Below are 144,179 nucleotides of genomic sequence, written 5' to 3' on the forward strand. Positions count from 1 at the left end.
CTGGGTATTATATGTCTCGATATAAAATGTTGATGTTTAGTATATCACTTTAGCAAAAAGCAACTACATTCTTTGGGTGACTATAATTACACAGAATTTTTTGGTAACTCTACCACAGCTATCTGCGACTGTGCGTCTCTAATGCTTTGTAATCTACGTGGAATATAAACAAAGAAGTTACGTATCTCATGTGGGACAACAGTATTTGTGGAGGACAATAGTAATTAATGGTGCTTTTTTCTTAAGACCTCTGATTTAACAACTTGTACACAGAGTAAGCTCGATCCCTATTAAAGAAATTACTCCTTACAGTGTAGATGATGTGGAATAGATTTGACGCCAAAAAACGAAAAAAAGCTCAGGTTGGCGAAATCAATTGCCACAAAGGAAAACTACACTCTTACTCGAAAAAGGGTAGTCTGTGGTCGGTGTGTAAGCAGACCTCTTTTATGCAAAGTATATGGAAAAGAATTTAGATACGAATGGTGAATGGAAGGATTCCCATGCACTGTTAATGCTAGTTGAGTGTAATAACGTGATAGCGGATTTTTAGATGTTGATGGCCTTCAATACTAAATTAGAAGGTATAAAAAACCTGTTTATAAACCACTATTTCCATTTGGATCTGATTAAAAAAAGGCATAGTTACATTGTATCAACTTGTTGTGGATTGGGTGATGCGGATCTTGTTGTTCCATTGGTCTTAATAAACAAAAAGGACCATAAACTTCTACTTTTCCCTACAAGTACTGTTATTCCACAAGAGATAATACTTTCTTCAAAAACGTGATTAGTATTAAAGAATCGTGATTTTGGTTTGAAAACGAAAAATTCGCATGCAGTAGCGCCATTTTGTCGATGTTGGCAGTCTACTATAGGGTAAAGTCATCAGTTTTTCCCAACAGAACATTGTTGTTAAGGCTTGCGGTGTCTTCCAGTATCTAGTGGTTTGCGTTGTGGGAATATCATTCCAGAGGCCGAATGTACACTCCACTAAGCTATTAGCGACTGGCTACTGTATCTGGGTATACCACATGGAAAAATATCTGATTCCTTCTCCAGAGAAACCAAAAAAACAAATTAATTACAGTTCGTTGCCTATAGTCACATGTATCGTATTCATTTAGCAATGTTTCACCGATTTTGTAGATATGCTTAGAAAAGAATTTTACAGTGGAAGTAATTTGAATTTATAGGGGTTTTTAATTTTAACAATGGATATAGGAGATGGATATGTCATATACAGGGTGTAAATTTCAAGTTGACAAACCAGAATAACTCGAAAAATAAGCTTCACACGAAAAACTGTGTAGAATTCAATGTTGATTATTTTCGAGGGAGACATCTGTTGGTGCTAAAATTAGCCCACCACCCTGCCCCCTGGAGGTGGGGCGGGAGGCAACTTTAAAATTTCAAATGAGAACCCCCATTTTCTATTGCAGGATCAGATTCTACATAAAAAAACTACTTACATTTTGTCTTAAACATTTATTTTGGTTCTTGGTGGTAGGTGCTGTAATTCAAGAAAATCCATGTTCTCAATTTTGCGTGGGAAATGGTTACGGATAAATAAAAAATACTTATTTACTTCGTAAATTTTAATTCGGTAAAACTAAAACTCTCTCTCCCCCCCATAGAGTGGAGTTTGAGACAGAGGAATTAGAGTTTTACAAATGTTGACCCAAATATTCATTTTTTCCGCAGAGTTGGATAAGTTTTGTTTGTTTTGTGGTCATGAGGCCACACAACTTTTAATTATCATACAAATCATCTGACTAGCTAACCAAATAACCAAACATCCTACTTACTGACGAGTGAACTCATTTTTATTTATCCGTAACCATTTTCCACGCAAAAATGAGAACAAGGATTTTCTTGAATTACAGCGCCAAGTACCAAGAATCAAAACAAATGTTTAAGACAAAATGTACGTAGTTTTTTTTATGTAGAATCTGATTCTGCAATAAAAAATGGGTGTTGCCATTTGAAATTTTAAAGTTGCCTCCCTCCCCACCCCCAAGGGGCAGGGTTGGAGGGCTAATTTTAGCACCTCGAAAATAATCAGCTTTGGATTCTACACATTTTTTCGTGTGAAGCTTATTTTTCGAGTTTTCTGGTTTGTCAACTTAAAATTTACACCCTGTCTATGTAATTTCGCGGTGGGGAGACTAGACGTGGTGTCATGAGGAAACTGACATTTCTCCTACACAGGAGAAAAACAGCAGCGTCAAGAAAAAAGTGGGAGCATTAGGAATCATTTGAAAGAAATATAAGAAATCCATAAAAGGAGATTTGGCCTACATTGAAATGGACCAACTGTCTGAAAAATTATAACTGTTCCACGTAGAGACTATTAGTCCTCGGCCTGAAATCCCACTGATTAGAGTAAAATTGCCGTCAGTGATGAGTCCGAACTAAGCCCTGATGACTAGTGAAGACGTGTCTGAAGACGCCCCGGACAGCGGTGGAACACCACTCTGTCGCCCGCTGTACAGCCCGAGAGCCGAGGGTGATGGTCTGGGGTTCCATTTCTTTTCATAGCAGGACCCCTTTGGTTGTCATCCCCAGCGCCCTTATAGCACAGTGGTACGTCGACGATTTCTACGCCCCTTTTTGTCACCCTTCATGGGAAGCTATTCTGGGATTACATTTCAAAAAGATAATGGCTGTTTGCTGAGGGAGAGAGTTTCTAATGGTTGTAATCGTGCTTGCTGAAACCTACCTTGGCCATCAAGGTTGCCGAATCTGTCCGCAATCGTGAACGTTTGGAGCACTGTGGGCAGAGCCGTCCAACCAGCTCGGGTTTTTACTATTTTTACTGTCTAAATCCCCAGTTGGACAGAATTTGACACCCAAAAACTCTGTCAATCAATTCCAAGCCGAGTAACTGCTTACGTCAGGACCTTCAATCCTTTGTTTGTCTCTTCACGTAGATCACATCTACCGATTTATGCCCCATTAGTATAATTGCTTCGTTGTGACCTTTTGCTGTTTTATACTCTATACTATATGCACTTCGTTTCCTTAAACGACGTTTTCCGTGTAACAGGAATACGCACGTTCAGAGAAAGTCGCGAGTTGCTGATTTTACTTGATAAACCAGTTATACACGTTGAAAACTCTGAAGTACTGTCACACTTCCATGGGGAACAACTCAGCACTTTTGGGTGTTGTTTGCAAATTCGTCGTCTGGGCTCTGTTAGTAAACACATATTTTTACAGATCTACAGCTGTACAGTGTCGGGACTGTTTATGTCGTTCCATGTTTGTGTGCCACCTTAAGATAAAAATGTATATTTAAGACCACCCTCAGCATTCTTTCTGCTGAAACATCTTGAAAGTAGCTCTATTGTTGTTCTTAATTTTTAAATCCCGTTATTACTTTAACAAGTTCTGAGTATACTTCATTTGTAGTGAAATGTAACTCGAAACAAATAAATGGCTACATCCAGCAAAGAAAAATACAATGTAGTCCACAGATCTGTCTCAAGACAAGGGTGTAAGCCCTCGAAATGAACGTCGGAGGAAATATAAGTCATGACGCAGTTAAATGGTTTAATTCGTCATTTAGTTTCAGTTATCGGGGACGTTGAATTCAACATCACACATTTGGGAGTATGTTATTTGACCAAACACTGTCCCCGCAGTGAGATATTCATGCATTTACAGTCACTGACTTTTCTGTTTCCCAACAGAATGACCCACTAAATAGTTTTAGAATTAATACTGGTCTTGTAAATAAAACTGCATTTTCTTGCAGCTAGTTACTTTATTTATCCCATACGCGTTTCGCCTTTTCCTTTTCTAAGGCACCATCGGTGGGATTTACAACGATACAGTTTTGTTAGTTTTAGATTATTAAACAGTTCACGTCGCAATTTTACTTACGATTTGCTGATCTGCGTTTTCTCACATCTGGTCTGGAGGTCGCACTATCACTTTTACTACTGCCATTTAATCACAGTTTCGTGTTCTGGCCTTGCTCACACAGTCAGAATCAACAATAAAAAACACCTCCTAACCATGCAAGAAAATTACCACATACAGAAAACCAAAGAATAAGGGAAAATCCTGTTGAATGACCAAGTACACATGCCAAGCAACTCATTATATACACTAATACATAAAATAATAGAACAACGCTCCCAAAAAGGATTAATATGATAATACTGTCCAATATAATAATAACAGCACCCAACATACACTCCTGGAAATTGAAATAAGAACACCATGAATTCATTGTACACCTCTCTTTCTTACTGCTACATCTAGAGGTAGCAAGCCCAGTATCACCAGCAGCGCCTCAGTCGGTGTTGTTCTATACGCGCCCGTCAGGTGCTGGTGTACACTTTTCTGTGCTCGTCGTACAGCCTGTGCTGCCCTTAGTTTTTTGGCTCCACGAGCCCAAACACTCGACCCGTGGTCCATAAGGGCAAGTAAGATTGCATTGTGATGTATTCTTATTACATTTAGAGAGAGCTGAAAACGTACTTGGCGATTTTTGCTATTTTATTTCCGATTGTAATACCTCTCTGACAGACAACTTCTACATATGCATGAAAGTTTTTCTTTTCGTCGATGTTAATTGCACGGCACCTACATACTGTCTTTCGTTTCACAGTTTGGTGGTTTATTCTGATTGTGAAATTTCGCGTTCTCGATAATGTTCCTTTTAGTAATACACTCCTGGAAATTGAAATAAGAACACCGTGAATTCATTGTCCCAGGAAGGGGAAACTTTATTGACACATTCCTGAGGTCAGATACATCACATGATCACACTGACAGAACCACAGGCACATGGACAGAGGCAACAGAGCATGGACAATGTCGGCACTAGTACAGTGTATATCCACCTTTCGCAGCAATGCAGGCTGCTATTCTCCCATGGAGACGATCGTAGAGATGCTGGATGTAGTCCTGTGGAACGGCTTGCCATGCCATTTCCACCTGGCGCCTCAGTTGGACCAGCGTTCGTGCTGGACGTGCAGACCGCGTGAGACGACGCTTCATCCAGTCCCAAACATGCTCAATGGGGGCCAGGGTAATTGATTTACACCTTCTAGAGCACGTTGGGTGGCACGGGATACATGCGGACGTGCATTGTCCTGTTGGAACAGCAAGTTCCCTTGCCGGTCTAGGAATGGTAGAACGATGGGTTCGATGACGGTTTGGATGTACCGTGCACTATTCAGTGTCCCCTCGACGATCACCAGTGGTGTACGGCCAGTGTAGGAGATCGCTCCCCACACCATGATGCCGGGTGTTGGCCCTGTGTGCCTCGGTCGTATGCAGTCCTGATTGTGGCGCTCACCTGCACGGCGCCAAACACGCATACGACCATCATTGGCACCAAGGCAGAAGCGACTCTCATCGCTGAAGACGACACGTCTCCATTCGTCCCTCCATTCACGCCTGTCGCGACACCACTGGAGGCGGGCTGCACGATGTTGGGGCGTGAGCGGAAGACGGCCTAACGGTGTGCGGGACCGTAGCCCAGCTTCATGGAGACGGTTGCGAATGGTCCTCGCCGATACCCCAGGAGCAACAGTGTCCCTAATTTGCTGGGAGGTGGCGGTGCGGTCCCCTACGGCACTGCGTAGGATCCTACGGTCTTGGCGTGCATCCGTGCGTCGCTGCGGTCCGGTCCCAGGTCGACGGGCACGTGCACCTTCCGCCGACCACTGGAAACAACATCGATGTACTGTGGAGACCTCACGCCGCACGTGTTGAGCAATTCGGCGGTACGTCCACCCGGCCTCCCGCATGCCCACTATACGCCCTCGCTCAAAGTCCGTCAACTGCACATACGGTTCACGTCCACGCTGTCGCGGCATGCTACCAGTGTTAAAGACTGCGATGGAGCTCCGTATGCCACGCAAACTGGCTGACACTGACGGCGGCGGTGCACAAATGCTGCGCAGCTAGCGCCATTCGACGGCCAACACCGCGGTTCCTGGTGTGTCCGCTGTGCCGTGCGTGTGATCATTGCTTGTACAGCCCTCACGCAGTGTCCTGAGCAAGTATGGTGGGTCTGACACACCGGTGTCAATGTGTTCTTTTTTCCATTTCCAGGAGTGTATTTATACACACTCATCCATGAACTCCTCCAAAGAATATTGAAACAAAAAGTCAAATCAGCTGTCACCAAAGTTAAAAAAAATAAAATAAAAATACTCGTTGGCTCTATCCCTCTCTGTCTCTCTCGCTCACACACACACACGGTATAAACATCACGAATAGAAGTTAGTCTCCAGCATATACTTCGTTAGGTTGGCACAAATAGGTAAACATACCAAAGAGGAGGAAACACGTAATGGAGTCGCAATATCTATGTTGTGAAAAGCAGTGTCCGGCTAAATTGTTGTATCGAGTGGCAAAAGAACAATACTACCCCACAAAAAGGAGCGAGAGACATGGTGAACAGTGCGAAGAAGGCAGGAACACAAAATTGTGATTATTTGGCAGTAATAAAAGTGATAGTGCGACCTCCAGACCAGATGTGAGGAAACACAGATCAGCAAATCGTAAGTAATTACTTTTTTACAAAAAATCGCGACGTGAACTGTTTAATAATCTAAAACTAACAAAACTGTATCGTTGTAGAACCCACAGATGATACCTTAGAAAAGGAAAAGAGGAAACGCGAATGGGATAAATAAAGTAACTAGCAGCAGGAAAATACAAGTATTGAATGCTTGTTGCGGAGGATGGCCACATAACTTGTTAGTTTTAGAATTCTTCATCGAATAGACGTCACAAGCCAGACTTTTACGTAGACTCGTATATGACGAAAAAACGCAAAAAATTGGCCAGGTGCAATGAGGAATCGCGCTCTAAGAGTTCCGCACAAACAAAGGGAATCGAGAATGACGATTTTTGTCTGTCATCAATGTTGATAATGGCAAGATATTGGTCCCAGGGATTCCAAGACTTTCAAGAACGTTTTAATTTTAGGTTAGAAGTCACATAACAAGTGACAAAAGAAATTTTTTGTGCAATATAACGACAGATTCCTTTATTTCGACTGTAAAATGTTGCTTCTTCCCAAATTTCATGGTTCTACGTCAACAGGAAGTACGCTACATGTTCCAATGAGAGTTTGCGAGTGTCGCAGTATGTGACATAAATGTCCGTATCTTTTTATTGCATTGATTTAGAAGCTTCAAGTATTTGCACCGTCAAGGGATCCTAGACCTTAGTGTGTGACATACACTTCAACTTGATACGCCTATCAGTGTCTGAGAAGAAGGGTTTCTTACAGTCGGACAGACAGACAAACAGACAAAGAAGTTATCCCATAAGGGTTCCGTTTTTATAGGTTAAGATACGGAACCCTAAAAATTAAGAAATGTCTTTTCTACATCCAAACGACGACGCCAGCACTAGGCGTACGTAGCATAAGGAGCAATTGAGGCGATAGCTAAGGAAAGTATAGGTTGGAACAAAGCGAAGACGGCTACAACAAACAAACAAGGAGCAAAATAAATGGCGAAGGCAAGGCAATGGACTCAACATTCGGGAGAACAGAGGTTGTAATCCCCGCCCACCAATTCAGATTCGACTTTCCATTGATTGCCCTAAATCGTTGAAGATTAATGCCACAGTGCATACTTCCCCAATACGAGCTTTTGTTTGTCTCTCATGATCTCGTTGTCATTGTTTATCTAAACGCCAAGCATCCTTTCTTCAATTTATTGCAACAAAATGGCAAGCAAACAAACATAACTGCTGTTATGTATGACAAACAAATTGATTACGTTATTTTTAATAAGTTACGTCGCCTTGTATCATATATATTGTGTCGTGGCTTATATGTCCGAAAAACGGAGGCCGCACTTATACCGTATAAGTAAGACGGTGACTTCCAATGATCTCCTCAGTGTGGGTACACGCCAACGTCGAACTCTTACAGGAATCGGCGAAATGCTGCGCGCTATTAGGGTAATGGCCAAGGGGTACTATGTTAATAGTGCGTGGATAAGTTGAGAATTTGGGTCTGATGGGAGGTGTTCTAGGGCAGGCTGTGCAGTTCTGATGACCGCTGCGGCCGGATGGGGCAGTGGCCAACGTATCTGCCTAGAAGCAGGAGATCCGGGTTCGACTCGCGGTCTGACACAAATTTTCAGCTTTCTCCATTGATTTAAATCAATGGCCGCTTACAGCCAACGTATGTAATTACTTTGTGTCTTAATTCATAGTGACTGCTGGATCAAATCGGTGTCTGGTCTTTCAAAGATAACCGATGGAGCAGACACCACGCATATACAATATACAGGGTGATTCAAAAAGAATACCACAACTTTAAAAATGTGTATTTAATGAAAGAAACATAATATAACCTTCTGTTATACATCATTACAAAGAGTACTTAAAAAGGTTTTTTTTCACTCAAAAACAAGTTCAGAGATGTTCAATATGGCCCCCTCCAGACACACGAGCTATATCAACCCGATGCTCCAACTCGTTCCACACTCTCTGTAGCATATCAGGCGTAACAGTTTGGATAGCTGCTGTTATTTCTCGTTTCAAATCATCAATGGTGGCTGGGAGAGGTGGCCGAAACACCATATCCTTAACATACCCCCATAAGAAAAAATCGCAGGGGGTAAGATCAGGGCTTCTTGGAGGCCAGTGATGAAGTGCTCTGTCACGGGCTGCCTGCCGGCCGATCCATCGCCTCGGGTAGTTGACGTTCAGGTAGTTACGGACAGATAAGTGCCAATGTGGTGGCGCTCCATCCTGCTGAAATATGAATTGTTGTGCTTCTTGTTCGAGCTGAGGGAACAGCCAATTCTCTAACATCTCCAGATACTGTAGTCCAGTTACAGTAGCACCTTCGAAGAAAAAGGGACCAAAAACTTTATTGGCTGAAATGGCACAGAAAACGTTCACCTTAGGCGAGTCGCGTTCATACTGAGTTGTTTCCCGCGGATTCTCAGTGCCCCATATACAGACATTGTGACGGTTGACTTTCCCGTTAGTGTGGAAAGTTGCTTCATCACTAAACACAATCATTGAAACGAAAGATTCATCTGTTTCCATTTGAGCAAGGATAAAATCACAGAAATCGATTCTTTTAATCTTATCAGCTGCAGACAGTGCTTGAACCAATTTCAGACGATAAGGTTTCATAACTGACCTTTTTCGTAGGACTCTCCATACAGTTGATTGAGGAATTTGCAGCTCTCTGCTAGCTCTGCGAGTCGATTTTCCTGGGCTGCGAACAAATGCTTGTGGATGCGTGCTACATTTTCATCACTCGTTCTCGGCCGTCCAGAACTTTTCCCTTTGCACAAACACCCATTCTCTGTAAACTGTTTATACCAATGTTTAATACACCACCTATCAGGAGGTTTAACACCATACTTCGTTCGAAATGCACGATGAACAACTGTCGTTGATTCACTTCTGCCGTACTCAACAACACAAAAAGCTTTCTGTTGAGCGGTCGCCATCTTAGCATCAACTGACGCTGACGCCTAGTCAACAGCGCCTCAAGTGAACAAATGTACAACTAAATGAAACTTTATAGCTCCCTTAATTCGCCGACCGATAGTGCTTAGCTCTGCCTTTTGTCGTTGCAGAGTTTTAAATTCCTAAAGTTGTGGTATTCTTTTTGAATCACGCTGTATTTTCATCGTGTGAATTTCCTGGTGTGTCCAACAGGTTCACGGTGCTGAGTCCAGATTCCACATAAAAATAGGAGACTCTCTGTCACGAAGAAATTTTCGACGACACGGCTGTGTGAGGCTTGCTGTGGGCAAAGGGGAGGCAGTGCGAATTTATAGTGAAGCAGAGTTGGCGACAATGGCATACATGTACGGGGTCCCCTGCTTGCATAAAGAAGCGTGCAGGTGACAATAGTAAATATTTATTTAACTGAAAGTAGGTCAAGTGACAACCAAAGGTGACAAGCGCTCTCCGTATACTGCCGTGGTGCAATCGACATGACGTGCAGCTGGATTGGTCGCTTCATCCTGTTTCAGAGAAAGCTGGAGCAGAGAGATCCGAGCATACAAAACATTTTTTAATGGATTGCTCTCTTCGGCGTCAGGTTAGTTGCGCCGATTCTGTGACAGTCGACTCCCAACCATCGTCACTTAGGACTACGCACTTTACATCGCGTCTCTCCTCAGTTAGCACTGACAGTCCTATACTTCTACACAACAAGTTCTTGCAACCTTCTGCACTGCCTACACATGTTCTGTATAGCTTTCTGTAATAGACAATATCCAATCTCTTGGCTTCGGTGTTGGTTTATTAACATTTCCTATCCAAAATTTCCTCGAGTAACCGGCTCCGCTACAAGGGTCTCTGCGGTATGGAACACTACTAACCAAGATTTCAATGTATACCCAGGGCAGAAAAATGTCAACTTGAAAAGCTGGTTGTCAGAATTTCCAATTCGATGGCAGCGACTGAGGTATATGAATGGTAAGTACATGTTAGTTAGTATTGTGTCTGTATTGCTTTGCACGACTGACTTTTTAAAATATGTCTTTGTAAACAATATCCTTCACCATTTTTAAGAGGGGCATCAAAATAAGCTGTCTCAGTTTAGCTCCTGCAGTTATGAAAGTTTGTCCCTGCCGTACAACATACTTTCATGAGAAAAGTATTGTCTCTTTAAATGAAAAGGGAGGCCACTAGTGCAATGAAATACCTGGCACAACTATTGCGTCTTCCTGAGGAAATTGCGTTAAAATGGCGGCCTGAACTAAATCTCAGTGTAAAAGCTTCAGTTTGCATCCCTTCGGGTTTAAAATACTCAGGAGCACCGGGGTGTTGTCATGTGAATTATGAGTCAATTGCGTGGGACAGAAATCTTGAAACTGTGTAGAGCCTGTGTGTACTGAACGATTTACCATTTTTCCCCTTCAAATTATTTCAGGAGAATATCACTAGTGGCGTCATTTAATCTTTATTTTAAGCATAAATGTCTTTATTGCACAATAATTGTATAGACACTCTATTGATAAAATTTTATAAACAGTTTTTGATCCGTAGTCACTAAAGTGCACTCCTATGAAGGCGCCGGCCGAAGTGGCCGTGCGGTTAAAGGCGCTTCAGTCTGGAACCGCAAGACCGCTACGGTCGCAGGTTCGAATCCTGCCTCGGGCATGGATGTTTGTGATGTCCTTAGGTTAGTTAGGTTTAACTAGTTCTAAGTTCTAGGGGACTAATGACCTCAGCAGTTGAGTCCCATAGTGCTCAGAACCATTTGAACCAATTTTTCCTATGAAGGCGTACTGAAAAGAAATCACTATGAATTTTGTATGTAAGACTCTTAAAGCTTTTTAAATAAAACATACGTAATTATTTTCATTCTTCATATCTACATATTTGCCCCCCCCCCCCTCCCCCCCCCCCCCCCCGCAATGAACCTTGAACCTTGCCGATGATGGGGAGGCTTGGAGGAGGCTTGCGTGCCTCAGCGATACACATAGCCGCACCGTAGGTGCAACCACAACGGAGAGGTATCTGTTGAGAGGCCAGACAAACGTGTGGTTCCTGAAGAGGGGCAGCAGCCTTTTCAGTAGTTGCAGGGGCAGCAATCTGATTGTTGACTGATCTGGCCTTGTAACATTAACCAAAACGGCTTCGCTGTGCTGGTACTGCGAACGGCTGAAATTAAGGGGAAACTACAGCCGTAGTTTTTCCCGAGGGCATGCAGCTTTATTGTATCGTTACAGGATGATGGCATCCTCTTGGGTAAAATATTGCGGAGGTAAAATACTCCCCCATTCGGATCTCCAGGTGGGGACTACTCAGGAGGACGTGGTTATCTGGAGAAAGAAAACTGCGTTCTACGGATCAGAGCGTAGAATGTCAGATCCCTTAATCGGACAGGTAGGTTGTAAAATTTAAAAAGGGAAATGGTTCAAATGGCTCTGAGCACTATGGGACTTAACTTCTGAGGTCATCAGTCCCCTAGAACTTAGAACTAATTAAATCTAACTAACCTAAGGACATCACACACTTCCATGCCCAAGGCAGGATTCGAACCTGCGAACGTAGCGGTCGCGCTGTTCCAGACTGCAGCACCTAGAACCGCTCGGCCATTCTGGCCGGCAAAAGGGCAATGGATGGGTTAAAGTTAGATATGGTGGGAATTAGTGAAGTTCGGTGGCAGGAGGAAGAAGACTTCTGGTCAGGTGACTACAGGGTTATAAATACAACATCAAATAGAGGTAATGCAGAAGAAGGTTTAATAATGAATAAAAAAATAGGAGTGCGGGTAATCTACTACTAACAGCATAGTAAACGCATTATTGTAGCCAAGATGGGCATGAAGCCCACGCCTACCACCGTAGAACAAATTCATATGCCAACTAGCTCAGCAGATGACGAAAAGATTGATGAAATGTGTGATGAGATAAAAGAAATGTGGACTCTGACCACAATCTATTGGTTATGAACTGTAGATTAAAACCAAAGAAACTGCAAAAAGGTGGAAATTTAAGGAGATGGGACCTGGATAAACTGACAGAACCAGAGGTTGTGCAGAGTTTCGGGGCGAGCATTAGGGAACGATTGACAAGAATGGGGGCATGGACTCGACTAATGTCTGAAGTAGTGCCAGAGGGAACTGACACCACCCTTCAGGGGTGTCCATAAACTCGAAAGAGTATGAGGGGTGGAGATCTCTTCTGCACAGCATGTGGTAAGGCATCCCAGATATGCTCAATAATATTCGTGTCTGGGGAGCTTGGTGGCCAGCGGAAGTGTTTAAACTCAGAACAGTGTTCCTGGAGCCACTCTGTAGCAATTGTGGACCTGTGGGGTGTCGCATTGTCCTGTTGGAATTGCCCAAGTCAGTTGGAATGCACAATGGACAAGAATGGATGCAGATAATCAGACCGTATGCTTATGTACGTGTCACCTCTGAGAGTCTTATCTAGACATATCAGGGGACCCATATCACTCCAACTGCACATGCCCCACCCAATTGCAGAGCCTCCACCAAACTGAACAGTCCCCTGCTAACATGCAGGGTCTATGGATTCATGAAGTTCTCTCCATACACGTACACGTCCATCCGCTTAATAAAATTAGACACCTGTTGTCTTATGTAGGCGTTGCCGACCGCAGCGCCTTATTCTGCCAGTTTACATATCTCTGTATTTGAATACGCATACCTATACCACTTTCTTTCGCATTTCAGTTTATGTAGGTCTGTAAGAAAATAATATGTTGTAATCAAGCATCGAATTTTAAGTGGTCATCTACACATGGAGCACTGTCTTCTTCAGCATGATAATGCCAGACCACACACAATGCTACGACATCTGCAGCTGTCTGACACTTTGTGTTCACTGTCATAAATCATCATCCATACAGTCCAGACTTGGCTGCATAAAATTTTCAGCTATTCCCAGAACTTAAAGAAACCTTCGAGGACTATACTTCGACTATGATGAAGCACTCGAAGCAAAAAGAAGGTTGTGGCTCTGTCAACACAGTCAAACATCCTACAGTGACAGCATCGTGAAACCGGTCTTTCATTGATGGGAAAGTGTTCATCGACAGTGTGGCTGTGTTGAGAAATAAATATGTAGACATGAAGAACAGAGATGGAGAACGTTAAAAGAGTTATTTTATTAAAAAGCTTAAAGAGTTTTCACACAAAAATTTCGGAGGCATTTCTTTTCATTACGTGCTTATAGACCGTGCTAGATATTGCGTCATCTGTTTCTGGATAGCCATCGTTTCTCAGTCACAGTATTTAGGAGGTCTGTATCACAAATGTCAGTTCGTTTCATTTTTATCGCTCAGTGGATAGTTTTGATATACAGCGCAGTTATTTGTGGAGAATGTCCATCCACTTGTATGACCCATGAAGATTAAAACACATCCACATATGGAATATTACCATTTTGTTCAAATTTTCAATGATACTTGCATTCATCTGGGACAATCCTGAGCGCTGGTGAATACCAAACTGATACATTAACGTCATGACATATCAATTATGAATCTGACCACCATGATCGGTTTGAAGTTTAACTGGACAGAGCAACCCTATCTGCAGCAATTGATTTGTGCAACTTCCTTCCGAGTCAGTTTTTAAAGGTGTGATCAGAACGAAAACAGAAAAACTTATCCATAATGGAACACATAACGTTGCATGTATCTATTTCTTGTCTATAAATGTTAGTGCATTGATAAATCTAGGTTTCGTTTCATAATTCAAGCGTTTCCTTTGCTTCAGCGACCTTTACCAGTTAGCCTCAGAATGGTGATAGTATGGCTTCCTTCTTCAACTTTTATATTCTAGATACTTTTCCTGGTAACTTTTCATATATTGTAGCAGTTTCTTCATCTGTGATAGCACTCGCAGATAACATATTGTCTGTCTGCCACATGTTCTCGAAATTTGTAGAAATCTGCTGATGATTCCCTTGGATTTTAGCGGTAATCAGTTGGTGATTCTTCTCAATTTCCCTAGTTTGACGCTTAAAACATTCGTTTATTGTTTAACTTTTTGCATCAACTTATGGAGAGATGTTCTATCTATGCAACCGTTTTCTCTCAGACTGAATGCTTCACATGTGTGCAAACTTTTTCATAGATAATGTATAATGATGTAACTACCTCTTCGTTTACTTCATATATCTGCCATCCACATTAATTTCTCGTCAAGTACATAAATCTGTTATCTTTTAAAAAGGAACTCTTGGAAGCTTCATATGTATTGTCCATTATTCAATTTTCTGGTTTTATCAATAACGAAAAAGCTGTACTGCGTGTGATTCCAGCGATATCTGCAAATAACTGTAAATTCCGTGAATATCAAGTCGACTCCTATTTGTGCTTGATAGCTATGTTTTAAATCCACATTTCCTTGTTATAAAATGACAATACGGTTGTATTATCCCTTACCAAGCGCTTTGGAATCCGAGAGTATGTCTGGCTCAAATAAAAATATTGGCCTCCGTATGAAAACTGAAACAGCAACATTTTCGCTTTTGATCCTGATAGTTCACAGTAAAATCACTAAACATAAACACAGTACCCATCTTGATTCTTTCTGGCGGTGATATATCACTGCTTTCACAGAATATCTTGTATATCATACCGTCAGTGTCATCCAATAACTCTTCTACTCCCTGGCATTTGCGCTGAACTAAAGTTTCTGAAAATTCATACACATGTTCGAAGTGAACTCCCTCCACATGCGTTAACAATGACACTGTAACATTTTTATTGCTGTAACCCAAAAGACCCATAATTTTTGTCATATATTCTAGAGCAGAAGTGCTCCATTCTTCTTCTGTTTTTCAATAATGTTGAGGTCCAGTCACCTACTATAATGTCCTTGTGAAGAGAATGTTGCTCCCACCCAACCATCATAATGAATATTTGTTTGCTGTACCATGTAAGAAACTTCGTAAACAGAGAAGAAACATACATACGTCTGGCACTTTTTTCATTTAGTATACTCCTACATATAACAGGATACATGAACATGTTCAAATAAGAACTAGCTTTTGTGTGCACTTATGGCATGATGCACTCATATACATATTGCTATACGTGGATGCACAGCATGAAGTGAAACACTGTATGATGATTTTGTCTGTCAGATGTAGATACTGATACGGTTTATTATCCCGCAGCTTGTGGTCGTGCGGTAGCGTTCTCGCTTCCCACGCCCGGGTTCCCGGGTTCGATTCCCGTCGGGGTCAGGGATTTTCTCTGCCTCGTGATGGCTGGGTGTTGTGTGATGTCCGTAGGTTAGTTAGGTTCAAGTAGTTCTAAGTTCTAGGGGACTGATGACCATAGATGTTAAGTCCCATAGTGCTCAGAGCCATTAGAACGGTTTATTAAACAGGTGCATAGTTTTCACGAAAAATTGTACTCATGTGGTTGCTGGCTCTCGCTTCCATCGATAGCATGTTAGGAGACACATGCATACATTTAATTCTCAAAATTAGAAACCTTTACGGGTCATGGGAGGACCCTATCACATACTTTATGGTTACGTGATACCACTGATGGAGTCTAGCTATTCGTTAGACAGTCGACTGTTTAGGGGAGTGAGATATAATGTGATCAGCGACGGGTGAACATAGCTATATTGCCACAGCCAACTTAAGTTCCCGTAATTGTTCAAACATTAAATAAAGCAGCCCCAATTGTTTAAATAAATATAACACATGTTCTGGTCCCGTTAACTTTACATGAATACGTCTGACACGGAGAGCAGGTAGCTGACATGTGTCTGAACTCTCTCCACTGGTTGCTAACTGTCTCGGGGAGCTTGACATTTGAGAAACCGTTTAACGAAAATGTTCACGCTTCAACAATAAATAAAAAATTGTGTCTCCTACATGTTTAAAACACTACACACATGCCTGACGACTATGGTTTGTAATAATAAAACATAAAAGACCAATTGCCTCACATACACAAGTGCCACCTTGGATTTTTTAAAAAAGTTTCCCCGCCATCTTAGGTCTAACGTACTGTCTTCAGTAGTATTTACATCCATTTTAACTCAATACAGGTGACCCATATAGGATTTTAATGTCAGTAAGGTGGGGAGAAGAGAGGAGAGGGGGGAAATACACTCCTGGAAATTGAAATAAGAACACCGTGAATTCATTGTCCCAGGAAGGGGAAACTTTATTGACACATTCCTGGGGTCAGATACATCACATGATCACACTGACAGAACCACAGGCACATAGACACAGGCAACAGAGCATGCACAATGTCGGCACTAGTACAGTGTATATCCACCTTTCGCAGCAATGCAGGCTGCTATTCTCCCATGGAGACGATCGTAGAGATGCTGGATGTAGTCCTGTGGAACGGCTTGCCATGCCATTTCCACCTGGCGCCTCAGTTGGACCAGCGTTCGTGCTGGACGTGCAGACCGCGTGAGACGACGCTTCATCCAGTCCCAAACATGCTCAATGGAGGACAGATCCGGAGATCTTGCTGGCCAGGGTAGTTGACTTACACCTTCTAGAGCACGTTGGGTGGCACGGGATACATGCGGACGTGCATTGTCCTGTTGGAACAGCAAGTTCCCTTGCCGGTCTAGAAATGGTAGAACGATGGGTTCGATGACGGTTTGGATGTACCGTGCACTATTCAGTGTCCCCTCGACGATCACCAGTGGTGTACGGCCAGTGTAGGAGATCGCTCCCCACACCATGATGCCGGGTGTTGGCCCTGTGTGCCTCGGTCGTATGCAGTCCTAATTGTGGCGCTCACCTGCACGGCGCCAAACACGCATACGACCATCATTGGCACCAAGGCAGAAGCGACTTTCATCGCTGAAGACGACACGTCTCCATTCGTCCCTCCATTCACGCCTGTCGCGACACCACTGGAGGCGGGCTGCACGATGTTGGGGCGTGAGCGGAAGACGGCCTAACGGTGTGCGGGACCGTAGCCCAGCTTCATGGAGACGGTTGCGAATGGTCCTCGCCGATACCCCAGGAGCAACAGTGTCCCTCATTTGCTGGGAAGTGGCGGTGCGGTCCCCTACGGCACTGCGTAGGATCCTACGGTCTTGGCTTGCATCCGTGCGTCGCTGCGGTCCGGTCCCAGGTCGACGGGCACGTGCACCTTCCGCCGACCGCTGGCGACAACATCGATGTACTGTGGAGACCTCACGCCCCACGTGTTGAACAATTCGGCGGTACGTCCACCCGGCCTCCCGCATGCCCACTATACGCCCTCGCTCAAAGTCCGTCAACTGCACATACGGTTCACGTCCACGCTGTCGCGGCATGCTACCAGTGTTAAAGACTGCGATGGAGCTCCGTATGCCACGGCAAACTGGCTGACACTGACGGCGGCGGTGCACAAATGCTGCGCAGCTAGCGCCATTCGACGGCCAACACCGCGGTTCCTGGTGTGTCCGCTGTGCCGTGCGTGTGATCATTGCTTGTACAGCCCTCTCGCAGTGTCCGGAGCAAGTATGGTGGGTCTGACACACCGGTGTCAATGTGTTCTTTTTTCCATTTCCAGGAGTGTATTTTGCCTGTGCTATAGCTATCAAGAGGAGGGGCTATGTCGTTGACCTTGATATTAATAAGTGGTTGAGAGGGAAGGGACGTGATCTTTGCATGTGTGTTATGTCTTACAGACAGAAAAAACTGACTGCTGATGCGCGAGATACAATTATCATTCATTCACCAGCATATGAACGGTGTCATGACCGAAAAGTAACATGAATGCAGTTGATAAGTTTTTCCTCACGCTGATTAAAAATCGGACATGAGCACACCAGATTTGGAGTTATTCTTGAAGTTGAAAATCCTATGCAGAGACATCGTCTTTTTTTTATTTGAGTCAGAATTTCCACTGCTGAACTGCTGAACGTAAACATTGTATGGAACAGTTAAGTATCCCAGGCACTGAAACTCTAAAATGAAAGTTAGTTGGAATCATTGAGAATATGGAATGCTGAAGAGATTCCTTGAAAAAATTTAACCCGTAGATAAACAATACGTTTTATGTACGCCTGCGGGCTTTGCTAGTCATTGTCACTGAAGGTAAAATCATCTGTTAGGCCATGTCATGTTCCTCTTCAGTTTCTTGCACAAACAATGTTTCAATCTCTCTGCTGAGGATTTTCTAGTGTTCCCAATTAGCTGACGTGCAACACTACAAGATCCTGATGAAGATCCCAAAGGACGGGTTGAAATTTTTGTGTGAGAAGAAATCGAAAAGGAACATGACACGACCAAACAAGCCACAAGATTTTACTTGCAGACAAAAGATCGTCTGCCTTAAATGAACGCCGTATTTTTTCCACTCAGGCAGTTATTCATTTAAAGTTTTCTTACATTTCACAGTCGATTTTGACTTTTTAAGCTTTTAACCAGCGATTAGTAGCATAGAAAAGCACGCTGTACTACCACTATTAAATGGCAACACAGTGGCATGAAAGTAAATTAACAAAAGGGTAGTTACCTAGGAAAGGTGCCACATATATACAAATGGCTGGACATTCACAGTTTCAATTTAAATTCGTTTTCTTTGTAAATTTAATTGTTAATGATGATTAGCCAGATAGCTGGTGCACATGAGCAGGGAAATGTGCAGAGACAGAATGCTGACCAAAGCAAAAAAGCGAGGGCAGACTAATAATTTCAGAGTCCTCGCTACATAGATTTCAGTGTGTATGAAAAGAAAAAGGAAGCTGATAAAAATGAAATAAAAGTAAAGTTTAAAAATATAGAAGTTAAAACATTTAAAATTACACTTAGTTTATAGACAATATGAACAATTCTATATGTTAGTGTATAAACTATCAATGGTTAATACTATTTGTTAGTGTGGAAACTACAAATGTAATTGTTACTTTAGATTCAATTAGCTGTGAGAAAAATAGGAATAGTGTGGTTCTGTTTGTCCGATGATTAGTATTTGTACGTGAATAAAAATTTGTTTCTCCAAGAATATTTATTTTCTTCCGTTTCATTGCATTATGAATTTGATGTTTATGGTAAATGTTTTGGAAAGTGTGTTTTTTGTGTATGAGATGTATCGTTAGAGTACTTGGACAATTTTCTTCACATTTTGTTTGCTCTTTAAATCGAATTCAGAAACTTCTTCCGGTCGGCCCAATTATACCATTTCACGATTGTCAGACTCAGTTTTATATATTTCTAACTTATTTAATGTTCCATTCTAGGAAACGTGTGTCTTATAATCCTTTTAACACGGTTGTCGGTGTGAATTCCAATTTTATTTTTGGTATGTTTAAAAATTTTTGCTACTTTGTTTGAAATGTTACCATAATAGGGGGAGACTGTGAAATTAGTCTTTTGTTTAACTGTTTTTTTTCTCTGGAATAATGTCATTGCTGGCTGACTTTACTCGCTTTTCAACTTTCGTTTGTGCATTTCTTTAATTACTTGTGCTTCAGGATCGTTCTAGTTGGCTAAATTTTCAAGGATTGCTATGTCTTTGTTAATCTCATCTTCATCACTACATGAAAGCATGCTTTTTTATCATTGCATCTTTTTCTTTTTTCTGTTCGTCCTGTGTTGTCTTTACGAGCTCTTTTTGTTCGATTATGAACAATGAGACTGTTTCTGTTACATGCTCCTCTATAAGTTCCTTATAGTCTGTACGTAATCGTTCATTTTATTTAAGAAATTTCCCTCACATTCCATGATCGCTGCAATTAAGTATGAGTCACACATTGTTCCAGAATGAACCTCCTCACCGCCACGAATGACTCCCTGGAGAAGGGGAAGAACCCTCCAGCGGTGATCCTCAAAGGTCTCTGAGCGCGGTGCATCAGCAACAGCAACGACTTCTTGATGGACAAGGGGCATCCCTGAAGTGACGTCACAGCGTCGTACGCCGCCACGGCCAGGTTCTCGCTCTGCAACAGTCCACCAGCACCCACTTCATTAATGTGTACGGTTATGTACACGACAGCTCCGTGCATGTAAACATATTCTGTTACTTTATTTCTGGAAAAAACTACGTAATCTGTAACTTGTTTCGAATTATAAATAAATGGATCAGGAGCTATTGTAGCCTACGGTTCACGGTCAGAATCACCCTGGAAAAATTACATTTTGAACATTACCACACTTCTCATAATTCGACTGTTACTCACGCTCAAACTATAGAGTTCACAACACAACATCTACTTCAAGATAAATTACAATTGGCACCCCACAAAGGCCAGTCATCAGTCGTTTACTTCGCTAGCCTTGTCTGAAGGCACACCCCGTTAATTTGAAGAAGGAGGAAGAACGAGATTGTCTGTAGTTAATGAAAGTATTTCAAAATGTAACATTTACGCCGCAGTGAGTCTACGCTGATATGCCACATTCTTCCATCGCCAATAATCGAATTTTAGCGTTTCACAGATAGCAATCTGACCGTGCTTCTCAGGTCTGCAGTCTACCAATCTGAAAAAGGAGGAAGGGAGTAGCGAGGGACTGAAACTTTGGTTTGCGCTCTGAATATGTCCCATGCAAGCTGCCAATGAACGAAAAACAATTTAAAAAAATAAAGTAACACATTTTCATATTTCAGTGCACTGATACATAGCAGCAATATCTTTGGAAAACTTCTTGTTCTAAGGAAAGAGTATTATGTGAATGAAATGTAGTAACTAGAATTACACAGGATGAACCTGAATTCCACCGAGAAAGTTTCGGAGGTTGTATAAGGATGTTTTCTGTGTGACTCGATACCAGGAACCAAAAGTCTTTTGTGACTGATTAAAGCGTAATTCCTTTTCGTTTGATTTCTTAATCCCAGTTGTGTACGTGTCTGTATCGTTGAAATGCTAAAAGTAGTATATGAGTTTTGCTATCTGAGCAGCAAAATAACTAATAATTGCAGAAGTAGTGAGGATAGTAAATGCAGACTAGCAGTAGCAAGAAAAAAATTCTGGACAATGAGAATTTGTTGACGTCTAGTATCAATTAAATTTTAGGAAGATAACCTTACTTTATCCCAACACACAACTACTTCTCCTTTGAGGGCAAGGCATACAAACAAATCTACGGCACGTGGCACCCTCCTATGCCAACCTGTTTGTGGGGCACCTGGAGGAGGAACACTTCCTTTTCGTTTTGAGTCATCAGTCTTCTGACTAGTTTGATGTGGGTGGCGACGAATTCTTCTCTCGTGCCAACCTCTTCATCTAAGAGTAGCACCTGCAACTTGCGTCCTCAATTTTTTGCTGGATACATTCCAATCTCTCTCTCTCTTCCTCAAAGCTTTTACCCTCTACAGCTTCCTCTATTACCATGTAAGTTATTCCGTGACCCCTTAACAGATGTCGTAAAATCCTGTCCCTTATTGTCCTTTACTCGTCAATTCTCCTGAGAACCTCCTTATGCTTTACCTTAACAGTCCACCTAATTTTCAACATTCTTCTATAACACAACGCTTCTAATGCTTCGATTCTCTTCTGTTCCAGTTTTCCCACAGTCCACGTTTCATTAGAATACAGTGTTGTGCTCGAAATGTACATTTTTCAGAAATTTCTTCCTCAAATTAAGGCCTATATTTGATAGTGGTAGATTCCTCTTGGCCAGGAATACCTTTTGCCAGTGCTAATTTGCTTCTTATGTCGTCCTTGTTCCGTCCATCATGGATTATTTTGCTGTCTAGATAGCAGAGTTCCTTAACATAATCTACTTTGTAATAACTAATTATTATCTTAAGTTTCTCGCTTTTCTCATTTCTGCTACTTCTCATTAATTTTCTCATTATTTGAATTAATCTCGATCCACCTTCTGTAAACATTACGCTGTTCATTCCACTCAACAGGTCCTGTAATTCTTCTTCACTTTCACTCAGGATAGCAACGTCATCAGCCAGTCGTAACACTGATATCCTTTCGTCTTGAATTTTAATCACACTCTTGAATCTTTCTTATTTCCATCATTGCTTCTTCGATGCGGTCTTATAAAAAAAAAATGGATCAAAAGGCTCTGAGCACTATGGGACTTAACATCTGAAATCATCAGTCTTCTAGACTTGGAACTACTTAAACCTAACTAACCTAAGGACATCACACACATCCATGCCCGAGGCAGGATTCGAACCTGCGACCATAGCAGCAGCGCGGTTCCGGACTGAAGGGCCTAGAACCACTTGGCCACAACGGGCTTACACCCTTCCTCTCTTATTGTTCTGTCTTGTCTCTTGTACATATTGTATGTATATTACCCATCTTTCCTTATAGCTTTTCCTTATTTTTCTCAGAATTTCGAACATCCTGCATCATTTGACAGTTTCGACAAATCTTGATTTTTCTTTAGACTTGCTTCCATTATGAACAGGAACGTCAGAGTTGCCTCTCTAGAGCCTTTACTTTTCTAAAGCCAAACTGGTCATCACTACTAAATTGTGATCTGAGTCTATATTTGCTCCTTGGTATGCTTCACAATCCTATATCTGTATTTGCTAGTCACCCAAAACCCCAAACCTCTGGTCTGGTTTAGGTTCGTTGATGAGACATTCATTATCTGGACTGAGGGCCAAGAGAAATATCCTCATTACTTAACAAGCTCAGCACGTTCTCTCTGGTCCAATTCGCCATGTCCTCTTCAACTCAGTGTCCTACCTATCTGAAGGTTGACCTTCATCTCTTTGATTGCTCATTCCACACTTCTGTACACGTTAAATATACCAACAATTAAAAAGTATCTGCCTTTCGACATCCAGCATCCCTTCCACATTTCCTCCCATACGTCCTGGCCACCTGGGGATGGAGTATTTGCAGTGACGAGAACTCACTTACTCAGTATGCTGACTGTCTCACAAAGGCCTTCACATACAAACACTATCCTCCAGACTTTGTCCACAAACAGAAAGTTTTTCCCATATCTCCACGCACCCCAAAACCTCTCACCATCCGCAAGCATCAGCTACAAAGGAGCGTCCCCTTTGTCACGAAGTAGCATCCTGGGCTGGAACAACTTAACCACGATCTCCGTCAGGGTTTTGATTATATGTCATCACGCCCTGAAATGTGGGACATCTAATCCAAGATCCTCCCCACTCTTCCTAAACTGATGTTATGTCGCCCACCCAACCTCAAGAACATCCTAATTCATCCCTGTATCACTCCAAATGTCAGCTCCTTGCCACAGGGATGATATCGCTATGGAAGATCCAGTTGTAAGATGTGCCCAATCGGCAAATCCTGCCTTTCCCATACTAGTCCCATCAAAGGGTTATCCTGCCTCATCAGAGAGAGGGCCACCTGTGAAAGAAAACATGTCATATACCAGTTCTGCTACAATCACTGCACAGCTTTTTATACTGGAATGACTACCAGCCAACTTTCCACCAGGATAATGGCTATCGTCAAACGGTGGCCAAGAGCGTAGTGGGCTACCCTGTGACACAACATTCGGCTGAATATAACATGCTTCATTCCAATGGCTGCTTCACCAACTGGGCCATCTGAATCCTTACCTCCACCATGAGATTTTCAGAACTGCGCCGGTGGGAGTTATTCTTACAATACATTCCCCAATCCTGAAATTATCCCGGCCTCAACCTCTAGCCAACAGTTTCTGCACTATTCACGGCTAAAGAGTTATTCCGTAGTAGAAATTAAGCCATTACGTATCTGACTTTAAATAAATAAAAAATGAAGATCAATTCAGTAGCAGACTGCAGTTGTAAAACTAATGATTTATGCAACAACGTGACGTTTTTCTATTAATTTGACCTAAGAAACTATTTGACATACGCTTAGCTGCCGGTGTAGTGAAGGCTAATGAAAAACATTTTCTTGTGTGACATTAATTAACAATTGTGATTTCAGCTTCTTTATTGAACATCTTTTCTGTCCTCAGATCCTTGTTAAATTGTAAATCATTCAGTTAATGGTTAACTAACCCTTCAAAACATCAGTTTTCCACAGTCAGTTTACGTACATTGGTAGTTTAAAGTTTGCACCTGTCGTTTCGTGGTGGTGTTTCTGACTAGTAATCAAAACGTCTTCGGTTCTGGGTTAGAACCTAGTCACTGGTTAAATCTGAACAAAAAGCATGACCAATGGCGGCCGAAGACTTCCGGCATAAGACGTCATCCTCTTTCTACCAGCAAACTTAAAGAAGGTGCAGGAGCGGACAGGATTTCAGGGCACTCTCTGTCCCTTGGGGTGGAAAACTGCCCCTAAAAGGTGGATGAGTCAGAAATGGTCAACGGCATGAGGATGCAGAAGGCAATGGAAACCACTGCATTAAAAATACATTATGTGTTTCCACAGGACATGTGGCCTGTAACTGAAATACACTGTAGAACCAAAGAAACTGATACACTTGCCTAGGTCCCCCGCGAGCACTCAGAAGTGCTGCAACACAACATGGCGTGGACTCGACTGATGTCTGAAGTAGTGCTGGAGGGAACTGACACCTTGAATCTTGCAGGGCTGTCCATAAATCCACAAGAGAACGAGGGGGTGGGGATCTCTTCTGAACAGCACGTTACAAGGCATCCCAGATATGCTCAATAATGTTTATGTCCGGGGAGTTTGGCGGCCAGCGGAAGTGTTTAAACTCAGAAGAGTGCTCCTGGAGCCACTCTGTAGCAATTCTGGACGTATGGGGTGTCGCATTGTCCTGCTGGAATTGCCCAAGTCCGTTGGAAGGCAGAATGGACGTGAATGGAAGCACGTGATCCGACAGGATGTTTACATACGTGTTACCTCTGAGAGTCTTATCTAGACGTATCAGCGGTCCCATATTACTCCAACTGCATGTGCCCCACACCATTGTAGAGCCTCCACCAGCTTGAACAATCCCCTTCTCTTCAGTCGTTATCGGTCTCGTTCTTGCAGTATCTTTTTTGTACGGGAAAATCCTTTCTTCATCGCTACCTCGGAGATGCTGTATCCCATCACTCGTGCGCCAACTGTAGCACCACGTTCAAACTCACTTAAAAGTTGATGACATGCCATTGTAGCAGTAGTAACCGATCTAACATCCGAGCCGGACACTTGTTGTCTTGTATAGTCGTTGCATACTGCAGTGCCGTATTATGCCTGTATACATGTCTCTGTAGTTTCTTTGGCGCTTCAATGTAGTACCGTGATGATCTGTCCATTGGCCGTAGATTCCGTATTGCTTCCCCACTCAGATCTCCTGAAGGGGACTGCCAAGGGTGAGGTGACAATGAGAAAAGTATGGAATAACTAACGAAGGGATAACATTCAATGAGTCAGAGCACGGGATGTTACAAATCTGAACTTTGTAGAAGAGCTAGAAAATATGAAAAGGAAAATGCAAAGCCCAACTTAGACGGGATCAGTGAAGTGAAATGGAAAGAATATATGGATTTCTGGTCAGCAGAAAATTGTCTAACGGAGGCAGGATTTGTTATAAATAGGAAGATAGGGCAGACAGTGATTTACTGTGAACAATTCAGTAATGCGGTTGTTCTTTCGACTGCAGTCTGTCCCCGGTAGCTGAGTGGTCAGCGCGACAGACTGTCAATTCTAAGGGTCCCGGTTCGATTCCCGGCTGGGTCGGAGATTTTCTCCGCTCAGGGACTGGGTGTTGTGTTGACCTAATCATCATCATTTCATCCCCATCGATGCGCAAGTCGCCGAAGTGGCGTCAAATCGAAAGACTTACACCAGGCGAGCGGTCTACCCGACGGGAGACCCTCGTCACACGCCATTATTATCATTATTCGACTGCAAACTAACGCCACAACAATATGCCGATTTCGCAAGCAGAAGAAGAATTAGAACGCGGTTATAGTGGAAGGACCAATGCTATGGTTCTTAGAAAGGTTCAGGGAAAGGCAGGAATGCAGCCATATACATGCCTTACGAATGAAATAAATATTGACTAATTGAGTGCTACAATCAATTTCGGATGGTAACAGTGAATAATCTGTTCCAGAATCACAAGAGCAGAAGGTATACTTATAAAAGACCTACAGACACGGGAAAATTCTATCTGAATTACATCAGGGTTAGACAGAGGTTTCGAAAACAGATTTTGGTTTGTAAGACATACCCAGGAGCAGATGTAGATTCAGATCACAGTTTAGTAATGATAGAGAATAGAGTTAAGGTGAAGAGAATCATCCCGGAAGAATCAATGTTTAAGGAAGTGGGATACTGACGTACTGAGGAATGATGACACGCAACTGATGTTCGCTTAAGATGCGGATACTGTGACAATGAAAACAAGAGTTGGCAGTTAAGTTGAAGAGAAGTGGAAGATAGCAAGAGGCGAGAAGTGCGAAAACTGTCACAGATGTTGGACAAAACATAAGTGCTAGGAAGGTAACTGCGAGGAAACCTTTGTTAACAAAAGAAATACTTCATTTGATCGACGAAAGAAGGAAGTACAGAAAGGTTCAGGGAAATGCAGGAACACACTCATATAAATGTCTTAGGAATGAAATAAATATGAAGTGCAGTGAAGCCAAAGCTTAGAGGCTGCAAGAAAAATATGAAGAAATCGAAAAAGAAATGATTCTCGGAAGCACTGACTCGGCATACAGAAAAACCGAAACAGTATTTGGAGAACTTAAGAGTGCAATAGGAATTCCACTGTGAAAATCAGAGGAGAGAGCGGTTAGTGGAATCAGTACAATGAAGGCCTCTGTGAAGTGGATGACTTGTCTGACGACATAATAGAGGAAAAAATTTTAGTCGTTGTGGAAGACTTAGGGAAACGAATATTAGTCATAATTTAAAAGAGCCCTGGAGGACTTGAGATGAAATGAAGCCCTCCCCCCCCCCTCCCCCCGCCAGCCATCGTGAGGGTTTCCTATTAGTAACGATGGTTGGAGGACACGACATAAATCTTGTCGGGTCATAATGGCAACTGCATAATTGTCGGTCTCGCTGGCTGGAATTGGTCTGTCTGCCACGCAAGTTATGTAACTTATAATATATAACAGTGGTTTCCGTATTATTTTCCCAATAAATGGTGAACCAATGTGTTGCAATTACATTTTCGTTACCATAATATTTCTATAACACATTGGCTACAATTACAGCTTACATTTTTTTCTATATCTATAACCTACATTATAATCATATACAGGTTAAAGTTCCAGTCCGTTACCTCTACAACACATTGGTTACTATTTATTTTTCTTCTCGTACCAGTATTTTACGTCTTAAATGAATTTTAAATCGTTTCCTGCTGTACACAAAGCTGTTGATAAACCCTGCTTCTCGAAAATGACCTCCTGCTATGGTTCTCACTTCATCATTACGTTCAAATGGTTCAAATGGCTCTGAGCACTATGGGACTTAACTTCTGAGGTCATCAGTCCCCTAGAACTAAGAACTACTTAAACCTAACTAACCTAAGGAGATCACACACATCCATGCCCGAGGCAGGATTCGAACCTGCGACCGTAGCGTTCGCGCGGCCCCAGACTGTAGCGCCTAGAACCGCTCGGCCACTCCGACCGGCCATCATTACGTATGAAGAGTTTATCATCTTTTGCAAATAATACCAATTTACGTTGCTTGTTAATGTAACGAGTATAGACCTTAGATCGAATTATATATTGAGCAGCTGACTGATCATGATTTGGCGTACGGGAGGGTGATGGAGAGAAGGAAGGGGACCAAAGGGACCTAGCTTGGTAGAACGGAGGAATGTTACGATGTTGTGTGTTTGCCCCTACCCCTGCATGTAGGCAAACCGAAAGACAAAGATCATATTGTCTAAAGTCGCCACAGCATTCCTTCTCGAGCCATTTAAGAACCAGATTACTGGAAGCTGTACCTGAAAGTATCAACAGGACAACAACAAGTTTTTGATCTCCAAAAAGTCTTGATACAATATTTATTACATAAATAATTAATATAAAGTTCCACGAAATGTATCAAAAGAATAAATGAAATCCTGTGATAGTCGCTGTTGTGGCGTTTCAGAATTGGTCCCTTTCACAGGTATGGTCAAATAGCTGGTATTTAACTGTGTGAATAGGTATTTGTGTTGCCGAAATTTTACTCCTGAAAAATTAAATAAATTTTAATCTTTCACATCCAACTGTGACGCTAACACTTTATAGTGAACAGTTTCATGTGGTCCGTTCTGAATATGACAGTACTAAACAAAATGTTCACGGCAAGAAATCTCGGAGCAAAGTAAAACTATTTGATACTGCGTATCAGTCACTGAGCGATGAGCCACTTACTTCTGTAATAAGGTCGTCCCCGAACCAGCAGTAAATGAAAAGCTCCGCAAGCATGCCAGTCAAGTACAAGCCGAATTTTCCAATCTGCTGCAGTCCGTCCGCACTCTACAAAGGAACTGATGTTAGAAACCAGATTTAAAAAAAAATGCTAGAGACAAAAAATGAAAATCAGTAAGTACTGTAAAAGTACTTGAACACTGAACAGATTCAGTGCATTTTAGGCATTTGGTTATGAATTCTATCCTTTTACTCCCATCATAAATGACGGCCTGTAAGGATGTGCAACATATCAACCTATACATAAACGTAAGTCACTGCAAATCTAACAATGAATTGCAACGTAAGATACTCCGATATTAACGTTTATGAAAATTACTTCCAGACTACTCCATAATTTAATCTAAAAGAAAAGAAAAAAACGAACCTCTTTCCTCAACACCTCTCATTCGCTAATATGGAACAGTGCCCCTTCAAACTGAAACACCAGAAAGGATGGTAAATAACGTGCGTATAGAGCATTGTAGAAAGAAAACGCGATTAAATTTGTTAGAGATTTTGGTTTGTGTAGGATGCAAAATTTGATACACAGCATTGGCTCCAACCTGGCTGGGCATCGCATTGAACCGGAGCTGCGCATGACAGACGCTGCTTCAGCTCTACGTCAGAGTTGATCAATCACAATGGCTGCCAAGGGCAGCTCAGGGCAAGATGTTTTAAATGGGCGAGAGTTGTGGAGTGTGCGTTGGCCAGAGTAACTGTCCCAGCAGTACAGTCAACATGTAATCTTGCTTTATTTTTTGAAAGATAATGTCGTTGACACCACATATACGGGGTGAACATTAATAAAACCGTCAAACTGCAGCGACGGATTCCTGACTGGAAATCGAAGAAAAAAAAAAAAAGTTCTGTGAACGTGTGTCCGGAAATAGACGGTGCGCTTGCAGCGACGGCAAATGGTCCCAGTACAGAGTCCAGATCTGCATCGGATCCACTTAACAACAAATGTGGTCTCCATGGGATGCATGTACGCGTTCACACGACGCATCATGTATTGTCATGCAGGAAACACATAATCGTACTTTGTCTTATACCATGTTGGCGAGCCACTTTCCTGGAGCTTGTACTAGGGTTCGCCTCAATATCCTGTGGGACCCAAGCCTCTAAAACTGGTGGACGCTCAGTCCGCCACCTCCCCCCTGCATGTTTGTCTGTCTGAAAGGACCCATGATTACACAAACGCCCAAAAGGTGATGGGAATATTTGTGATGTAGTTGATGTCTGTGAGGGTACCTGTTTTGGTATAGCCGTGCTGCTTCTCGACCGTTTCCATCTGCTCAGCCGTACATGATCTCGGCTGGTTCCCGTCACGAATACCGGACCATTCTGCTGCCTACAATACGCTGCGTCAATCGCACAGCCTGCAACGTGCAAGGAACACACGGCACGTGGTCAAAGGAACTGTCATTCGTCAGTGTCATCTACGTTCGCAATGAAGTATTTCCGGGCGCACGATCACAGGACCTTTACTCCTCCATTTTGAGTAAGGCATCCGTCCTTGCAGTTTGCGGTTTCGTTAATGTTTGCCTTGTATAGGGCACATCCATCGGTAGAGCCACTGGTTCCTACTATCCAAAACCGACTATGAGAATAACAGATCGTCATGTTCTGTCGATAATGGCATCTGGCACTCTTTGGAAAAGACGATCTATTGTCAGAGATCAAGGCGGCACTCTCCCCTGGCGCATCAATGGAAGGTGCAACAATCATCGCTCGAGTGACAATCTGCAGTTGTGCAGAAGCCGTTGCACTTTCTGTGTGGGTACTTGTCCCGCCGAAAAAGTATCCATTTCCTGACTCATGGTCCGTGACGTAGCTGCACGATCCTGCGCAGTCGGGCTAACGATGTCTGTATCCTCTTGGGTGTTGTTGATGGCACTAAGCACCTGAAATCCTCTACGATGTTGACTGTGGTCCTCCAGAATTCATTGATTCCACATTTTCAAGAGAATCCCGGCATCCCAAGTAATGTGAGTTGTGATATCGTGATTCGATAACAGACAGACTCGATAGGACACGACCGTGCTGCTGAAAAATGTAGACGGTGATAAACGTTTCTTCTTGTTACATAACACATAAAACCTCTTTTCTCACAAAGAAGTTTACTCACATGGTATTTGAGAACGATAAAAGCGCTGCGTGGTTTTCCTCTTCTACAGAGGGATGTAGGGGTGGACATTATCCTCATGGATATATGAATACTGTTGTTGACCCACTCTGCCTTTCAGAATGGAGAAATTACCCAGGGAAGCCACGAAAACTTTCCCAAGACCATAATGCTCCCTTCTTCGGCCTTGACCTTTCCGACGATTGTTGCAGGGTGTTTGATTTCAGATGTTTCATGCCATGCATGCCAACAGCTATATGGCCGATGGGGCTTAAAACACGATTGATCTGAAAAGGCAACCTGTCCTCACTCAGTGGACTTTCAGCTGCGTTTATGTGACCGGCTCCACACAATGATCGATCGCGAGCCTGCTGTATTGTGGATTCTGGAGGGGGTGCAGCCCGAACTTAGGGCAATGACTATAGCGTGTCTATGAGGTTCTGTATAGTCACAGACTTCACATTAGTGTACGTTATTAATGGAGAGTTGCCTGATTACTTTTTACTGTTCAAATCCGCCGGAGTGCTCACTCCATTTTAATGTTATTCTTCAACGATAGACTTCGTGTAAGTGTAAATATGAACCACCTGTTAGTTACTAAAATGGCAACTCCTTGAAACAACACCCAATACACGTAAAATTAGCGTCAAACATATACGTGCCCCGATATGGAAATGATTAACATGTAAGCGGAAGCGCAGAAAGTAGGTAACAGGATGTATTGCGTTCGTCACTGAATGAACATGGGAGCATGAACCAAGCACCTGTGGCGGAGCCCCGTGCGCAGCAATATTCGCTGAACGGTCTTTGGGGAGACAATCCTGTTAGCCCTTTGGTTAACCTGGGCGGTCAGTTGTTGCACACTAGGACGCCTGTTCGCCCGTATACTTCTCCGCAGCCGTCGTTCATGGCCCTGATGATTTACAGTTACCTTAACGCCGTTTTGGATAGCGCCATTTTGCCTTGCTCCACATACTTTAACCACGACGCACGCCAAAAGTTTACAAAATTAGCCGTTTAGGAAGTACTTTCACCATCGGCGTGAAAGCCAATGATCATATCCTTTGGAAAGTCAGATAAATTGCTCTGTTTCTGTATTACGACAGCCGGCCGTAGTGGCCGAGCGGTTCTTGGCGCTACCTACGAGCGCTACGGTCGCAGGTTCGAATCCTGCCTCGGGCATGGATGTGTGTGATGTCCTTAGGTTAGTTAGGTTTAAGTAGTTCTAAGTTCTAGGGGACTGATGACCACAGCAGTTAAGTCCCATAGTGCTCAGAGCCATTTGAACCATTGTATTACGACGACTGCGTTGTTTAACGCGTCTCCCCGGTATTCTTTCTACACTCCTGGAAATGGAAAAAAGAACACATTGACACCGGTGTGTCAGACCCACCATACTTGCTCCGGACACTGCGAGAGGGCTGTACAAGCAATGATCACACGCACGGCACAGCGGACACACCAGGAACCGCGGTGTTGGCCGTCGAATGGCGCTAGCTGCGCAGCATTTGTGCACCGCCGCCGTCAGTGTCAGCCAGTTTGCCGTGGCATACGGAGCTCCATCGCAGTCTAACACTGGTAGCATGCCGCGACAGCGTGGACGTGAACCGTATGTGCAGTTGACGGACTTTGAGCGAGGGCGTATAGTGGGCATGCGGGAGGCCGGGTGGACGTACCGCCGAATTGCTCAACACGTGGGGCGGGAGGTCTCCACAGTACATCGATGTTGTCGCCAGTGGTCGGCGGAAGCTGCACGTGCCCGTCGACCTGGGACCGGACCGCAGCGACGCGCGGATGCACGCCAACACCGTAGGATCCTACGCAGTGCCGTAGGGGACCGCACCGCCACTTCCCAGCAAATTAGGGACACTGTTGCTCCTGGGCTATCGGCGAGGACCATTCGCAACCGTCTCCATGAAGCTGGGCTACGGTCCCGCACACCGTTAGGCCGTCTTCCGCTCACGCCCCAACATCGTGCAGCCCGCCTCCAGTGGTGTCGCGACAGGCGTGAATGGAGGGACGAATGGAGACGTGTCGTCTTCAGCGATGAGAGTCGCTTCTGCCTTGGTGCCAATGATGGTCGTATGCGTGTTTGGCGCCGTGCAGGTGAGCGCCACAATCAGGACTGCATACGACCGAGGCACACAGGGCCAACACCCGGCATCATGGTGTGGGGAGCGATCTCCTACACTAGCCGTACACCACTAGTGATCGTCGAGGGGACACTGAATAGTGCACGGTACATCCAAACCGTCATCGAACCCATCGTTCTACCATTCCTAGACCGGCAAGGGAACTTGCTGTTCCAACAGGACAATGCACGTCCGCATGTATCCCGAGCCACCCAACGTGCTCTAGAAGGTGTAAGTCAACTACCCTGGCCAGCAAGATCTCCGGATCTGTCCCCCATTGAGCATGTTTGGGACTGAATGAAGCGTCGTCTCACGCGGTCTGCACGTCCAGCACGAACGCTGGTCCAACTGAGGCGCCAGGTGGAAATGGCATGGCAAGCCGTTCCACAGGACTACATCCAGCATCTCTACGATCGTCTCCATGGGAGAATAGCAGCCTGCATTGCTGCGAAAGGTGGATATACACTGTACTAGTGCCGACATTGTGCATGCTCTGTTGCCTGTGTCTATGTGCCTGTGGTTCTGTCAGTGTGATCATGTGATGTATCTGACCCCAGGAATGTGTCAATAAAGTTTCCCCTTCCTGGGACAATGAATTCACGGCGTTCTTATTTCAATTTCCAGGAGTGTATACCCTCCTCTGCTAGTGCTGCCACCCGCCGTCTGTGAGTGGCTGTTGCACGTTGACTTCAGACATAGCGCTGGTCACAGTAATGTGACTGGAGCATGACACAGGCTACCCTGAAACAAATCATTGTTAGTAACAGGAAACCATGGTGGCTAATTGGCGCGGCCGGACAGTATAACGGTATCATCTACAAGTTCAACAAGCCGATTGTACATCAACAACTTACACTTACACAGAGTCTCTCGTCAAAGAACAACATTAAAATGTAGTGAGCACTCCGGTGCATACAAATAGTAAAAGATGATCAGACAACTTTCCGTTAACAACGTGCGCTAATGCGAAGTCTGTCACTACACTGAACCACATATTCACGCTATAGTCACCGCCTCTAGATCCACAATACAGCAGGCTCGTGATCGCTCAATGTGTGGAGCTGGCCACAGAAACGAACCACATTCATAGCTTGCGGCAAGACTTCTCCCATGGGTGCATTGATTGAATGACGGCTTCCATGTCCCGACTGCCGCCAATTTCCGCAACCACAGAGAGCAGAGTATCAGGCATCAGGAAGTATAGCCAACTTTTGACCTAGGCCTGATAGAGCCGACATAGGGAATAGTGCCGTACACGGCACACAGTGCAATCAGTGTGCGCGCAACAGCATGCATATCTAATATGTTCCAAAAAGTCACGCATAAAAATGGAATTTTTCGGTGTTCATACCTCTGGTTCTATTGGTGGTAAAAAGATAGAGTCAAGTGTTTCAGATAACCATTGGGCCATGGAGGATTTGTATATCCAACAGAACTATCAATTTAGCTTTACTGTACTACAGTACTGGGTCAAAGTATGAATATGACACACTTCCTGCTGCTAAGGAAAAGGAAGCAGATCGGTTGGATCTTTTTGCATTTGATGTGGATTACGATGGGCTTGATGGGAATTATGGAGGCACCATTACTTCATGGACAGTTTCTTGGAAAACGCCACAGAAAGGTTCTTTTTTTCTGCTATATTTTCGCACGTTACCAGAAAACCAAAATCCAGCCGAGGATTCGATGAGGGCTGGACACAGAAATAGCTGAAATTTTTGAGATATGTTACTAAGCTCTCAATCTCGAATAGCACTATAAATTCGCTAGATATCTTCATTTGTTTCCAAGATACACATGTTCAATTTACGCTACTTCCGCACGTAAAATCCGGTATGAGGTGAAATATAAATAATGGCAACAGATTTTAGCGATATATTCTCTAGGATTTATCTAGCCCCGAGCTATCTCCCAGTTTTCAAAAGTCTTTATCTGTTATGGAGAAACACCCGAAAATCTTAATTTTTGTGTACCAAAACCCAGTCGCGGATTCCGAGATGGCTATGCACAAGAAAAGGCTTTGTATTCGTAAGTCTCTGATCTCGAACAACCTCGCACGTAAAATCTGGTGTGAGGTGGAAACGTAGTTTGTAAAGTGACGTAACAAGGGGAAATATGCTGTAAAGTATCTCCATTATTACCTCGGAATCCCTTGTAGTGGTACTGAAGCACACGCAAAATTTTTTTGCACGTAAAATCCGGTCTGATGCGTAAAATTTGTCTCGCGGTATTTCCGTTTCACGTAAGTAAACTATCGAAGTTTTATTGACCAAGAGATAAGTTTTCATATGAGTTAGGGAACCAGTGGAAAAATTCTCCTGTCGGAGCCCAAAAAATGGGAATATGTTCCTGTTTACTCAAAAGACTCTGACTGAAAAGTGTGGTACCAGCTGCTTCACTCTACCTCCCTCAGTAACATTAAAAATTTTCCCGAAATTTTGGCGTGTGAATATATTCGCGCTTTTTTATGCTGAGAGCGAAGAAGACAGTGACAGTGTCATAGAGACGGAAAAGTTATAAATACTGGAAGATAGTAGACAGTGGCTGCGTTGTAGAAAGAACGAAGGAGACAATGGCAGTTTGAGAGAAGGAGAGGGACACAGTGGCAGTGATAGTGAGAGAACAGTGCAAGGAAAAGAGGGAAGGAGGCAGTGTCAGGGGGGGGTGGGGGGTGGGGAGTGGAGGAATAAAGAGAAGGAAAAAGTGGAAGTGCGTGATAGCCAGTAATAATGAGAGACTGAGTATATGACGACAGTGAGGAAGAGAGAGATAGTGACTGCGAGAAGAGACAGCGGCAGTAGGAATGAAGGAAAGAGTGAGACATTAGCACTAAGAGAGAGCAAGAGGGAGACAGTGATAGTGAGAGGAGACAGTTGTAGTGGGACGGAATGAAGAGGACTGCGGCTCTAACATAGGAGACGACGAGGGAGAGAGACAAAGGGATAATGACAACGAGTTGGGTGAATGAGTGAGTGAGCAACTGGGAGTGAATGGTTATGAATGACTTCCACCAATATACTAGTGGGTGTGCGTGAGTTACAGTTAGGGGAGCTTGTGGGAATTTGAGGTGAGCTGCATGTTAAAAAAAAGCCCAAATATGTTTGCATCCCAAAATTTTTGGGAAAGGTTTTAAAGCTGCTGAAGAAGGTAAAATGAGGCAGCTGGTAGCCCACTTTTCAGTCAGAGACTTTTACAGAAACAGGAACGCACTCACATGCTTTTTTTTACTCCAGTAGGAGGATTCTTCCTGTGGTAAATAATATGCTTGAAGATACTAACTACAGTAACAACTATAAAAATATTTAAAATAGGAAAATTATTGCATATCCCTAATAATAGAAGTAAAAATAGAGTATTTATTCCTCTTCAAAGGTCAGAATGGAGTTTTACATTCCAATGAGAAAGTATTTAACATTATTCCTACAGAGTTCAGGCAGGGAACCCCCAGGTATTAAAACAAAAAGTAAAAGAGTATTTCATTAACTGTTCCTAAAATATTAATAAACTGAATGTAGGAATTATAGTCAGTACTAATATTCATATTCAACATATTTTTTAACATTACTAGCTAGTAGTGGTCTCGGAAGGCAGTGAAACTACTTATTGGCTAGTATGAAGCTGTAGACGAAAAATAACTGTATGATGGGAATCCAGTTCAATCAAAACCCTAATTCCTCACACTACATTTGCCTTTAATGGGTTTCTCATAGATGTTATAGCCACTGGTATGAAAGTAATTAACCCTGCAACCAGAGTTAATGCTTGCATGGTGAGAGGAAGAAAGAGAAAGAAAATATAAAATACATCGGAAGAGTAGACCAGTGAATCAGAATCGATACACAACAAAAACAAACAGAAAGGGGTATTTAAGTAGGAGAAACCTGAAAGGTAACAGGAACGTTAGTAAGTGACGTATATGCTGCTATTCATTTTCAAGGACAGGAGAATATGTCGAAATGTTCCATGAGAAAATGCTGTAGTCACTCATGAATGTTTTGTGAATGTCAAGCGTATGTAGATTATTGGGTGGCTGACATCAGAGATGTTCATCTAAAAAAAAAAATATCAGTCCTTCACTTGGTTTTCCCGTTTTCATCAACAATGGGCCTTATCTTCCTCTTTTTCTGCTACTCAGGACAGCCTCAGAATATATAAAAGATATGTTAATCTGCCTGCTCTGCTGATATTCATTTCTACTTTTCTTTCCATTGCCCAGACTTGTTTTCTCACATGTCACAGTCTGCTTCGATGTAGTGCAATACTTCAAATGCCCATTTTCAGAAGTTTCTTTGAATCAAGTTTATCTGTCTTTCACAACATTGTCCTGAATAGGTATTATTTTATATCTGCCATTCTTTAGTTTTTGTATGTAATCTAATATGGCAGCGGAACTCTTCCATCTTTCATTTTCAATAATGACTTTTCTAATTTTCTAATTAGGCTGATGGTATCTTCCTTTCAACTAATACTCACACCTTTTGCGTATACTGTACTATGCTAAGCAACCTGATCATTACTTGTAACATGTCCTCTAAATTCACCTGATCTACAGACAAACTGACAACTTACTATTACTCATAGTGTAGATGTATCTTTCGTTTGCTTCCTTGCTGCTTCAGGGTACAGTCTGAAAAGCCTGTCCACTTAACTCAAGTGCTGATGTACATTTTTTATGGTCTGGAGATGTTTTCCTCTGCTTTCATTTGCCATTTTCTTCTCAGAGACACACTAAATTTCCTGTCTGTTCCTCTAACGCATATCGGGTATCCTCGGAATATAAAACTGTCGAAAGGTTGTGTATGACACAGCGGTGTTTCTTCGTAGCTCCTCTCGTCACTAGACATAAAGCCAGAATAGCTTCTCGATAACTTTTGGCACTTGTCAGACAGATATAATTGACCTTCATCTGTCCAATTTTTCTTTTTATTCTTCTGAACACGATCCGAGCCACAACGCTACGAATGGAAGACACTGAACAGTAAGGCATTGCGCTAACTGATATCTCTTATGTTCTGCTGATATTATCTTTGACGATCACATGACACTAGTTCCTTTGTATATCCCCTTGTAAGCATGAAATTCCATGTCCTTGTCAAATGATCACTACGTCAGCCGGCCGCGGTGGTCTCGCGGTTCTAGGCGCGCAGTCCGGAACCGTGCGACTGCTACGGTCGCAGGTTCGATCCTGCCTCGGGTATGGATGTGTGTGATGTCCTTAGGTTAGTTAGGGTTCTAAGTTCTAGGGGACTTATGACCACAGCAGTTGAGTCCCATAGTGCTCAGAGCCATTTGAACCATCACTACGTCAGTGGTGTGATGCATCGAATCTGTCTTCCTATCTGAGCTTCCTGTGGTTCAGAGATTGGTCTGAATAATTTTCTGGTTTCGAAGCAACACATTAGTGTCAGTAACTGTTAAGATATTTCACTGAAATATTGCTGCCTATTAGAGCTCAGAGCTTAGAGGCATCATTGCTCTTCCAGACTGTTTTATTTATTCCAGAATGACATGGTAATTTTAGTGTAATTATCTTCTAGAAAGTTCTTATCCTTTTTTCAGATTGGTGATGTATCAATTCTTCATTTTCTTCCTGTATAATATTATTATTAATCTCTTTGTATTTTTTGTATATATGTACATATCTTGTTAACCGTGAAAAATAAATAAATATTCTTGAAACATTGTCATTATTCTTTTCTACATCAATTCCATTCATCATACTGATAAATTTTTCATTGTGTCTTAAATTCAACGTGGATAACATTCAAACCATTTGGAGCACTAGTAAACTCAGGTATTCCGACTGTGAACTCCATTTATAAAGAATTTCGGCTTGTAGGAGTAGTACTAGCAGGCACAGAAGCATGTATACATTTGTGTAAACAAGAAGTGTAGGAAGAGGATGGAAAGGGTAAGGATGTGGAGGGGGAGGAGGAATCGTGACAGCTAGCAGCACAAGGAATTGTAGCAATGGAATGGTGACAGTTGAAAATTTGTCTTGGACCGAGGCTCGAATCCGGATTTACTACTTCACATGAACGATTGCATTAACTGCCTTGACCATACAGACATGGTCGTGAACTGATTCAAATTGCCGACATACCACATGCCGCCATGCAGCGTTCCATGCCCGTTAAACTCCTTACTGATAGTTTCTGATTCCTGTAGTACTTCAGACGATATTTATGCATGTGCACTGAAATAAACTCACGGAGCAGTTACCACATTTTCTAGATATGTATATAGCTGAATGATGTCTGTTCTGTCGGACATGTTGCTTTCGACTCTTGAATTCAAAGCTCCAGAATATTTTCAAGTATTCAGTTCACGACGATAAAATTATTTTAGACGAAACTAACACTGTCTGAAGTCCCATGCTGCTCTTGCAACCCAGCCTCTTTGACTTTAACGCAATGATGAATGCCTGACAAAATATCATGAGCCCTGTTGTTTACACTTATTTAAACAACCTGCCACATGACCATTACACAGTTGTAACATGATTACGATTCAAGAAGTTCAAACATATATTTCATGTGTATATATTTTACAATGTATAGTAAATACTTTTGGTCTATTTCTGACCTTACATTACAACAATGTAATCATAATTTTGCAACAGTGAATAACTTTCGGCATATCTGGCACTGCAGTATGTTTCTAGTCAATACATATATTTTATATACGTTATAAGCATGCATTATGATGAAATAAATATAGGAATTTTCTCGATATGAATTGGGATACTCATGCTAGGCTGCTAAAATGTATTAATGAGGACTAATTCTGACTTATGGCACTATACGCCTGTAACTGAATAAATTGTTTATATTTATTTTCTAATTTGTTTATCATTAAATACAACTTTTTGTCATTATTTCTGGGAATTTTAGCTCTCTTTTGTTTATCATAAGTGTAAGTTGCATACTAGGTTCAGTTGTTATTACTTTTACAACCTTTAATAATTATCATTGTTGATAACTTTTTAAATAGTGTGATTAAAAACAAATAATAAATCTCATCCACTTCTAAAATTATGGATCAATTCATGTTTAGAAGAATAAAAAGAAAAACTGGTCAGGTGAAGGTCAGTTATATCTGTGTGACAGGTGTAAAAATTACAGAGAAGTTATTCTAGCTTTGTGTCTAGTGAACAAATACTCACAAAATAAGTTACCTAACACCAGTCCATTGTTAACCACAATTCTGCATGCTATCACTACATCTACTTGCTAGTATGTATTAGAAATCATTGCCGCGAGTGTTAAGCTATGTTTAGTTTTCTTGTATCACATACAACAAGTTACGTATTTTCAGTGAATCAGTGAATATTACAATTTTGTTTCCATATTCTAAGTCGATGGGACACCATCTTAGCTCTCTGAGCAAGTCTGCAATCATTCATGCATTTCCTCAGCCACCTGGGAAATCACTGGTTCAGCAGGTTGTTGGCGCTCAGTCCTTATAACCACCATCCATGGCCCACCTGTACATCAGACAAGTTACAGCTGCTGCTAAATCTTCTCAGCACCCATTAGCTGCATCGCCAAATGTACTCATAAGCAACTAATAATTTTGCTACTGCTCACTCAAAATGTTACAGACCCCCAACATCATACTGTACTTACCTGATTAATTGCGAAGTTAAGTAGCGCCAAATAATATCACTTTAATAAGACAGTAAATTTGCAGATAAACTTATTTTATGCTAAATCTTATGAAACATATTCTACTGAAAATTAACCACTGTGAGTACCATTATGGAACATGTACTCATGTAACATAAGCATTAAGATAGTTGTAGTAACAGTTACGAATAACATACGAAAGAGTTACTGTGCGCTGTTCACTTTAAGTTCTACACAGGCATACAAGTAGAAGTAGTCCATGCCAACATATTTTTAACATGTGAGCTGCTATGCACGCCTAATTTGGTAAGTCCAAGCTGCAAGTAAAGTTCTGGTAGCACTTAACTGAGACTAGGAGCGTGAGGACACGAGATGCCTACGCGTCTGTTCTGGTTGTGTGGCGGCCTGCTTAGTGAAATACCACAAAAGTGAATCGTCATAGCTCCTTCCATGTAATACTTTGTGCATGTGCGGTTTAGCATTTCAGTAAGTAGGTGTATGCACACTGATGGCAGGCTGAATGCTTCCATACCATGATCTACCTCGCATAGTTGTACTTTTTCTAGATTCTTTATGTTTTATGTAGATTGTGATACAGGACAGTCATAACGGCATATACAAAATACTGTTACATACTATGCATGCATATCAAAGGCTTTTCAGTTTGAGCTATACATTTACTTCTCATATGAATGTCCTGATACTTATAGTTTATGTGAATTGCATATCGTCAAATTAGAAAGAGAGTACACTGCATCAGGACATGTGGCAGCTGTACATGTTATGTGACAGTCATGGTCAAGGCTACTGACATCTCTGTGTGTATTCTGCATGACTTCGAATTGCCAGACATGCAAAGGAAGCAGTACCTCATGAAATACGTTCTGTTTAGACATGACAACTGGGTGATATCCTGGTGCTGCACAGTCTCTTTCTTTCTATGCTAATTCAGAGGGCCGGCCGGAGTGGCCGAGCGGTTCTAGGCGCTACTGTCTGGGGCCGCGCGACCGCAACGGTCGCAGGTTCGAATCCTGCCTCTGGCATGGATGTATGTGATGTCCTTAGGTTAGTTAGGTTTAAGTAGTTCTACGTTCTAGGGGACTGATGACCTCAGAAGTTAAGTCCCAATGTGCTCAGAGCCATTTGAACCATTTAATTTAGAGGTTTGATTTAAGCCGTGGTGTCGAGATGTATTTGGATGCAGGTCGTACAGTATTACAGTATTCCAGCGGAAAAACAGATGTTTTTTACCCACCGGGAGTACCGTCTACATTGGGTAGCCCAGCTGGCATTTTTTGGTGGGCGATAATGCACGTCTTTTGCATTTAGTGAGGGTTCACGTGACAGGGATAATCATGTTTGAGATTCATGGAACTCTGAACAGAATTTGGCATAAAATGACAATCTAGAGAGCGATCATGATATACATAATTTTTATTTAATAGTCTTGATAGCACAGCTTTTGGAAGAGAATTACCGGTTTCGGCTATGGAATAGCCATCTTCATCATCTACTATAGAAGTAAAAGAAAGTGTATTACTAGCTACTAACTAAGAGATTAAAAACAAATGACAGAAGTTATAAGAAAAACACAATAAACGTCTGCCTCAGCTGCAGTGCGACAAGTCATCACATGTAAACATAACACGAGTCAGCCATGCATGCTTCGAACAGTTATAGACACATTAACGTGAACGCCTGTCAAAAGCGTGAATAAGCACCTTCAGCGACGCAGGCGGCTGCGAGAAGTGGAGGAAGAGTCGTATGATTCTGGAAGCTACCAACGGAGATGTGGAGCCATGCCAAGTCCAGTGCCGTGGTCTGCTGCACTAGGGCTCTCCACGACACGAACAGGACCATTGAGGTGGTCCAACAGATTCTCGGTTGCAGGGAGTTTGGTGGCAAGGAGAGTAGAGTCAACTCGCTCTGGTGCTGTTCGAACTACGCATGTAAACTGTGAACTGTGTGACACGTCGCATTGTTGTACTGATAAAAGCTATTGTGCCGAGGAAAACCAAATTGCATGTAAGGTTGGACGCCGTCCCCAAGAATAGATGCATACCTATGTTGATCCATTGTGCCTTCAGACTATCAAAATCATGAAGGGAATGCCACGAAAACCTCAGGCAATAAAGCTCCCTCCTCTGCCATTGACCCTTCCAAGAACTGTTGCGGGGTATTTGCTATCAGAAGTTTTGGCTGTAGATGCCCATAGCCATCCGTCCAATGGAGCATAAAACGTGATTCATCCGAAAACGCTACCTGTCGCCATCACTGGACGTGCAGTTGTGGTACTGGCGTGCAAATTACAGTCTTCAACGCCAATGAACAACAGTCACCATGAACGGATACAGAAGAAACACTGTTGGTAAGCACTTGGAGCACCTATGCGGTAAGTTGCTCAACAGTTTGACATCTGGTCGTCCATACACATCTCCACAGCTGTTGTTCACCCCTTTCATCTGTGTTATATGGTGCACCATAGCTGCATTGGCAGTAATTTTTTCATGCACAGTATGCGATAACCATGGCGACACGTGAACAATTTTCAAACTTAGCCTTATTGAAAATGCTTCCACCCTTGGCCCGAAAGCCACTGTTCATGCCCTTTCGGACGTCAGATAAATCACTCCATTTCCTCATTACGACGACGACTTCTCTGTTTTACGCGTTCCCCGACAAGTTTTATGTACCCTACACTGCTAAAAAAGGTCGACAAATCCTATGGACGTGTTTTGATTTTTCTTTAGTCTTCTTCCACTATTAACAGCAACGTCAGAATTGCCTCTCTCGTGCCTTTACTTTTCTTAAAGTAAAACCGATCGTCATTTAGCGCATCCTCAATTTTATTTTCCATTCTTCTGTATATAATTCTTGTAAGCAACTTGGATGCATGTGCTGTTAAGGTGATTGTGTGATAATTCTCGCACTTGTCAGTTCTTGCCGTCATCGGAATTGTGTGGATGATGCTTATCCGAAAGTCAGATGGTATGTCGCCAGTCTCATACATTCCACACACCATCGTGAATAGTCGTTTTGTTGCCACTTTCCCAAATCATGTTAGAAATTTTGCTGGAATGTTATCTGTCCCTTCTGCCGTATTTGACCTTTAAGTCCCCCAAAGCTCTTTTAAATTATGATTCTAATACTGGATCCCATATGTCTTCTAAATCGATTCCTGTTTCTTCTTCTATCACATCAGACAATTCTTTCCCCTCATAGAGGCTTTCAACGTATTCTTTCCACCTAACCGCTCTCTCCTCTGCATTTAACAGTGGAATTCTCTTTGCACTCTTAAAGTTACCACCCTTGCTTTTAATGTCACCGAAGGTTGTTTTGACTTTCCTGTATGCTGAGTCTGTCCTTCCGACAATCATTTCTTATTCGATTTCTTCACATTTTTCATGCAGTCATTTCGTCTTAGCTTCCCTGCACTTCCTATTTATTTCATTCCTCAGTGACTTGGTGTATTTCTGTATTTCTGAGTTTCCTGGAAAATCTTTCACTACCTCCTTTCATCGATCAACTGAAGTATTTCTTCTGTTACCCACGGTTTCTTCGCATTTCTTTTCTTTGTACCTATGTTTTTCTTTTCATCAATTGTGATGGCGTTTTTAGAGATGTTCATTCCTCTTCAGCTCTACTGCCTACTGAGCTACTCCTTATTGATGTATCTATAGCCTTAGAGAAATTCAAGCACATCTCTTCATTCCTTACTACTTCCGTATCCAGATTCTTTACGTATTGATGCTTCCGGACTAATACCTTAAGCTTCGGACTACTCTTCATCACTGCTATATTGTGATCTGGGTCTACATCTGTCCCTAGGTATCCTTTAAAATCCAGTATCTGATTTCGAAATCTCTGTCTGACCACGATGTAATCTAACTGAGATCTTTCCGTATCACCCGGCCTTTTCTAAGTCTACCTCCTCCTCTTGTGATTCTTGATCAGAGTATTCGCAATTGCTAGCTGAAATTTGTTACAGAACTCAATTAGTCTTTCACCTCTCTCGTTCCCTGTCCCAAGACCAGATTCTCCTGCAACCTTTTCTTCTACACCTTCCCCTACAACTGCGTTCCAGTCTCCCATGACTATTACATTTTCATATCCCTTTACATGCTGTATTACCCTTTCACTATCCTCATACACTTTCTCTATATCTTCATCTTCAGCTTGCGACGTCGGCATGTATACCTGAACTATCGTTGTCGGTGTTGGTTTGCTGTTGATTCTGATAAGAACAACCCTATCACTGAGCTGTTCACAGTAACAAACTTTCAGCCCTACCTTCCTATTCATAACGAATCCTACTCTCGTTGATATTACCCTATACTCATATGACCAGAAATCCTCGTCTTCTTTTCATTTCTCTTCACTGATCCATGCTATACCTAGATTGAGCATTTGCATTTCGATTTTCAGATTTTCTAGTTTCCCAGCCACGTTCAGGCTTCTGACATTTCACGCTCCGGCTCATAGAACGTTATCCTTTCGCTGATTATTCGGTCTTTTTCTCATGGTCAGCAGGTGACCATGAGAAAAAGACCGAATAATCTTGCCAGACCTCTCCCAGTGATCCGACTCTGGGACTATTCCAGAATATTTTGCCAATGGGTAGATCATCATGAGACTTTTTCAGTCACAGGCCACATGTCCTGTTTATACACGTTACGTGTCCTTAATGCAATGATCTCCATTGCCTTTTGCATTCTCAAGCTGTTGGCCATTGCTGATTCCTCCGCCTTTAGGGGCAGTTTCCTATACCTAGGACAAGAGAGTGCCCTGAACCTCTGTCCGTTCCTCCGCCCTCTTTGACGAGGCCGTTGGTAAGAAGAGGATGACTTCTTGCGCCGCAACTCTTCGGTCACCAATGCTTATTATTAATCAAAATTTAAGCGGTGGCGGGATTCGAACCCGGGAGCGAGAACGCTACACCTAGACCACCGGTTAGCCATCGTGCAAGGAACACAAAAGAGTATCGAAATATGGCACCAGCCATTTGCATAACATTTCCGGAAAGAAATCACCAACCTACCAAGACAGAAAAGGTTACTAAAATAGTCAGATTCAGTAACAAGAGACAACTATACAAGAGAACTTCCAAATTCTAAGAGCAGTGCTGAGGAAGAAACACATAACAAATGACCAGACAATCATTAGCAGCCAGACGTTATTTAAACTAATTAAACCTACTATAGAGAAAGAACAACTCACTCGCACTCCTAACAAAGCAAACAAAACACGAACGCATCGGGCAATATCAAAACAAAGTACACGTAATGGCGAGATGACAGTGGTTCTTCAAAACAGAAAACCGTGAATATGATTAGCGTTAGTGAAAGTACTGTATACTAAAATCTACCACATATTTGTGGAAGAACGGAAAGAATAACGTAGGGAACAAAGAATGGTGAGTAATGACAAGAATTAATAGTATTTATAGTAGTAAGTTAAAGCATACGAACTGTTCGTGATCCTAGCAAACAAAACTGTAACGAATAAACCATATCGTTACAGTGACCACTGAGGATGCTTTTGATAAAGCGAAACGCATTTGGTCTTAATGAGTCTTTCATTAGAGACGCGAAAGACGAAATTTAACTTATACAACGTGTATATCTGCGACTGTGGAAAATAGTCGAAGAACAAAGAAGACAACATGTATAATGTGAACTGTTTACTGGTCAGGTGCAACAGGAGATATTTCACTCCCTACAGCATAACTTTATGGAGAGGGCTATCCGAATGTGGTAGGAAGGAAAGCGCAATGTCTCAGTAACTACTCGTATGTTGATTAATGGAAACCAACACAGCTGCTCACAAGAACCGCTGGCCATGAAGACAAAACTTTTCCACAGACAACGAGCTTCAGATCAGTGCAGATAACTGGCCAAAAGCACAGGCGGCTGCTTTCTATGACGAGGATATTGCAAAGGTGACACAACACTACGGCAAAACTCGAAGTTGGAGCGGTGACTATGTAGAGAAGTAGGTGGAAGGTGTATCTAACTGTTGCAAATAAAACGTTTCTTGTTTTCACTATGGTTTCCATTTCGCGACCGATCGGAACATCATTTCTCCCTACGTAGGTGGACGCCAACAAAACATTTTCACACTCTGAGGAAATTGGTGATTCGAATTTCGTGAGGAGATAATGGCGCCACGAGAAACGCTTTCGTTTTAATGATTGCCACCCGAATTCGATTGTCACAATTGTGGCACTTTGTCCCCTACTTTTCTGTAATACAAAACGAGCTGCCCTTGTTTGGACTTTTCCGATTTCCTCCGTCATCCTATCTGATGCGGATTCCACACTGACAAGCCTATCGTTAGCAGTCGCTTTAGTGTTCCTCTTGCATTTTCTAAGTTTTCTACCAATAAAACACAGTCCTTGTTTTGTGTTCCCCACGACATTATCTCTGTGATTGTCTCCTAAATCGATTACGTAGGTGAAGAACAGCAGAGGAACGCCCGATATTACTTCTGTTCTACTCGATAACTTTCCGTCAGTTACTATGAACTGTGGTATTTCAGACCGGAAACCACTGAGACAAGACTGCATAGGCACGCAATTTGGTTAGAAGTCGCTTGAGAGGAACAGTGTCTAAAGCCTTATGAAAATCTAAAAATAGTGCATCAATCTGACATTCCATGCTGATAGTACTGTTTACTTTGGGACAGTAAAGAGCTAGTTCTGTTCTCACCAGAATGATATTTTCTGAATCCATGTTGGCTGTTTGTGTTTTCTACAAGGTAATTCATAATGTTCGAACAGAGTAAACGTCCAAAATCCTATTGCAAATCGACGTTAGCGATATAGGTGTGTAATTCAGCGGATTACTATTATTTCATTTATTGGGTATTGGTGTGACTTGTTCAACATTCCATTCTTCAGGTACGAATCTTCCAACGAACGAGAGGCTTTGTGTGATTGCTAAGTATGGAGCTATTGTACCAGAATACTCTGAAAGGGACATTACTGGTATGCACTCAAGATCAGAATCATTGCTTTTATTAATTTATTTAACCTGCTTCACTACACCGAGGATATCTACTTCTAAGTTTCTCATGTTGATAGCTGTTCTTGATTCGAATTCTGGTATACCTATATCGTTTCCTTCTCTGGAGCAATTTCGGAGAGATGTGTTTAGCACCTCTGCCTCAATGGCACTGTCATCAGTAACATCACCATGTTACCGCACAATGAATGTGTTGATTGTGTCTTGTCATTGGTGTACTTTACATGCAACCACAATATCTTTGGGTTTTCTGCCAGATTTCGAGATAGAGTTTCGTTGTGGAAACTATTAAATGCACCTCGCACTGTACTTCGTGCTAAAATTCAAACTACGCTTAAACTTTGCCAATTTTAAGGGTTTTATGTTCTTTTAAATTCGGCATGCCTTATTCGTTACTTCTGCGACAGTGTTCTAAGCTGTTTTGTGTAGCGTTGGAACCTTACCATCTCTTATTAATTTGTTTGGTATACAATGTGAATCACCTAAAACTTCCAGAATGAGATTTTCACTCTGCAGCGGAGTGTGCGCTGATATGAAAATTGGTAGAGCACTTGCCCGCGAAAGGCAAGGGTCCCGAGTTCGAGTCTCGGTCCGGCACACAGTTTTTATCTACCAGGAAGTTTCACCTAAAACTTGTACCACAAGTATTGCGGAAATGGAAAGTGCTACTGATGTGTGGTTTTTACAGAATGGACTGGTAGTCAGGGCCTCGTATTGCTAGCTAATGAACAAATTCTAATAATACTTAGAAAGTGTATTTTTGTGCAAACATAAACTGTTTTAAATGAAACAATGCTTATTGATATTAACAAACTAAAAGTAGGGTAAACCAGAATGTATGTGGTGTTTGTTGCAGGAGTCTAGAGCTAGTCGTTTCCACATCGACACTTGTTTATGTCATGTTTATGTTTCGTACTTGCTAGGTACAATGTCGTTATGTTTGCCTTTTTTGCATTAGTAATTCCTATCGTCCACTCACAACCTACTTCTTGGACCATCTCACACTAACTGACTAGCGAATCACAACGCACTCAAGGTGTACTAAATATAGAGATGGCTGAATGCAGTCACTCACCATTGCGACCTCGAACATCTGGAAGCAGGCAGCAGCGCCGATGGAGAGGCTCTGTGCCAATAACATGCCTTTTAGGGACCTCTCCAGCAAGTCTGAGTTCCTGTTAAAACAAAACATCCACGAGGACACACACTGTAAGATGTCAGCCGAGTAGCCTTGTAAAGCAGAAAAGTGAGAGACCTGATGGAAAATTATCTTTAAAATTACATACAGTTAGCAGACACTATTACAGATGGTCACTGAGTCATTTCACAGCTGCTGTGTTTTCGATTGTTTATTGGTTGCAAGATATGCTCACTGTAATGGAGGCTATGACAATACAAATTACTCAACACACGAACTATGTTCAGTTCTTTTCTACAGAGACATAAGAATTTTTACCGGAAAAATCCTCAAATGCATTTCGAGGCCTGTAATAGATATTTGACTTCCACTTCGCAGAAGGACTGCACGGCGTCTTCCGCAATACCACGTTTCATTTAGCAAAATGGCCTATGGATCTTAGTGCAAACAAGTTTCCTACGTGCTCAACGTGATATGTTGATAATATGGGGACCGACGAAAGGAAATAGCCTCTGTTCACAATGGTGAGAGTATTGACTTGGAAGAGCCACAAAACAGATTTTACCATAGTCTTCAAAAAATTAGCTGGGCGCTCTGTTTTGCAGCCATATACAGAAGTATGTGTATCTTCCAGAAGTGACCCTAAGCTATAACAATCAGGAATGCTAGTGAATTATGGGGGACAGTTCTCTTTAACTCGGAAATTGCGGAAAAGCTTTAACAGTGCCTTTCTTGCTGTACACTATACTCCGAAGAAGCTTATAAAAGGACGTTTACCGAATTACGCATTAATGTCACATTTCTATCTGAAATAAGGGAACATATGAAATAGGGAAGATCATGATCCTAAAATGTTCATGTAGGGAGGATAATATCCCCAATAAGACACTGTAAATTGGAGGCTCTATTATGTGTAATGGATGTCACTTTCATAATGGACCATTAACTCAGGATGTTTTCCCCGAAAGTTTAAAAAATGGCATTGTTAGTATCCTATGGAAAGGGTGACTCCACAGTTGTTAATACCTATCGTCACTTCATATGTCACGTTCAAAATCTTTTGAGAATGTAACGTTCTCCAGGTTTGTCACATCACTGTGTAATAATGGGTTACTTATCTAATCACAGTTTGGATTGGAAAACGCCATTCTACTGAGCAGACAATAAAATCTTTAAAAGAGAGAACATCACCAGTTGGTACCTTATGTTACAATGTTAGTCCCACTCTCCTGCCGGAGGTTCGAGTCCTCCCTCGGGCATGGGTGTCTGTGTGTTGTTGTTAATATAAGTTAAATTAAGTAGTGTGTAAGTCTAGGGACCGATAACCTCAGCAGTTTGATGCCTTAGAAATTCACACACATTTGTCAGTCCCACAGGGTTCGATTATTGACCCACTGCTGTTCTTGCTTTACGTTAATGATGTGCATTTTATTTGAATCAGAATGCAGAATTAGTCCTGATACAAACATGATGTGAGGCCAAACAAAGATGCATTAATAGAAAAAATAGTAAATTAGTAAATGATGTTTCTGTGAAAGTTACTGCACGGTTTTGCTCAAATGGGCTAGCTCTGTACTTAAAAAAAAAACGCTGTTGACACAATTTTGTGCTGTCCAAAATATTCTCCCTCCGACTAACCTAGCATACCAACAACAAATAATAAACAGGGTAGAATATCGTAACTCTCACGTGTGAATATTGATGAAAACGTAAACTAGAAAAAAATAGTACTTGCTAAAAGTCTAGGATCAGCTACTTCTCTCATGAGAATAACTGCCAAATCTGGGGATGTAGAAAACAGTAAGTAAACATGTTTTGCTAACTTTCATTCATTGACGTGTTATGGGATAACATTCTGGGGAACCTGCTCTCTTAGACAAAATATATTCATTGCACAAAAGAAAATAATTAGAGTTCTCTGTCGAGCTCTCAAACATACATCTTGCAGACATCTCTTTAAGCAGTTGAGAATATTAACCACAGCCTCATGATGCATTATTCACCTTCGGAATTTGTTATCAAAAATCCACGTAAGTTTAAGAGTAACAGAGGTACTCACAACATTAGAAGGAAAAATAATCAGCGTTACACATCTCTTGAATCTAACTTTGAACAAAAAGGGGTAAAACATAGAGTTATAACAATCATTGTTAGTCTATCCATGAAAATAAAATACCTGATAGATAGTAGAAGGGTTTTCAGATGCAGATTAAAGAGGGTTCTCCTTTAAGACAGCTTCTATAACATAGAATTCTTCAATAGAGGTAATTAGTCATATATTTAAAAAGTTGCGTGTAAATAGTCAGCAAGTAGGTATATAAATATAATTTTTATTTTGTTGTGTATAAGTGACCTATATTCGTTCTGTTGACATGTTCCACAATATAACGTTTATCGTGAATTAGATCTGTGGAACAAGTAACTAACCAACTATTCCGTTTCTCTTTAAAGATCGATTTTAGTTAGTTATATCTGCTAATTCGAGTCATCTTTGTCAAATTTTAAGACAGCTGAACTTCATAATATCGATCATTTTGTGCCTCCAAAACTGAACAATGTAAAGGTTAATGAAAGGCACCACTGTTGTATTTCAGATGCGTATATTACGTCACAATCGGTTACTAACAGTGTACGGTATAGTTTTATGTTCCCTACACGTACTGTTAGCTGTGCCTGTGATGGGTAGTCGGCGAAGTGACTCGGTGTATCAACTTATTCCAGAACGTACAATTTAGTTTTATGTCTGGTAATTAGAAATTTTTTTGAATCAACCCAATTTTTCTGTCGAGCGGCAGGCGTTGGACACGTTATCTTCGACATTCTGTAGCGCCGTTGGGTGACGCCCCACGTGGAGATGCATAGTTGACTCTTTGAACATCTTACAGTGGGGTAACACGTATACAGATTATGGTAGTATTGTGCGCACTATATACAAAAGGGCAGCGCATTGACGGAGCTGTCATTTGTACTCAGATGATGCACGTGGAAAGATTTCCGACGTGATTATGGTCGCACAACGGTAATTGACAGACTTCGAACGTGGAATGGGAGTTGGAACTATACGCATAGGTATTTCCTTTCGGAAATCGTTAGGCATTTCAAAATTTCGAGATCCGCAGTGTCAAGAATGCCAAACAGTGGCGAGAATGCCAAATTTCAGACATTATCTCTCACCACGCACAACGCAGTGGGCGACGGCCCTCACTTAACGACCGAATGTAGCGGCGTTCGCAAAAAGTTGTCAGTGTTAACAGACAAGAAACACTGAGTGAAATAACCGCAGAAATCCGAGTGGGACGTATGACGAACGTATCCGTTGGGACAGTACGGTACGTTCGGCTATAATGGTCTATTGCAGCAGACGAATGACGCGAGTGCCTTTGCTAAGAGCACGACATCGCCTGCAGCACGTCTCCTGACCTAATGATCATATCTGTTGGACCCTAGACGATCGTTACGAGCTGATGGTGGGGTTCAAGAGTGACGCAGACCCCAAATTGTCAACGAGGCACTGAGCAAGCTGGTGGTGGCTCTTTAATAGTGTGGGCAGTGTTTACATCATGGTGCCAAACAATGATGAAATTTTTGTCGATGAAAATGCAACATGTCAGAACATTCTGAACGATTAGAGCGAATGATTTGGCCGAACAGATCGCCCGACATGAATCCTACCGAACATTTATTGGCACAAAATCTTGCAACGGGACCACTTTCGCACTTATGGATGGCTATAGAGGCAGTATGGGTCAATATTTCTGCAGGGGACTTCAAATCAGGTGTTGAGTCCGTGCCACGTCAAGGTGTTCTACTATACTGCGGAAAAGGAGGTCCAGCGCGATATTGGGAGGTATCCCAAGACTTTTGTCACCTCATTATAATTTGTAAACAGTATTGTATTTGTGGTATACAGCGTAATGTTGTGTAACAAATCAGCCAGCATACATTCCCCACACAATTCTAAAAATAAACTGATGTGACGTTTCTTTCCTATCTTCTGTTACACCAGGTTACATTGAAACAGTTGATAGTGTGTTAAGAACCGATTATATTGAGAAGGGGAACCAATGGTAGGAAGGGCATATTTATTGTGTTATGGACATACACAAGTACACCACACAACAGCAACATGCCTCATAGTGATTGTTCAAAGTGACGACCGCCTTTCTCAATACATGCATGGGAACTGTCCATGAAATTCTGCCACACACTCTCTAGAATATCCCTGGTGTCTCTTGTATCATAAGACAGTCAGCTCGGACCCTAGCAAGCAGGTCTCCATCCGTTTCTACGAGGGTTTCACACACCAACAGCTTAATGTAACCCCAGAAGAAAAAGTCCTGAGGTGTGAGATGCGACGATCATGGTGGACATGGAACAGGACTTCCCTTTCGATTCCAGTGGTGAGGGTACGTGTTGTTGAGGTGGTTACAAAGATTGACATCGAAATGGGCTGGTGCACTATTATGTTGAAACGACATAATTTCACAGACAACAAGCAATATTATGTCCGAGAACTGTGGCAGCACATCACGCAGGAATGTCATGTAACGTTAAGTGTTCAAATATAGATGCAGCAAATTAAGTCTGGTTAGGTAAACTTGGACAATCCCCATCCATATGTTGATAGATACTCATTGTTGGTGGCGACTGATTTGGGTGGCCTGGTCATTATCTTCACTCCACAGCTGTTGTGGGTGATGAAAACACCATCAGCAGTAAATGAGGCCTCATCCATGAAAAATACAGACTGTATGAAGTTGGGGAATTCATCATTGCACTGCATTATCCATTGAAAGAAATGAACATGGTGCTTAAAATCTGGTGGTCCCAGTACTTGGCGTGTTCATTTTAATTTGGGTGTAATGACTGTCCCACCAGTACTCTCCACATAGTATCCTTCCATTGAAAGAAATGGTGCTTAAAATCTGATGGTCCCAATACTTGGCGTGTTCATTTTGATGGCGGTGTAATGTCTGTCCCACCAGTACTATCCACATAGTATCCTTCGAAATATGTGTTTCACGGGCAAGTTGATGATGGGTGGTCGGCCACATCATACAATACCATCTTCTCAAAGTCCACTGTTTGGATGTGTCTTTGGCAGGATCCTTGGCGAGCTCTCTGTGGTGTGAACGACACCATCACTCACAGGCTGGTATCCGTGGAGATAAACGTCTTACAATTAGGATGACACCTGTTGGAAAAGCGTTCTCTACACATTTGTGCTGCTTTATGGGTAGTACATCCTGGCATAGCGTACATTAAATGCATGTCTACCAATTCTTGAGAAGAGTAACGTTCCATCTTTGACTACGTCCCATGCACTGTACACAACAACACATCTCAACATGATCACATCACAAGGTGTCTGATGCAATGGACAACTGACACCAGGGATAGTTGTGTGCGTGTGACACACGTTAATGAGCTGTTACAGGACATGTAGTCATCAAAAGACACATGTACTACGAGCTAAGCAGTGTAAAGTAAGTGTGTTTGGTGGGCCAGGGATGTAGGCTTTTTATCACTTGCCGCCTGTTCCAACGTAAAACAGACACCCAGAACCTTTCCGGGAGTGCAGCAGGACTGCATGCGCCATTGCAATATATGTATTGAGACTGGTGGTCGTCACTTGGAACGACAACTATGAGCTATGTATTCGTTATGCAGTGTACACTGTGTAAGTCTGTAACATAGTAAAGATGAGTTTCCGATCATTCCTTCCCTATATCAATATAATCGACTGTGGACCCACTATCACCTTTTCCAAAAGATTTGAGACACCCTGTACAAAACGTCATCATGATCATATCTATAGTTCCCAGTCACAATACATAGTGTCAGGTATAATTTGTATCTTGGGTAAAGTGAAAATATTTTTTCTTTCCCTGATTCTGTCATTTCTTCGTAATGAGTTCCCCACAAAAAGCAATACATGACGTAATACAATGACGAAAAGCGCTCACTTCGCTGAAATTTAACACTGATTATATGTGTTACTGAACTTGTAGACAAATGCTCAATACATCTTGTCTTTCCCCCAATATGCATGCGAATAAACGCCCAAAACTTGCAAGTGCTCGTACTATTGTGGAGTAATGCTTATACGCTTACCTAATAATGGCCTGATGATGTAGGACGCACTTCTCTAGTCGATAGTGAAGGCCCCAGTAGTCAGTAGTCTGTAATGAGTCCAAGGGTATAGAGGAGTTCTCTCTGGGGAGACTGACAATTTTGTTGTTGAGCAATGCTAGTTGCATCCGTAGCTGATTGATGAGGCTGACGTTGAAGGAGTCTAATACCATGGTCATCACCACGACGTGCACCGTACCCACCGTGCAGTAGACCCAAGAGACGGCAAAGCCCAGGGGCGTCGACGCGTCGTAGGGCAGAGCCAGGAAGAAGGGGAGACCCTCCGGGCTGACGGGGGTGAACAGCCAGTAAGTGGTTACGAGCACGCCGAGCGAGATGTAGGTCAGCGTGAAGCGGCGGACATTGCGGCCCTGAGTCAGCAGCACCGGCACGTCCTCTGGACTCAGGAATTCTGCAAAGTCCTGGCCCACCTGTAAGACCCAACGTACAGAGTAAGCCACTGACTGAGAAACCTTCTGGAGACTGGAAATTTATGACTTGTCAAATAAGACTGATAACGGTTTCCTACAACACTACTCAATTGGTGCTGATGACCACAAGACAACTCACATGCCTCAGTCCAGTGCGGTTCGACTCGACTTGGCAATGCTGTGCCCATGCAACCTTCTTCTTTATTTATTTATTGTTCCGTGGGACCAAATTACAGAGAAGTCTCCATGGTCATGGAACGAGTCAATACATGAAATTATAACACGATTGTAGAAACAGATAAAATGAAATATAAGAAACATATTCAAGCAACAAGTCGTAAGTTTAAATAAAGAAAATCAACAATGTAACACTGGAATTTGCTTAATTTTTCAGCTCTTCCAGAAGCTCCTCGACAGAATAGGAGTGAGCCATGAGAAAACTCTTCAGTTTAGACTTAAAAGTGTCTGGGCTACTGCTAAGATTTTTGAGTTCTTGTGGTAGCTTATTGAAAATGGATGCAGCAGAATACTGCACTGCTTTCTGCGCAAGAGTAAAGGAAGTGCATTCCAAATGCAGATTTGATTTCTGCCTATTATTAACTAAATGAAAGCTGCTAACTCTTGGGAATAAGCTAATATTGCTAACAAACGACATTTAGGAAAATATATACTGTGAGACCAATGTCAGAATTCCCAGACTATTGAATAGGGGTCGACAAGAGGTTTTGGAACTTACACCACATATAGCTCGAACAGCCCGTTTTTGAGCCAAAAATACCCTTTTTGAATCAGAAGAACTACCCCAAAAATAATACCATACGACATAAGCGTATGAAAATATGCGAATTAGGTTACTTTTAGTGTTGAAACGTTACTTATTTCAGATACTGCTCTAATGGTAAATAAAGCAGCATTTAGTTTCTGAACAAGATCAACATGGGCTTTCCACAACTATCCAAACGGCTAGGAACTTGAACTGTTCCGTCTCGCTTCTAATATGCCCATTCTGTCTGATCAAAACATCGGTTCTTGTTGAATTGTGAGTTAGAAACTGTAAAAACTGAGTCTTATTGTGATTTAGCATCAAATTATTTCCCACAAGCCACAAACTTATTTCATGAACTACATTATTTGATACTGTTTCAATATTACACACAAGATCCTTCACTACCAAGCTGGTGTCATCAGCAAACAGAAATATTTTTGAATCACCTGCAGTACTAGAAGGCATATCATTTGTATAAATAAGAAACAGCAGTGGCCCCAGCACTGACCCTTGGGGAACGCCCCACTTAACAGTGCCCCAATGGGACTGAACATCACTACCACTCTCAATATTGCGGAGAATTACCTTCTGCTTTCCTTTCTTAAAGTAAGAGGCGAACCAATTGTAAACTACTCCCCTTTACTCCATATTGGTCAAACTTCTGCAGTAATATTTTGTGATCAACGCAGTCAAAAGCGTTCGTCAAATCAAAGAAAACACCTAGCGTTCGCAACCTTTTATTTAATTCGTCCAAAATCTCACAGAGAAAAGAGAATATAGCATTTTCTGTTGTTAAATCATTTCTAAAAGCAAACTGTACATTTGACAGCAAATTATATGAATTTAAATGCTCCAGTAACCTTGTATATACAACCTTCTCGATAACTTTAGCAAACACCGATGGCATAGAAATAGGTCTAAAATTATCAACATTATCCCTGTCTCCCTTTTTATAAAGTGGCTCCACTACCGAGTACTTTAATCGGTCAGGAAACTGACCACTCCTAAAGGAAAAGTTACAGATATGGCTAAGTACTGGGCTAACTTACATAGAATACTTCAGTATTGTGCTAGATACCCCGTCATATCCATGAGAGTTATTGGTCTTTAGTGATTTAATTATTAACTCAATCTCCCTCTTGTCAGTATCATGGAGGAGCATTTCAGGTAACACTATCGAAACACTTTTTTCTTAGAGCGCTATATGATTCCCTGTTGGGACTAGGTTTCTATTTAGTTCACCTGCTATATTCAGAAAGTGATTATTAAATACTGTACGTATATGCGACTTATCAGTAACACGGACATTCCCACTACGCACTGGTTCTATATCCTCAACCTGTCTCTGCAGACCAGCCACTTCCTTCACGACTGACCATATTGTTTTAATTCTATCCTGAGACTTAGCTATTCTATCTGCGTACCACATACTTTTGCCTTCCTAATAACATTTTTAAGCACCTTACAATACTGTTTGTAATGGGCTGCTGCATTTAGATTTTGACTGTTTCTAACGTTTGGATATAATTGCCAGTTTGTTCTACAGGATATTCTTATCCCTCTAATCAGCCACCCAGGCTTCCTGTTATGAACATTCTAACGGAAAGAAACTTTCAAAGAACACGAGAAAAGTCTTGAGGAAAGCATTATATTTATCATCTACTGTATCAGCACTATAAACATCTTGCCACTCTTGTTCCTTGATAAGCTTTACAATGGTCTCTACAGCAACTGGATCAGCTTTCCTAAAAAGTTGATAACTATATTTAACATGGGTTACAGCACAAAAATCTTTTAGAGTTAAAATTTGTGCACCTTTTCTGAAAGGCCATTCACCTTTTTGCTAACAGAATGCCCTTCTAGTAATGAGGAATGAACAAAAGTGTTGTCTATGGTTGTTCTACTGTTCCCTTGCACTCTCGTTGGAAAGAATACGGTTTGCGTAAGATTATATGAATTAAGGAGGTCCACCAGCATCCTTTTCCTTGCACAATCACTTACACAATTAATATTGAAGTCACCACATATAACTAACTTTTTGTATTTCCTATGAAGTGAACCAAAAATCTCCTCTATCTTCAGCAAAAATGTTGTGAAATCGGAGTCTGGGGATCTATAAATAACATCAGTTAGAAGTTTAGCTCCTCTAAATTTAACCACACCTGCACAACATTCAAACACCTTTTCAGTGCAATACTTTGAAACATCAATTGACTGAAATGGGATGCCGTTTTTCACATACATGGCTACTCCCCCACACCGCAAAGAGCTCCTAGAAAAGCTGCCAGCCAACCTGTATCATGGTAAAGGAAGCCTCTGAATTATCTCCTTATTTAAGAAGTGTTCAGATATACCAATAATTTGAGAGTCAACATCTATAAGCAGTTCACTAACTTTATCTCTAATACCTTGTATATTTTGATGAAATATACTAATTTCCTCAATTACTCGGATACCTAAGCTTTGTCGAAAGTGGTTCCTTTGTTAGAGAGACTTCCCTTAAGCAGGAATACCTATCAGCTGACTTCAATCTAAAAAAGGTGCAGCTCTAACACCCACTACTGCAGGAATTTTCCCATGAGTGATCCCGCCACCCCAACCTATGCTGTCACCTATAAGCTTTGCCAACCTCCCCTTCCAATACCTGTTGAGATGCAGGCCATGTGTAGTGAAACCCGTCCTGCTGATAGACTCCACTGACACCACTGAAATGTGACCCATGTCTTCTGTCATCAGCGCACCCCCAAATCTCATGTTATTACGCCTGACGGCTGTATTAAGATGAGGCCGATCGTGACACTGAAACAGTCCCACGAAATGCACATTCGTGTTGCCAGTCTGAGTGACTATCTTTTCCAGGTCACCGTCTGTGTCATACTCCCCATCCCTATCAATACTATTACCAGCCCCACCCACAATCAGTACCTGATCCTCTTTAGTAAAATCCCTACATAACTCCCCTATGTTAAGTCACCTGAGCCAATCCTGCATTAGGCTTCACGATGCTGGTGGCCTGGTACTCACTCCCCAACACTTCCTGCAACTGCTGGCCTACACCTCTGCCATGAGAACTACCTAACAGCAGAACCTCCTTCTTTCTCTTCGAATTTGCAACTGTCCTAGCCATCGTAACTGTTTAGGTCTGCTGCATACTTCCTACATCTACAGCTACTAGAGATTCCTCTCCACGAGGCTCTGACAGTTGGTCATATCTATTGCAAACAACAATCGTAAAACTATCTAAAAATCTCCTTCTCCTAGCAGATCTCTTGCCAACAGCCGGCTCCCATTTCCCAACCTCCTTCTCCCTCCTTATCCTATCTAACTCCTCCTGTGCGTTTTTCAACTGCACCTGAAGGGCATAGATCTTACGCTCCTGCTCCACTATCAACTTACTCTTGCTTCATAACCTGCAGATCCAGGAGAGGATCTCACCAGAATGCCCACTGGCTTACCCACTGCATCCCCCCGCCCCCCCCCCCCCCCAGTGAAAATACTTCGAACAAGTCTCACACCGCAATCCACTACTCACGAACCTAAGGCAAAGCCCGCACTTCTCACTCATGGTATAATTTTACAGTTATTGAAACAAGAAAACTACTTCATCTGAGTTCCGCTACTACTATGAGAAGATCATAAGAAACTGACTACAATAATCACAGACTTACTCCACAAGGGAAGTAACTACTGTTATTAACAGTATTAATCAACAACAAATGAGAATATAACAAAAGACTAACACAGAAAGAAACTCAAACGTCTAATGACACAGTAACGAAACTGGAATCAGTTCCCAAAAAGTTCTTCTGAAATTATTTCACCAGAAAACACCAAGAACACCGGTTGAAGACTACTAAAGTTCCTAAATAAACCACCATACACAAACAGTTAATTAGTACTTAGCTTTCGATGCGCCGCTACAGCTGCAACTGGTCAGCGCGGAATGAAAACACAGGTAAGAGGTTAAGTTGCTCGATACGAAACACTCACAAATATCAGGTCACAACACAAGAAAGGCAGAGGTGAATGAATAAACCACTAATAAGTCACTTATATAGTAAATATTATCACAAAAATGTTGAAATATATATCTGAAACCTAAAAATATATAAAAACTTCGAGAGCGATCTCACACGCAGTCACGCGCTTATGACGTCACATGAAGCTGTACGCGACAGTTAGTAGTTGTCAGACAGCCACTCGCACAACTTACCCATTGTTTTTCACGGTTATATAAAAAAGTAATTATTGCTGGTGTCCTAACTGTTGTTTGTAGTCTGAGAAGCGCAGTTATGAAGAAGAGAATAGAGAAAGACAGACTGGTGAGAGGAATCCATTTTATGACAGGTGTTCAATATGTAATGTAACACATTTCTTTTTTCTCTGTCAGTTTCGGCTGAAAAAATGCGGAATTTGTTGTAGGACATCGTAAAATATTTGTGCTTCAGCCCCTATAGTTTCATGAAGTTCCTATGGCTGACGTGCTATGTGTACCCTTCAAAATGGCCTCTGTGACGAAGAATTGTACCGAGAAGGGAGCTAATGTCTTTTGGTGAGAAACCAGAGCATCACAGGCATTCATATGCACCTGTAGAATGTCTACAGAGACCTGGCAGTGAAGAAAAGAATGGTAATTAGCTGGACGCGGCACCTGCGATCGCCGCAACAAGACCGCGCAGACTTGTCTGGTCTCCCGTTGCCGGCCGGCAGCACGCAGATGTGACTCCTGCAGTGTTAGAACGTGCAGACACTCTCATTCGAGGTGATCGACAACACCTCGCTGCTCAACTGGATGTCTGTGTTGGCAACGGTGACACATTCGTCCATCAGTTGGGTTACCGACAAATCTGCACTGGACAATCGTTCCTCATCCACCCTACAACCCGGATCTTACACTTTCCGAGGCTCTGAGCACTATGGGACTCAACATCTTAGGTCATAAGTCCCCTAGAACTTAGAACTACTTAAACCTAACTAACCTAAGGACATCACACACACCCATGCCCGAGGCAGGATTCGAACCTGCGACCGCAGCAGTCCCGCGGTTCCGGACTGCAGCGCCAGAACCGCTAGACCACCGCGGCCGGCCTTACACTTTCCAACTTCCGTCTGTTTTGCCTAATGAAGGACGCACTCAGTGTGAAGCTTTACGTGGATGATGTTCTTGTTATTGATGCAGCAAGACGTTGGTTTCGTCGTCAGTCATTAGAGTGGCACCATGCTGGCGTACAAGCCCCCCCAATAAGGTGACTTAAGGCCGTCGCATGAAACGGAGGTTATGTTGAAAAATAGGATTTTGTAGGTAGAAGAGTGCCGAATAATTTGGTGTATTGGAATCGTAAATAAAACTAACCTGCTCTTAGAGGAAAAAGATATGTTACATAACTTACTGAACGCCCGTCGTAGTAGAGAGAAACGGTATACGGATGACACAGATCAAGGCCAGAGCCTGGAATGTATCATGACATTAATCAGAGTGCTTCCACTAAGTCATTCCTGTTGGTTCCCATTTAAAGAAAACTCAGTTGACATCACTGAGGTAAAAATTTCAATTTCAGATTAATATCAACTTTTACAAGGTAAACAGATTTTTCACAACATACTTTTATCACTGTGAAAAAAAAGGAGAAACGTTACACAGTTGTTCTTCTGTAGGAGTACTGATTTCAGGTAGTTCTCCACACCAGTAAATCCTATGCGGGTCTCTTCACCTCTACATAAGCGCCCTGTACCCTACATAACTGTAGGGTATAGTATTCAAGTGTGGATAACCCTCTACAGTTTTTTCCCCAACGCTTTCTTCCGTTATCAAATGGACGATTTCTCTATGCCTGGAAATGAGTCCTACCAAACGATCCCTCACTTATATGACGTTGTGCCGTAAATACAGTTTCCCTTTAATTACATTGAGTACGTTACAGAAAGTGATAGTTTATAAAGAGGAATACTGCACAAGTTGGTTCTGTTTTAAACTCTGATCCTTGTTAATAAGAAGCTGCAAAAAAACTTTCTGCCAAATGCCCTCTGATAGACGTAGAATGGAGAGTCGAGTTGCACTTATCAAAAGGGATACTGTAAGTTATTTCCAAAAAATAAACAGAAAATAAATAAAATAATATAGAATTCAGAGTTCGAAACTGAGTCCCTGACTTCCACGACTTAACAGGTATCAAATATCAGCCGCAACTTGCTATATTTGTAAGATATATGACCTGGCATAAAAGCTCTCGGATCTGATAATATAGAAGGGTACTTCCCATGGTTCTGACATTCAATAAGCCGTGGAAGGTGTTTCAGTAACAAAATTTGCTACTTGTCAGGAATGCTGCCCATTGTGCCCCGTCTATGACAGATAAAAAGAAAGAAAAAAAGGTTTGTGGGGCTTTTAAATGCCAACAAACATATCACGATTTCTTACCTGGCGGTAGTATTTTTCGCAAAGAACATTCAGCACTAAAATTTTTGAGCATTGTTGTATTCAAGAAGTCCCTCTAATTGTCGGATACCTGCGCTTAAATATCAAACACATCGTCAGTTCTAATCTGTTATTTTAATTAGTGGAAAATAGGTTTTCGGCTGGTCCCAGCGGAGGTTCGAGTCTTCGCTCGGGCATGGGTGTGTGTGTTTGTCCTTAGGATAATTTAGGTTAAGTAGATTGTAAGCTTAGGGACTGATGACCTTAGCAGTTAAGTCCCATAAGATTTCTCACACATTTGAACATTTTTTTTTGAAGATGGGTTTCCTGTTGATACTGGCGGATGGCTGCCCCGTTCCAGTTATAAAGGATTGAGCAGCATTTGAAATAGTGGACCTTCGACGAGTCAAAGACAAAAAGGACCGAAATGGAATGGTTGTTAACTACTGAAGTATGAAAGTAAAGAAGTAAAAAACATGAGCAATATCAAAAGGGCATGCCGTGAGACTGATCTCGATGTGTATGAATCACAGTACTCAACACTCAAGGTAAGGATCTGAACTAACTGATGAACATTTAAATGAACTTGTGTGAACTACACTTACCAGTTATCAGCTGGATTACAAACAGGCCACAGCAAAACTGAACAAGCTAAAAGGCACTTCTCAAAACTAACTTTTTATTTATTGTTGTGTAACGAAATGGTGTTCATTAGCGATAGTTTTAAAATGAAAAATAAATGTTTCATTGTTAGTTAAATAAGATATTTCATCATTAATGTAAACCATTAGTTTTATTCGAATCATTTCCACCGGTTTAAAAAACGAAACTCGGCCCAAACAGGCCATGAAGGCCCAAGAGGTACCGACCGGACGCCGTGTCATCCTCAGCCCACAGACGTCACTGGATGCAGATAGGGAGGGGCATTTGGTCAGGACACCACTCTCCCAGCCCTATGTCACTTTGCGAGAGATACTTCACTTCTCAATCAAATAGCTCCTCAGTTTGCCTCTCAAGGGCTGAGTGTAGCCCGCTTGCCAATAGCGCTCGGCAGACCGGATGGTCACCAATCCATGTGTTAACTGAGCCCAACAATACTTCGCTGATGTGACGAGAACCGATGTTACTACTGCGGCAAGGCCGTTAGCCTCAAATCCTTCCATTTGCAGCCAATTAATGTAAGGTTTGTGCCCACTTCTGACATATACCATATATGGACTATCTACATACTTCACAACCCACTGTGGCGGAGGGTACTTCGTACCAATATTTCCTATAGTTCCATTAACGATTGACCGAGGAAAAAAGACTGCATTATGTGTTTACCTTTTTTACTTTTATTTTTTTAGTCATCAGTCTTCTGAATGGTTTGATGTGGCCTGCCAAGAATTTCTCTCCTGTGCCAAACTTTTCATCTCAGAGTAGCATTTGTAACTTACATCCTCAATTATTTGTTGGATATTCAAATGTCTCTCTTCCTCTACAGTCTTTGCCCTCCACAACTGCCTCTAGCACCATGGTAGTTATTCCCTGATGTCTTAGCGGTTGTCCTATCATCCTGCCCCTTCTTCTTGTCACTATTTTCAAAATACTGTGGAGAATCTTCTCACTCCTCATCTTATCAGCCCACTTAATTTTCAACATTCATCTGTAGCACCACATCTCAAAAACTTCGATTCTCTTTTGTTCCGATTTTCCCACAGTCCACGTCTCACTACCATAGAATACTGTGCCCCAAATGTACATTCTCAAAAAATTCTTCCTCAAATTAATACTTTTGTTTGATAGTACTACACTTCTCTTGACTATACGCGCCCTTATCTCTCTTACAGTATTCTCGTGATTCCTACGCAGGGTTTATAATGGTCGCATAATGGTCGCTCGGTCTTCTTCGTGCACAGGTTTCCTCAGTTTACCCAACAGGGGTTCATGACATTAGGGTACTTTTTCTAAGGTGTCCAATTTAAGACCAACGAGCATTTCTGTTCCACTTTCGCATGCGCTATACCGATCCACTGCAATCGGAGATCGATGTCTTTTGTGCTACAGCCGGCCGCTGTGGCCGAGCGGTTCTAGGCGCTTCAGTCCGGAACCGCTCTGCTGCTACGGTCTCAGGTTCGAATCCTGCCTCGGGCATGGATGTGTTCGATGACCTTAGGTTAGTTAGGTTTAAGTAGTTCTAAGTCTAGGGGACTGATGACCTCAGAAGTTAAGTCGCATAGTGCTTAGAGCCATTTGAACCATTTTTGTTGTGGTACCTAAGTGATAAGGACTCCGAGCACGGAAAAGAGACCCTAGCGTCTTGTGTGCTATTTCGTTTACAGATGAACTATACTTTCCGAGAATCCACCCAACAAAACTACGTCTTCTATTCGCCTCACCTAATACTGATTTTACATGTTAGTTCCATTTCATATCACTGCTCATTATTGCCCCAAATCGTCAGATGATGTGACTTGCTCGAAATGTTAACCCGTAATGTTGAAAAATGTCGGGTATTTTCTCTTTGTTACTACGAGACATTTATCCACATCTAGAGAGAAATGTCATTCATTACACCAAGTGAAACTGTTGTCCAAGCTTGATGCAATTCCTTACTCTATTTCAATGACGATCCTGTCCTGCACGCAACAGCATCGTCAGCGAACCATCTTATAGTGTTCCTGATTCTGACTGATTAATGAGATTTGTATGTTGCGAACACTTTATGTCCTAATGTGCTTCTTTAGACCTCACTGTGATACAATTTGGTTCCGTACAACCCTAGTCATTCAATATACGGTACTCGGTTGCATTTGTGAAACATACGTATTAACTATTGCTAGATATTCGTTGCAAGATTTTCGGTATAGGTTTATTATTAGGAATTTAAAGTTTGTTTTCAAGTCTCATTGTACATTTATTTTTCTACTATCACTAGTTTCGATCAAAATTGATCGTCTTCAGTTCTAAAAATAAAGTAAAAAACTGAGTATGTAGGTCTTTATTATTTTACAATAAATAGAACATATTGCAGGTAACTGTCTGTTTACCAAACGGGCAAGACGTTTGAAATAAGTATCAAAGAGCACGCTTCAATGCACAATAAGAAAACAGTTTTTGGTGAACGTCTGCGGCATGTGGGAGAGCTACGTCAATCTAAAGGACACATACTGGTAATGTTGGAAGAAGTTGATATTTTTAGACATAGCGTGCAACTGGGAGAGCAAAACAAAGGATAATTTTTGTATATACATACTGCCTAATAAAAGTAGGGAAACACCCACAAGACATATTCGCATGTCAAGGTAACTTCCTACAGATACACACAATTGGTCGGTATATAAATGATAGAGGTGCGGTTCTCCATGACAGATAAAACAGCTAGCAGAGGGTATTAGCACTGCTTGTGTTTAGTGTTATTACCAGGCGTCGTGGAGTATATACCTGGTAGAGTATAAAAGTGGTATGAACACATGAGTGATCACTGTAAAGTGCACTCATGTGAGACAGCGTTATCAGCGCCTGACAAGTTTGAAGTGTCCTCATTGTGAGTCTCCATTATGCCAGCTGACGGAACCATACAATATTGACATTTCTGGGGCATTCAGGCGTAATCCATCATAGACAGAGAACATCAGCTGTTCAAGTAATTATCCGGGTTCGATTCCCGGAGTGGTCAGCGATTTTCACCTGCCTCGAGATGACTGGGTGTGTTGTCCTCATCACTTCATCATCATTCATTAAAGTGGAAAGATTGGACTGAGCACAGCTTGGGAACTTGTACAGGTGCTAATAACCGCGCAGTTGAGTGCCCCACAAACCAAACATCACCATCATCATCATAAAGTAATTATCAATGGTATTCGTCTTATTTTATTTTCACTATGGAATGTATGATATTGTACGACAATGTCGTTTATTTTTGAGAGCTGCATATGGGGCCTGAAGATGGCATAGTGGAATGCCGAAATTGGTAATCAAAATAAAATAAAATAACATCTCAATTATACGGCTGCTAGCGAATTTCAATGACAATCCTGCTTTACGTCTCATGGAACAGAACAGTGGTGTCATTTTTTAGCAGAGTAATGCTCATCCACACACTGCAGGTGCCTCGCTGAACTGCCTGCGTGATGTTGAGGTGGTCCCACGGTCATGAAGATCCCCAGGTCTGGCCTAAATGAAAATATGTGGGACCTTCTTGGAAGTAAATTCCATCCCAGTACCAGTATCCTGATTATAAAGGACCACATACAGAGCTTCCCTCAGGAGAGGATAGCACAGGTTTGTGATACTGAATAGTGCTTGCACAGATGCTATGACGGGGGGGAGGGGGAGGGGCTGATGAATGGGCTCAATGTGGCAAGTTGGTTTTTTTTTTTTTTTTCAGGCTGTGTAGTTATATATGTAAACGAAGAGAAACCTAAATATGGTTTGCTGGATGATAATTTCTCCCAAACACGTGTCCGTTATCCAATGTATTTGAGAATGGCTGGATTTGGCCATACTCTGCTCCGATACTGACCTGAAGAGCGAGCCTGTGGAAGTCGCGCTCACACATAGCGATGTGTAGCAGGCGGACGAGCCAGATGGCGGTGGTATCAGCCACACTGAGCGTCAGCGTGAAGACGTCCAGGTCCGTGGTGCCCTGACGGCACATCACGGTGAGCTGAGAGCATAAGAATGTAAAGCAGACGGTCGCAAAGAAGAGGGTACGCAGCCGGAAGAGTAGAACAGAGCCGGCGGCGCTGCGCGGGTGTCGCATGATGGCCGCCCAGTGGAGAGGCCGCGTTAGGTAGCCCAGGTCGCTCGCCGCCTCTACCGCCGCCACCGATGCCTTCGCTGGACGAGCTGCTGCCATGGTATCCGGGATACACTACACGTACAGGAAAAGCAAGTTTCATAGAGGCTGGAATGTCTATCGCTTCTATTTACAGAATTATAACTGGGGTGGGTTGTGATTTTAGTATGTTGTTATCTGACAAGCCCTGCTACGATTGAATGCCCTCAGATGTCAGACAAAAATTATTTAATTGATCTAACTGATTAATGTTCTTCAATAATCTGTTCAGGCTCAGTGGGGTAAAGACTAATCCTAGTTAAATTAGAATAGTAGAATCCCATGAAGACATTTATTACAAAAAAGCAAGAAAATTGAAAAATAGATTCTCTATAGTTACAATACTCAACTAATTCTACTGGTCAGACTAAACTTAAGATTGTCACAACACCTATCTTGTACGAAAAATTTACGCCCCCCTCTCATTTTCACAACAGGAACACTTGAATGGTTAATACTGTGTGTCCTCGCTGTTAGTAAAAATCTCCACTCTCTATGGCGCTGACAACAGAGAGCCCAGTGAACAATCAAGTGGAACTGAACACATTTACCATTACAGTTCCCTATTTTTCAAGCTGTGGCGAGTATATCACGATAAATTGTTGAGTGGAGAGCATGTCTACCTCGTCGATCTGCACAAGGCTGTGGTTACTGTGGAGGTGAAGTATGATGTACAGATGTGATTTCAACTACACAAAGGACTTGTGGTTGTGTCCACAAATTTCTACGTTCAAAGTTACTCAACTACAGAAGTCAAAACAATCTGCCTGCACTCTTGCCAGGAGCAGACAAGTGTGCAGTCGTAAGTGAACAGTTTGGAAAACCTAAATCTCAATGGAAAAACAACGATTTTTCCCTGTGATTACAGAGAAACAAAATGATTCTGCTTCAAATGGCACAATCGGCACCTTCTCAGACTAAGTTTGAGAGTGATCGCTGGACACTTTGCCAAGCAACGTCTCAAACAAATTATACACTCTCCAGAGATGCATGTCAGCTGGACACCCACCAGAGAGTCCCCGACGCTTTCCACTTTGATATTTGTGAACCTTAGTTCACTAATGTGGACTCTCAACTTTGCCACTCTTTCTAGACACGAGACAGCTGGCCAACCTCCGAGGAGTTCACACAAAATGTTCTAGAAGCTTCTAGAACAATGTAAATCGAAGTCCTCTTGAAGAACTTAGCCAATCACAAAGCCTCCTGTGTACGGTGATAGGAAAGCGCTATGCGTTATGTATGCGAAGAATTTTTTACTGTTGACTGCCAGTGCTTGTATGGCGACAGGAGACACAATCCAATAGGGCTGAAAAAATTGCGGATGATTCTTGTTAGGTGGCTATCTTTATTATCCCCCTTTAACTTTCGCATGTGCTCCCGATGGGTGGCAAAGCTCGTTGGGTTGCTCCACAGGACGACTTTGCAGCGGGCTGTAAAATTATGCCCTTCGGCCCTGAGAAAAAGCTCCCAGCTTGCCCCCAACCCTGAAGTCCGTCGCTTTCTCAGCTCCTCTCGCGGTCCTAGCCAGCGCAAAAATTACGCTTGTAAGGCATGCAATACTTCAGTTGTTAGTATGAAACAGTATCAATCTCTACGATTAATACTCTGATAACACCCCTACCCCAACCTTCGATCCCAAATGATATAATTAATCTATCTAATAAATAAATTACGTTAACTGATTATGTAAGGAGTCAAAAGCTTGCCGCCTTACAATTCAAAAGTGAGGGAAGTTACTGCCAGAAAGGTTCCGCTTGATCTAAGTGAAGCGTAGAAAGCAGATTGCTGAAGAATCGCAGAAGCCTTCAGTGCTACTGAACACAAGGAGAACAGTTTCTGAAAAGGATTGTTGCCCTTGACGAAAAGCGGATACGAGATTTTGAGCCAAAACTGAAGGCTCAGTCGTCACGATCTGATGGTGATCTTTGTTTATGACAGAAATGGGGTCATAGCTGCAGACAGAGGCCCCAGAGGATGTCTTTAACAGGCGTGTACTGCAAGCTGTTTTGCGCAATATTTTGCACCGGAAAATTCATCAAAGGAAGCCTGACGTGCTTGCAGCTGGAGTCCGCATTTTTCGCGATAATACAAGATCGCTTATTGCCCTACCTCTGAGAGAAATGCTCAACGAACATGGATGAGGAATACTTCCCCATTCACCATACAATCCTGATATGACCCCACCAGATTTGTTTCCCAAATTGAAGAAACAATTCCGTGGCAAACGTTTTGGTCCATTTTATGAAGCTTCAGTGAGCTGACCCGAGTAATCATCAGCTCAACAATTAATGTGACCCATTTGGAGCACAGAAGTTGCCAAACCGTTGGGAAGCTGTCGTAACCAAGAATGGAGATTATGCTGAAGGTCTATAAAGGTATTCTGTAAAATAAATTATTTTCTTCAATTCTATCTAACAGTGTGTAGACGTTTTGAAACGACCCTTGTAAGATTTATGGAATTCCCTGTTAGATTGTCCGATCATACCATGAATAGAGAAAAGTTTTAATATTTTTTGATAATTCTTCATATTGATTAGATGTAGCCAACCATGACAGTCTCATGTGCCAACCTCTTCATTTCAAAGTAACTCTTACAGGTAACATTCTCAATTATTTGTTGAACATATTCCAGTGTCTGCCCTCCCCTGCAGGTTTTACCCTCTGCAGTTCTCTTTAGTGCCATGGTAGTTACTCTCTGACGCCTTAACGCGTGTCCTATCACCCTGTCCCCTCTTCTCGCAATTCTACATGTTCTCTTCTCACCGCTTCTGCGAAAGATCTACTCATTTCTTACCGTATCATCTTTATATAGCACCATAACTCAAACGCTTTAGTGCTTTTCTTTTCCGTTTTTCCCACAGTCCATGCATACAATGCATACAATGCTGTGCTCCACAATTCTCAAAAATTTCTTGCACAAATTACTGCCGATGTTTGATACTAGTAGACTTCTCTTAGTAAGGAATGGTCTCTATGCCGACACTATTCAGCATTTTATGTGCTTCTTGCTTCGTTTGTCATACGTTATTTTGCTTCCAAGGTCGCAAAATTCCATTTCATCTACCTCGCTGTCCCCAGTTTTTATTTCACGTTTCTCACTGATCTCATTTGTTCTGTTCCACATTAGTTTGTGGTTCTTCGGTTTGCCCCCACTCTATCTTATGTGCTCAGTAGACAGTCATTACATTCAGTATATTCTGTAATTCTTACTCCCTTTTTTTTAGGATAGCAACCTCATCAGCGTATCTCGTCATTGGCGTTTTCTCCCCTTGAATTCTGATCCCACTCTTGAAGCTTTGTTTTATTTCCATCACTGCTTCTTCGACGTACAGGCTCATCAGTAGGGGAGAAATTTTCTCAACGGTTTGATGATTTGGCAGCAATTGTGTTTATAGAAGTGCATTTTAGTCGTTCAAGAGTTATATTGTTGTTGTGGTCTTCAGTCCAGAGACTGGTTTGATGCTTCTCTCCATGCTACTCTATCCTGTGCAAGCTTCTTCATCTCCTAGTATCTACTGCAACCTACATCCTTCTGAATCTGTTTAGTGTATTCATCTCTTGGTCTCCCTCTACGATTTTTGCTCTCCACGCTGCCCTCCAATACAAAATTGGTGATCCCTTGATGCCTCAGAATATGCCCTACCAATCGATCCCTTCTTCTAGTCAAGTTGTGCCACAATTTCTCTTGTCTCCAATTCTATTCAATACCTCCTCATTAGTTATGTAATCTACCCATCTAATCTTCAGCATTCTTCTGTAGCACCACATTTCGAAAGCTTCTATTCTCTTCTTGTCTAAACTATTTATCGTCCACGTTTCACTTTCAAGAGTCATTACACCTCGAAAATCACCGAGTAATCGGTCTGGAAATGATGGCCACGCAATGGCCGAGGAATGATGAAGACGGTAAACAAAGAAAAAGCCAAGCCTTGTGAGAAAATAGCAACTGAGAGTAAAGGACGGCTTGGAAGTATTGCCGCAAAGTCACGAGGACGCTAGGTGTAATTTCGCTACGTAGCCATGAAGCCAATGAAACAGCCGACACCCACGCGCCAGTCCATCGAGTAATTAGCCTGTAAAGAAGGGCATTATGGCTAGACAGAGAGCGTGAGAAGAGACAGACAGAAGGTCTTTTGTAGGGATACCTATACGCCATGAGGAGCCAGTGAGAGGCTTAGGATGCAATGCGTAACTATACAGGGTGTGTCATAATTAATGGCGTAAACGCATACAGCTGAAAGTAGACGATACTAGAAGCAAGGAAGTCTGAGTAAACATAGGGTCCAAAATGCATACCTTAAGAGCTACGAGAAATTTTTCATCTTCGATACTATGAAGCAAATCTCTTGTACTGCAAGCTCTTTGCTTTCCATATTTTGGGAAGTGATAATATGGACAAACACAAGAAAAAACTTCCAGTAAACATTTGCTCTAAAATGCATAACTTAAAAGTTAGGAGCACTTGTTCATTAGGAGAGTTGTGTTTCAAAGTACCGCAGATGAACAAGTGCTCAAAGCTCTTAAGGTATGCATCTTGAGCACATGTTTACTGAAAACTTTTTTCTTGTTTTGGTCCATATTATCACTTCTCAAAATATGGAGAACAAAGAGCTTGCAGTAGAAAAGATTTGCTTTACAGAAGATGAAAAATTGCTCGTAGCTCTTAAGGTATGCATTTTGGACCATATGTTTACTGAGACTTTTTTGATTCTAGTATCGTGTACTTTCAACTGTATACGGTTACGTCACTAATTGAGATACACCCTGTATAAGGAGAGACACCTTTCTTCTTCCATACACCTCTGAAGAATACAATTAGAGCCAAAGCAATGGAAGCATGTGTTCAGGATCAGATGATGTCGGGGATAGGCGGTATAACGTGTGGAAATTATGAACTGAGAGAATGAAACCCTGGGAGCAGGACGTTCCAGACAGAGAAGCAGAGCAGATCAGAAGGAAGAGTAATGGGTAGCGAGGAGGTGAGCAGGACGCTACGAATGAGATGTATAGAGTAGCAAGAGCCAGGCAGGGCTAAAACAGGAGTATCAGTAGCCATACAGTGATAAGCAGATGCAGCTGCATTACACTGCTGAAGTGACAAAAGTGAAGGGATACGTTATAATATCGTGTCGGACCTCCTTTTGCCCAGTCCACAGCTCGTGGTCTCGCGGTCGCGTTCTCGCTTTCTGAGCACAGGGTTCCGGGTTCGGTTCCCGGCGGGGTCAGAGATTTTCACCTGCCTCAGGATGATTGGGTGCTTGTCCTCTTCATTTCATCAGCATTCATGAAAGGGGCGATATTGGGCTGAGCAAAGGTTGGGAATTTGTACGGGCGCTGATAACCAAGCAGTTGAGCGTCCCACAAACCAAAAATCATCATCATCCTTTTGCCCGGTGTAGTGCAGTAGCTCGATGTGGCATTGACTCAACAAGTCGTCGGAAGTCATCTGCAGAAGTACTGAGCCACGCTGCCTCTACAGCCATCCATAACTGTGATGTGCTGGCGGTGCAGGATGTGCACGAACTTGCCTCTCTAGTATCTCCCACAAATGTTCGATGAGACTCATGTCGGGCGATCTGGGTAGTCATATCATTCGCTCTGATTGTCCGGAATGTTCTTCAAACTAGTCGCAAACAACTGTGTCCCGGTGGCATGGCGCATTGTCATCCATAAAAAATTCCATCGTTGCTCGGGAAACGGAGGAGTCTATAAATGGCGACAAATGGTCTCCACGTAGCCGAACATAACCATTTGCATTCAATGATCGTTTCAGTTAGGCCAGAGGACCCAGTATGTTCCATTTAAGCATAGCCCACACCATTATGAAGCCACCACCAGCTTGCACAATTCCTCGCTGATAATTTAATTTTTAATTTTTTTCTACTTTCTTTTACTCTGTTGCACATGAATTGGCATGAATATAGCACATAATATTTTAACACAGTTTCAAATGTATTAGTAATAACTAAGCATTATGCTATTTAAGAGGGAAAGAACCTACATAGAATATGTACATGTAAGTGGATGTTCTGCCGTGGCGCGCCTCGTTATCGTGCCGTATGGTCTTCGTTGTCGCTCAGCCATGTGGGCTTGCAGTTCATGAGCTGATATTTCAGCTGTCAGCCTTCATATCCTTATTCCAAACGGCCCGTGTGCCCAGTATCTTGTACCTTGTCATATTCGCGCTTTTTGAGCCAATATTGTACACCTCTCTTTCTTACTGCTACATCTAGAGGTAGCAAGCCCAGTATCACCAGCAGCGCCTCCGTCGATGTTGTTCTATACGCGCCCGTCAGGTGCTGGTGTACACTTTTCTGTGCTCGTCGTACAGCCTGTGCTGCCCTTAGTTTTTTGGCTCCATGAGCCCAAACACTCGACCCGTGGTCCATAAGGGCAAGTAAGATTGCATTGTGATGTATTCTTATTACATTTAGAGAGAGCTGAAAACGTACTTGGCGATTTTTGCTATTTTATTTCCGATTGTAATGCCTCTCTGACAGACAACTTCTACATATGCATGAAAGTTTTTCTTTTCGTCGATGTTAATTGCACGGCACCTACATACGGTCTTTCGTTTCACAGTTTGGTCGTTTATTCTGATTGTGAAATTTCGCGTTCTCGATAATGTTCCTTTTAGTAATATATAAACTACTTTGTGAGCTGTTATCATGAGTTTGTTTTCTACACATCTGTTACTTAGTCCTTCAAGAACTACCCTACTAGTTTCCTCCAAGTCAGTCCTTGTGTTAGCAGATTTTGTAATCAGTACATCGTAAAAGTATGCTATACAACTTCTAGCGTTTGTTGTACTCTGAAGCTGGTTTAATAATGGCTCTAGCCCAAAGTCCCAGAACTCTGGACCATACAGAGCTCTGTGCGCAGCCTTTTGCAATGACCTTCACAATTTTCTTACCAGGACATTCTAATTGCACCTGCATGTTTGTGCAGTAATCTCGTCAACTGTTATCTGTTTGAGTCTTTTTAAAAGGATAGGCCGCCACAAACTATCGAACGCCACAGCTATATCAGTCATTATGCCTATAACATACCTGTCGAGTGAGGTGTTCACAATATTCACTGCATGATTTATCGCATCCTCGGTAGATTTCCATTTCTCGAAACCGGTTTCAGTGGGCCCAAGCCCACTGCCTGTGGTCACTCAGGCGGCGGCACCGAACTCTCTCCTTTACTTTGGCTGCAGAATTTACCAAACAAATCACCGTGGAAGATTTCGGTTCTCTTGAGTCTTTGTCTAACCCCTCTCCCTTTTTTTTTTTTTTTTTTAGTATACTGCTACTCAAGATTTTTCAAATTCTGTGCACCCGACCGACATTCGCTTAATAACACTGTTATATATGGCTCAATTTGGTCCACTAGCTGTTGCTATTTTGCCAGGAATTTATCCGGATCTGCTACTTTCTTCTTCTTTAACTTCAATATTGCCAGTCTCCTGGACAAATGGGAACACAACACTATTCTTCAAATCTGCTCTAGTAATTCAGTAGCAGATACCCTGCAGTGGATGTATTTTAAATTCTACCTTTAAAAATTCCCAATTCGCCTTGCGTAGGTTGTGTAGTCACTCAGGCTGGATGCAAGTGCCTAAGTCATTATTTGTGTTTGAAATTGTAGAGTGAGACGACTTCGAGGACATAATACAGTATACTGATGAGGAATTCCGCGTAACCACAATGGTGACACTTATTAGGCAGCATAACACGCAAAATTGACTGGATGTATAAACCAAGAAAAAAATGCCAGGCCTAGGGAAGAAAATAAATACAAGACGATCCGTTCCTCCTCTATTATGGAAGCCATTGCTCCACTCGTTCAGACGGTTGCCACTAAATCAGAGGTTGAGACAACACCGGCCACGCAAAGAAGCATACTATTCATTAAATCCAGTGACAAGAAAGGTGCAAAGGAAATACGCACACATCTGACAGAGCTAATTAATCCGAAGAAAGAAAATAATCTAGAAAATGAAGACAGCACACAATGTAGTCATAAATGAAACAGAAATAGAAGAGGACATCAGGAATGTAAAACAAATTTCGTAGCTGAATAAAGAAATGGTATGCGAGCCATTTAGGAAGCGTAGGCCGAAACTGATAGTGTTTGACGTCCCCAGAAAGAGAATTGAGTCATTATACGAACAGAACTTGGACGGAACGACAATATCAGTTCTTAGAAGAAACAAGTCAGTTTCAAAACAGGCCCACGAGAGAGCTGCTGGAGGGAAATCCAAAAGTCAGAGCACATTTGGTTACACCGAAAAGAATATACACTGGATTTCGATCAACCACTGTGAACAACTACGTTGCAGTCACCAAACGCTATAATTGCCACTAATATGTGCAAATTGCAAAGTACTATAAGGGAAACAAACCGACATGCTCCCACTGTGGATAGCGCGACCATCTAAAAAATAATTTTAAAAATATCAAGGAGCTCCAGTGTACATTCCATCAGCGAAAAGGAAGAAATCATGCAACCAACGAGATAAAGACTGTGCGACGTACCAAATGCTCCTATAACGGCAAATTCAGAGAATGTTCCTGTAGCGGCAAATTCAAAGAACCGAATATGAATTCTAAACCACTGTGTAATCTGCTGGCGAGCATCACAGGAAACCTCAGAGTAAATACAAAGGCAGCAAATGTCAGGTTGACGGTCGAATAAGATGAAACATTATACAGAAATAAAACTGTTAAACCAGAGCCCACGGATCAAATGGATTATAAAATTATCTGTCATCTTTGTAAGAAACGGAAACCTCCGTCCAAAAGAGAGCGAGACGCATAGAGAGCCAAGAAATTCTGGTCTAATGTGAAGGGTAAAACGAGAAGGCTCAAATCGAAAACGTGCCTGACAACATACACAAAGCCGATAACGAGATGGACAATAAAAAGGTCAACAATAAGAATAACGAAGAGGAGCGGAGTTTCTGGCAGTGGCTAATAGGAAAATAAAGAACGGACAGCATGCCTACCTCTAGACAAGGAAGATTTAAAGAATGACATACCCACAAATTAAAAAAAAAATTGAAAGTGCAATGAATGCAAGGTGTGAAGCCACGCAGAACATAGCGGAGTGTGACAGCACGCAATGGCTAACAGAGGAAAATTATGAAAATGCAGAGGTCATAAAACCTATAAATGGCAATGAGAATTACGAAAAGGATATAAACATTGAGGACATGAAATGTAAAATGGAATAAGTTTGTGGCCGGACCCGTGGCCTGTTTACGAAATGTGTGAAAACGCAGTGAGATTAGTTAAGGTGGAGGATATGAATGTTTTAACCATAGCAATAAGACACCTGGTTAGGCTCACTCATCAGAAGGCTGTACCATAAATTTTCGTGTCATGGAAGAAGTTCATCATATTCAGCCCGGTGTCAACAACCTGCCTACAAATAGAAAGGAACTTCAGACTCTAATTCACGTCATCTTTAAGAGGAGGACGAAGAAACTTGATACTGAGCATCTGTGCAGGCAAATAGTGATGACATAAGGCCGAATTGTATGTGATACTGGTTAGACTCGCCTCCTAGCTATGTTCTCACTAGGTCCCTGCAGTTTTCATGAATAGTCAAAGCGCACCCCAACGGCAGTGCAACAGAAACAAATGACCAGATAAATGCGATGTGCAGTGCCATGGTGATGCAAGAACTCGGGAAAGTGTTAGAGGAACTGGACTTGCAAATACAGTGTATACGGAAGCCACATTACAGAAACGGGGCATTACTCCACATGCCAGATACAGCCGAGATCGCAACATCAGGTCACTATCGAATGGCCGCGGTGTTGGTGCGATAAAGACATAACAGTGACAAAGATACGACAGCTTTGTGACGGACACGCGGCGACAATAGAAATAATGACTACCTTAGCAAAATTTTACATAACTATTCTATTTTTTTCAATACACTCACATATAAAAAATTTTAACACATATAAAAATTTAAAGAAACAGCAGCAATACTGAGTCGAATGGACGTAATGGACGCAAACTCATAATGAACATTGTGGCATAGCAGAGTAACAGATCAAATTGGTCTTGCCTTCAGGACACTGTACGAGAAATTGATCTTCATGTCATGAATAAGCGTCTCAATGCACAATGCACCTACTTTCCAAAATCGCGCAGGTGCGACAATAAATACTGAAATAACCCTCGCAAATTCGAAAGCCAGCGACCACGTTGCCAGTTGGAAAGTCTGCGATGGACACGTGACCATAATCTCGTTGCCAACTTGGGTTCATGGCTTCTTGGTGTCTGCACCACAGTGGAATCCTACCGTCAGCTCTTACCAACAAAAATCGGCAGTCCTCTGACAAGCCACGGTTTTCCAGTGATCTAGGGTCCAACCGATATGGTCACGGATCCAGGAGAGGTGCTGTAGGCGATGTCCTGCTGTTAACAAAGGCACTCGCGTCGGTCATCTGCTGCCATAGCCCATTAACGCCAAATGTCGCCGCACTATCCTTATCATAAGCGTCACACGTCGCACGTTGATTTCTACTGTTATTTCACTCAGTGTTACTTGTCCGTTAGCACTGACAAGTCTACGCAAACGCCGCTACTTTGAAGTGCATTGTGCGTGGTAAGAGGTAATGCCTGAAATTTGGTATTTTTGGCACACTCTTGACACTGTGGATCTCGGAATATTGAATTCCCTAACGATTTCCGAAATGGAATATCCCGTGAGTCTAGCTCCAACCACCATTCCGTGCTCAAATTCGTGCGGCCGTAATCACGTGGGAAACATTTTCGCATGAATCACCTGAGTACAAATGACAACTCGGACAATGCTCTGCCCTTTTATACATTTGTGCGCGATGGTGTCACCAAATGAATATGTGCATATCTCTGTCTCATTGGTTGGTTGGTTGGTTTCGGGGAAGGAGACCAGACAGCGAGGTCATCGGTCTCATCGGATTAGGGAAGGATGGGGAAGGAATTCGGCCGTGCCCTTTCAGAGGAACCATCCCGGCATTTGCCTGGAGTGATTTAGGGAAATCACGGAAAACCTAAATCAGGATGGCAGGACGCGGGATTGAACCGTCGTCCTCCCGAATGCGAGTCCAGTGTCTAACCACTGCGCCACCTCGCTCGGTCTGTCTCATTACCTCCCACCTCAGTGTAGTATCAACATAGTTGGTGTGATCATAAGGGAGCGGGCGAGGAGTTCTGCGTGCTGTGACGTGGGTGCAGTATCATTTCATAGTAGACGGGACGGTGCAAGCCAGATACCGTCTCTGTACTAAGATCTGGTATTTTCTTGGGAACAACTCCTTTAATGCGAATAGAGCAAGAGTTAACATTGTTTCTGAAATAAATTTATAAGTTGCAAACCACATCTGCTTGACTTTATCTCAATTTATCTTCCAATGCTTACCTCATGTAATCAGGTATTTAACAGTATAGCCAGGTCTAGGCTCTCTCTTCCACAGGCCAGCTGGCTAGATCGCTTGTCAGAAACCCTCGAGCAATACCCAAGTTTGGGACGCAACAAGACGTCACTCGGTGCCATGTCCTGAAAATGCGGATTATAGCGGGCGAGGTAAAATTTGATGGCTCAAAGAAGCAACATAGTTGTGTGCAGAATCAGCGTAGACATTGTCATGGAGCACGAGACTTCAGTAGTATGCCCCTGTGATGGATCGTCTCTTACAAGCATAATACTCTATGTAAGCATCACACCACGTTCCAACAACCGGCATTGGTCAGTCACAGTCACGCCGAAGTATCAATGCCCCTGAAGCCGGGAAGCGCAAACATGTCAACGCCGTTACTCGGTCAGGAAGGCACCAACCTCGACCTACATGTGTGCGACTGCAAGCGAGCTCAGAAGAGCACAGAAGACACTGCCTTTGTTACCCTCGTAACATTATGTAAGAGACCCTAGGTAGGACGCAACATTGGCTCACAGGAGTTTGATTAAGCAGTTACGTCATTGTAGTAACTTCGTTAAGCAAATGTAGCGAAACTGATGCCTGTTGACAATTTGAGAAGAGTAGAAACGATTCGGTCATTATTAACGGCACAGTAGAGCGGAACGTCTCCTAAGCAACATACATACTCCACCCGCACTAGCTTGAATCGTTCGACCGGTAGGATCGATGTCGTTCATGTCATTAGCGCTGGATTCTCTGGTTATAGTATCGTGACATCAAGACATCAAGTGTGTGAGACTGTACCAATGTTGGTCTTAACACTTATGCTTCACGAGAAGTTCAGTGATTCGTAGTCGCGAATAACGAAGTCTAGCATCCAGTACTGAAGTCATCACAATAGACAGCATTGATGGATAGTCCAGAGTTTACCAAAACGGCTCCGGTCCAGGACAGGAGCTGCCTTTAACGCCAACGCCGCATTTATGGCAACCTACGGTACCGGCGGCCAGGTCCAGCATCAGCAGATCACGGCATCTGACACCGCTGTCCTCCTAATGGCCAGTGATGCAGGAGGGACTGAGTACTCCCCAATACGGTGCTTGATTGAAACACACCCGCTGTAGTCCTCGCCGTAATGAAGCAGAACTACTGATGGGCGTGCCTACCTCGTCAGCAGGAAGTAAATCGTCGCACCAGGGTATCATCGACCTCTGCTCCGAGCTGATGCAGCGTCCTCATCAGCTGTGATTCCGTTGTTGGATTGAGCGGTTTACACAGATACCAGCATTCGCAGAAGACACATCAACGACTTGTGTTCTGAATAATAAATGGAATGATCTTGAATACTGTTTTATTGCGTCTAACGGCGTCACAAAGGTGCTCGGACTAATCGCTGACTAAACAGTTGGAGTCTCCAACCCGGTAGTGGGTGACCCCCACAGAGTGATTAAGAATATACACTCCTGGAAATGGAAAAAAGAACACATTGACACCGGTGTGTCAGACCCACCATACTTGCTCCGGACACTGCGAGAGGGCTGTACAAGCAATGATCACACGCACGGCACAGCGGACACACCAGGAACCGCGGTGTTGGCCGTCGAATGGCGCTAGCTGCGCAGCATTTGTGCACCGCCGCCGTCAGTGTCAGCCAGTTTGCCGTGGCATACGGAGCTCCATCGCAGTCTTTAACACTGGTAGCATGCCGCGACAGCATGGACGTGAACCGTATGTGCAGTTGACGGACTTTGAGCGAGGGCGTATAGTGGGCATGCGGGAGGCCGGGTGGACGTACCGCCGAATTGCTCAACACGTGGGGCGTGAGGTCTCCACAGTACGTCGATGTTGTCGCCAGTGGTCGGCGGAAGGTGCACGTGCCCGTCGACCTGGGACCGGACCGCAGCGACGCACGGATGCACGCCAAGACCGTAGGATCCTACGCCGTGCCGTAGGGGACCGCACCGCCACTTCCCAGCAAATTAGGGACACTGTTGCTCCTGGGGTATCGGCGAGGACCATTCGCAACCGTCTCCATGAAGCTGGGCTACGGTCCCGCACACCGTTAGGCCGTCTTCCGCTCACGCCCCAACATCGTGCAGCCCACCTCCAGTGGTGTCGCGACAGGCGTGAATGGAGGGACGAATGGAGACGTGTCGTCTTCAGCGATGAGAGTCGCTTCTGCCTTGGTGCCAATAATGGTCGTATGCGTGTTTGGCGCCGTGCAGGTGAGCGCCACAATCAGGACTGCATACGACCGAGGCACACAGGGCCAACACCCGGCATCATGGTGTGGGGAGCGATCTCCTACACTGGCCGTACACCACTGGTGATCGTCGAGGGGACACTGAATAGTGCACGGTACATCCAAACCGTCATAGAACCCATCGTTCTACCATTCCTAGACCGGCAAGGGAACTTGCTGTTCCAACAGGACAATGCACGTCCGCATGTATCCCGTGCCACCCAACGTGCTCTAGAAGGTGTAAGTCAACTACCCTGGCCAGCAAGATCTCCGGATCTGTCCCCCATTGAGCATGTTTGGGACTGGATGAAGCGTCGTCTCACGCGGTCTGCACGTCCAGCACGAACGCTGGTCCAACAGAGGCGCCAGGTGGAAATGGCATGGCAAGCCATTCCACAGGACTACATCCAGCATCTCTACGATCGTCTCCATGGGAGAATAGCAGCCTGCATTGCTGCGAAAGGTGGATATACACTGTACTAGTGCCGACATTGTGCATGCTCTGTTGCCTGTGTCTATGTGCCTGTGGTTCTGTCAGTGTGATCATGTGATGTATCTGACCCCAGGAATGTGTCAATAAAGTTTCCCCTTCCTGGGACAATGAATTCACGGTGTTCTTATTTCAATTTCCAGGAGTGTATTTTAACTCGCCACAGGCTTTATAATGGATAAACAAATCCTGGGAGCCATCGCTGACTTCAGATCTAAAAATAGTATGTTATCCTCTCTTACCCTTATGGAAGCTAATAACATATAGTATCGTCAATGCAAATGCCCCCATGAATGAAACTAACAGAACAGATCCTGTGAGAATAGAAGAATTTTGGAAAGACCTGGAGGAGGTACTACCCAAGATTCCAACGAAGAATGTCATCCTGCTTCTTAGATACTTCAACGCTCAACTCAGGAAGTAAATAAATTTGCGAACATACCAAAGAGCTGGAATGAGATTTTCACTTTGCAGCGGAGTGTGCGCTGATATGAAACTTCCAATAGTCGTGCGTCATTAGGATTAGTCCTCTAGTGGGCTGGATAGCTCTTTGGTATGAAACTTCCTGGCAGATTAAAACTGTGTGCCCGACAGAGACTCGAACTCGGGACCTTTGCCTTTCGCGGGCAAGTGCTCTACCAATGAGCTACCGAAGCGCGACTCACGGCCGGTACTCACAGCTTTACTTCTGCCAGTATCTCGTCTCCTACCTTCCAAACTTTACAGAAGCTCTCCTGCGAACCTTGCAGAACTAGCACTCCTGAAAGAAAGGATATTGCGGAGACATGGCTTAGCCACAGCCTGGCAAAGGTCCCGAGTTCGAGTCTCGGTCGGGCACACAGTTTTAATCTGCCAGGAAGTTTCATATCAGCGCACACTCCGCTGCAGAGTGAAAATTTCACTCTGGAAACATCCCCCAGGCTGTGGCTAAGCCATGTCTCCGCAATATCCTTTCTTTCAGGAGTGCTAGTTCTGCAAGGTTCGCAGGAGAGCTTCTGTAAAGTTTGGAAAGCAGGAGAGGAGATACTGGCAGAAGTAAAGCTGTGAGTACCGGGCGTGAGTCGTGCTTCGGTAGCTCAGTTTAGGGCTGTTGTTCAAAGTTAACTATGCAACCCTTACTCTTCCCCGTGAACGAGGTGGGATAGGTCTGCTTCACGTGCCGGATAGAGCTCGCGCCCTGTTTGTCAGCTCCCAGATGACGGTATGGACACGTTGCCCAACGAGCCTCACTGGTGTCCTCCTGTCGGCATGCTCGCCGGTCTCACTGTCAGCCCCAGTGATGATCTCGGATGTTCCGGCCCAGTTCCATTATATACGATACTTCTTTCTTGAACTCAGTTATCTACGCCTCACCTTACCAAGACAGCTTTTACTCAAGACAAAGGCAGTATACAATGTCATCCAATTAGGTCGTCCACCTAACCCGATTGAACAAAAGTTCCCCCAGGTTAACTGGCGTCATGTATGGCGCGCGGTGTTCGCCTCTTACCTTGACACGAATGTTCAATCTGTCTGGTACCTAACTGTCAATGGTAAGCAAATCAACCAATTTCGCCTTCATCGTATCCACCTCGCCCAATCACCTCTATGTTCCACGTGTGGAGTGCCAGAGAATGATGAACATCGGTTTGTTTGCGGACCGGCGGCGGAGGTTTGGCACTTGGTTCGTCGTATTGTGGCTTTTCTAACGCGGGACATTCCGGATCGGATTACTCCCCTTTCATTATTATTTCCGGAACGTGACTATTTTCCTCGGACAAAGACCAATGCTGTGAATTGGATTCGCGGACATGCCTTTCACTACCTATTTGGGCAAACTGTAGACTCTGTACTCGATTTTTGGACATACCTCAATGACCGTCATTATGTCGTTGTCCGTCACCCAAAATACAGACAATTTTTCTCGAACTTCCTAGGGAGTGCTTTCCACGACCCGCCTCGCAGCTGGAATGTGTTAAGCCAAGAGAGAAGAAGGTTTCCTGTTTGAACCAATGAACATTTCTGACCAATTGAACGGAACACATCAATTTCGAGAAGACGTGACTCAACATATTACCAGTGGGGTGCAGAAGGCCTCTGATCAATTACACAACAAAGCTAAAAAAATAAAAAAATAAAATAAAAATAAAAAAAAATAAAAACAATAAAACTAAAAATAAAATTCAGAAAAGGAAGATTTTGTTTTGTTTGTAAGGATAGCCCTAACCTTGATTTCCCATATTTCCCCTGGTATATAGATAGCTGTCTGGAGTAGGTTTAGTCAGGAGCCAACGCCTGAAGTGGACCAAATTTTTTTGTTATAGGATGAAAAGTGGCAGTGGCACTTAGTTTTTTTTGTAGTTTCATTTTATTAAGGGACTTTCTAAAAGTTAAAGAAGGAAAAGAGATAAGAGAAAAAAAAGAAAATAAAAAGAAAAAAATAATGGTAAAAAAGTAAAAAAGTAAAAAAAAACAAAAATAAAAAAATCTGGGACATTGTATACTTACCCGGAGAATTTTCGAGCGTATAAAGTGTTGATAGCGGCACAATATGCTGGCAGCTATGTGAAAGTTGCTCCTGGCTTTGTTTTTGGAGAAACTAACAAGACTGAATCATTTTTAAAGAAGTTTCCACTAGGAAAGGTTCCAGCTTTTGAATCCTCTGATGGCCACTACTTGACTGAAAGCAATGCTATTGCTTACTATGTGGCGAATGCGCAGCTTAGGGGTCAATCTGACCTGGAGCGTGCTCAGGTGTTGCAGTGGCTGGCTTTTGCAGACAGTGAAATCCTCCCTGCCTCCTGTACATGGGTGTTCCCATGCATTGGTATCATGCAGTACAACAAGCAGGCAACAGAACGTTCAAAGGAGGATGTGAAGGAAGCACTTACAACTCTGAACAATCACGTCCTGACACGTACCTTCCTAGTTGGGGAGCGCATATTCCTCGCAAACATTTGTGTTGCCTGTACGCTGCTGCACCTGTATCAGTATGTTCTGGACCTGCCTTTAGGAAGCCGTATCAAAATGTAAACAGATGGTTCAATACCATTATCAACCAACCACAAGTAAAAGCTGTTATTGGTGAATTCAAACTGTGTGAGAAGAAGGCAGAATTCGATCCAAAGAAATTTGCTGAATTCCAAGCTACCACCAAACAGCAGCAGCCGGGCAGTGCAAAAAAAGAGAAGAAGCAGAAACGCCAGAGGGAGGGTCAGCAGCAGCAACAGAAGGAAAAGGAAAGCAAGAAGAAAGAGGAACCTGACCCTGCAGAGGAGATGGATGCGTCGGACTTAGCTGTTGCTTCAGAGCCGAAAGCCAAGGACCCCCTGGAAGCTCTTCCCAAAGGGACATTCAACATGGATGATTTCAAGCGTTTCTGTTCCAACGAAGATGAGAGTAAATCCATTCCTTATTTTTGGGAGAAGTTTGATCCAGAGCATTACTCAATCTGGCTTGGTGAATACAAATATAATGATGAGTTGCAGAAGGTTTTCATGAGCTGCAACCTTATATCAGGCATGTATCAGCGTCTGGATAAAATGCGCAAGAATTCATTTGCCTCAATGTGCCTGTTTGGTGCTGATAACGACAGCTCTATTTCAGGAATCTGGGTGTGGAGAGGACAGGACTTGGCATTTGATCTGAGTCCAGACTGGCAGGTTGACTATGAGTCCTACCAGTGGACCAAACTGGATCCCAGAAAGGAGAAACGAAGGCACTGGTGAAGCAGTACCTCTCGTGGACGGGCACAGACAAGCAGGGCCGCAAGTTCAACCAGGGGAAAATCTTCAAATAAATGCAAGATTTATTGCACTTACACAAAGTGAGATGAGGGTTTTGCTTACTGCCAGAATTTCTTTGTACTGTGAGCAGTAGCAAAGACATGACTTTTGTAATAAAATGTTGGAAGTGCTAAAAAAAAAAAAAAGTTGGTAGAGCACTTGCCCGCGAAAGGCAAAGGTCCTGAGTTCGAGTCTCGGTCGGGCACACAGTTTTAATCTGCCAGGAAGTTTCATACGAAAGAGCTATCCAGCCCACAAGAGGGCTAATCCTAGTGACGCACGACTATTGGAAATTCGTAAGAGTTTGGATCTGATAAAATTGCGACAGCACTTAAACGTGTTCCAAGGAAAGACAATACGTGTGAATCTTCGAACACTCTACTAAGAGTTCCAGATCGATCATGTAGCAATATCAGGATGTGCAGAAAAGGAAATTCAAAATTGCAATGTCTTCAGCGGTGCAAACTTATTATTCCGATCACTTTCTTTACAAAATTAAGATCAAAATTCTACTAAGAGCCCATCATACTGAAAACACTATCAGTATCTTGAAGTATAATACAGAAAGAAGAACTTGCAAAGATTTTAAGATTAGCTCGAAGCAGAAGGATTATCAAGGGTGTGAACAGTTAAAAGGTGCAAAAGAAACATTTCACATGGAGAAGAGAACGCACGGCGGCCGGAAGAAGAAGATAAAGCAACTGAAAAGCGTCGGAAACATGTGTTGATTGGTGTTATCAGAAAATAGCTGAAAGTCTAAAGAACTTCCAGGAAGTAAGGATAAATACACTCCTGGAAATGGAAAAAAGAACACATTGACACCGGTGTGTCAGACCCACCATACTTGCTCCGGACACTGCGAGAGGGCTGTACAAGCAATGATCACACGCACGGCACAGCGGACACACCAGGAACCGCGGTGTTGGCCGTCGAATGGCGCTAGCTGCGCAGCATTTGTGCACCGCCGCCGTCAGTGTCAGCCAGTTTGCCGTGGCATACGGAGCTCCATCGCAGTCTTTAACACTGGTAGCATGCCGCGACAGCGTGGACGTGAACCATATGTGCAGTTGACGGACTTTGAGCGAGGGCGTATAGTGGGCATGCGGGAGGCCGGGTGGACGTACCGCCGAATTGCTCAACACGTGGGGCGTGAGGTCTCCACAGTACATCAATGTTGTCGCCAGTGGTCGGCGGAAGGTGCACGTGCCCGTCGACCTGGGACCGGACCGCAGCGACGCACGGATTCACGCCAAGACCGTAGGATCCTACGCAGTGCCGTAGGGGACCGCACCGCCACTTCCCAGCAAATTAGGGACACTGTTGCTCCTGGGGTATCGGCGAGGACCATTCGCAACCGTCTCCATGAAGCTGGGCTACGGTCCCGCACACCGTTAGGCCGTCTTCCGCTCACGCCCCAACATCGTGCAGCCCGCCTCCAGTGGTGTCGCGACAGGCGTGAATGGAGGGACGAATGGAGACGTGTCGTCTTCAGCGATGAGAGTCGCTTCTGCCTTGGTGCCAATGATGGTCGTATGCGTGTTTGGCGCCGTGCAGGTGAGCGCCACAATCAGGACTGCATACGACCGAGGCACACAGGGCCAACACCCGGCATCATGGTGTGGGGAGCGATCTCCTACACTGGCCGTACACCACTGGTGATCGTCGAGGGGACACTGAATAGTACACGGTACATCCAAACCGTCATCGAACCCATCGTTCTACCATTCCTAGACCGGCAAGGGAACTTGCTGTTCCAACAGGACAATGCACGTCCGCATGTATCCCGTGCCACCCAACGTGCTCTAGAAGGTGTAAGTCAACTACCCTGGCCAGCAAGATCTCCGGATCTGTCCCCCATTGAGCATGTTTGGGACTGGATGAAGCGTCGTCTCACGCGGTCTGCACGTCCGGCACGAACGCTGGTCCAACTGAGGCGCCAGGTGGAAATGGCATGGCAAGCCGTTCCACAGGACTACATCCAGCATCTCTACGATCGTCTCCATGGGAGAATAGCAGCCTGCATTGCTGCGAAAGGTGGATATACACTGTACTAGTGCCGACATTGTGCATGCTCTGTTGCCTGTGTCTATGTGCCTGTGGTTCTGTCAGTGTGATCATGTGATGTATCTGACCCCAGGAATGTGTCAATAAAGTTTCCCCTTCCTGGGACAATGAATTCACGGTGTTCTTATTTCAATTTCCAGGAGTGTATGTCAAAACTATCCGAAATCTCAAGAGAAATTATGAGAAGGAACGTTTAATTCAAACAGAAGATGACTTCTGAAAGAACAGTATAGGAGACTGTTTTAGAACGTTGAAGAATAAATAGATGCTTCAGTTTTAGGAAAGGTGGTATATGGAGACATGGAAAACAGTCGGATGTTGGCCAGATACTTTGAAGAGCTCCTGAACTATGAGGCCCCATCTGAAACATTCATCTAAAATGAGAAAGAACCGAATCGCTATTCAGAGCGAATTAGTGTAGAAGGGGTTAGGGACATCGAAAATACTTTGAAGAATAATAAAGGTACTGTGCACGATCGGTTAACTGCAGAACTCTTGAAGTATGCGAGGGAGAATACGATAATCGAACTGACAAATATTATAAGGGCACTTTGGGAAGAAGAGCAGCTTTCAGAAGGATGCACGTCGTCACTGATACATACTATACACAAAAAAGGAGCTATGTCAGAGGTTGGGAAGTACAGAGCAATGCCATTAATACCATTGGCCTCAAAGGTATTCTCTAAAGCATTGTTGAACAACCTAGGAGGCTTCAGAAAGGGGAGATGCAAAATAAATTTTGAATCTGCAACTGCCACTCGAGTATCAAAAACAGAGAAGCAAAAATTTCTCGCTCATATTTGTAGTTCAGGAAAGCTTGTGATGCTGTAGATAAATGAACACTGTTTCAAATTGTACAGGAGATGAGTTTGGACAGAAAATCCAGTGAACTGATTACACAGAGTTTAAGCAATACAGCGTCCAAGGTGAGGTTCAGAGGAAATCTTTCAGTAGCCCTCACGATTAAATACGAAGTGAGACAGGGAGACGGACTCTCTCCTTTGCTTTTTAGCTGTATGTGTGATAAAGTGATCAGAGAGTGCGGACAAGAAATGAAAGGTGTCGGTGGAATACGATTGGGGTGCAAGAAAAAGAAAAAAGAAATGCGCAAGCCTTGACTTCTACTACTTTGGACAGTGTGTTGTACCAACGTATAGTGTAGTGCTGAATTGTCAGTACTCACTTTCCTGTATATGCGTGTTTCTCAGACGAAGATTGTTTCACCAGAAACGAAATGAGGCTTCCTCTCTATTTAACATCGCCAAAATTCAAATGGTTCTGAGCACTATGGGACTTAACATCTGAGGTCATCAGTCCCCCAGAACTTAGAACCACTTAAACCTAACTAACGTAAGGACTTCACACACATCTATGCACGAGGCAGGATTCGAACCTGCGGCCGTAGTGGTCGCGCGGTTCCAGACTGAAGCGCCTAGAACAGCTCGACCACACCGGCCGGCTGCCAAAATTCGCTGATTTATGACGGAGGTACTGCATGATTTTCTGGATGATATTCCACATGATCTTCACGGAAGGATGTTGTCCTAATATGTTGAAATTCTGTCTGATGTGGAGCATCTGACTCGTGGACCCCTGCACCAGACGTTTCCTCAAATGAATGTGGAAAGAGAAGGTAATGTTCGTGGCCAGCTCGTTTAGCTGATGTGACTCCTTTTTTAGGGGTGAGGTGTACGGAAGTCTGTCAGGTCCGTAGTGGACGTCCTGGCAAACTTTACCGCTGCCGAAGAAATTGTTCCGCAGCTCTGGAGATGTTTCAACGGGTACGAGACAAGTTTATACTACAGGCATTTGGATCAACTTTAGTGCAAAAAATATTTCGTGGAAGTTGCGGAGACAAATAAAAGTATTAAAAATATACATGTCTGCTTGACTGTTTGGCCTCGTCAGTAGAAAAAGCTCTGAAAATTTTAAATTTTATCGTTAGGGGCATAATTATTTAGAATCATTTCTGTATCAAGATTCACCATTTTGAAACGATACTTTTGCTCTTTTCCGCTGATCCTGAAAGTTACGTTATCGTTGCAGTAACGCCCCGTGTAGAGAAACCAACTAAGGGCACGAGAACTAACGAAAGCTGATTCTGCGTGATGCCAGATTCTCTATGCTGTCATGGATCCATCGTCAACTGACGCTGAGAGCACTCGAGGTATTTCTCTCTTCCACTTTCCGTTAATTTCCATTGTATTCTGTCTTGATAAAGTCAATAATTAACATTCAAATAATGTTCTCTTTTTATTTAACACATGAAGAGGTGTGCGGAACGTTCAGAACTATTAATAAAATAGAAATGGGTAAGTGCGGATCCACCATCTATCATCCATCGTGTCACTTGAAGTCCCGTTGAATTTCATAACGAATCGTGCTTTACAGTGTTTCGGACTCAAATTCACCAAGAAAGGTGGCCCTGCGGTAAGACGCAACAGTCGCATAATTTTAGGACATCAAACTGTCATCTAGATGAGTATTTTCAGTAGTTTCTTTAAATCACTTAAGAAAAATGCCAGGTTGGTTCCGCTGAAAAGCAAACGGCATATTTCGCTCACCATTCTTCCCCCTTCAGAACTTATACTCCTTCTCTCTGTCTCTCTGTCTCTCTCTGATGACCACATAGTTGTTAAGGCCTACTCTAACCTCCTTGATTCCTGAGATTCTGAGACAGAAGCTAAAATATGGACGATGGAATGTAATCATGATTTCCACAGTGTAGGAAAGCCTTTTTTTTCGTTACGTAATTGGTAGTATTGTCGCTGTACTTGTAGTAAAATTTCAAGGTATTGCATTTCTGTTGTTTCTGCATGCCTACAGCTAGGACAGGATATGTATGGTTGGTGCGACACAATACCTATCTGCCATATCAATCAGTCGGCCAGGATAAGATGGTAGTTGATGTCTCCAGCACGAAGGTAACTCTTAGGTTAGTTGTGATAACGACCCAGACAGTGTCTGTTATTCCATACATTGGATGTGACAGCAGTTCACTATGGAGATTATCTCTTGAATTATGAAAGATGCCTTGTGGACTGCAAAAGAATATGCATATCTACTACTACAGTTTACTGCTGATTATGAAAACTTGCCTGCTTACATATCTGCTCATTTCACCCATTTCCCCTTCTGTGTTGGAACCAACACTATAATCACGATCACCACCGCCAACGCTACCAAGAGCACCAACACACACACACGCACACACACTCACTCACACACGCACACAATCCTCCCCCCCCCCCCCCCCCCACACACACACATACACACACACGCTACAACCGTCGCGTCCATCATTCACCTGCAACTTTCCATCACCATCATATTTTCACGAATTAGAATTCATAGTCACGCGTTGGAGACTGGAACACATCCAGCAAATAACTGAGGGCATAACTGAGGGCGTAGTTTTCAATTGCTACTCTGAGATAAAAAGATCAGCACAAGAGTGGAAATCGTGGCTGATTGAATCATGCCAAAAAAAAAAAAAAAGGCAAAGTAATGAGAAATAGCAGAGATGAGAACAATAAGGAACTCAAAAACAGAATTGTGGATAACAAAGGCAGAGATAAGAACAATGAGGAACTTAAAAACAGAATTGTGGATAAGAAAGTAGATGAGGTTCAAAAATCCTGCTACCTAGGCAGCAAAATAACCCATGATGGACGGAGCAAAGAGGACGTAAAAAGCAAATAGAGCATTCCTGGGCAAGAGAAGCCTGCTAGCATAAATTTCAGCAAGAAAATTCTGAGAATGTACGTTTGGAGCTTAGAATTATATGTTAGTGAAATATGGACTGTGGGAAAACGGAACAGAAGAGAATCGAAGCATTTGACGTGCGGTGCTAAACAAGAATGGTGAAAAGTAGGTGGACTGAGAAGGTAAGGAATGAGGAGGTTCTCCGCAGGATCGCCGAGGAAAGGAGTATGTGGAGAACACCCGACTACTCGCTGGGCTGGATCAGAAAACACTTATTGTAGCCCGAACGCCCGGGCTAGTGACAAGCTGAGGCCAGCTTCATCCCGTGTACCATCACCGGATCACCGAGGAAGGGTTCTAACAACATTCCCTATCAGCATTTGGTGTTCCACTGACAGTGACTGTTGTCCTGTGAGGCTAACCATGGCTAAATTTGTGTTACCAAGCTTCATAGGCTATGCAACGTTACGACAGTGCGGCCTGACTGTATTTATATTTCTTATGTTATCAGTAAAACTGCAAACAATTGCCACTAGATTTGTTTTGATATGTTAACGATCTTGGTTTCGGCTGTGATTATAATCTGTTGTATGTTTTACAAAGGTTAATAGCTTTTATTTAATATGATGAGTACACAGATTCAGAGCACTGAACTTTTGGGGGTTAAAATAAAGTTGTCTGATTTCATAACCTTGTTTATTGCCGTATTTTAGTGAGACAATCTTCTGAATACTGTAGTACAGACAGTTTAATGTGGGATGTTCTCAGATTCTTCAGGCAGAGTACGCATCAGTCTTGCTGACAGAAGTCAGCCCCAAATTGTTTAACCCCGTTGTATTAACTTCCTGGTATCATTTTGATGTTTGATTCATCACTTGTTTTGTTGTTAAACCTTATAGCCACAAATTTTAATTTCTCTTATATTTGTGACGTACTGGCTTTTAAAAAATAATTTTTTTTCCTTTGGCACAAATATTTGTTTGTACAGCCTATTTACTAACAGATCCTCGATTTTCTATCTTCCATACTCTCCTGAGATTGGTTATACGCCATTCACAGTATACATTGTGTTGATTACGAAGGGTGTAACAGAAAGGTACTCCCCAAATTTCAGGACACTTGTCTCACACAGAGATTAATTAAAAAAGGTTGTGTCGTCCCTTGTTTTAGTGCTGCTGTAGTGATTGCGGATGAGACGTCTTTTCAACTTGATCGGACTGTACATTTTCACCATTAGCACGTCAGTCCTCAAGCTACTGTCAAAGTTAGTCATCAACGATGATTTTCTGTCAGTTTTGGGCCTGGAATTGTTGGTGTCTGCTTTTAGCACCTCGTATTCTTCAGTCAAAGCTAACCACACGAATGCTTTTGTAGGGAATACCGTATCTGATCAACTAGAAGATGTGCCTTTGACAGTGCAACGAAACGTCTTTTCCCCCTCATTTCAAGGTTAAAGACCGACAACTTTTTTACAACAGATACTGTGGCAAATGGATGGGAAGAGGTGAATAATTTTCTTGACATCCACGTTCTACGGATCTAAGCTCTTTGGATTTTTATTTGAATGGCATTGGAAGACTCCTGTGTGTCGAACCCCGATATAAGATGTAGAAAGTTTTGCCGCCATTATTGTGGAGGGTTGTGAAACGATACACGATAACCCTGGAATGCATCAGGGCATACAGGATTCAATTTGATGGTGGATTGCTGCATGTATCAACACTAACGAAGTGCATTTTGAATATTTAGTATAAGGAGATGATTTTTGTTGTGTCCTGGTACGTTCTGTTCAGAGAGAAGAGAGTCAAAGGAGCACGTTGCGTAGACACTTCTTCCTGATGACGTTGCTGCCTCAGACATGATAATTAGATCCACATTCCACATCAAAGGTATAGTCAATACCTTAACTATCATCCTGTGCTTCGTTTTGCGAACAGGGAAGGCGAAGAACGAGAAAAGCCCATAATCTGACAACATTTATTTAGTTATCCTGCATCATGCAGCTCCTCAGATACTGCCTTCCTGAGCATCGATTACTAGTGATCACACATGCTGTGGTGTATTCCGGCGTCCTGGAAAACATCCAGAGCAGTAATTATTAAAAAAGGTGACGACAAATACACTTCAGCCTATAAGAGCTAGACCAATATACCACCCATCAACACACTGACCGAAGTCCAACAGAGGCCCCTGTGTGACCTTCACATGACAAAGAGCTTCATTTGGTGCACCAGACTACTTTGGCTTAAAAAAAGTACAAGCCGATAAACAAGACAATAAATAGCGCTACAACTTCGGTGGAGAGCACTCCTAGTAAATACCCAGTAGCTGTAATGGGGTATATCGCAGGCTCCTTTTTCACAAGACAGCATTATTTAAATCTTTATCAGATGACTGCACAGAAATAGATGTCCTAGTATCAACTTATAACGCTAATTGAAAATTACTTTCATTTCTTCTATCTGGTCAGGGTTTTTGACAAAATAGGATTTAGTATTTTACGGATTTTAGTAATTGGAGCACAAGTATTAAAATAAAATTTATCACCTTATTTTTTCGGCATATACAACAAACATCTAACTTAGAAAAATTATAGGTACTCTGCTAAACTTAACGTACAGACGGACACTCCTTTTTTTGTTTTCCTCATTGATTCACCTTTACTGCCCCCCCCCCCCCCAGCCCCGCCCCCCCCCCCATCGCCACTTTGGGCCATCAATATTCCGTTCCATCTTCCCTAGAGTAATGTTGAAGTGCTCTTCACTATAATTCCCAGATTTTCAGGGAAGTAGTTAATATGTGCGTGCAGGAAGTGAACCATTCCACTCACGTTATAATGCAACTTCCTCAAATTGTCCAACATGGTTTTTGCAATGTCCTTATACTTTCTACGGTTTTTATTCCCTAGAAACAATTCAGTAATAGATCTGGAGGCAATAAATGCAGTTTTTAATCTAAAATTTTTTATATTCTCGATTTCCATCTGAAGACCAGGAAAAATTCCGGATTTCAATTGTTCTTCTTTGCTAAATACAAGTTTCTAGAAAGTTACTTAAAGCAGAATTCATCTTTTGGAAAAACCGTTACAAAGTGCTTCAGCAGGCCCAGTTTTATATGTAGTGATGCCAACAATATTTTTTGTTGTCTACTGGAGGTTCCTGCAAGATACTTTTAGTCACAGAAACAAAATTCTTTCATTTGGCCATGACTTAACACTCCAATATTTTGCTTTGCCCAGTTGCCGCACTCACGGAAAAAAAATAAAAAAATAATAAAAAAAGACAGGGAATATTCGTGTACCATTTCAGTCTTAACATAACCTCTATTTCTAAATACTGAACCAACTACACTTAAGCGCCAAAGAAACTGGTATAGGCACGTGTATTTAAACACAGAGATATATAAACAGGCAGAATACGTCCCTTCGGTCTGCAACTCCTATATAAGACAAGTGTCTGGTGCAGTTGTCAGCTCGGTTACTGCTGCTGCAATGGCAGGTTATCAAGATGTATGTGAGTTTGAACGTGGTGTTATAGTCGGCGACGAGCCATGGGAAACAGAATCTCCAAGATAGCGATGAAGTGGGGATTTTCTTGTACCACTTCACGGGTTTATCATGAAAATCAAGAATCCGGTAAAACATCAGACCTCCGACATAGCTGCGTCCGGAAAAAGATCCTGCAAGAACAGGACCAACGACACCTGAAGAAAATCGATACACGTGACAGAAGTGCAACCCTTCCGCAAACTGCTGCATATTTCACTGCTGAGGCATCAACAAGTGTCAGCGTGCGAACCATTCAACGGAACATCATCGACATGGGCTTTCGGAGCCGAAGGCCCACTCGTGTACCTTTGATGACTTCACGACACGAAGCTTTACGCCTCGCCTGAGTCCGTCAACACCGACGTTGTACTCTTGATGACTGAGAACATGTTGCCTGGTCGACGAATATCGTTGCAAATTGTATCGAGCGGATGGACGTGTACGGATATGGAGACAACCTCATGAATCCATGTACCCTGCTTGTCAGTAGGGGACTGTTTAAGCTGGTAGAAGCTCTATAATGGCCTGGGGCGTGTGCAGTTGGAGTGATGTGGAACCCCTGATACGTCTAGCAACGACACTGACAGGTGAGCCGTACATCAGCATCTTGTTTGATCACCTGCATCCATTCATGTCCGTTGTGCATTACGACGAACTAGGGCAATTCCAGCAGGACAATGCCACTCTCCAAACGTCCAGAATTGCTACACAGTGGCTCCAGAAATAATCTTATGAGTTTAAATACTTCTGTTGACCACCAAACATGAACAGTATTGAGCATATCTGGGATACCTTGCAACGTGCCGTTCAGAAGAGATCTCCATACCCTAGTACTCTTCACGGGTTGATGGGCAGCACTGGTGGATTTGTGGTGTAAATTCCTACCAGTACTACTTCAGACATCAGTCGAGTCCATGCGACGTCATGCTGTGGTACTTCTGCGAGCTCGCGGGGCCCTACAGGACATTAGGCAGAGATGTCACTAAACGCGCCCAAAGATGTAAACAACCGTGCATGAGCAGCGCCTATTAGACGGAGGGGGTCCGACAGCCGATTAGTTCCATTCATTCCACCAAGAACGAGGTACACGGCTTATGTTGTCTGTAGTTCAACCATTCCTAGAGAGTCAATACAGCGGTTCGATCGAGTCCGCATTGTTACTTTGTGCCAGAAAGGGCTCTCAACAAGGGAAGTGAACAAGGGAGTGAACCAAAGCGATGTTTTTGGGACATGGAGGAGATACAGAGAGACAGGAACTGTCGATGACATGCCTCGCTCAGACCGTTCGAGGGCTTATACTGCAATGGATTACCGCTACCTACGGATTATGGCTCGGAGGAGCCCTGACAACAACGCCACCATGTTGAATAATGCTTTTCGTGCAGCCACAGGATGTCGTGTTACGACTCAAATTGTGCGCAATAGGCTGCATGGTGCGCAACATCACTCCCGGCGTCCATGGCGATGTCCATCTTTGCAACCATGATACCGTGAAGCGCGATAGAGATGGTCCAACAACGTGCTGAATGGACCGCTCAGGATTGGCATCACGTTCTCTTCACTAATGAATGTCGCATATGCCTTCAACCAGACAGTCGTCGGAGAAGTGTTTGGAGGCAACCTGGTCAGGCTGAACGCCTTAGACACACTGTCCAGCGAGTGCAGCAAGGTGGAGGTTACCTGCTGTTTTGGGATGGCATTATGTGGGACCGACGTACGCCGCTGGTGTTTATGGAAGGCGCTGTAACGGCTGCACGATACGTGAATGCCATCCTTCGACCAATAGTGCAACCTTAACGGCAGCATATTGGTGCGGCATTTGTCTTCACGGACGACAATTCGCACCCCCATCGTGCATATCTTGTGAATGACTTCCTTCGGGATAACGACATCGCTCGACTAGAGCGGCCATCATGTTCTCCAGATATGAACCCTATCGAACATAACTGGGATAGATTGAAAGGGGCAGTTTATGGACGACGTGACCCACCAACCACTCTGAGGGATCTACGCCGAATCGCCAACAGTGCCTTGATGAACTTGTGGATAGTACGCCACGAGGAACACAGGCATGCGTCAATGCAATAGGACCTGCTACTGGGTATTAGGAGGTATCGGTGTGTACAGCAATCTGGATCACCACCTCTGAAGGTCTCGCTGTATGGTGGTACAAATTGCAATGTGTGGTTTGATGGGCAAAGAAAAGAGCGAAAATAATTTTTACTAACCGAGGCGATGCAGAAATTTTTTTTATGTGTGTATGACGTCGTGACATATGCGAGTACGCCGTCGCGGTTCTCTTACTTGTCTCAGAAGACGTGAGGACAGAGTTGGCTCAAAAACTAGTGTTATATCACTGATGGGGCATTGAGAATAAACTCACAACAGCTGATCAAAAGACTATCTCCAGCTGGAGAGCTACTCTCAAATTATGATGGAGCTCCATGTACAGAAGTAAAGAGAGTAGATGTTTAGGGTTGTAAAAGACGAAAAAAGAAATTTCTCAGCTCATGTCAGTCAAGCCACAGAAAAAGCTTGCAAAACCTTGCAGCCGGCCGCGGTGGCCGAGCGGTTGTAGGCCCTTCAGTCCGGAACAGCGCGACTGCTACGGTCGCAGGTTCGAATCCTGCCTCGGGCATGGATGTGTGTGATATCCTTAGGTTAGTTGGGTTTAAGTAGTTCTACGTTCTAGGGGACTGATCACCTCAGATGCTAAGTCCCATAATGCTCAGAGTCATTTTTTGAGAACCTTGTACAAGCTCCTCCGAACTGGATGTGTGAGTTGAATTTTGGCAGCTGCGATATGTACGATATTGTTATCTTTTTTTGCCATTGTTGGATTCGCAGCAAGCGTGTGGGCTGCGGTATTAAGGCGCGAAAGAAAGCTGAGTCGTATGCAGCAAAAAGTGCATCTGATATTTAAGACAGTGCTTGGTACACCACTGGGAATCACTTAAGATTTCTGGTACTATATCCTGCTGACATTATCGTCAACTACCGAGCAGCGTGCTATTGGACGTTGAGAAGGTTGAGGGAGACCACTATGGAAAATATCACGAATGAATTGCAGGTTAAATCCTGAAGAAACGATGCGTGGCAATAAGGACTCTGGCAGTCTCTTTTATCAAAGTGTCCCCGACATTCTGGGAAGTAAGAAACTGCATGATTAGTGTTGCAGTATTGTGTGACACAACGGCCACCAAAGTACGTTAGTACTGTTCGTGTTTAACGTTGTTACCAGGCCTGGCGGGGTATATGGGCGGCATGAGCAGCTTCAGATATTGAGTAATCATTATGGAGGACACAGAGATGCCACCTTCCCGTGTGAGACAGCGTTATCAGCACCCCACAGAGTTCCAAAGTGGCCCTAATGTAGGTCTCCATTTGGCGTGCTGATCTAGACGTGTAATATGTAGATTTGTGGGGAATTCGGATGTGACAATGGCCCGGTGTTGGACTGCATGGGAAATAAGGGCAGGAATAGTCATCGAAAGGTCGACCACGACAGACCATCGCAATATTGGATGGGCATATTGTGCACCATGCACATCGTAACTCCTTAACATGTGTGCTTGCTGTCCGAAAATAAGCGAAGCAATGGTCTCCCTTAAACATTTCATGGTATCCTGCTCCAGAGACTAGCCACAACTGGACTAGGGAATTACCGTCGCACGCATAGGGTGTCATCAACACCACAACACAAACGGCTGCGTTAGGAATGGTGCCGTGTCCGGGAAGAATGGACCGGAAAGCATGGACCTCGGGAAGCATGGATATCGTGGCATTGTGTTCAGGAAAGAATCGCGGTTTTAATCTATCTCGGATGACCGTCGTCGGCAAGCGTGGCGACGATCTTGACAGAGGTTCTGCCAGTGCGTTAGAGACGCACAGTGATGTTTCTTAACGTCATGGTGTGGGGAGTCATCGGATTTCACTTCTGGTCATGGCTAGCAGTGATTGAGGGAACAGTAACGGTACAACTGTATCTTGCGTACTTATGTACTACACTTCATGCGACAGTATCGTGGTGCCACTTTTAACAAGACAGTATTCGTGCCTCTACGAACTGACTACGTGATGATGGGAAACTACTATGGCCACCAAAATACTCAGATCTGTCCCCGATAGGGCATGTGAGAGACCAGCTAGGACATCAGTTCTGTCCTAGTGCCATTGGTTCAAAATGGTTCAAATGGCTCTAAGCACTATGGGACTTAACATCTGAGGTCATCAGTCCACTAGACTTAGAACTACTTAAACCTAACTAAGATAAGGACAGCACACACATCTATGCCCGAGGTAGGATTCGAACCTGCGACCGTAGCAGCGGCGCGATTCCGGACTGAAGCACCTAGAACAGGTCGACCACAGCGGCCGGCTCTAGTGCCATTATTCAGGATTTCAAGGACCACTTACAAGTGTCTTGTCTCAGTTGAGGATGTAACAGTTTTGTGACACCTTTCTAGACCGAATCAGTGCTTGCATCCAGGTGAGAGGGGGAGATACGTCATACTGATAAGTGGTCGCATACTGCCAAGTTCTTTATAAAACTGATTCGATTTTGTAATCACTAAAATTACATCACGCACCCTTACTAAGCTAAGAAATTTTATTTTGTTTCCTTCTCCGCTTCTGAGTGCTTAACTTTTTGGCAGGCATTGTATATTAAACACACATATTGAATAATTTCTTTTATTTAGCATCTCGTATTCCGTTTTAAATTGGGAAACATAATTATTGTTGCTGTAAATAGATGTATGTTGATACATATAACTAAATGCCCGGCAACCTAGATTAGACGCGAGGACTGGACCTCCAACGAGTTTCACAAAGCAGTTGGATCTGCTAATGCATAGAGTGGGTGCTATGACTCGAGTTTTACTGACACTGACACGGATCCAATGCGTAATACAGATAGAAACATAATTAATTCTGAAAACTAGTGAAGACATGTTCTATGAGGTCCTCAACACTCCGCCAGACACTCACATGAAGATGGATGGATGGTGCCAGCCGAAATATTGAGACAAGAACGCAACATGATCGGACTGCAATCCCGAAACTTCATAGAATATTTGGTAAGCCAGGAAAACTTCAAGAATCACATGGTGAAGGCATGTTTATATTATATTGGAGGTATAACTGTAAGATTTTATGTTTATTTCAATTACTAACCTTTTTCTCTTATTATAATTAGTGTGATACGAAACTGAAAAACCGGCACTGGTGTTTCTAAGTCCTGTTGCAGGCAACCAAGGAACAGGAGTTTAAATTGATGGCCTCAATAAATGAACCAAAAAGGTTCACAAATAAGCACCAACTCTAGAGAGTGAATATATGGCAGAGGGAGTGGGAGAACAGTAATTAAGAGCGTCGTGTTCTCCTTTCTCCGTGACGGATCGCCTGAAGACGTAAGATGTCGACCTTAGCCAAAACACGGTTCTCTTTTTGACCAGCCACGGTCCTCATTGTGCGAACCTACACTCGTGAACTTAAGTCAAAGAGATGAAAGTACGTGCGGGCATGTGGCTCCAATAAACATATCACAACTTGCACTGTGAACGTTTTACACGAGAGATGAAAAACCTACCACCTCCAGGCGACAGAGGAGAGGCAGACAGGAGTCTTGACGAATAGGGCGCACTAAGCAGAACTACTGCGTCATCTTAACAAACGCGACACTTACAGACAGAAATGACCATGCGTCGCACAAAGGACACATTCGGAAGACATGGGGCAACGTGGAATCGGCGGAATACTGACACCGATAGAAACGAGGGGATGTACACCGAGGCCCACGAGAAAGACAGGCCGCGACGCGTACGTCACGAAGGTAGTCCTGAACTCGCTCGCTCGCTCAGCTCAGCACACAAAATGCGTTTCTAAACCTGTTAACTCGCGGCTGGGCGTGTAAGTACTAACGAGAATTGCATCTTCCACTGGAATCTGCTATTATGAAGTGTTACTGATTAACAGTACTACAGCAAAATTTAATTTAAGATCAGTATCCGATATAAATGGTATAACGGCTTGTTTATAGCATTTAGTCTCTTCTGCTTAACGGTACTCATTACATACAGGAAGTGGTGTCTTATGCAACTGATAATCATTTTAGCATTATTTTATTTTATTGTACGCCAATAGAGCCGTAACAAATTATAAGCGGGCCCATGGACTTCCCATCATTATAGGACTAATAACAGTAAGATTCCATAATAGCGGATTCCAGAAGAAGATTCAGTTTTCGTTTGTACGGACACGCCTAGTTACGAGTTAACAGGTGGAGAAACGCAGTTTGCCTGCTGATTTGAGCGAGCGAGCGAGCGCACGACTACCTTCGTGACATACGCGCCGCCGCCTGTCTTTCTCGTAGGCCTCGATGTACACAGACACACACACAGACACTGGGATGCTGACAGTTAGTAGTAGCGACAGACGCTGATACACTAGGGCGTATTGCACAAGTATGAGGTAGGTACAATAAAGGCTGTGTGGACTTAGTGTAACAATAGCAAGACGCGATGGGTATGAGATCAGTTCGACCCTCCGTAATTGCTCTAAAAGCTGGTGTGAAAGAAAATACAACACTGAAAATAAAAAAAGAGGTTACATGTATATCCCATGTCCAGTCGACGTATTATATTGAAATAATGCGTGTTAGGAATGTGTGCAATTACTTTGCCTGTAATGTTTCGTTTTATTGTATATGTAAGAACTTAAAGCTATTTAGATGACCAGGACCTGAGTACGGAAATCTGTTTGAGGACAGTGAGCTATCAACCGCATTATCTGCGCAACCCAGGACTGACCGGATCACAAATGGGTAAGGCAGAGAGACCACTTCCAATAGAACTACATTTGCTAAATTATGCCACAATACAAAAAAATGTTCAAATGTGTGTGAAATCTTATGGGACTTAACTGCTAAGGTCATCAGTCCCTAAGCTTACACACTACTTAACGTAAATTATTCTAAGGACAAACACACACACCCATGCCCGAGGGAGGACTCGAACCTCCGCCGGGACCAGCCGCACAGTCCATGACTGCAGCGCCTTAGACTGCTCGGCTAATCCTGCGCGGCGCCACAATACAGCTTCCTACGTTTATCCTTTGTTGAATCACAGGAGCTGGGTACACACACTCTCATGAGAAAAACTAGAGAAGTTGAACTATGAGAAAGATTATAGACTTCCTAAGAATGAACTTTATTGACGTCGATTATTCGTACATGATCGATTTAGAAATATGTATGCTGTCGTAGGTTTTATCTGGGAAACCAATCATGCCTAAATTTGTTCAATGAATTACGTCCATGCACAGGCAGCAGCTAAATATCCTACCATGCCATTTTACCAAGTAAGTAACATCACATAAAGTTACGCAAATTTTTTTCCGACACGTGAAACCCAAACTGACTGTGGAGTGGTTCGATTGGTGGTCTTCACAGTCAGTTTAGCTTTCGTATGTCTCGCAAAACGGGGAAAAGTTTACGCATAACTTTACGTGATATTACCAACGTGATAAGATGGTAAAGCAGGATACCGGTGATTAGTGGCCACCCATGCACCTACGTATTAAAATTGAATCGATGTGTATGTTATCGGTTCCCCAGGTACGTATATCTGACAACGGTGTCAATATTCCGAAATAGATTATGTACGGTGCATAAATAATCGATGTAAATTATATGCAGCCTTATAAAGTCAGTAATATTTCACGTATCTAGTAAACAGCAGCTGCGTGGCCCAGAGAAGTCATCGTCAGCAATGCTGGATACAGGAAGAGCCAAACAAAAATTCGTTTACAGCATTATAATTTCTGACTACTCGATGAAAAATTTCGAAAGACTGTGTCTCCCTTACTGTCGGGAAAATAATTTCTTACTCTTCCAGATATCCAATATGATTCTACGTCCGTCCGTCTGACTGGGGTTTTGAGGGACTTCGATCGTTCACTTAAGTAATAAAATGGAACACCTACAACCGTCCTTACAATGTTATTTACTATACGAGATTTGGTGCTTCAGATCTTAACTGATCTGAGGAGGTTAACTCCAATGGTATAACCGATTCCATCAGTGGTCAGCTGGTAGTTGATGGTTGGAGACACAACATCGTTATTACAGGTCTGCGAAAACCAGTTCATAGATATTGGCTACTGATGGACTGGGGTACAATATTGGAGTTAACCCTTCACCGTCGGTTAAGACTTGAAGGTGGTGTACTGAAGCACCGAAACTGTAGCCACATAATAAATCATATCGTAAGGACGGTTGAAGGTGTTCCATTTTATTAAACGCAATATTTTGGTGCTATCACGTACATTGATGTTATCGAACTAAGCAACAGATGAATTAGTTAAAATGCTGCGGTAGAACACGGATGGGAGACGTCAGTGTTGTGGTGAAGTTGAAACAAAATAATATTGCTTTTTTTAGATCAACGTGTTTAACACTAATGAGCATCACAAAGCTATTAACGTGCAGTAATATCAGCTTTGACTTCCGTACTCAAAACTAAAAGCGGTTGGAAGTGAAATTACGCTTTGAGGCTTTTAAACTTACAAGTAATCGATTCTCAACTCGTTAACAAAATATCAGGTAATAGTTTATTATGCAGCTCATCAGCAGGTTATGAAGAAAAGAAAAACATCTATGAAATATAGCAACATCAGCTAATAACTAAGTGTGCGAGTTGTAACAGTTCGAATGTTTTCATTATTAAAAAAAATGTTTGAAGACTGATAGTGACAAAATTTTTCAGACATAATTCATGCACATGCACATCGGTTTCATGCACATTGTCTTTTTGTTTTACTACTCTATGCTTGTCATAGCATCTTACATACTGAAATTTGCATCTATTCTGAAAAGACAAGATAATCTTACCGTGCCTATTTCTCTGGAGCGCGCAGTGAGCGCCGAGGATGTAGCTGGAGCTGCAACTGCCTCACAGAGCCCTCTCCCGCCAAAGAAAGCTATTTAACATCTCAGGTGCGTGCCGCTGTCCGCTTTCTTTCCGTGATTTAAGCATGTTTTAATCACCATGGGTCCACAAACTCTGCTACCCAACAATTATTTTCATGTTACGAGCGGCGAATTTTATGACGACTTCGGAAAAACTGATAGTCACTTCTTGTCGCCTCTGCATACCAAATGAAACCTCGTCGTGGTGCCTGCCCCGTAATTAACATCTCTATAAATATGTTAATGTTCTAACTGTCATTCTTTTGTCCTTTGGTCAGTGAAGATAAGCGCAGTAAATCATTTATTTGCATCCTTCAGCAGGGCTCAATTTCGGTCGGAACGCACCGCAATGGCGTTCCGGCACTAATCAGGAAACTTTTCGTGATCTCACTGGAACAAGTCGACAGCATAGTTTTAAAATAGTACACTCGTATTAAATCATAACGGAAATATAGTTCGCCGCTGAGCTGGCACCAGTGAATGTGACAGTAAAGTGATGGGTCTGGGCATGGAGCGAGATACTGTGTGTGTGTATGTGTGTTTGTATGCTTGTGTGTCTGTGTACGTTATACCAAAGATATGTTGAGCTTCGTTCCGAAGTTGTGACCGGCATATATCAGTAGACCTCGTAATGGCTGTCTTTTGTTTACGACTATCAGAAACCTCAGAGACGTACAGTATAACCTAAATATCGTGGGCTCGTTCCGTTGTTGTGTTCGGTACATATCGTCTTTTGTTTACGACTGCCAGCGGCTTCAGCGATCAAGTATCCTGGCGACGTTTCGTGTTACGAGTATCAGTCAGAAATAAATAATGTAAGGAGTGTCTGTAAAATGTGATTTCACGAAATCTTGTTTCTGCTGTGTCGCATTTTTCGCCATAGCTGCTGCTACTGTGCGCACAATGCACGCGTGGTTAAAAGTTGGTAACCTTCCCCTCACGTTCCTTTGCCCGTGACGCTAAATGTATTTTTATCTTTATCTGCCCCATAACTTGCGCGGCCCCTCCCGCTGGAGGTTCAAAATGGCTCTGAGCACTATGGGACTTAACAAATGGTTCAAATGGCTCTGAGCACTATGGGACTTAACATCTGAGGTCATCAGTCCCCTAGAACTTAGAACTACTTAAACCTAACTAACCTAAGGACATCACACACATCCATGCCCGAGGCAGAATTCGAACCTGCGACCGTAGCAGTCGCGCGGTTCCGGACTGAAGCGCCTAGGACCGCTCGGCCACCAACTGCCGCCGGCCGGAGGTTCGAGTCCTCCCAGGGGCACGGGTGTGTGTCTTCTTGTTAATAAAAGTTAATTTAAGTAGTGTGTGACTCCAGGGACCGATGACCTCAGCAATTTGTTCCTTTATGAATTCACACATGATTTTGTCCTATAACCGGGCAATAGAGTAGTTCGACGCTCAACGTATCTTGGAATACTTTTACAGTAGATGGGAGCTCCCAGCGGGGCCTATTTTTAACTCCCAATGCGGAATGGGGGTGTTACACGAGAGGCGTTCAGTAACTAGTGCAACACATTTTTTCTAAGGTAATTTTGGTTGCAATCAAGAAATCAGCTAAATTTCGATTACGCGATAAGTCACACAAATCTGATGGCTGTAAATTCAACTAAATACTTAGGGATTGCAATTACAAATAACCTAAATTGGAACGATCACATACATCATATTGTGGGTAGAACAAACCAAAGACTGCGATTCATTGGCAGAACACTTAGAAGGTGCAACAGGTCTACTAAAGAGACTGCTTGCACCACGCTTTTCCGCCCTATTCTGGAGTATTGCTGTGCGGTGTGGGATCCGCATTACGTGGGACTGACGGATGACATCGAAAAAGTACAAAGAAGGGCAGCTCGTTTTGTATTATCGAGAAATAGGGGAGATAGTGTCACAGACATGATACGTGAATTGGAGTGGTAATCATTAAAACAAAGGCGTTTTTCGTTGCGCCGGAATCTTCTCATGAAATTTAAATCACCAGTTTTCTCCTCCGATTGCGAAAACATTCTGCTGGCACCCACCTACATAGGGAGAAATGATCATCACGATGAAATAAGAGAAATCTGGGCTCGTACAGAAAAATTTAAGTGCTCGTTTTTCCCGCGTGCCGTTCGAGAGTGGAACGGTAGAGAGACAGCTTGAAGGTGGTTCGTTGAACCCTCTGCCAGGTACTTTATTGTGAATATAAGAGTATTCACGTCAGATGTAGATGTAGATGGTGAGAAAAAGGGCGGAATTTGTTGAGGATAATTTAGGTTAAGTAGTGTGTAAGCTTAGGGACTGATGACCTTAGTAGTAAAGTCCCGTAAGATTTAAAAAAAAAGTTGTCGGAGAACTGACAGTGAACAAAAGCACGGTGAGTAGTTGGGCGAGGCGTCTGCCATCAAGGTCTTACAAGCCTTTCTGATCTCCCACGTGCCGGCCGGCCTCACACAGCTGTGATCTCTGCAGTGCTGAAATGTGCGGACAGTCTCACCCGAGGTGATAGGTGGACCGCAATCAAACACCTCACTGCCCAACTGGACGTCTGTTGGTAGTGCTGACACACTCGTCCACAAGTTGGGGGACTTGTTTGTGCCTGCTAGGGTCCTAGCCGTCTAACAGAAGGCCATAAAGAGCAACGAAGGATAAACTGTGCAGAATTGCTTGCTATTACGAGGCTGATCGTGTCAATTTTTTGCCGGACATCGTCATCGTCATCTCTTCGAACCGGAAACAAAACGGCAATCCACGGAATGGCGCCACACCCCTTCATCTACGAAGAAAAAATTCTAAGATGCACCTTCAGCCGGTAAAATGTTGGCAGTCTTCTGGGACTCTGAAGTGTATTGTGCTACCCTCAGGAGATTGAAGAAACGAGTTTATAGTGTTCGTCGCCACAAAAATGCAAACAAATTGCTTCTTCTCCATGGCAACAGAAGGCGTCTCACAAGTCTGCTCACCCAAGAGCTCACAAAACTTCATTGGGCTGCTCTTCTTCATCCTCTCCACAGCTCCGATCTCACACCTGCCGACCTCCATCTGTTTGATCCAATGAATGATAAAATGAAATTCTGTTGCTAAAAGAAGGGAGGAATAATATGATCTATTGGAATCCTGAGTAAAACAAACTTGCTTTAAAAAAAGTTGCATTACTTATTGAACGCCCGTCGTAGTTTTGGTCCCCATAGGGCTGTCGGTGTGTATGTCTGCGCAAACATAGCTCCCAAAAGAAGGTCAGACCATAATGGACTCTTTTTTTCGTTTGGAACTTACTTTAATCTGGATTGTTCTTAGGTATATTCCATGAAAGTCTCTTCACCCGTTTAAATTTTATCAGGTGCATGAAATAAAAATGTTTCCCGCCAGCGTGCTCTTTTGATATCCACTAAGTAATCCATAAGAGCTACATCAGTTTACTTAGTACCAGACAGTGGATCTCAAGAAAGATCTAAATAAATGTCCGTGAGACACAATTATATTTATCTTTTACGGTTGACCAACAATTACGATTTTTGTCTTTTGATGTTGCCTGTTTCAGCACCTAGAAAACAGAAAGCAGAAAAGGAGTGATTTTCTAAAAGATAAGCACACGTTTTCGCATAATTTTTGTAGTTATTTCTGAGGTCTACAAATCATTACTAAATCAAATGGTTTTTCTCTGATAGTTTAGGCAGCATATGGCAAGGGAGCGCACTGGCAGTTCATTTATTCCGACTTGAACTGCAATTACTGCCACTAGTTAATCCTTACGTTACCTAAAGTAATCACATAAAAACATAGTCAATAAATGCATATGTGAATTAGAAAAAGAAACATAAATATCGCATAAACGGTTCTCGACTTATAAATGCCTGCCTGTATGTCAGGTTTTGAATTCACTCTTCATGGCGCACGATTCGCACTAAAATTCCTCTATAACTACTAGATTTATGAAACATCCCCTTAGAAAAATTTATGAATTATTGTGCTGGTGCCGGCCGCAGTGGCCGTGCGGTTAAAGGCGCTGCAGTCTGGAACCGCAAGACCGCTACGGTCGCAGGTTCGAATCCTGCCTCGGGCATGGACGTTTGTGACGTCCTTAGGTTAGTCAGGTTTAACTAGTTCTAAGTTCTAGGGGACTAATGACCTCAGCAGTTGAGTCCCATAGTGCTCAGAGCCATTTGAACCATTTTTTATTGTGCTGGTAAACCTCTTACGTTATTGAATTTTCAAACATATGAGAAAAACTGAACGTACTCAGATATTTCTCTCTTTACCTATTCTGTTCATCACTAAACTGACACACAACATTTTTAGCGCAACGCAATCTGACTTTCAAAAATCCCTACAAAAGAATGGCCCTGACTAACAATAACCTATACCTTTCATGAATCACTTACCTCACAAAAATCTTCGTTGAGCTGGCCGGAGTGGCCGTGCGCTTCTGGGCGCTACAGTCTGGAGCCGCGTGACCGCTACGGTCGCAGGTTCGAATCCTGCCTCGGGCATGGATGTGTGTGATGTCCTTAGGTTAGTTAGGTTTAAGTAGTTCTAAGTTCTAGGGGACTGATGACCACAGCAGTTAAGTCCCATAGTGCTCAGAGCCATTTGAACCATTGGAACAAAATCTTCGTTACTCGAACTACTGCAATGCAGCGAGCGCCAATACTGCCAGCTAAATAAAAGATTCTAACTACTGAAGGCACTAACTACTAATAGGCATAGTTAGCTAATGAAAGATTTTGATAGAGAACAAATAATGTATTTACCTTAATAATGTTCAAAAGGCATTATATATATATATATATATATATATATATATATATATATATATATATATATATATATATATATATCAGTTCCTGACATGCAGTCTTATAAATTTCGTTCTTCTGACGGACACCCGTCCAGATCGTCCGCTCTTAAACTTCTGCCATCTCTCTCCCCACATCCACCACTGCTGGCGGCTCACCTCCAAATGCACAACGGTATGCGCTGTTCACATCCAACATCCCAACACTACAATAGCAAATATTCCAACAATGCAAATCAGCCACAGACTGCACACAGCACAGTCAGTGATTTTCATACAGAGCGCTACGTGACGTTACCAGCATAAAAACCTAACAGCATACTTACACCTCCTTTTCTTGTCATTATTGAAAAGACTCTTCGCTATTGTAACTGATATTTATGGCAGAATGCAATTAGTGTTTTCTGTCTCATATTCTACAGTAACACTTTCCTCTACTCACTGCCCCTACTACCCCATTCCATTCCTCTATAACTACTAGATTTTGATCTCGCTTTATGTACTGAATTATCCATTCAATATATTTTATCTGTTTTTCATCCTCTGTTTGCTACGTCGGCATGTGTAGTTGACCTATTGTTGTCGATGTTGGTCTGCTGTCGATTCTGATGAAAGCGAGCCCATCACTGATCTGTTCACAATACAATAACTCACTCTGCGCCATTCCTATTCGTAACGAATCCAACTCCCTTTACACCATTTCTTGATGCTGCTGATATTATCCTATACCCTTCTGGCCAGAAATCCTTGTCTTCTTTTCATTTCACTTCACTGACCTCCAGTATATCTAGAGTATATCTAGAAGCTTTGCAACTCCCTTTTCAGGTTTTCTACCTCCCCTACCGTATTCAAGCTTCTGACATTCCACGCCCCGACTCGTATAACGTTGCCCTTTCGTTGGATATTCATTCTGTTTCTTATTGTCACCTACCCCTTGGCAATCCCCTCCCAGAGCCCTGAACGTGGAACCAGTGCGCAATCTTTTGCCAATGGAGAGATCAACATGACACTTCCAGGCCAAATGTCCTGTGGATACACATTGACTTTAACGTAGTTGTTTCCATTGCCTTGAGCATCTTCATGCCGTTGATCACTGTTGCCCACCCCACTGTCAAGAAAGTGCGCTGAAACTCTGTCCGTTCCTCCACCCTTTTTTATGAAGCCAGTTGGAAGAACGAGGGTGACTTCTTATGCCAAAAGTCTCGGGCCACCATTGATGATGATTTTTATCGAAAGGTTAAACAGTGGAGCCTGGGATAGAGGACATTTTGATTACTAGTCAAGGACACTACCTCTAGCCCACGCGTCTAACCCACTGTGTCTGTTTACACCGAAGAATACAGAAGAGATCCCTGTACATGATATCATACATCAAGATTTTACAGTCCGATTGATGTCTCATCAACCAGACTTTCAATCCTGCTACTCCCTGGCTATTGGAGTGGTCATGTTCGCTCCAGCAAGCCTTCTTGCGTGTCGAAAGCAAAAGTATCGAATGTCCGAGCTTCAGTATTCGACGTGTCACCTGGTGCAACGGATCAGAGGTGGGACGTGGAGCAGAGCTGCTATTGTCTTCAGATGGGGATTTAGAGACTCTCCAAGCTGTGACAGGAAGGAGGTATGGCAGGCGATGCCTCATATCATTCAGCTCTAGGCCCTTACGTGATTTCGCCAGATCTTTCAAAGAACCAGAAACGTCTGGCTTAAAACAACTAAGTGGCAGCTAACTTGCACTTCGACATTTAATTTTTCCTTTCGTTTTTTTAACATGTTTGTAATTTTTGTTTGTAGTTTTTCGTGTACTTTTTGTTGTCCAAGTGTACCAAAATTCAATTACACTGATCAGCCAGAACATTATGACCACCCACCTAACAGCCGGTATGTTCACCTCTGGTACGGATAACAGCGGAGACGCATCGTGGCATGGAAGCAATGAGCCCTTGGTAGGGCACTGGAGGGAGATGGCACCACATCTGCACGCACAAGTCTCCCAACTACCGTAAATTCCGGGGAAGGGGCGATGAGCTCTGACGCGACGTTCAATTACATCCCAAATATGCTCGATCGGGTTCCGATCTGGTGAGCTGGAGGGCCAGCACATCAATTGCAACTCACCACTATATTCCTCCAACCACTCCATCACACTTCTGGCCTTGTGAAATGGCATATTATCTTGATGAAAATTGCCATTGCCTTTGGGAGACATGATCATCATGAAGTGGTGTAAGTGTTCTGCAACCAGTGTACGATACTCCTTGGCAGTCATGGATCCCATATGAATGTCCCCAGAACATAACGGAGCCGCTGTGAGCTTGTCTCCATCCTACAAGTGTCAAGGAGCTGTACTCCTGGAAGACGATTGATTAGCGCTCTCCCATCGGCATGATGAGGGAGGTATCGGGATTTATCAGACCATGCAACACTCTGAAACTGCACCAGTGTCCAGTACCGATGGTCGCGTGCCCATTTCAGTCGCAGTTGCCGATTTCGTGGTGTTAACATTGACACGTGCATAGGTCGTTGGCTGCGGAGGCCCATCGTTAGGAGTGTTCGGTGCACTCTCTGTTCATTGTCTTCAAACACGCTTTTACTCTGCTGAGCATTAAAGTCTGATGTTAATTCCGCTACAGTTCGCCGCCTGTCCTGTTTTGTCAGTCTGTCCAACCTAATGAGGGATGGCCGCCCATCATCTGGATGTGATCATATCTTGGTTTTGTGATGTGGTGAAGACACTCCCACAACACTCCTAGAACACCCGACAAGTCGTGAAGTTTCCGAAATGCTCGTGCCGGACTTCTGGGCCATCATAATCTGCTGTCTGTCGAACTCAGGCAGATCGCGCGCCTTCACCATTCTACACACGGACAGCACGTTCACTGATACTACATGCACCTTGTGTGTGTATGACTAGCGGTGATTCCTCACCAGGTGGCGCTGCTATCGCCTGGACGCGATTATTTCGACAGTAGCTCGGTGGTCATAATGTTCTGATTGATCAATGCACTTTCTGAGGAACTTTTAGATTTTGTAACCTTTCCACGTTGAAAGTCCATGTTACATTGCCATAAGTGAGAACAGGAAACACAAGCACATTTGCAAAATTTCCACTCCAGATACATCAGGAGCGTAGTTTTGGTAACACTCTTCTCTTGACCATAAGTACTAGAGATCATTTAAACTTTACTGTACTTTTCTCTCGCTGTCGATCGGCTCTTGTTTTCAGCTGTTCTAAAAGTAATAACAAAAATATATTAGAGCCCCCTTGTAGGAAAGACAATGTCGATTATGATCCTATGACAAAATTTGCACCCTGCCGCACTGGATGGTAATGACCTATTACACCAGGATAATACTCGCCCATAGACGAGGATAATACTTATAATGACCATGATATTCCATTTCCCGCATATTTCTTCCGGGCTGCGAAAATTGCTGGGCACCCCAGGGAGCTCAGCATTCGTTTGCTGGGTATGAGTTTGACGAATCTGGGTTTCCTTAGCTGGGGACTGGTGAATGCCGCCAGTCTTGTGTAACCGTACACTCTGGACATGCTTGAGCGACTACTATGTGCAACAGCAGTGGAATATTGTGTGTGTCACAGGGAACGATTATCGTGGATTACCGGCCCGGTGCGATGATGGTATAAACATCTATAGTTAAACCCTCAATCTCAAGGTTTGCTGTGAGTCGATGAAACGCATGACTGTTGATATGGAACACTCGTTAGCAGGCAACCTCTGTGGACTCTGGCACACGTGAGTTATATAATGCGTACCCAGTCAAGCGTGGCTCTCTATGCTTGGACGTTTATTTCCCTAGTTGCTCGATGGACTTCCATGATGCTTAGATCCCTTATTTCTAGTCCCAGTGGTTTTGTGTGGTCCGCTGGGCAAACATCTAAACTCCAAAGAGACCTCGTGGACTAGTTCATCTAAGGTGACTGTGAATGTAAGAGAAAGCAGTAAGAGTAACTGACTGCATCCTGTGGTGTTAATATATCTATTGTTGTAAAACCTGCGAAAGATTCATCTGAAAAATTGTCGCCTTCCTAGAACCATAAAACTCTGAAGCGAGTTGCAGAACTCATTGGTACACTGAAAGCTATAAAAGTGAATAAGTTGTTAAATATGAAATTTACTGAAAAGACTGTGACTTAATTGTTGAGTTCCGCTTGTCTGGAAGGTGCACAGAGGAGGTGTGCCTTTGTGTCCTATAGCAAGCAACATTGGAGCAGCCATCTATGGTTTGGCCAAGTACTTGTTATCTTCACTCAAACCTATTCTAGGCAAGTTTCGACAGCGCATAAGAAATTCTACTGAATTAATCTCCAGATTTGAGTCAAGTTAGAAAGCAACGACCTGTTGATCAGTTTTGATGTCATTCCCCTTCTTACAAGTATGCCTGTGTTGGTCTCACTACAACTCATCGACGATATATTTGGATCTGTCAGTACAGATTTATATGAGCGCTCTCTCTTTTCGATGTATTTTTTATTTAACAACTGGTTTTTTTAACTATTTGACGATTTGTTTATAAATAACTTTTCTGCTACCAGTCACGACTTTCATTTATTCATGTTTTACACGACGTGTTTCGGGAGACGACTCCCATTCTCAAGTGTATTTCTCTTTGTACTATCCACTTTTACGTAATGTTTTCGAAGTGTGAGGTAACATTACGTAAAAATGGTATAGTACAAAGAGCAAAGACACGTGAAAATGGGAATCATTTCCGTAAACGCGTAGTGTAAAATATTAATAAAAGAAAATCGTGACTGGTAGCAGATAAGGTATTTATAAACAATCCCATTGTTTTACTGTCGCTGGCTTTAAAAAAACCATTCGTAAAGGACAAAACCAGACACCTGACGGTACTAAGATGGTGAGTCCTTTGTAACCTTGTGACTACCTTTATATGCAAGATCTTGGGAGCGATCAGTTGCCTCAGCTACTTTAAAACCAATAGTGTTTTAACGATACATTAGTGACACTTTTATAGTTGTTCTCAGTCTTCCAGAGTTCCTTCAACATCTGAACACCAAAGATGAAAACATAAAATTAACTATCGAGATGGAGAAAGATGATTGTGTTCACGACTTGGTCCAGGAATGAGAGCGTCCGTGAAAGTAAGCAGACTTGTAATTAGAACAAGAAATGTCCGAACTACTTGTCTGGAGTTTATTTTCAGTAATCTACCACCAATGGGTACAGACAGAACACTGCGGTGCGTGGGAGGCAACCAACAACCAGACTGAGGGAGTAGAACGTGAACGAGGAGGAGCAGGAAGGTAGTCTGTTCGGTCGACAGCGGGCTACCAAGAGACCATATCAGCAGTGCCGCACGCACTCGTTAGTTCGCCCTGTGTCACCCACGCGACCATTCACAGCCCTCTGATTGGCTGTTGGAGGATACTTTGTGAGTGTACCCTAGTCAGTGATCCTTCAGTGAAACATTATCTCGTCAACAGTGTCCGCTATGAGAATGCTATTCACAAGGAATGAGAGTGGGTAGGCGGTGAGATCCAGTGACATCGAGTGTCGCACCAGCCCAAGCTCAGCTGCAACTCGACAGTGGAACACCATTTACTGCATCGGAGACAAAAAATTTAAAGAATAAAAAATTTAATTACCAATAAACTTTTCCCAAATGGCTCAAATGGCTCTGAGCACTATGGGACTTAACTTCTGAGGTCATCAGTCCCCTAGAACTTAGAACTACTTAAACCTAACTAACCTACGGACATCACACACATCCATGCCCCAGGCAGGATTCGAACCTGCTACCGTAGCGATCGGGCGGTTCCAGACTGTAGCGCCTAGAACCGCTCACAATGTACATTCTCTCCCATTTCTTTAGGAGCAGGATATTGCTGTCAAAATGCCATGTAAATGTTATTTGGTTAAAAATGTCCTTAGGACAGGTTCCTCTAGTCTAATGGAGGTTCATTTTAAGTAGCAAAATCTTTGAGATTACTGAAAAGGGCAAGAGTACAAAGGTTTGGTCAAAATTTTCCTTAATATCAAAAAACAGACTGCACAAAAGAATTAGTGGTCATGATTCTGGGCGTTGCCATACCCCGCTGATAAATAATTGAGGAGTGGGTATGTTACCAAATTATACGTTTATCTTTCGCAAATTAAGTACGCAACATAAAATCATTATGTCCTCAATCGTTAACATAAAAGAACCGAAATGTCCGACAGGTGTCGAAAATGGAGTGTACCCAATCACTGATTCCGTCATCCTGTGCTTTTCATTGGACTTTGAGAGCTTTCGTGACAAGTATGTCCCTGTGAGAGTTTATCACTGCCTGAAACCTATGTGGAATAATCACTATAAGTCTATGGAGGTCATCTTGTGGTATACTCTCCCATTCTTCAATGGGAGCCCATGAGAGTTCTTCGAGAGTCTATGGTGAACGGTACAACCACGAACACATGTGTTAAGCATGTCGCACATGTGTACGAAGGGGTTTAGGTCGGTATTCACCGCTGACCCTTCCATTACTTCAGCGTCCAGGCTTTGCAAGACATCCCTACTCACGTCCTCCAATGGCCCCTGGCATTAGAAGGAATTCAGAGCCACGACCGTATGCACCAGCCACCGCACGATCCAACAGCATCTGTTTGATGTCCTGCCTGGTGGTAAGACGACCACGGACAAGGACAATGTCCGTATGTCTGTCAACACTGAAACCCCCTCATAACACCACGGAACCTTTGAAACCTGTCGACTTCCTAGACAACATTCTGCAGCTACCACGGTTCTTTGCACACAAACATGGCCATCACCTTGCGTCGGAGGATATCGAGACTCGTCGGTGAATACCACGTTTCGCCACTGACGAAATTGCCAGTTGACATGGGAACGACAGAAATGAAGGCATGCTGCAAGATGTTGTCGTGTCAACCGATGTACTCGAACACGACGTTGGGTCGTAAGGTCCTTTCTCGTAACCTGTTCATTACAGTCTGATCGGACAAAGCAGCTCCAGTGGCCCTTCTGAGATTGTCTGGCAGTTAATGAATAACACAGTCAACATATTGTGAATGATTTTGTTACCTACACTGAAAGCCAAGATCTCAAGACATGCAATAAAACCACAGGTACCGCCTGTATCAAGCCGTATTTAACATATTGGTCCTTGGAAAACGTATTCCCCTAATTCCTTCGGACACTGTTGTCAATATGAGTTCTTCTTCTTCTTCTTCTTCTTCTTGCGTTACGGCCTCTGTAGGACCATGGGTAGCCCCTTCGTGGACTGCATTCTCCTCTTCTTCTCCCAGAACCTCTTCATTCTGTCTCTTCTTCTCTCCCGCTCTCCTTCCGAGATCTTCAGTGCCTGTTTTTCCTGTCGGCTCCGCTGGTGACACTCTAATCTTTTTCTGTATTCCTCTCTGTCATTGATCTCCGGCATATTGGTCGGTGTATATTTGTTCCTCCAATTTTCCTTTCCTTCGACCTTGATCCCCAATTCCAATTAGTCCTTCCGAAGTTCAACAACCCACTTGGTTCCTGTCTTTCCCCTTGTCCTCCATGTTGTTTCCCACACTCTCTTCGTCATTCTGTCCATACTCATCCTAACTACATGTCCAGCAAACCTTGCCGTTTTGAGTCTGGTTCAAATGGCTCTGAGCACTATGGGACTCAACTGCTGAGGTCATTAGTCCCCTAGAACTTAGAACTAGTTAAACCTAACTAACCTAAGGACATCACAAACAACCATGCCCGAGGTAGGATTTTGAGTCTGATTTCCCCGGATATTGTTCTCATGTTCCGGTACAGTTTTCCCTAGGTCTTCGCATCCACCTCTCTCCACCTCTTTTGGGACCTAGTATTTTTCTCAGTATTTTTCTCGCTTTTTTCTATAGTTGTTCTGCCCCATTTCTTCCTAGTGTCATCGTCTCAGCAGCATATAATACTGCATTCCTTACCGTTGCCTTGTAGTGGCTTATCTTTGCCTTTGTGGGTATATTCTTTTTATTGTATATCTCTCTCGTCACAGCAGAAGGTTGACTTCATCTTCTCTATCCTCTCTGTTATTACTTCCTTGCTCCTGTTCCTTCTTGTTATAAATTCTCCCAGGTATTTTAAGTTTGTCTACCAATGAGTTATGATTATGATGGCCATTTTAGTTAATAACACCACAGAGAAATGTGGCCCATTGAGATGGCGCACTGATATGGTGGTGTAATGGCGTGGAGGCGACATCCGGCACAGTGACGGCGTACCGAGCCAACAGGGGAAAGCGAGGGCTGCCGAGGGCGTGAGCCGAGCAGCGGCGAGGCTGGCGCGTTGACGACTCCTGAGTGCAGTGATGAAGCACCCACGGTAGGGACCGACTGTATTGGTGCTGCTAAAGGCGATTTGCAGCTGCGGCGGACTGGTGTCGCAAGTTATGTGACACGTAGACGGCGCCTCAGGGGGGACTCATGGGGGATTTCGGTATAAAGAGGCGAGGTTCAGTCCAATAAAATCGGTACAGTTCATTACATTTTCTACAGGCTCTACAAACTGAAATCATAATATCAAAATGGTTTAAACTACATAAGTTTAGTCACCCATAGTGAACAAACTATTAAGGCAATATTTAACACTTCGTTTTCTTCTGCTCTTTCCAATGGAGATACCATTGGTAAATCCTAAGTAATTTACTTGGTCTTTGAACAAGTGGGCTATAATGCTCTATATGGTGAGAAAGATTTTAGTACCTTTTTCCCATTACAGAATACAGACGGACAATTATATTAAAACAACACTGTAAGGATGGTGTCAGAACTCTCCATTACATTAATCAAATATTACATTGCTTATCGAAAACAATATAGCCAACTTAAGGCTATTCTTTGCATTGTGTGAGATCTGAGATTCTCTATGGAAATAAATAAGGACTCAGATGTCGATAGCAACAATCTGAGGCGAAACATGGGAGCGAGATTCTAAGCACTCTTGTGAGACGAGGTCTGTCTGTGAGAGTAAATTTTCAGTAGTGTTGGTCAGGAGCTCGGAGACAGAGGACGTGTCACGCTGTCCTCACGTCGGTGATGGCAGATCTTACTACACCAAGGCCTGATTTCATTTACATCCCCACGAGAGATTAACTATGCTTGAAGGTGGAATTTCGCAAGAATAGCGTAAAGTGCAATTGCAGGGTCAGGCTCGTGATTGTTAGTCAGAGTTTGTAATAAGCCCATGTTTTACTTGTCAGTTAAAGAAGCCTCCTTAACCCTCCAAATAATAAAAATTATTCTCCACATATAATTCATAAATATGCTGTGGTTATTAAATATTAATGTAACTTTGAAACTGAAATAATTTGTTAATCTGCCACTCAGTCATTATAATTAGAAGGTCATTGCCAGGAATTTCGCCGTTATTAATACTTGTCAAACTTTTATTGGGCATGATGATTTCTGAAGTTTTTAAATATATTTAGTTTATGAAATTTAGTCGTTTAGTAGTTAACATGACCAAAGCAAACTCCTTTTTATGAAATTCAATGTTAGTAACAATAAGCTTTAGTAAACCTCTAAAGAGGTGAGTGCAAAACTTAGGGCCAAAACAGAGACACTGACACACCACAACATGCCATGTACTCTAATCCAGTAAATTCCGTTGCACAAGCAAGATTATGTATCATTTGTAAATTCCTATGCAAATACGCAGTCAAATAGCGTAGGTATTCATTTTTAAAGGTTCATTTATTCCTGTAGTTTTTCGTGTTAAAATACGCAATCAGACATCTTATCCAAGTTGAGGGCTTAAATGACAGTGATACTGACACTCATGTAACATACGCACAATGTTATGCAGATTAGATTTCGATCACTGATAGCTCATGTTGCCTATCGAGTCCATTTTCACAGACGAACATAGGCTTTATTTCTTGTAGGTACGTTACAACACACATTTTATCTCAACGCTTAACCATAAGGGATGGCTATGCCTGAATAGTACCTCGTGTCAACAGTTTTAACTATGATAATCTCCCAACGCCTGCTGTTCAAGTACGACTGGCTTTGGCGATCTGAATCTGTTACAATATACCCGAGTACATATAGCCCACGTAATTCGTCCAACGGGTACTAGCATTAATGGAAAGGAAGTAATGCTGGGAAAAACCACTTTCTGTAGATACTGTCGAGTATTCGGTGAAGCGCGCAGTGGCACAATCAACGGTAATTTGACAGTGTTCCCGAACTATTACATCATCAATGTATTACAGAAGGCGAGCCTCAGTTTATTCTGATGTGTGGGTAAGCTGGCATATGATGGCAGCGCAAAAGGTGTTTCAGGGAAAACAACAAAAAAGGTTTAATACTAGTATTATATGTAAAAGTTAAGCGTGCAGATAGTCTAACGGTGGGTGTCATTATATCACAGTAAGGCCCGTTGAATGGAAGTCCACTGTCACATCGAATAACACTTCATGTCTGAGAAATAAATGCATGAATATACACTATGTGATCAAAAGTATCTGGACACCCCCCAAAACATACGTTTTTCGTATTAGGTGCATTGTGCTGTCACCTACTGCCAGGTACTCCATAACAGCGACCTCAGGAGTCATTAGACATCGTGAGAGAGCAGAATGGGGCGCTCCGCATAGCTCACGGACTCAGAAGGTGGTCAGGTGATTGGGTGTCACTTGTGTCATACGTCTGTGCGCGAGATTTCCACATTCCTAAATATCCCTAGGTCCAATGTTTGCGATGTGATAGTGAAGTGGAAACGTGAAGGGACACGTACATCACAAAAGCGTACAGGCAGACATCGTCTGTAGACTGACAGAGACCGCCGACAGTTGAAGAGGGTCGTAATGTGTAATAGGCAGACATCTATCCAGACCATCACAAACTGCATCAGGATCGACTGCAAGTTCTGTGATAGTTAGACAGGATGTGAGAAAACTTGGATTTCATTGTCGAGCGGCTGCTGATAAACCACACATAATGCCAGTAAATGCCAAACGACGCGTCACTAGGTGTAAGGAGCGTAGACATTGGACGATTGAACAGTGGAAATACGTTGTGTTGAGTGACAAATCACGGTACACAATGTGGCGATCCTATGGCAGGGAGTTGTATGGCGAATGCCCAGAGAACGTCATCTGCCAGCGTGTATAGTGCCAACAGTAAAATTCGGAGGCGATGGTGTTATGGTGTGGTCGTGTTTTTCATGGATGGGGCTTGCACCCCTTGTTGTTTTGCAAGGCACGATCACAATACAGGCCTACATTGATGTTTTAAGGACCTTCTTGCATCCCACTGTTGAAGAGCAATTCGGGGATGGCGATTGCATCCTTCAACATGATCGAGCACCTGTTCATAATGCACGGCCTATGGCATGATAATAACATCCATGTAATGGACTTGACTGAACGGAATCCTGTCCTGAATCCTATAGAACACCTTTGGGATGTTTTCGAACGCTGACTTCGTGCCAGGCCTCACCGACCGACACCGATACCTCTCCTCAGTGCAGCACTCCGTGAAGAATGGTCTGCCATTCCCCAAGAAAGCTTCCAGCACCTAATTGAACGTATGCCTGCGAGAGTGGAAGTTGTCTTCAAGGCAAAGGGTGGGCCAAAACCATATTGAATTCCAGCATTATTGATGGAGGGCGCCACGAACTTGTAAGCCATTTTCAGCCAGGTGTCTGGATACTTTTGATCACATAGTACGACTGAGAAATGCTATTACAGTTGGCCGTCACATCACATACAGAATGCCGTTTCCATGAGATAAGAACCAAGTGTTGTGCATCGCAATGACAATGCAACAGCAAGACAGTGCCTTAATTCCTCCTAAAAACAATGCAATGTAGTAATCAGTGACGCTGGTATGTAGTTAGTTAGTTAGTGTTCCATTGATCAATAGCACGGAAAAACCGTTATGATGTGGATCGTGTCAAACACACAAGAAATGCGCACAGGAAACAAGGTTTTTTTTTTTACATTATAGTGTTATACCTAAATATTTCTATTATCTATCCCATTCCCTTAAATGGCACAAAATGCATATATTTTATCTCCAGATTTATTTACTCATATTCAAGAATTCATCTATGGTATAGAAGGAGTTGTCAAGGAGGTATGATTTGAATTTGTTTTTGAAACTATTTCTGCAGTCTGGCAGACATTTTATTTCATCTGGTAATTTATCAAAAAGTTTTATAGCAGCTTATTTTACCCCTTTCTGTGCCAAAGATAGGTTAAATATAGTGTAGGTCTTTCTTTTTTTCTGGTATTGTAATCATGAATGCCGCTGTTGATTTTAAACTGGTCCATGTTGTTGAGAAAAAATTTCATTACCGAGTAAATGCACTGTGAAGCAGTTGTGGGAATACCTAACCTTTTAAACTGATGCCTACAAGATGTGCGACTACAAACCCTACACATTTTTCTAACTACTTTCTTTTGAGCAGTGAATACCTTTTGCCTAAGTGTTGAGTTGCCCCAGAATATTATTCTGTATGACATCAGAGAGTGGAAGTATGCAAAGTATGTTAGCTTACTAATTTCTGCATCCTCAAAGTTGGCAATTATTCTGATTGCAAAAGTTGCTGAATCTAGTCGCTTTAGGAGATCCAAAATATGGCCTTTCCAACTAAGATTCTCATCTGTATGTACACCCAAAAACTTAGTATCGTCTGCCCTGGCTGCTGACTTCTTTTGATGTGTTATGTTTATTGAATGAATTATACTTTTTGCAGCAGAAAATTGGATGTACTGTGTTTTTTCAAACTTCAGAGTAAGCCCATTCACAGAAAACGAATTAATAACTTTTCCAAAGACCTTATTTGTATCATTTTCTATCGCACTTTCTTTTACTGGATTAATAATTATGCTTGTATCATGAGCAAACAGTGTCAGTTCAGCATCTTGTTTCACAAAAGAAGGGAGGTCATTCACATATATCAAGAACAGGAGGGGACCCATGATCGAACCTTGTGGAACGCCTAATGTAATTTCACCCCAGTTAGATGAAGTGGCAAATTCCTTTGAAGCACTTGAGGCATGTAAAGTAACTTTTTGCTTCCTGTTCTGTAGATATGACGTAAACCACTCATATGCTGTTCCATTTATACCATAGAATTATAATTTCTCTTACATAATGTCATGGTTCACACAATCAAATGCCTTGGATAAGTCACAGAATATTCCTACTGGTGACATTTTACTATTTAAAGACTATTATATGGACAGTGACATTGTATATTGCTGTCTCAGTGGAACAGCATTTCTGAAATCCAAACTGTGATTTACTAAGTATCTCATTACTGTTGAGATGGCTAACCACTCTTGAGTACATTACTTTCTCAAAAATTTTTGAAAATGCTGTAAGCAAGGATACTGGCCGGTAATTATTGACAACTGTGGTTCCCCCCTTTTTGTAGAGAGGCCTGACAATGTCATATTTTAACCTGTCTGGAAAAATACCCTGAGTCAGTGATGAATTACATATGTGAGTCAAAAAATCAGCTGTAATTGCTCCACATTGTTTTAATAACTTGTTAGAGATGTCATCTACTCCAACAGAACATTTATTTTTGAAAGATTTAATAATTTTCCTTATTTCACAAGGGGTTGTTAGATGAAACTTAATCTCACTACAATTTTTCAAAACTGGCTCTTCCATGTACTGCCTGGCTTTTTCTTTTGAACTATTCTCACCAATTTTTTCTCCTACACATAAGAAGTGAGTGTTAAATGCGTTGGCTACCTGTGTACTGTTGCTTAAGATGGTCTCATTCTCTTTAACAGTAATATTACCTACCCCAGTGGTTACTTTTCCTGTCTCCCTTCTAACAACATTCCATATTGATTTGATTTTATTGCTGGAGTTGTTAATTTCTTCTCTACCATACATGTTCCTTGATTTCCTTACAACTTTTTTCAGTATGTTACAATAATTATTGTAGTGTAAAACTACTTCTGGATCATTACTAGTTTTTGCTGTTGCACACAGCTTTCTTTTTCTTTCTGAAGACACTTTAATACCTGTAGTAATCCAAGGTTTCTTTGGAAAGTTCGTGGTGTTACATTTAGTAATTTTCTTTGGAAAACAATGTTCAAAAAGGGATATAAATTTATCAAGAAATATCCTGCATTTATCATTAGCATTTGGTTAATTATATACATCTTCCCAGTTTACATTTCCTAAACTTTCTCTGAAGTGATCTATAGATAGCGGGTTGAGCACCCTCACACTTTTAGTTAATGGTTTCTGAAGTGTACACCCTGTTAGGTTTGGTAAGTTAATCAGTTGTGCATCATGGTCAGATAATACATTTACCACGGGGAAAGCATGTGTTTGTTCTACATCCTCTTGCTGTACAAATACATTATCTATTCGAGTACTACTGTACTGAGCTATATGTGTAGGGAAATTGATCACAAATTCTACGTTATATGTTGTTAACAACACTTCTAGTTCACTTTTCCTATCAGAATTGCTTAGAAAGTTAACATTGAAATCACCACAGATTAATAACTTCTTCTTTTTGTCTGACAGACAGTATAATAGGAATTCAAACTTTTTTATGAATAGCTCTCAATCTCCTAGTGGAGACCTGTACACTGTTGCTAATATCAACACAACATTATCTAGCTGAAGTTCACATGCACAAACCTCAAAGTGCTGATCAACATAAAATTTGCTTACTTCAACAGTTCTGTATTTTTACCCTTGTTTTATGAAAATGGCAACTCCTCCTTTATCCATACTAAATCTACAATTGTAAGATGCTAAATTATACCCATTTATACTGACTTTTCCGTCCCTTCAGTTGCATGGTGCTCAGACAGACAAAGTATATCAATCTCATTCTTATTTTTGAGATCATCTAAACACATTATCAACTCATCTACTTAATTTTTTATTCCCCTGATATTTTGGTGAAGTAAGTTGATACCGCCCTTAGCTTTATCCCTATTTGCTATGCACAAAGTTTCTTTTATTCTGTTTTTCTTGGTTGTTGTCTGTCTGGAATTTGGCTTTAACCTAAAAATCCTGTCTGCCTGGTCCCAATGACCACAGGAATCACCCCTTGTGTGACTGTGGCCCCCCTTACAGTATCTGCTATTAGAGAAGCTAACTCATCTTTCCCCCTCCTATTAAGGTGCAGGCCATGTGTAGTGTAGCCCCACCTCCCAATAGCATCAACTGGAACAACACTCATGTGAGACTTTACTGGTGTCTGGAGCATCCTGTTCAGCTCAGTGTTAACGCGCCTTACAGCAGTGTTTACCCAGGGCTGATCATGGCGCTGAAAGACATCCACAAACCCCACATTCGTATGCCCAGTTTCTGCTCCTATTTTACCCAGGTCAATCCTAATACTATACCTTGGATTCATAGCCAGGCTGTTTCCTGCTCCCCCAACTACAATTACCTGATCTTTCTCAAATTCCTTGCATAGCTGACCTAAGTATTCTGTCACCTGGCTAAGGCTAGCACTTGGCTTCACAAAACGTGTGACCTGGTACTCTGTCCCTAATTTCTCCTGAAGCTGTTGGCCCACACCCCTCCCATGACTGATACCTATAAGCAGAATTTTTATTTTCCTATTCTGGTTTGATCCCGACCTGTCTTTTTTCTTTAAGCTAGTATTCTGCTTCAACCCACATTCAACTACATCTGAATGAGGCCCTTCCTCCACTACTTCACATAGCAAGCAAACTGATTTGCTAACTGAATTTCAGAAGTTTTATCTATTGTTTCCCTTTTTCGCCCTTTGTAGTGAGAAAGTAGGACACATGTAATAATTCGTATAAATGCGAGACTTGGATACCGCAAGTGGCATAACAAAATATGTCTGGCAGTCTTTACTAACAATTAGAACATCAGTAGTTTGTCACAGGACATATTTCTGTGAGGAGGCGAAGATGGTAACACTCAAATTCCCACTTTATACCTGTGACAGGTAGGGATATCAGCACATTTAACACAATTGCATTGTGGCAGCAGTGTAATAATGAGACAAAGTCGATTCCTATATGGCGTAGACCATTTGCATTGGTTCTCATACGTTCAGGGTTGGTTAATATTTGTGACAATGAGAGGACAAGCTACTCTCTCACCTATTTTTCATAAAGATTTTGTTACAACATTACATAACTTGAGCAAGACTCTAGAAAGCTAACGGCCTGAGTAGGCATTGATGGAGCCTGGTAGGGCGCTAAAAGCATGAGGTACTTTTATGGTTCTTAGTTCATAGAAATGGTATATTGGAAGTTGAAAACAAATGACAGCGAGCTCATCCCTCAGTAAATCTTGCTGGACAGGCCCACAGCCATGCAGGGCTCACAGAGCACCCCCTAGTCGAGACAAGTCTCCAGCAGGACAACGCCACTATACCTACACTGGCGCCAGCTGTAGGCTGGGATGGGGACTATGGCCTAAAGGGACGTGTCTGCACAGTGGAGTCATAAACCGGGCATTGTGTGCAGCGTCACAGCTAGTAAAAAATTCAGAAGTTTTCGTGTTCGCTGATACTCCAAATAGGCCTGTGACCCACTTCACACTTCCATTGGTCGCCTCGATCGTATAAGAAACTGTGGCATCTGAGAAACGTTTAGAGATACAATATTTATTACACCTCATAGTTAGGACTAATATGCACCAAGGCACAGGCGATTTAGATAAAGATCTTGAAGATTTTATCTCTCCGCTTGTTACCTCAAGATGCAACACGACTTCAGAGAAAAACATCTTCTCCCACCGCAAAAACTTAAAAAACCAGTAATTGGCGGTTTCTTTTTTTCCAGAGATGCAGGTTTTTTATCTCTTGTGCTGGTTCGACAGGAGTTTGTGCTGTCGTGTAGGAGGGGAGATTTAGCGTCTCTAAAGCTGATTGGCTCAAGATGGGGTGTAGGCAGTGTCATTTATACTCTTTGCGGAAAAACAATTGTTTTCTCTGACAGAGGCGTGAGGCATTCGGCCTCAGGATTTCAGTCTGGAAGCAACTTCTGGTCAAAGCTCTGGCATAAGTAGTTGGTACTTGGAACCTGTCCTAAAACTGACTTCACTTGTGTTTTGTTAGACTGGGGAGCCTGTGGTGAAGTTCTTACTGTACTGGTAGTGTGACTTCAAATGTCTCGGACTACTCATTTGCCAAGGGCACACTTATTCGTTTTTGGTTTACCACTCTTCACGTTTGGCATCCTTGTGCGTTCTGTCGTATGAGTGAGCCAAATTGGTCCTTGGTACGACCAACGAACGGGTGTGTCACACACTGAAATCTACCGTGATTTCAAGGCTCTGGTAGAGAGTAAATTGCTGCCTTATAACTCACCTCCACCGCACACATCTCGCTAGCTGCAAGCTTCATTGCTGCACAAAGTAAACAGGGTAGCGTACTGCTGTTCCGCCCTAGTAATGGCGTAAAAATCCCAATAGCCACTTGCTCTCAGCTGCAGCAACATAAACTTCTGTAGATTTGAACAGTCAAAGTCTGCTCAGCGTCAGATTGATTCAGATTGGGTTATCCGCATTTTTAGGGCCAGTGTACTTGACTCACTTTTGCCATCCAGGATGCTTGTCCATTGTGGTCTTAAACCACGTGTTAGCTGTACCATATTCTATCATAATGTGTTTAGCATAGATCATTTCGATCTTTGTTTTTGGAAAATTAAAGTTGTCAGTAAACTATATTTTGCATACATTCTCAATAATTTTTACATACAGCCCCCGAACAGGTTGATTTCATTGTGGCGTTTCATGCCAGGATAACTTTCAACAAAGATTCCGCTGGTAGCAAATTAGGACTAAGTTTCTGTTGTTATCCTACCAGTTTGTCCTGTCATTCAAATATTATGCCAGATGATGATGGATGGTTTTTGAAATGATGGAGTACTCACAACACTGACAAATAAGGCAAACAGATAACAGCAGTGAATGCTGATGGGCGAAGACACAACGCCTTTTGCTGATTTCGTGACTGAAACTATCGCCAGACCAGGGAACGATGGTGGTATCCAGAAAAATAGTCTATGGTAGGGAATCTACCATAGGCTGTTACCTAAAAATGTTCCAATGAAGTGTACCACGACGGGGTAATTATATCCAATAGTTAGCTTATTTGAAAACTGGTAAAATTGTAAGTATTGCACAAGATATCTGGTCGTATATAAAATGCTGGTAGTTACTTGTGGGTTGTTGCGGTGAACTAGTAAAAGGTTAACGACATTGTTTTGATGTGTCTTCGTATTCAAATAATTGAATGAGTATTTAAAGGAAGATCAATGGAGGAGGATGAGAAGGCAATGGAAAATACTGCATTTCAGGCACATAATGTATAACAACAGTTGGCTTGTGTTTGAAAATAAAAAAGAATGTGTCATGATGATATCTCCATTGGCAAAAGACTTTGGATTAGTTCCCCATTCGGATCTCCAGGAACAGACTGAAGAGAAGGAGGTGACCATGACCAAAAGATGGAATAATCAGCAGTGGGACAACATTCTACGAGTCGGAGCTTGGTATCTCAGAAGTTTGAACATAGTATAGAAAACCTAGAAGATCTGAGAATGGAAATGTAAAGGCTCAATCTAGATGAAGTGCTGTCCAGTGAATTGGAATCGAAAGAAAATAGTAATTTCTGATAAGTCGAGTATAGAATAAACAGCAGCAGAAAATGATATAACGGTGGCAGGATTCGTTATAAGTGGGAACGTAGGGAAGAGAGTGGGTTGCCATGAACAGATCAGTGATAAGGCTGTAATCATCAGAATCGACAGCAAACCAACGCTGATAACGATAGTTCAGGTACACATGCCAACTTCGCTAGTATCAGATGAAGAGACAGAGGAAGTATGTGGAGATACTGAACTGGTAATTCGATATGGAAAGGGAGATGAAAATCTAAAAGCCATAATGGATTGGAACGTAGGGGAGGGAGTAGAAGAAAGGATTACTGGAGAGTGCGGAACTGGCAGTAGGCACGAGAGAGGAGAAAGACTAATTGAGTTCTGCAATAAATTTCAAATGGTAATATCGAGTACACTGTTAAAGAATCACAAGAGGAGGAGGTTTTTTTGGAAACGACCGGGAGATACTATAAGGTTTCAGCTGGATTGTCTTATGGTCAGACAGAGATTATGAAATCAGATATTGAATTGTAAGACGTACAAATGTGCAGATATAGACTCGTATCACAATTTAGTAATGATGAAGAGTACACTGAAGTTGAATAGAAGCTTCCGAAAGAACCAGTGCGGAAGGAAATGTGATACTGAAGTACTGAGGAATGACGAGATTCGTTCGAAGTTCGCTAAGGATGTGGATACGGAGATAAGGAACAACGGAGTAGCAGCTCGGGTGAAGAGGAGTGGACATATCTAAAAAGGGTAATCACTGATGTTGGACGGACATACTCTGAGCTGAGAAAATTCATGGGATACCTATTAGTATCCTGTCGGACTTACTCGACGGGGAATAGACTCAAAAAATCGCTACAAGCTTTTTTTATGTTGAGCTATGGTGATTCTATAGCCGTCCATGACTGCAAAATTGTTGCCGGTGGTCCGATACATATTCGATATGATTCATGTCAGGTATTCCAGTTGGCCAAATCATTCGCTCTAACTGTTCAAACCAATGGAAAACAATTGTGGTCTGGTGATATGCCGCCTTGCCATCCATAATAAGTCCATCGTTGTTTGGGAACATGAAAGCCATGAGTGACTGCAGATGGTCTGCAAGTAGCCAAACAACCGTTTACAGTCAATGGCCGATTCAAAAAAATGATTCAAATGGCTCTAAGCACTATGGGACTTAACATCTGAGGTCATCAGTCCCCCAGACTTAGAACTACTTAAACCTAACAAACCTAAGGACATCACACACATCCATGCCCGGGGCAGTATTCGAACCTGCGAACGTAGCGGTCGCGTGGTTCCAGACTGTAGCGTCTGGAACCGCTCGGCCACAGGGGCCGGCATGGTCGGTTCAGATGGACCAGGGAATCCAGTCCACTCCATGTAAACACAGCAGAAGCATTTACGAAGCCATCACCAGCTTGCACAATGTCTTGTTGACAGCTTGAGTCCGTGGCTCCGTGGGGTCTGCGCCACACTCGAACCCTGGGATCAGCGCTCACCTGCTGAAATCGAGACTCACCCGATCAGGCCAGTTTCACAGTCGTCTAGGGTTCAACCGGTATAACATAATCACGAGCCCAGGGGAGGCGCTGCAGACGAGCTGCTAGCATAGGCACTCGTGTAGGTCGTACGTCTTACACTGATTTCTGCGGTTATTTCACGCAGCGTTGTTTATCTGTTAGCACTGACAACTCTACGCAAAAGCTGCTGCTCTTAGTCGTTAAGTGAAGGCCATCGGTCATTGCATTGTCAATGGTGAGATGTATTGCCTGAAATTTGGTGTTCTCGGCACACTCTTGACACTGCTGATCTCGGAATATTGAATTCCCTGACGATTTACGAAATGGAATGTCCCATGTGTCTAGCTCCGACTACCATTCCCCGTTCAAAGTCTATTAAATCCCGTCGTGCGGCCATAATCATGCCTCAAACATTTTCACGTGAATCACCTGGATACAAATGACAGCTTTGCCAACACGTTGCCATTTTCCTCATTGTGTACCTGATACTACCGCTATCTATATATGTGCATATCGCTATCTCATTGCTTTAATCACCTCATTGTACTTAGGTACAAGGAAGGTAACTGCAAAGAAACCTTGGGAAATGGATATAAATTGATTGACGAGAGAAGGAAAGAGAGAAACATCCAGGGAGAGACATGAATATAGCGATATAAATTCTTTACGAATGAAATGTATAGCAAATGAAGAGCAGTGGAGGCGAAATGGATGCAGGAAAGACCTGAAGAAAACCAAAAAGAAATCATGGTCAGGAGGACTGATTCAGAATATATATAAGTCAAAACAGCTTTGTTTAATTTAAAAGCAAGGGCGGTAACGGTAAGAGTGCTATGGGAATCGACTGTTAAAGGCCGAAGAGAGAGTTGACTGCAAAGAGTACATTCAAGGCGTCTATAAGGGGGCAGACGTGTCTGAAGACGTGCTAGGAGAAGAAATTGGAATCGATAGGGATGACATAGAGGATCCAGTATTATAGCCAGAATTAAAAAAAAAATAATAAAAAAATAAAAAAAAGCTTCTGGAAAACTTGAGATTAAGTGAGGCAGAAGGGATAGATAACATTCCATCGGTATCAATGAAATCATCCGTGGAAGTGTCAACCAAGCGACTATTCAACTTGGTAAATAGAATCTATGAGACTGGCGACGTAGCATCACACTTTCGGAAAAATGCCATCCCACAATTCCAAAAATAGCAGGGTTAGATAAATCCGAAAACTGTCACACAACCAGCATAACAGCTCATGCGTCCAAGCTGCAGACAAGAATAATATACAGAAAAATGGAAATAAAACTGAGTAACAGTTAGATGACGATCAGGCAAAAAGGCCATGAGGGCCTTAGAAGCGTTTGAAATATGGTGCTACGAAAGCATTTCGAGCATCAGGTGGTGTGATAAGATATGAAACGAGGGGGTTCTCCGCAGAATCGACGAAGAAAGAAACATATGAAAAACAGAGAAAACAAGAAGGAAAAGGATGATAGGACACCTGTTAAGACATCAAGGAATAAATTCCATGGTGTAGAAGCACCTGTAGAGGATAAAAACTGTACAGGAAGACATACTTTGGAACACATTCAGCAAATAATTGAGGACGTAGTGTGCAAGTGCTGGTCTGAGATGAAGAGGTTGGCGTAGGAGAGGAATCCGAAGCATATTTGAACAGTCGCATATAAACAGTCAGAAGACAGCTGACTTATACTGTGCCCGCAAATGATCGGTTAGCAGAACTAGTAACACATTGGCAGAAACCAGTAATTCAGAACCTAGGTAGCTGATTCGCACAAGTTCATATTATTGCTCATCTATGAAAAAGAGATGAGTTTGGGTGATGACTCTACTGGTGAAATGTATGAAACGTACTCCCAAAGAAGCTAAATTTAGTGGAAAGAGGGTTTTAGTAGGGTTATGAGGCAAGCTAGGAAGCCAATCGTGATTAGCTTGAAAGGTAACCCTGGTGAGACTGTTTAAATGATTGATTGTGTAGGCAAAATTTAGTTTAATAAAAACATTTATTTTCCCAAAAGAGACATTAATTGTGCTAAACACGTTATTGATTGAATACTGTAAACAACTAACAGTTGATTTAAGACTATACTGGACAAGGATCCTGGGTGGCAGAGACAGTTTAACTTGTGGAGTGAGTCAAGTACTCTGGCTCTAAAAATGTGGAGAACACAATCTGAATTGATCTGACGATGAACAGACTTCGATCAAATCTACTGAAGTTTCTCTACATAGGCGCAGCTGAGAGGAAATGGCGATTGAGATCTGTACGCCATGACAATGCCATATGACGATGTAACTTGCAGCTGGCGAGATGTGTGAGGCGGAGGTGAGACGTGGAGGCGGCACCTGTGAATCGATTGCGGCCACGAAAGAAACGCAAAAACCTCACGGTCCTGCTATTAGGCAGGCGGAATGCAATTTACTCTCTACCAGAGCCTTGAAATCACAGTAGATTTCAGTGTGTGACACACCCGTTCCCAGGTCGTACCAAGGACCAATTTGGCTCACTTACACGACAGAGCGCACAAGGATACCAAGACTGGTAAACCAAAAACAAATAAGTTTTCCCTCGGAGCCATACATACAGTATGTACAAGACCGAAGAGAGAACAAAAAATCCGGCCGATGTGACCGAGCGGTTCTAGGCGCTTCAGTCTGGAACCGCGCTGCTGCTAAGGTCGCAGGTTCGAATCCTGCCTCGGGCATGGATGTGTGTGAAGTCCTTAGGTTAGTTAGGTTTAGTTAGTTCTAAGTCTAGGGGATTGATGACCTCAGATGTTATGTCCCATAGTACTTAGAGCCATTTGAACTATTTTGTTTCCTCAACAAACGAGTAGTCCGAGACGTTTAAAGTCACACTGTTGGTACAGTAGGAACTTCACCACAGGTTCCCCAGTCTAAACTATTTGCAAGCTAAGTCACACACAGGACAGGTCCGTAGTACGAACCACACATGCCAGAGCTTCGACCAGAAATGCTTACAAGACCAAAGTACCGCTCCTGAGTGCTTCGCACCATTCCAGAAAAAAATTCCGTTTTCCCTCAAAGTGCACAAACGACACCGCCTTCACATTGTCTTGAGCCAATCACAGGGCTTTATAGGCGCTAAATCTCTCCTCCCACACGACAGCAAAAACTCATGTCGAACCATGGTAAGAGTTAAGAAACCTGTGCCTCTGAAACAAAAGAAACCGCAAATTACTGGATTATTCAAGTTTTCGCAGAAGGGGAAGGGATGGTTTTTTCCAAAGTTGTGTCTCTTCCCACGGCAATAAGTCCTCTCTCGACGAGGGCCTTCCCTGTCTGCCTTGCACGGCTGTGGGCCTGCCCTACAAGATTTGCTAAGGGATGGGCTCGCCGCCAATTGCTTTAAATTCCCAACAAGCCGTTTCTACAAGCTAAGAATCATAAAAATACATCATGCTCTTAGCGCCCTACCAGGCCTATCAACGTCTGCTCAGGTCGTTAACTTTCTAGAGTCTCGCTCAAGGTGTGTCAGGTTGCAATGAAATCTTCAATATTTTTCCGTATGCGGAAATTAGGGCAGAGAGTAACTTGTCCTCTCTCAAGCTCTCCAAGGTCGTAGCGACCTAAGCAAACCGATATGTTCCGCACCACATCAGGTAGGTCGCTATCCAAGGAACTGCAAACAGGCGTTCATAATACTGAAGTAGGACTTGTATGGTTATAGAGTGTTTGTCACATTTTTTGAAAAGGGGATCTTATTGGTCCAGGACGATACTAATTAAATCAGATGGAAAGAACAACTGGCAGGGCACGGCTACATTAGTTTGAATAAAGCAGATAACAGGAAATGAGCAAGTCTGAAATATTAATGAGACACTGAATCACCAACAGAACATCGATGTGTTTCTCTTCCTCTCCTGAGAATGTTGAGGGGAATGCAGTATAGTATAGGTAAAGAACAGGAACAAAATTCGTAGATGTCAGAAATCTACCATGATAAAAATTGAAGTGAGTGTGCAATTGCTGTCCGTGTACATACTCATACACGTATGAAAAAACGAATGAGAAATCAATATACAGAAATGATAGAACCACGTGAGGCTGGGCAGAACTGCCCACGTAGGAATGTACTAGATTGTAAGCATATGTGAGAGCACAGTTTCCCATTGTTGTGTAATGCTTTATCATGTATGGCAAAGAAACGACAGCCCCTAGCTTAACGAACCACTTGAGACATAACTCATACCCCACGGTAAATCTTTGAATAATAAATAAATCTGACACTGTGACAAAGGACGAACAATACCTCAGTATTTATTGGCTGGAAGAGAAAGACAAAACTAGTACTGTCGGAGTAACACGACAAGACTTATCGACGACGAAATAAGAAAAAAATAGAGTAGGCTCAATGACAAGGGTAAGGAATGAAAGTGGAGCGTTTCAAAAGATAACTGCAACGACATATGACTACAGACACCAATCGGCGTTTCAGTGGCAATACCGATTGGCTGTACGTCGTGCCTTGCCAGTGGCGTAATAAACCTAGTAATTAAGAAGTTTTCCCCACTGTCTCTTGATTGCTGTTTGTAGAAACCAACATCTTTACACAAATAGTGACCAGGTAACCATGTCAGAAAAGGTTTACTCAATTTCAATTGCTTAGCACTAGCGCCATACAATAGTCTAACCACAAAGAGTGTAGCCAAGTGACTTTTCATATCTCTAGTCGCATTTCAGGGTAGTGTGAAAATTCTGACCCTTCCTAATACAGGTATCTACTGCCAGATCTTGTGGGAACAACTCCCTTTAATCACTCCTACACGTCTGAATAGTAGCAAGTGTGGTAGAAGCGTAACCACAATAAAGAAAATTGTATTATGTGACTGAGACAGAGCACATGCAGCGTAGTCCATAGTAACAAAATTCTATGGAAAGGTAACATGCATCACTAAAAAACACAAAATAATTAGTTTTCATAAGGAGTACTAAATCAAAACTGCTTGACTGTCCACCTGTCCACCCCATTGTAAGAAAAATTAACTTCTCAAAATACTTTCAAGCGTAAATTCTCCAGCATTCCCCATAAACATATATGAAACAGTGCACGCTTTAACTTCATCACCATGTATGTTGTATACCCCATACTAAAACCATGAACTTCCTCGCAATGTATTTAACCACATCTAAAATACCATCCACTTCAGCACAGCGTTTCACTTAAAAGTATTCTTTTCATATCGGACGCTGAGTAACACTACAACTCAAAGCCTATTAATTCCGTCTTGAGGAGAGAGACTGTCACCTTATCTCTAACTCTCATGAGATACAATATACAAAATGCATAAAAATAATTATAGAAAAGAGCCAGTCAGAGGCTCATAAACATAGACAATCAATCATGAGCAGTAAGTTCATAATTATTCCGTTGTAACGGTCAACATATCTATCCTCCTTTGCTGAACCATACTTAACTTTCATTAGTCCTTATCTATACTTACGACAATGAAAGTGCTACTCTTGTTCGATAATTGTTTGCAAAATTTATTGTCTCATCAGATGAAACTGTGCGTAATTCAATGTTGCCTCCTCGCGATTCTTTGTTGGGAAAGTATGCTACGTTCAACAATTTTCATGTCTTTTGAGTCTTTCAAGTAGCATGATACAAAATTACCGTGTGATTCAACTCTTTCACAAGTGGTTTCCTCGTACAAAATTTCATTTTTCAAACAAATGTTCTTTGTACTCGTTGCGCCCTGACCTATCTGAAGAACCTTATATTCTGTATGCGACGTAACACTGCTACAATTGATGAAACAGTAAAAACGATATAGCAAAGCTACGTAAATTCTAAGACACACGCGATCGATACCCCACGAACATATTAAAACAAAACCAAATACTCCTTGATAATGATCCGTGAAAAAAATATGCTTTTTGCTGTCGCTTTGCTTTTCAACGTGTTAGGTCCAAGTTCACTTTTTGTTACGAAAGTTGTTGTCCTTCAAACGTAGTACAACAAGGACCTAATTCCACCCAATACCTTAAAATAACTGGCAAATTCGTCATAATTGCCTGGCCCAGGTCTTCAGCTTTGCTAGAAGAAAAATCATGTAATATTCCGTGCTGATAGTAACGCTCCTGTAAAACAATAACGTAAATTTTAAATGTCCCGCGTAATGGCGGCGGACTCAAGGGCTCCAGCGATGGTGCTTTCTCTCCGCTGCAGACAATGCTATAATTCTGAAAACTGGGGTTACTTGACGCAGGTTTAACACTTCTTTAAATAAAACTCGACTTACTCTTTAACTTACTATCTATCTGACATCAGCCCAGTAAGTCACATTACAGACCAGACGAGCAGTATACGTAGTAACGTTTCAGAATACAATCAGAGAGAGAGCGAGAAAGCGAACATTTACATATATAAATGTGTTGAAGACGGCAGATGAACACTTTTCAGTACAATGATATTGTATTTTTTCAAATACATCATTATTGCCTTTCATTTTAAATTGTTATTTTCGTAATCTTTCGCATAAAACACTGCCTTTACGTATTTTATAATCACACTACTTTTTTGGTAGTTTTTCTATGTCTCACGTCAGTTGCAAAAAATGTTAGTATTACGCGTTGGTATGGGGACGGTATAACATCTACCTTCCTTTGCTGAAATATACTTAACTCTCATTAGTCCTTATCCACACATACGACAGTGAAAGTGCTACTGTTGTTTGCAAAATTTATTGTCTCATCATATAAAACTGTGCATAATTCAATGTTGCCTCTTGTCAATTCTTTGTAGAGAAAGCACAATGAACAATTTTCATATCTTTAGTAGCTTCCAAGTAACGTGATACAAAATTAGTGTATTATTCAACTCTTTGGCAAACGCTTCCTTGTACAAAATTACAGTTTCCAAACAAATATTCTTCGTACTCATTGTGCCATGAACTACCTGCGTATATTCTGGCCGTGATGATTCGATGATCTCGATGTGCAGCGGCATCTTCTGTCGGTGAACTTACCTGTGTCGTCTGCCAAGAATTTTAATCATGATTTTTCTGGTACTGACGTCTGCTTCAGTGATTTTATGGTTCAGCTGATCTTTTTCTTCATGCGATCATACATACTGGTGTTTGACTATGGAGTGCCTTTACGTCACGTAGAAATGCAAAGTTAACGAGTAGCATGAGGTTGGGTTTAACGTCCCATCGATATCGACAACATTAGAGACGGGCCACAAGCTCGTATTGTGTAAAAGAAAGGAATGAAATCGACCTTTCCCGACATTTGCCTGGAGCGATTAAGAGAAATCACGGGAAACCTAAATGTGGGTGGCCGGACTCGGGTTTGAACCGCCGTCCTTCCGAAAGCGACTCCAGTATGTTAACCTCTGCGCCATGTCGCTCGGTCTGCAGACCTCGAAGTCGAGCAATGAAGTAAATCAGAAACCGTCACATGAACATGTTGAACTGCTACCTCTGCACGTGATCGGTAGTTTTTCTGGGATCAGTTCCATTCCCTCTTTTCCTGGAAACCCGTCGGAGAATATTCACCTCTTTTGTGAAACGTCCGTGATATTACGCCTGTGTACTCCTGCAGGAACAAGTTTTTAGTATTTGTAGCCAGGTTAAAGTTGCCAGGAATCATCCCCCAAATTTTCAAGGATAATTATGCGTAAAAGAGAACAAATTGATAATTAGTAACTTTAAATCGCTGTCAGTTATCGACGACTGAGAAGGTCGTGGTCACGTAAATAGATATACCATTCATGTGTGTTCCATGTCCACCAGGTTAGTGCAAATAGTAGGTCGTTCAAATGCCCACTCATCATTTTGTAAGGCGTATGCATCGCCGGCGATGGGCGAAGCATGACAGAATCTCTGACCAGAGAGTAGTTTATCGTTAGCTGTTGCTAGTCTGCGCTTGACCGCGCGAGAGTTCAGTTGTACTCTGTCTCTAGTAGAAGTCAGTCTGCTCTTGACCGCGCGAGACGACAGTGCTAGTGTGTGGCGAGTCGGCAGAGGGAGTAGTCAGTCGACAGTTGTAGCGAGTGGACGGTTGTACTGAGCGGGCGTCGGCATGCGTCGGCTGTGTGCTCTTCTCGCGACTCTGGTCAGGATTGTGGTGGACGATGAGTACTGTTGTAGAAGGTAATGAAGCAGCATTGCGCACATCTATAATGTATGTTAATTGTAATTAATTTGTTCAAAAAATGCCCAAATAATAATTTTTTTATAAAGTAACTCTTTTAAAGAAAAACATTCATTTCAATTTACAGTATTTTTCCTATGCATTCCTTGCAAGAATCAAAAAATATATAGGCCAGCATTGCACGAAGCTGTGTCGATAGATAAGAGCAGATATAGTTGCAGTTTTTATTCAGGTAAGAATTTTTGCTTTTTTATTCAGAATACAGGGCCGAAGGTCAGCGCTGCTGTCCTTATAAAATTTTTCAGGTTTAATTATTTCTGTTGAGATGTTACATACGGTTCATGGTTCATTATCTAATAAATATTATTGTGTGGTTTTTGGTCAATTTTCATTTATAAATTTTTGTGCGGAGAGGTTACAATTTATAAAAAGTATTGTAGTCAGTACTGAGCACCTGACTTCAGAATGATGGACGAAAGCAGCACAGTACCTTACTTCAGTGTGGAAAATCTTCGTTTTTCATGTCTGTAAGGTAAACGTGCATAATACCAGATAGCGAGTACTGTGGCGAGTTCGACATGGATCGCAAACGCAGGTTTCGAGGAACACTACTGAGAAAATTTAGAAAACCAGCATTTGAAGCTGACAGCTGAACGATTCCACTGCCGCCAACATACATTGCGTGTAAGGATCATAAAGATAAGATACGAGAAATTAAGGCTCATACGGAGGCTCATACGGAGGAGGAACTCGCTCTGTTTGCGAGTGGAACAGGAAAGTAAATGACTAGTAGCGGAACAGGGTACCTTTTGCCACGCGCCATAGGGTGGCTTACGGAGTATCTACGTATATGTAGACGTAGATGCTAAAGAATTCTGATGCGATTAATTTTATGTAGCTTTGACGCTCCAGCGCGTGATTCAGGAACCGGCTTCTGCTCACACATAAGAGAGAAAATTCAAAAGTGCATATTGTAGTGATCAGATTCGCTAATATTTGAACGTCTGCTCAACTCCGGCTACGAATGGCAGAATAGTACCCTGAACGTGCGGTACTATCGACCACGTAAGAGACTAGCAGCAAATGTCAGTTTCACTGCGTGAGTATGGGAAACCCATTGCTCTTACATATCCATTTTGCTTTTTAGCCTTCTCCCAGGACCCGTGGTAAAACCCACCTTGTGGGAGTGTTCCTGCTGATACGTGTTAAACTGCATGCTGAAATTTTAAATTCAGCCACAAGTCTGGTATGTTGGATACAAAACATGAGATCTGGAGCTGTGATTGTCACTGAACAAGTCACGAAAGAAACAGAATGATTCAAATAAAGGTGAATTATTAGTACCTAATACAATATTGGTTATGACAAAAGTCTGTAACATATTCGGCGGTTTCTCCTGGGATAATTAATTTTGTAGTATCGTGCATAGTTTTGGCTACTTGACTGAGTCATTACACTGGTCAACACTCATTTTCTTGCCAAGATTATTTGAGTGGCTTTAGGATGGGTTAGTGGTGCTGAGGACGAATATAGCAACCATTTATGCAGTTTGGCTCTAGTTTTTTAGATAATGCATGATTTATTCAAAAAATTAGAAAAAATTGCTAATACTGAACTCGAGCGCTACAAACTACAATGAAAAAAGAAAATAATCTTTATAAATAGCTTCTATGAAAACCTGATAGGCATTTGTCCACGTATAAAACATAATTGAAAAGTTTCTCTATAAGTATATCATTTTCCGTCCATGACGAACCGCTTCCTGCACGCTTTCCTTTTATAGGTCTCTTCAGAACAGTCACGTTGCAGATTCCAGCAATAATCTGCCATCATATGCCTGTCCCATCTTCCTTTATATCTTTCCTCTATTCCTTTCATATCTTGATGGAACCGCTCTCCTTGTTCCTCACTGAAATCACCTAGATTACGAGGAAATCGATCCAAGTGGCTGTGAAGGAAGTGCAATTTTATGCTCATGTTAGCTCCTAAGTTTTGAAAGTTAGTGAACATGTTTTTGACCAGTTCCTCGTAATTGGGAGCTTTATGATTGCCCAAAAAACATTTTACAACAGCGACAAAACTGTTCCAGGCCGATGCTTCAGTGACAGTCATGACACTTGTAAAATTGGTATCGTTGATGAGCCTGCGAATTTGAGGACCATCAAATATTCCTGCCTTAAGTTTTTCACTACTGAGTCCAGGGAACGTATTGCAGATGTATGTGAAGCAATTACCATTTCTGTCTAAAGCTTTGGTGAATTGCTTCATTAGTCCTAACTTAATATGTAATGGTGGAAGAACAATCTTGTCCCTACTAACCAGAGGTTCATTAATGATGTTTGCTTCACCAACAGCCATATGTTCCCTTGGAGGCCATGTTTTCTGCTTCCAATGTTCGTGCTTTGCCCTACTATCCCACATGCAGATAAAACATGGGTGCTTTGTGTATCCACTTTGTTGTCCAAGCAAGAAGTTCACCATTTTCAAATCAACACAAATCAACCACTGGTGCTGCATATACTGAATTTTCTGCAGAACCATCTTGATGTTAGCATATGCTTCACAAAGTTTTGTTGAGTGGGCAATTGGAATAGATGCGTAACGATTGCCATTGTGTAGGAGAACACATTTTAAACTTCTAGTGGAACTGTCTATGAAGAGACGCCAGTCCTCTGGTCTATATTCCGGCAGCCCCAATTCAAGTAAAAGTCCAGGTATATTGGTGCAATACACTATAACCTCTTCTTGGTTGAAGTATGGAAGAAGGTTTTCTTCTCTCGTCCGGTAAGCTGTTATTTTAACACTTGGATGAAGACAGTTCTTTTCCTTAAGCCTGGATGCTAAGAGTTCTGATGCTTGCTTTGAAAGATTGAGTTCTCGTATCAAGTCACTGAGCTCCTTCTGGTCGAACTGCTGGGGTTGTGTCTCACGTCCTTCGTATTCCGAACCACTACTTGTACATTCCTCGCCGTGCACATCGTCATCTGATGATGTTAGCGTGGGTAATGTTGTGAAGGTTGGTACAGGAACATCGTTGCTGTGCACCACCGGTCTTCTTGCTGACTCCAAATCGGGATATTCCCACTTTCGTTTTTTGAACCTATTAAAACCTTTCACATTAACAATGCAAAAATAGCAATCATCTGTATGGTTCTTCTGCTCTCGCCATACCATAGGCACTCCGAAGTTTAAGCTTTTCCTTTTTCGTTTTGTCCACTGCCGTAAGCACTCCACACAGCATTTACAAACTTTATGGGGTGCCCACGCCTTGTCTTGATCTCCAAGTTTAATTCCGAAATATGCCAGATACGCTTCCTTCACAAAAGGAGTGATATTCTTCCTGTTCTTTTGAAGAACGTATTCACCACAAATGTAGCAGAACTCATCTGGATGGTTCACGCAAAGACGGCGTGAAGAACTCATGTTTTCCTAAAACAAAATTGCACAAATACTACATATTATGCAGAACTTTCTTGTATTTGCATGTCAATCACATCCAACAAACATCATTAATTGTTTTGTGTGAAATGAATACTCACCTCTTATTTGCTACGTCACGATGAAAAGGTTCTATCTCCTTGAAGCTGCACTGCACATGTGTGTGACTTTCGACCATCGCCATTTTTCTTGTTTACACTGAACGCTACCTATCGGCTGTTGCGGGGATTACCTCGGCCAACAAATGAATGTCGAGTACCGCCGAATTCAAATCTGCACAACCCTCAATATCTTCAACACACGCACTGCACAACAGGACTGAACACATGCTGACCGTGTGATGTTTGCATGATGTAATCCTCAACCACACAGATGCACTCCCTGAGCACAATTGTTTAATAAAGATAGTACAATATCACTAATTAAAAAACAGGTAGCAAATACATTACACCATATATGGACCCTGCAGTCGATATTATCCACATGAAACTCTCATTTCCACAAATAACCTATATCTCAAAAACCAGAGCCAATTTGAAAAAGTACAAATATACTCGGAATGAATATCATAACGATATCCCATTTTCGTTCAAACTTCCCTGGCAACGAAAAAAAAATTTTATTTTGTAGAGCTGTGTTATTGATGGCAATGTTCAGTAATTAAATTGACAATAATACGCCAAGCTTATTTGGTGGTCTGGTGCACCGCGCGGGGTTGGTGGTTGGAGGAGTGAGGGACAGCTCGGCTCTCTCCAGCTGGTGTCTCATGATTGGCTGAGACGGCCGGTGGTAACGCCTTGCTGTTATGGCTGCCTGGGAGTGCGTGGTAATATTAACAGATATGACAAGGGCCTATTTGACATAACCACATAGTTTTTCTCACGCTTGGAGCGTTCTTTTAAAACTTTCTGTTTGTTTATAAGGCCCGTTTCTGGAAGAGTAACAACAGATCATTTACACGTTGTACAGAACGTGTCGTTAGTGACGTAGTTTCTTCCACGATACTGATTTTGTAAAGCACTTCATTTACCTTTATAACTTACACTAAGACATGGACTCACCTTTTGATGTCTACACTGGTCCTCAGTACCCAAAAGCCTAACGAACGAAACTGTTGGCAACCAGTAACAACTGATGATTCCCAAGTATGTAAAGGCTTAATTATTACTAAAATTTGTTGAGGGATTTCCAGATATGCCGGTTCTCATTGTGATCAGGAGGTACTCCATCAATAGTTTTTTCCTGCCAAGAGGAGTACTCTCTTTTTCCGCATGTATAGCCGTTGGGTTGTATTGTTGTTTCTTATATAGACTCTTACAAAACTTTTTCTGCACTTCAAAAGTGATGGTGCCAGAGAGAGGCCAAACAGTGGGTGAATATCAAAGCTATACGTCCTTCTGCTTGGTCAGCTGCTTAAGGGGGGACGTTGATGAAAAACACACACTACTTCAAAAATGCACCAAAACCACAGTTTTGGAGATATGGTAATGAAATTTTGCACCACGCTTTGCAAGAAAGTAACACATTTAAATATAAAATCCTTTGATTATATATATTCAACTTTTTTTGAATGAAATTTGAAGTTTTTTTTTGAAAAAATAATGTATGTTCCTTTTTCTCAGAACGTATTCAAGAGATTTCTACAAAAAATTTTCTGTTTCATCTCTTTATATGTTGTAAGCTTCTCTCATGAGGTTTTTGGAATAGGTCAAATAGAAGAATTGTCATAATTTTTTAATTATAATTCCACAAGTACGATTTTAAATTCATGCAAAATTCCAGGCACATTGCCTCATATATCGGCTTGCAATCAGAGTTTCAAACTTTGCTCTTGAGACAACGTTTATTAGGTTTACAGAAATATGTGTACAAAATTTCATACTTCTAGCCTTCATAGAATCTGAGGAAAAGGTACATAAACTTCAAAAAATAAACTTTTCAGGAAACGCAATTTAAAGTTTAACCTAACTTTTTTCCTTATGTTACTTCTTCAGAAGGCACCACGTTTGTACTCTGGGTCGACTTTCCCTTCAAGGCTTATAACGATATGTTTACGTAATGTGTATGCATAAACATACAGTTATAAATGTCCCCGTTCGTAGTCGCTAATTATGACAATATGTTTACTTTTGTGCTATAACATATAGCTATAATCAGCGGTGGAAACATATTTGCGAACGCCGACCGTGTGCGGCTGTTTCTTGTTGGATCGTCTGATCAGTCGGAAGTTGCATTGCAGAGGAGAGTAAATGCCTGTTCAAAATATAATTATTTTTTTGGATAGCTCAACATGAATTTCCTAAGGGACCGTAGTTTATCATGCATTTACCAGTAGAATATGGCGCGGAGAAAATATTTCGCCGCATACAACTTCCGTCCGATTTCGACGAAAGGATTCGCGACTGTGAACTCTCTATTTGGCAGAAACATAAAGAAAATTAAATAACTTCGTGAATGAGTGAGACATAGATTCTATATTAAATAAATAGTCCATACACCAGTTCCATTTAAATCTGAATTTATGGCAATTAATAGATGAACTTACACTGCAATGAAAGATTTAACATGGATGCCGTTTTCACTGGCACTTCTCGTAATGAAAACAATACCTTTGACGTTTTCACATACACGTCGCACAATAAATCTACTGCTATGCACTTTTAGTATTACACATTTACTTTACACTAAAACAATATTATTTTTAACGATAATAATACGGCGGCAAGACATGCGCGTCCGACACAAGTTACAAGAGACAAGAGAAGAAATGAGTAACTGTGTAACTGTTCATCGAGAATATCTCGTCCATCAAAAGAATGTGTAAAAGTTTTCTTCTTCTGTCCGTTTTTCGCGCCGCGGTTTTCAAAGTCAATAACTCACTGCATCTCTGACGGCGCTTTGACAATAAACAAGTTACGTCACAGGTCGTTCACCTTTTACATTCTCGCAACATTATTTGCTAACTGTAGCTGTTGCCGAGCGACTGCTCGATTAGTGAATGATTTAAAATGATAAGGCAATCACATAATGTTACAGGCTTCTCTTCTGGTTTCTTGTTGTCTGTCTTCTTTCCTTTACCAGGACTTCAACTGACTTTTCAGCTGCAGAGACGCCGTGTAAATTATTCCTTTCAGGATCTCTTGAGTAAAATTTCCTATCTTGAAGCGATACCTTCCTCCTCCCAACGTTCCCATCATTAAATACAATAACTGCATCATAAGTTGCAATTCTGACAACTGTAGCAGATGCAAATATGTTTTTAGGGCATCGTTTCCATATTAGTTTATATGATACGGAACAGACTCAAAGATGATCTATAAAACCAAAGAGTATGTATCACGGCCTACTAGATGTATCCCGCACACGTTTGGTTGAAAGTAATACACAAAATAGTTGTTCACTGAGCTGGTATTGAATTGCTGCTTCAAAACGTGGGCGTGGCAGGGAGGACGCGTCACACTTTTAATTAATTTTCAGGCACTTCGGATGCGATTTCAACATTGAAACATTGAAACTTTGTACTAACAAATAAAACATAATCGAAAATTGACATTTTTGGTCAATTTCATCAACGTCCCCCTTAACGCCTGATGTCAAGCAGAGTTATGCCTACCAGTACGTGTAGCTGCTCCACTTTAATTGGTCTCAGACATCCAGTAATTATGCGACACGTCTCATTCAGAGTGGTATCCACCTGCCTAGTAAGCAGCCTAGCATTACCTACATGTGGTGGTGTAAATTATAATGCAGATTCCAAGAGACGAACAGGCGTGATTACTACTAAAGTCTGTTGAGGGACTTCCAGGAACACCAGTTCTCATTGTAACCAAGAGGTAGTACTTCTTTAGGCCTAGAGGAGCATTCTCTATTTTACAGGAAGCAGCCATGTCAACACGTCAGTAGTAGTAGTAGTAGTAAATGCTCAAACTGCAAGTTGTTAACTGCTGACACACAGCTTCGTGGGTAGGCACCAAGGCGGAGTGGGAGGAAATAACGGAAATGGATTATTTATTATCATTGTGTTATAGCATAGTATTTCACAAAGAGCAGTCTTCTATAAGCCTTAAATTCCCCCTTTATTGAACTGAGTCCAAAAGAAGCGATCACTCATACGATGGAATACCATTCGTAAACCCAGCCTCCACAGACTTGATAGGCTGGACACTTACACACTTTGGTAGAGGAGGCCGTGCGGTTCTAGGCGCTACAGTCTGGAACCGCGC

At 42.5% G+C, this 144,179-nt stretch overlaps 2 protein-coding genes across 2 annotated transcripts; one reads left to right on the plus strand and one right to left on the minus strand.

Moving 5' to 3' along the window:
- Positions 1-20,158: 20,158 nt before the first annotated feature.
- On the minus strand, positions 20,159-67,312 carry LOC126195622 (putative odorant receptor 59c). Its single transcript, XM_049934247.1, has 5 exons — positions 66,977-67,312; positions 54,840-55,288; positions 48,663-48,762; positions 28,642-28,746; positions 20,159-20,362 (listed from the first exon to the last, which is right to left on the minus strand). The coding sequence occupies exons 1-5, from the start codon at positions 67,310-67,312 to the stop codon at positions 20,159-20,161; spliced, it is 1,194 nt and encodes a 397-aa protein (XP_049790204.1).
- A 16,575-nt stretch (positions 67,313-83,887) lies between these two features.
- LOC126195623 (elongation factor 1-gamma-like) lies at positions 83,888-85,304 on the plus strand (the record flags this gene model as incomplete). The annotated part of the gene is given in 3 exon segments (XM_049934248.1): positions 83,888-84,407; positions 84,410-85,111; positions 85,114-85,304. Coding segments are annotated over 3 exon segments (1,311 nt in total), but the record flags the coding sequence as incomplete, so codon positions are not given.
- Positions 85,305-144,179: the final 58,875 nt, after the last annotated feature.

Source organism: Schistocerca nitens, chromosome 7 (genome assembly GCF_023898315.1).
Source record: "Schistocerca nitens isolate TAMUIC-IGC-003100 chromosome 7, iqSchNite1.1, whole genome shotgun sequence".
In the NCBI taxonomy this organism is placed as follows: Eukaryota; Metazoa; Arthropoda; class Insecta; order Orthoptera; family Acrididae; genus Schistocerca; species Schistocerca nitens.

Excerpts from the sequence above, each read along its gene's own strand:
- LOC126195622 (XM_049934247.1), bottom strand. The coding sequence starts at position 67,312 with ATGGCAGCAGCTCGTCCAGCGAAGGCATCGGTGGCGGCGGTAGAGGCG. Across the intron at positions 48,763-54,839 it reads CATCATCAGGCCATTATTAG|GAACTCAGACTTGCTGGAGA; the intron begins GTAAGCGTATAA and ends TTGTTTTAACAG. Across the intron at positions 28,747-48,662 it reads AGATGTTCGAGGTCGCAATG|AGTGCGGACGGACTGCAGCA; the intron begins GTGAGTGACTGC and ends GTTCCTTTGTAG.